The sequence below is a fragment of the Lagenorhynchus albirostris genome, chromosome 6 (genome assembly GCF_949774975.1).
Source record: "Lagenorhynchus albirostris chromosome 6, mLagAlb1.1, whole genome shotgun sequence".
Taxonomy (NCBI): Eukaryota; Metazoa; Chordata; class Mammalia; order Artiodactyla; family Delphinidae; genus Lagenorhynchus; species Lagenorhynchus albirostris.
In genome coordinates, this window is record NC_083100.1 from 11831888 (window position 1) to 11950692 (window position 118805).

At 41.9% G+C, this 118805-nt stretch overlaps 1 protein-coding gene across 4 annotated transcripts; it reads left to right on the forward strand.

Annotated features, from left to right (window-relative positions):
• Positions 1-721: 721 nt before the first annotated feature.
• Positions 722-65969, forward strand: IRS1 (insulin receptor substrate 1). Of its 4 annotated transcripts, XR_009541028.1 has the most exons (4): positions 722-5013; positions 22030-22073; positions 25249-25378; positions 61411-65969. XR_009541028.1 is itself a non-coding variant. In XM_060151957.1 (2 exons), the coding sequence occupies exon 1, from the start codon at positions 1249-1251 to the stop codon at positions 4990-4992; it is 3744 nt and encodes a 1247-aa protein (XP_060007940.1). In that variant the 5' UTR covers positions 722-1248; the 3' UTR covers positions 4993-5013; positions 61411-65969. The 4 variants fall into 4 exon arrangements, 2 of the variants coding, with proteins under 2 accessions (XP_060007940.1, XP_060007941.1); XR_009541027.1 differs by lacking the exon at positions 22030-22073; XM_060151957.1 differs by lacking the exons at positions 22030-22073; positions 25249-25378.
• The last annotated feature ends 52836 nt before the right edge of the window (positions 65970-118805 follow it).

The window sequence follows — 118805 nt, forward strand, 5'->3', positions numbered from 1 at the left end:
GAGGAGGAAGGCTCTGCGCCAGGGCGGGCGGCCGCGTAGGGGCGCTGCCCGAGCGCTGCGCAGAGGCCGGGCGCGGGCGCTGCTGCGGCACGGCCGCGGGGCGGAGAGGGGCGGGCGCGGGGCGGGCTCGGCCGGGAATGTAGAGACCCGGGCGGGAGCCTCTCGGCGGCGGCGGCGGCGGCGGCCAGGCTGCGGAGCGCAGAGGCTCCGTCACGTGTTTTTCTCCTCCGAGTGAGACGGCGGCGCGGTCGGAGGGGGCCGGCGCGCAGAGCCAGACGCCGCCGCTTGTTTTGGTTGGGGCTCTCGGCAACTCTCCGAGGAGGAGGGAGGAGGGGAGAAGTAACTGCAGCGGCAGCGCCTCCCGGGGAAGAGACGTCTTCCCCGACTCCTTCCCCAACCTCCCCCCGTTTCGTCTCCCGCCCTAGTCCTCCCCCCTCTCCTCCCCTGCCGACTGGAGCGAGGGGCAGGGATGAGCCTGTCCCTCTGGCGCGTCCCCAGCTCCCCAGGCTGCCTAGTAGCGTTTCGCGTGGAAAAGCCACTTTCTCCGCCTGCCGAGATGGGCCCGAACGGGGGCTGCAGAGGACGCGTCCGCGGGCGGCGGCAGCAGCAGCAGCAACGGCCGCAGCGCCGCGGTCTCTGCGATTGAGCTGGTATTTGGGCGGCTGGTGGCGGCGGGGACGGTTGAGGGGGGGGGGTGGGAGGAGGCGGAGGAAGAGGCGAAGGAGGAGGAGGAGGGAGAACCCCGTGCAACGTTGGGACTTGGCAGCTCGCCTCCCCCTGCCCAAGGATATTTAATTTGCCTCGGGAATCGTTACTTCCAGAGGGGAACTCAAGAGGGAAGGCGCGCGCGTCTGGAGGGGCAACGCCAGGACCCCCGGCCGCCGCCTGCCTGAGCCGGACTCTGGCCCCGGCGGCGAGAGATGCTTCTTCCCGGCCGCGGCGGCTGAGAGGAGACTTGGCTCTCGGGGTATCCGGGCTGCACTCGCGCCGGACGCGCAACCTCCCCGCAGGGCATGAAACGCCAGTAAACTCCGGTCGGGGCTATCGCCTTGGCGCAGCTGCTGCGTCCTCCTCTACTGCCCCTCCCCGGCGCGGAGGGCGGCGTGGATTTCGGAGTCACGGTTTCTGCCGCCTCCAGCCCTGTTTGCATGTGCGGGGCCGCGGCGAGGAGCCTCCGCCCCCCGCCCGGTTGTTTTTCGGCGCCTCCCTCCGCGCGGTGGCGGCGGCGGCGGCGGCGGCGGCGGCAGCATGGCGAGCCCTCCCGAGACCGACGGCTTCTCCGACGTGCGCAAGGTGGGCTATCTGCGCAAGCCCAAGAGCATGCACAAGCGATTCTTCGTGCTGCGGGCGGCCAGCGAGGCTGGGGGCCCGGCGCGCCTCGAGTACTACGAGAACGAGAAGAAGTGGCGGCACAAGTCGAGCGCCCCCAAACGCTCGATCCCCCTCGAGAGCTGCTTCAACATCAACAAGCGGGCCGACTCCAAGAACAAGCACCTGGTGGCCCTCTATACCCGGGACGAGCACTTTGCCATCGCGGCGGACAGCGAGGCCGAGCAGGACAGCTGGTACCAGGCCCTCCTGCAGCTGCACAACCGTGCCAAGGGCCACCACGACGGGGCCGCGGCTCCCGGGGCGGGAGGCGGCGGGGGCAGCTGCAGTGGCAGCTCCGGCCTTGGCGAGGCTGGGGAGGACTTGAGCTACGGGGACGTGCCCCCAGGACCCGCCTTCAAGGAAGTCTGGCAGGTGATCCTGAAACCCAAGGGCCTGGGTCAGACAAAGAACCTGATTGGCATCTACCGCCTCTGTCTGACCAGCAAGACCATCAGCTTCGTGAAGCTGAACTCGGAGGCTGCCGCGGTGGTGCTGCAGCTGATGAACATCAGGCGCTGTGGCCACTCAGAGAACTTCTTCTTCATCGAAGTGGGCCGTTCCGCAGTGACGGGACCCGGGGAGTTCTGGATGCAGGTGGATGACTCTGTGGTGGCCCAGAACATGCACGAGACGATCCTGGAAGCCATGCGGGCCATGAGCGATGAGTTCCGCCCTCGAAGCAAGAGCCAGTCCTCCTCCAACTGCTCCAACCCCATCAGTGTCCCCCTGCGCAGGCATCACCTCAACAACCCTCCACCCAGCCAGGTGGGGCTGACCCGCCGCTCGCGCACAGAGAGCATCACTGCCACCTCCCCGGCCAGCTTGGTGGGCGGGAAGCAGGGCTCCTTCCGGGTCCGCGCCTCTAGTGATGGCGAAGGCACCATGTCTCGCCCTGCCTCTGTGGACGGCAGTCCTGTGAGTCCCAGCACCAACAGGACCCATGCCCACCGGCATCGCGGCAGTTCCCGGCTGCATCCGCCTCTCAACCACAGCCGCTCCATCCCCATGCCTTCTTCTCGCTGCTCGCCTTCCGCCACCAGCCCGGTCAGCCTATCGTCCAGTAGCACCAGTGGCCACGGCTCCACCTCGGACTGTCTCTTCCCACGGCGGTCTAGTGCTTCCGTGTCCGGTTCCCCCAGTGATGGCGGTTTCATCTCCTCTGATGAGTATGGCTCCAGTCCCTGCGACTTCCGAAGTTCCTTCCGCAGTGTCACCCCGGATTCCCTGGGCCACACCCCGCCCGCCCGCGGTGAGGAGGAGCTGAGCAACTACATCTGCATGGGAGGCAAGGGGGCCTCCACCCTCACGGCCCCCAATGGTCACTACATTTTGCCTCGGAGTGGCAACGGTCCCCGCTACATCCCGGCAGCCGGCTTGGGCACGAGCCCAGCCCTGACAGGGGATGAAGCAGCCAGTGCTGCAGATCTGGACAATCGGTTCCGAAAGCGGACTCACTCTGCTGGCACGTCACCTACCATTTCCCACCAGAAGACCCCATCCCAGTCCTCTGTGGCCTCCATTGAGGAATATACCGAGATGATGCCTGCCTACCCACCAGGAGGTGGCAGTGGAGGCCGAGTGCCCAGCTACCGGCACTCCGCCTTCGTGCCCACCCACTCCTACCCAGAGGAGGGTCTGGAAATGCACCCCTTGGAGCGGCGTGTGGGCCACCACCGCCCAGACACCTCCAACCTCCACACCGATGATGGCTACATGCCCATGTCCCCAGGGGTGGCCCCAGTGCCCGGGAGCCGAAAGGGCAGTGGGGACTACATGCCCATGAGCCCCAAGAGCGTGTCTGCCCCTCAGCAGATCATCAACCCCATCAGACGCCATCCCCAGAGAGTGGACCCCAATGGCTACATGATGATGTCCCCAAGCGGCAGCTGCTCTCCTGACATTGGAGGCGGGCCCAGCAGCGTCGGCAGCAGCGGTGCCGCCCCTTCTGGGAGCAGCTATGGCAAGCTCTGGACGAATGGGGTAGGGGGCCACCACTCTCACGCCCTGCCACACCCCAAACTCCCTGTGGAGAGCAGTAGCGGCAAGCTGTTGTCTTGTACGGGTGACTACATGAACATGTCGCCAGTGGGGGACTCCAACACCAGCAGCCCTTCCGACTGCTACTATGGCCCTGAGGACCCCCAGCACAAGACAGTCCTCTCCTACTACTCATTGCCAAGGTCCTTTAAGCACACGCAGCGCCCCGGGGAGCTGGAGGAGGGCGCCCGGCACCAGCACCTCCGCCTTTCCTCCAGCTCGGGTCGACTTCTCTATGCTGCGGCGGCGGAAGATTCCTCCTCGTCCACCAGCAGCGACAGCCTGGGCGGGGGATACTGCGCGGCTAGGCCCGAGCCCGGCCTCCCGCATCTCCACCATCAGGTCCTGCAGCCCCATCTGCCTCGAAAGGTGGACACAGCTGCCCAGACCAACAGCCGCCTGGCCCGGCCCACGAGGCTGTCCCTGGGGGATCCCAAGGCCAGCACCTTACCCCGGGCCCGAGAGCAGCCGCAGCCCCAGCCACAGCCACCGCCGCCCCTGCTGCCCCCTCCGGAGCCCAAGAGCCCAGGGGAATATGTGAATATTGAATTTGGGAGCGATCAGCCGGGCTACTTAACAGGCCCGGGGGCTTCCCACAGCTCGCCTTCTGTCCGGTGTCCATCCCAGCTCCAGCCGGCTCCCAGAGAGGAGGAGACGGGCGCGGAAGAGTACATGAACATGGACCTGGGGCCGGGCCGGAGGGCCGCCTGGCGGGAGAGCGCTGGGGTCCAGCCGGGCAGCATGGGCCCGGCACCCCCTGGAGCTGCTAGCGTGTGCAGGCCCACCAGGGCAGTGCCCAGCAGCCGGGGTGACTACATGACCATGCAGATGGGCTGTCCCCGGCAGAGCTACGTGGACACCTCGCCAGTCGCCCCCATCAGCTATGCGGACATGCGGACCGGCGGCGGCGGCCTCGTGGAGGAGGCCAGCCTGCCTGGGGCCGCCGCGGCCACGCCCTCCTCATCCTCGAAGGCCTCTGCTTCCCCCGCCGCGCCTCAAGGAGCAGAGGAGCTGGCGGCCCGCTCTTCCCTGCTGGGAGGCCCGCAGGGACCCGGGGGCTCGAGTGCCTTCACGCGGGTGAACCTCAGTCCCAACCGCAACCAGAGTGCCAAAGTGATCCGTGCCGACCCGCAAGGGTGCAGGAGGCGGCACAGCTCCGAGACCTTCTCCTCGACGCCCAGTGCCACCCGGGCAGGCAACACGGTGCCCTTCGGAGGGGGGGCTGCAGCCGGGGGCGGCGGCGGTGGCAGCAGCAGCACGGAGGGCGTGAAACGCCACAGCTCTGCTTCCTCTGAGAACGTGTGGCTGCGGCCTGGGGAACTCGGGGGAGCCCCCAAGGAGCTGGCCCAAGTGTGCGGGGCCGCCGGGGGTTTGGAGAATGGGCTTAACTACATAGACCTGGATTTGGCCAAGGACTTCAACCAGAGCCCTCAAGAGCGCCCCGCTCAGCCGCAGCCTTCTCCTCCCCCGCCCCCTCATCAGCCTCTGGGACGGAGCGAGAGCGGCTCCACCAGCCGCTCCAGCGAGGATTTAAGCGCCTATGCCAGCATCAGTTTCCAGAAGCCGCCAGAGGACCTCCAGTAGCTCAACTGGACATCACAGCAGGTGCGTTTCATGGTGACAAAAGTCAGAAGACAAAATTGCTTTTAACCTTGCGCTCGAATTCTGTTCCCCTGCCCCCGCGCCTTCTTCTCTCTCCTCCCCACGGCTTCTCTAGGGAGTGCACTCCTAGGAGGGAGGGGTCAGGGCACAGGAGATGACACCTGGCTGATGGCCCGATAAATCTGTAGAAGCAGCCACAGGAGGGCTTTTTCCTTTGAGGTTCCCAAGTGAAGTACTTTGGTATTTCCGAGACATATATCCTACCATACCAGTTGTGAGGTTTGTGAAGTGCATGGATAAGAACCTTGATCTCTTTATCGAAGTTTTCTTTTGACTATATAATTAGGTCAGTCTCTGGAAGGGACAGTTCTATAAAAATATTTATTAATACAGGGGCTAAGCCCTTCATGTAAAGGTAATTTCTCAGAGCTCTTAAGGGTGATTTTATCAAGTTGCTCTGTGTACTTTGGTTGTGTGATTTCACAATAACAAGGCAACATAAATAGCAGTGGGAAGCATCAATTTGTATTCCTGTTGCCCTAAAAAGATTCAGAAGTAAGAGCTTGCTTAGGCTTACGTATTTAAAGAAATACCTGTCTGTGACTCTCTTTAGAACATAATTATTGGCGACATTTTTTTTTGTTCCTTCCTGCATGAAGATTTATGAAATATTACTCACACACCGACCCACAACCTCACAGGCACGGCTGCTTTTATACAGTGAAGTCTGCGTGCGTCTGGGACCCATTACTGAGTTAAGAGTTACGAAAATTCATCTCAGCTTGTGTGCCTTACAATTGTCTTTCCTTGCAAAGGCCCGCACAGAGACACCACACAGGTCATATTGGGGCTACTGTACATCTTCTGTAAAATTACTTAACATTTTGACATTGAAAAGAAGGAATATTAAGTCAGGGAAATGGAAGAGTCTGGTTTTCATCTGCACTGAATGTGAGGGCTAACCCTTGTACTCTTCGTTCGTAGGATATTTATTGTTTGCCTTTTAAATTCAAGAGTAGATGTCTCAGTAAATGTTGAAAGTTGGCTTCAGGTGGTCTGTGGCTAAGGCTGTATTGAAAACGAGAAACATTTGTAATAGGAAATTAGCCTGCCCTTGGTTCTGTTGAGACTGTTTTCTGGTGGTCATGATTGTGGGAGGAGGAGAGGAGTATAGTTTGCAAATAATGAGATGAGTTGGCAATGTAGAAATTTCCAGCATTTGCAAACACTTTATTCTGACTAACTGATTATCTTGTGATAGTCTTTTTATATACGCTTCACCGAATGAGCTTTTAAAAGCATTTTTTCTTCTTAATGTGTGTCCATTCATAAGAAATTCATGTGTGTATTGGGTTCCTATTGATAGGTATTTTTTTATTATGTGGTCACAGTCTCCTTGATTCTAACAGTTTCTAATATTTGACCCATATCATTTTCTGTTTTGTAGAACAAGGTACAGGTATACAGATATTCAAACTAAGATTTTAGGTGATATGATATATTACACAAAGTATTTATTTGATTAGTATTCAAGATTTATTTTCATGATTCGTTCTGTAGAAGCGAGATTTAATTGTTTACCTCAACAGTAAAAATTTTGGTTATTTCAAATGATGTTTTTGGAAATGTGAATCTCTACCACTTTAACTGTTTGTGTTGCAAAGTGTTTCATTTATAAAGGAATGAGAATTTGAAGGGAAAAAAACCCAGCAGAACTAAGATTTTGCTTTTAAAGGAGATGAAAGATGAGGCTAACAAACAATAAGTTTTCCTCACCTGTTTTCTTAATTTGAACAGGTTTTGTTTTTTTTTAAGAGATTAGAATAAATATTTTGTTCTGAAGGAAATTGATGACCAAATAAAGTTTTTGTTTTTCAAAAGGGCTTTAAAATAAAATCCTCCTCATATGGAGGATACACTAAAAACGAACCAACCAAAACAAAACAATCTTCTATTCTTAGCTTTCTGAGGGAAAATATAATATTCTGGAACAACCATATAAGCATATCCTTAATAATCCTGGAGTAGCAATAGACCATGCTTTGATAGCACCATGCAATAAAAATTCTAAAATATGTATTTGTAAGATGTAAATGGAGAGAGATGAGTGTGTGTGTGTGTGTGTGTGTGTTTTAAGTGAGGTACCAAATGCTACTTGGCACATTTACATCCTGAATTTTGCTTGTCTGCCTTTGCCCTGTTGAGTTTAAAGATGTGATGAGATAGGCAACTATCATCTGAAACAAAAAGAAATCAAACCTGTCTGTGGCAAACCACTTTGCCTGGGAATGAGTGTGTTAGTTTGTGAAAACCTTGTTTTCCTAACTTCCTCAGCAATTGCTATCTTTGCCTATCTTTCCGTTTCTCAAGTAAAACCTGAAATAGGAAAGGAATGAGGGGTTCAGAGATGTGTGCTCTTTCTCCTAACCCCTCATTTTAAACAGCTCTTCTTGTTGAATATTTTTCACTGGAACATTTCTGAGGTATTTAGTGCAGGTGCCCAGGACTGCTGGTTGCCCTTGATTCACCTTCTGTCTGACCACCTTTTCTGTTTCTTTTCTCTCTCTTGGCCATCCGTGTCTCCTCTGGGTTCTGACCTGCTGGATTGTTTTATCCCCCTCTCCTATGCTCGTTTCCCACCTCTTATTTCATGTTCCTGCCATTGTGTTTTTTTTTCTTTTTGGCTCCATTTCATAATTTCGCAGTACTTGTGGCCTACTCTCCGCAGAGAGTACATTGAGAGCCCAAAAGGGAGGGCAGAAAGGGCATAGCAGCCCATCTACCTTCAACCAGCATTTACCGCAATTTGTTAGTTTTGTAACTGCAGCAGGGCAGATAGAGCAGGCTTTGGCAAAGACACAGACTCCAGCCATTGCTTTAAGGTTCCTTTTTTTTTTGGTCATTTTGTTACGTGCCCTTGAAAAACAAAATGGGCCATTTTTCTTCCTTTCACTGCATTTCCTAGTTGTGATTTCCAGGATGCCTACCTCCACGGCTACCTCCCATCTCTCCTTCCCTCTCCCTCCCTCCTGTCCCCTCGCTGTGTGGCCTTTTTGTCTGGCGCACACCCTCTGGGCTCTGGCACTTTCCCGTTTCCTCGGTCACCTCTGCTTCCTGCATTCCTCCCTATTTATTTGGGGCTTGGCTCCCCCTGCCTCCTGCAAGCCCCCTTTGGCCTGGGGTCGGGAGATCTGCAGCGTGGCTGAGGCCACCCTAAGAAGACTCCAGCCCCGCCCTCCTCCGGTCGCCTGGGGGCGTGGGGGCGGCCGGGTCCCTTCCCCGGCGCGTGGTGTGAGGTGGGGGTGGCTGACGGCGGTGGCGGGCGAGCCGCGGCCCCTGCAGAGCAGTACAGAGTCTGGCCCTGAGCGGGCGGGGCAGCCGGGCTCTGATTGGCCCCGCCGGAGCCAATCAGCGCGAGCGTAGGCCGAGCCGCAGCAGGGGTGGGGAGGGGCCTCGGGCGAGGGTTGATTGGGGGCCTTGGTCCGGAGTCCGGGGGTGGTGGCGGGCCGGGCCTCCGTAGCCCACCCCTCTCCCTCCACCCCCTCCCTCTGGAGCCCACAGAACTGAGGCAAGTACACGCCCCCTCCACCCCCCTCCCAGAGGATGTTATGCACTCGGCCTTATTCTTGTCCATCTAGACCAGAATCCTAAGAATGAGAAAGTCCAACCAGCCCACTGACAGAGGCCGGAAACACACGCTTCCTCTTATATTTAATTGAGAAAAATCCAGGCCGTGACCATGTGACGTGCCCCATTTTGTTTCCCTCCTCTCTTTACTACGGTTTACTACTACGCCACGTTCCTGTTCCCTCACCTTCCTGTCTTGAAATCTGCAAGCAGGAGGGAGCTCTACAGCACGTGGTTGTAGGATTGATTGGGTTGGCTCAAGATTTTTACATTTACTTCTCTTACTATTGGGAGGGAGGAGAGAAAAAAACGGAGTAGGAAATACAAATGCTGTGGCTGGCACCGTGTGGGGATCATTCGGAAAACTCATTTGGCTTGAAATTACGTTAGGGTCAACCCTTTATTGAGTGCTTGCAGTTTGCAAAGCACCAAGCTAGATAAGATCAACAAAAACTGACCATCCTCGGCCCATGGGAGCTCACTGAGAAATGAAAACGTCTGATGTAGCTTGCTTGCAAATCGTGAGAATCTAGAAATTCGTTACAAGGGCTTGGGTAGGGTTCCTTACTGAGCTTGGAGGTAATGCTTCTCAAAAACAGATTTGTCTTTTGACCAGTGACAGCCCTAGTGACAGCTCATCAGGGCAGGCTGGGCGCACTGATTTTGAAAGCTTGCTAGATTTGTGTTGTGCTCCCTCACATAACCAAAATTGTGTGAAATGCAGTACCAGATGAGATCGAAAATTTGTTCAGATTTGTCGTTTGTACAATAAAGAGGGGAAATAACAAAGAGAAATACCATGGAAGTATTTTCTTCTCCCCATCCCTCTCAAATAAGCATTTCTCACCAGCCAGCAATCCCTGTTGCAATCACTGAATCATAAGCCCCAAAGGCAGCATTTTGAAACATCGCAGGTGAAAATGTAAGGAAGTAATTCTATGCCCCTGAGTAATTCTGTGCCCCAATACTGCTTCTGAGCAGGTGGGAGTGAGCTTCTCTGCTGTTCCAGAAAACTTTGAGCATCTAACAATCCTCTTAATTTCTGCCATTGTTTGGTTAGCTTTTTGTGTTAAACATAAATCCATAACAAATTTCATATATTGGAGTCATTTATCTGATTGCCCCCCAGATAAACACAGTATCTCCAAGATTGTCTTAAGAGTAAGAGACTTGGAATCCAAAAAGGCATACTTCCCTCCCTCCTCCTTTTTTTTTTTTCTTTGTTTATCAGAATTCCCGGAAAGTAGTTTAATGCTATCTTGAATGATACAATGGAAAAAACAGCTTCTGGGAGCCAGAGATCTTGGGTTGTAGCACAGCCTGTGCCCTTCACTAAGCTGAGCGACCTTGAGAAAGTCACTTAATTTCTCTGTACATATTTCCTCACCAGTAACTGGAGAATTTTGTTCTAAATTATTCTAACTTCCTTTGCAGCTCTAAACGTAGGGATATTTTGGAGAAAATGACTGATATTCTTTAATGGGTCAGTTGTAATGAGGATTCTTTCTGAAGAAGCTATTGATGGGGTTGTAATGAAGTGCATTAGAATATACTGTTCTGTCCTGTTCTAACTCCTGGATCACTCTTTATGGTTTGATTCAGGACTGATTTTTAACCTTTCTTGTTTGGAGGGGGCATTTTCAGGTTTTAACAGACCTTAAGACAAACCTTCCTGACTACACCAGTCTAAATTTTTGGAACCTTCTCTAGACTGGATTCGGTTCCTCTCCCTCCTCCCTAAGGTCAGCTGTTGGAAGCATCCCTCCCCACCTGACAGTATAGGTCAGGCTTTAACCAATCCATGTCTATGACATTATTCTGTTTATTATGTCGGAAATCACCCCTTCTTGCGCTGGTGGTCTGTTTATGGACAATGTTTCTCATTTGTTCCATCAGAATCCTTCAATGAGGTATCCACTTGAGTGAATGGAGAGGAAATCTGAGAGGGCAATTGGGAACTATAGGAATTTGTGCACAGTTTTTTGTTTAGTTTTATTTTTCTCTGTTAGATGTGTGAAAAAGTTCTTGCTGGCAGAAATCATTGTTGTCCGACTTTGTGCTTCAGGATTTTTGATTGGTCATTTGAGCTCTACAGTGCTTTGCTGACCCAGTGTAATCCTGACTGTCCAGTTGCCAATGTATTCAGAGGTTCCTACCCTTTGGGCACCTCCATGTGTATTTCATAAATCATTAGAATAGTTTATTGACTTTTTCAATCAAAACTTCATTGACCTAATGCTTTTCCAATCCTCCTGCTATAATCATATATATTTCTTAGCTGTATAGTATATGAATGGTTCCTTTTATTTTGGTGGGTTGGTAGTTTTAGTATAATGGAACATTTCACAATTTTAAGGTTTTGTTTTGCTTTGTTTTAAAGAAATCCATTTCCTCAATTATTTCCTCATGTTACGGAGTTACTGGAAATTGTATTCAAGGAAAATAGCTTCTTGTGGATTAGTTTGAAGTCAGTTTCACACTGAAGATTCTGTAACTTTTTTTCATACTAATACTTTTTTTTTTTTTTTGGCTGCATTGGGTCTTCCTTGCTGTGCATGGGCTTTCTCTAGTTGTGGCGAGTGGGGGCTACTCTTCGTTGCGGTGCATGGGCTTCTCATTGCAGTGGCTTCTCTTGTTGTGGAGCACGGGCTCTAGGCATGCGGACTTCAGTAGTTGTAGCTTGTGGGCTCTAGAGCTCAGGTTCAGTAGTTGTGGCGCACGGGCTTAGCCGCTCTGCGGCGTGTGGGATCTTCCCGGACTAGGGATCGAACCTGTTTCCCCTGCATTGGCAGGTGGATTCTTAACCACTGCGCCACCAGGGAAGTCCCCTAATACTTTTCTTGTGTTTAATAATAGATACTCTACCACATTTATAATTATGTAATTGACTTATTATTTCATTACCTTGTGAGTCCATAGCTATATGGCAAACTTTAAAAGTTCTTTTAAAAATGTTATTGAAACAGGCCCAGAAGTTGTAATCACATTGAATTTTAACTTAACAGAATTAAATTTTGATGTTAGTATGGTATAATTGTATACTCATTTCAAACTATTGTGAAATGTTTCAAAAAGAGTGGTTGTAAAGCTTTTTAAAATGATAGACTAGTAAATATAATCTTTTTGGTTCTATTCTTATCTTCCAGTATAGAAATGGTAGTATTTTCTCCCTTTTTTTTTTTTTTTTTTTTTTTTTGCGGTACGCGGGCCTCTCACTGTTGTGGCCTCTCCCGTTGCGGATCACAGGCTCCGGACACGCAGGCTCAGCGGCCGTGGCTCACGGGCCCAGCCGCTCCGCGGCATGTGGGATCTTCCCGGACCGGGGCACGAACCCGTGTCCCCTGCATCGGTAGGCGGACTCTCAACCACTGCGCCACCAGGGAAGCCCTCCCATTCTTAATTTATGGGAATAGGCGGAAGATAGATCAGATAAATATAAGGTACTGTCATCTATGGGAAGAGGAAAGTTTTCCATTTTAATAATCTTGCTGCAGGCTCTACTATAATCTATTTGTTAAAACAGATTTGGTTGGATAAATGTTATTTGTGCTTCTTCAATGAGTCAGTGATCTTTGAATAACAGAGCTTTTACAAATGATGTGTTTATGTTGAAAAGGCTGCTTTTCTTTTTCAGCCCCCTTTCTGCATTTTCATGAATGATAGCGGTGGAATTAAATACGTGGGTCAGACCATCATTTTAATTGTGTTTATCTTCAAGCAGGGAGGAGATTTTTGTGGTTTTGTTACCCTACCTTGAATATTTTATTAAGCTGTGTTGCCTGCATTGTCTTCCTTTGCCATTCCCTGTGTTTGTTGTTGCTGTTTTCCAGTCTGTGTCACACTGTCCACCATCACCCCTGGCCCTGTTGGAGCCAAACCCATATACACTGGTTGCTAATTGGTCGGGCTGAAGAAGATGCCAGTATAACCCAAGTTGTAGTAAAGAAAAAAGATGTTGATAAACTTCCCTCCCCTCCTTTTTTTCTGTTGACCAAAAAATACTTTGATGTGAGTTCTCTGATCCTCCCTGACATATTTAGGTCATGGTACTGAACAGTATCAGTTAATCTTGAGAAATTGATAGTTGTGTTATGTTTGTTGAAATGATCAAAGAGGCATTCTTTTGGTGTTGTTTTCCTTCATATATATCTAGTGTGGCAAACAAGTTATATTTTACACAGAAAGTCGTGATTCTTTTAGGAAGGTTATGATCTAAATGAGACAGGCAAAATTTAAAAAAAAAGACATTTGCTAAAAATAGAGCAGTTGAAGGTCTCTGAAATATTCAGTAATTACTATGTATTTAACTACTATTCAATATTCTCCAATGATGATCTCCCTGTTCTTTTAAAGATTATTAAAAGGGCTCTATGGGATATGAAACATAATCATACTTAGCCTTGAATTTTAGGGATTGTGGGAATAATCAGAAGAACTTTCCAGCTCCATTATTACAATAATGGAGGCCACCCACCTCCCAACCCCAAAATAACTGATCTGCCTTTGGCCAGACAGGCCCTAAACTATGATTCCCCTCCCCCGCTTTGCCTCAATAAACACCATTGAGCACCTGTGGTATTCCAAATAACACGTATTTTGTTAAGAGGATGGGGATGAAGACATGGAAACGGGGACAAAAATGGGAGCGAGGAGGATTCATCCAAGTAGTTACCAAGTTTCTTATGGCGCAGCTTACTTGGGGGGAAAAATTGAGATTCAGAAGGTGCAGTCCGTGAAAATCTGCGTTTTTCCTATACTTACAGGGCTAAAGTGCCCATCTGTCTTAAAGTTTTGCAGCTATCTAACCATGGCTTCCTGCCTCACCATAGCACAAGCATACTTAAATAGTTTATAAGGCTGTTGAAACTCTCCTTTGGGAGAATGGTGCATTTTCGGCCATTCTGCTAGCAAACATAATATTTACAAGAAGCAAGAAAAAGATATCTTTGGTCTAAGTGAAGCAGCCAGGAGAGGGGTCCAGGTGTTAAACGTGCAGGAGTTTTGTGAGTACTTGTCATGGGTTGGTCAGTGTTAGGAAACATGGGGTGAAGATGAGGGCTGCAAAAGAAATTGTAAAATCTTTTCTTTTGGTCTTAGAAGCTCTATTATTCAAGGACTTTTTCTCCCCCTTTGGGTAGGTGGTTTTTATTTTTAGTAGTGAAAACCTCTAAGCCTCTGACCTCTGGTTCCTGTGCTTGCTTCTGGCGGGAAGTATAATCTTCTTTGAGATATTGCCACTTCTCTTTTTTAAGCTTTCTCTCTCTCTCTCTCTCTATTTGTTTTGATGGTGTGCAGTCATACTTGTTTTTAAGCTTATAGTAGTTTCTTCCAGAAACATTAAAAAGCATTTTTTTAAAGACCACCAAGTTTTATGATAGTTTGCTGTATCTATTCACACTATTCTTTTCGTTAATATTTTGGTATAGGCAATGCATGCATGTGCTGTAAGTTTCAAGTGGTTTAAACATTTTTTTAAAGGTATAGAGTGAAAATTAAGCCTTCCTCCCACTCCAGTTCCCCAGCTTCTCTTCTCAGAAGCCACCACCAATGCTCGTTTTTTGTTTATCTTTCCAGAGATGAGCTGCTCATAAAATTTCAAGCTTAGTAATAGAAAGTTGGGTAAATGCCCAACAGCTCAGTCTTCCATGGAAGAACACACGCAGACCCCACATTTCTCCACGAAAGGATCACAGCAGACAATATACCTCTTACAATAGACTCACTGCTTTGTTTTTGTTAAAGGGAAAAAGAAAAGTACTCTTTATTTTCCATGCCTCTTTTGAATACTCAGGTTAAAAGAAGTACATAACCCACAAAGGAGGAAAAGCATTAGTTAAGAAATGGTCACCTTTTCTAACATTGAGGTGTTTGTGCTAATTGATGGAGAAGGAGAAGGTATCTAAATTTTCAAATTTTCATGGTATTACTCAAGTATTCGGCACCCAACCCCCTTAGCCCCCCACCCCAAGACTGAATGAATAACTAGTTCTTATTATAGTGTAGTAGGATTAAGTATAAAGGTTAAGGATCTTTGTGAAGACTTTCTGGACACTAGGGTCTCATAGTTTTGAGAGTTCAAATGAATGAATGCCTCTTGGTGGATGACTGAGAGCTAGAAGTTCACCTCTGAGAAAAACATAAGAAGTGACTGCTTGGAGCTTCTAGTAGCGGGGGCTGTTGTCTATATTTTTAATGCCATTGGTGGTTGGTGAAAATATTCATACTATTTTCCTAGAGTAGAGAATTATACTTTCTAACAGTCCTCAGGCGGCTCATACAGGACTGGAATTGAAATGTTGTCCTGGAAAGGCACCCAGAGCCCCGAGGACATGAGGCATCTTGAACGATCCCTCTGCCTCTTCACCAAGACTGCCCTTTTCCCATGGACACAGGAAGCTGGACCGGATGAGAACTTAAACTTGAGTGAGGAGAGATGGGGAGCAATGACTGAAATGGAGTCAAAGACTTTCAAATGGGTTTAAAGAGGTTTTCCCACCTGAGCACAAGCCCAGATCTGGGTAATGCAGGGTTGCTAATTATTGGAAAGCAAACCCAAAGGGTTGGCAACATCCCACTCAAAACCAAAGCAGGGCTTTTAACTCTTTGCCCCAGATCTTCTACCAGGCCGTATTTACCTTTTTCTTTTACCAGAATCCCCAATGTCTTAAATGTTCCTGAGGTTACAGAACAAAACAAAATGGGGCCACTGTATAAAGTATGTCATGGTAGAGGGAGGGGAGGGAGATCCCTAGAGTGTTTTGAGGGGCTGGCTGAGTGAGGGTATTTATAGCCCGGTCTTGGCAACTCCTACCTACCCCACTCAACTCCTCCCTTTACTGCTGTTTTTGCCCCCTTTCCCAATTCCAGTGCATGCTTTAAACCACAGCTAAACAATAATATTCTTTCAAAGTTGATCCCATCCCTCTGGTTAGATTAAGGAATATAAATATTACATTTTCTTTTCAAAGAATGGGTAATGACTTAATTTATGAAAATATTTTACCTCCACTAGTAGGGTGCCCTGGACATTGGGATTATAGTTAAAACTTTCCCTTTTGCCTAAACTTTACTGCGTGTGTGGGTGTCTGCGTGCGCGCGCGTGGTGGGGGGGAGTGGGGAGGTGCGGCAGAGGGTTAGGATATGGAAACTATAGTCCAGTAAAAATGGTTCTATTCCTAAAACTAGGTCTTTAAAGGTATCTTGCAGCCTGAGCCTTGGTCCCTCGCAAGTCCCTGCAAGGGACAACCTTTAGAAAGTGTGCGGGCTTGCTGTTTCTCGGGCCTTTGAACCGGGTGAGGAATGTGTCTCAAGACGGAAAAATGAATGGTTGGTGCTTTTAGCCTCCAGCTTGAAACTCGCAGGAGGAATGTTTTTGTCCCTTCAGAGCCTGCTTCCCAGCCACCAGGGCTCTTGGAAAGCATCTTTGCAGGATGAAGTCCTCAACAAAAACCCATGCCACATACTGGACCGAATGTTAATATCATGACCTGGTATGAGTGTGTTTTGTGTTTGGTAATTGCAATCATTGTTGCTTTTGTTGTGGTCACCCATTTACAATGCTTGGTGTCAGTTTATTTATCTCTTGTAAAAATAAAATACAGTGTGTGTGTGTGTGTGTGTGTGTGTGTGTGTGTGTGTGTGTGTGTGTGTGTGAAAACAAAAACAAAAACAAAAACAAAAACAAAAAAAACCCCATGCCACCCAATTCGATCTAATTCACAAGCTACTTTTCGGTGGATTTTAAATGAATGTCTCTTCTCTAAGAATAGAACCCCATTCTATGGCTTCCTCACCACCCCAACTGAGATGATTTATGGTTACTCATGAGATAAAGAAACTTCAGGCTTTTTTTTGGCTTGGGGAATATTATTTTAAAAAATAGTGGCAGGAGGTATTTAGGGACATAAATAAAGAGTTCTTAGCTCTGATGAGTTCAGAATGGATTTCACCATCTGTAAAATTGCATTTGCAATGTAAAATCAATACATTTAAATGATCAAAGAAAACATTTAGAGTATTCGATTTGCTGGGTTCCAGTGTACCTAGCACCCAGTCTCTTTCCTTTCTTTTAGAAAGCTTACCCCTTCCTGAGAGATGATGGAAACCCCTGTCCTGGCTCTAATTACTGGATTAATGCTACTCCTTCCTACTAAAAATTGTAAACTGTTTGAGAGTAGTGTCACTAATTGTTTCATGACTCCAGCATCTGTGGAGGTGCACACAAAATGCTTGCCGAGTTAAAAATTTGTATATCAACAAACAGTTCTGGAGAGAGTTGTTGAACCAAGGAGAAGACGGCTTTAGAAAAATCCCAAACAAAAACAATACTGTTGGATATATTTTGAGTACCTCAAGCCATTTCATTTGCCAAATATTTAAAAAATCATATTCAGATTTAACAATATATTTAAAAAAATAGTCAAACAAAATTACAGGAGTCTTTGCAATCTGATATGACCGGATATGAAAACTTGGGGAAAATTAATTACAGCTGCCTCATTGCTGTGTCTGAAATCCTTGGAAACTTCCTCTGTTCCCCCAAACTATTCTTTTAAAGATTGACAGAAACTTTGCTTTGTTTTGACAAGATTTATTTCTTTGCTTCCAACAGTAGTTCATCAACTTTTATTCTGCTAATAGAGTTCTTCTGATGTTAATTGTAGCCTACTGATCTAGGTCAGAGCATAGCATTTTCACCGAGGTTTAAGATATCAAAAGCAATGAGAAAAGTATTTGAAAAATAATTATTGTATCATAGTTACCTCTATTTTTAAAAAGAGGCCAGTTGTTAAGTATTTGATTCATAGAGTAGCCTTCTGATTTGTCCCTATGCTCATTTCTTTTTCTTCCACTCCAGTATATTGTTGCTAATTAGCCCTTCTACTAAAATATAGGTAAGGTCTGGGAAAAGGAATTAAATTTTAACGACTCCATTTTGCAAGTGAGGTACTTCTTACTACTCTGCTAAAAAGTTACCTTGGTCTCAGCAATTGACCCTAATTGCCAAGATATGAGACTTTTCCCCTGTTTCCGCTCTTGATTAAGCCTGGGCTAGTTTGATGACCAAAGGAGTAGAATGTATGTTCTAAACTAGCTATTCAGCTATTATAGCAATTCTTTTTAGACATTGCTTGAAATTTTAAGTATTACGCTAACAATTAACATCCAAGCAATTTTACATATAGCAAAACATTTGTCATCCTTTCATTATAAAACTCCACAAGTCCCCAGGATCTGTAACATAAATGTGTTCTATTTTATTTTAAATAGGACTTCAGTTTTCTTGGTCCTGCACAGTCACATTGGCATTCAGGCTACTTTCTAAAATTTGCAAGTGTTTCCAGTGGGTATGTGTCGGGTATTGAGCTAGGCTATTTTTCTCTCTGCCAAGGTGGTTGACTGGGTTTACATGCTTAGTGCAATGTGTCTGGCATTTGGTTGACACTATTTGTTGTAGATACTGAATGAATGAATGTGGGACCATATGTTTTTAAACCACAGTGTGGGAAAGGTGCCAACACCTCATTTATCTGGAGAGCAGAATCCTATTCTATTCAGGAGGACAGAGAGTTTTTCTTAGCTACGTTACCACTGTCTGACACTTGGTGGTACTTCTTGTCTTACATGTTTCCACTCATTCCATAATTAAACTGTTGTAATTACTGAACCTAGAAGTTTGAAGAAATCATAACTGGTCTTGAAGATAGTTTTGGGGAATCGCCAAGGACTCAAAATTGTTGTAGTTGTGGTTAATGAATGCAACAAGGAGTTAGTGAGATACGACTGAGTGTCAGGCATATCCCTAAGTTTTTGAGTTACAACTGTAAAGAAAACACATGAAAATTCAGACCCTCATAGAGCTTTTTTTCATGAGGACTGGTTGAGGGAGAGGCTAGAGAGGATCAGCCTTCTCGGGGGACAAATAACATCCACTGAGAGAAGGAATAGGGATACTGGCCCTTTTTCTGGACTTGAGGGGTTGACATTGATTTGTTCATGTACTTTTACTTTAAAACTCATCACGTCCTTTGGCCTGGATCTAAGTACGTCATTTGTACTCCTTGGGGTTTTTCAGTCATGATTAAGGTTGCCTTGTGACTCACAAATGAAGCAAAGTCAGATTTTCCTGATGTCAAAGGGCAGGATTTGAAAGAGGGAAGTAAGACTTGAAATTCGTGTGTGTCTGCTTGAGAGAAGATTGTCTTAGGTGAAAGGCAAGATCTAGAACAGATGACGCCATGGGAAGGGTTAGGGGTGTGTGATGTCTCCAGGAGGCCCTGGAGAAGACTGGCCACAGCTGTGGTCACCACTGTGTGTTGGGCCACATGTGTGTGCTGGTGTCACGAACCACAGCTTATGTCGTAGTTTTGGATGGTAGTATTGATAGTTTTCACTGCGTACTGAGAGGTTTCTTTTGAAGACTATTATGCAAACCTGGTAATTTGTCATACCAATTCTTTTCTGAAGTTTTGGTTGAAAATTCTGTTGGACAATTATTTAATATGTTTGCTTTTCTCTACATTTATTCCTTATACAAAATGTGAGGGAAGACCAATATCTTGAAACTACTCTTTAAAAAATACTTCTATTTTGCTGTTACTGTGTAATTTACTAATAAGGATCTTCAGGTATGTTCCTGTTACATCCATACATCACGAGAGTAAATTCCACCATTTTGAGGTGACTTTTCTAGTGGTTACCAGCTTTTATGGTGACGAAATCTGAGATTATTTCCCTCATTCTTTTTTTTTTTTTTTTTGCGTTACGCGGGCCTCTCACTGTTGTGGCCTCTCCCGTTGCAGAGTACGGGCTCCGGACGCGCAGGCTCAGCGGCCATGGCTCACGGGCCCAGCCACTCCGCGGCACGTGGGATCTTCCCGTACCGGGGCACGAACCCGTGTCCCCTGCCTCGGCAGGCGGACTCTCGACCACTGTACCACCAGGGAAGCCCTATTTCCCTCATTCTGACTTTAGTAGTGGTGACAAGTGATGGCCCTTGTCCTTTTATTTTTTTGTAAATTGAATATGAGTTATATTTTTATCAGGAGATTTAAATTTATGTAGTAAAAAAAAACTTTTGTAAGGTTCTAAAAACAAATTAAAGATAAAACAATGAATACATTTAAACGTGCAGAAGATAAAACAAGAAATCATAACAACATTGGTACTGTCATTAATCAGTTTGCTAAAAGAGGAAATAAGACTGGAAATGAATTTAAACAGAAATTCGTAGAAGAAAATAGGCCATAAACATAAAATATTTCATAAGTGATTGGATAATGCTCATGAAACTGAATATGACTTTCTGGGTTTCAAATATAATATATATCAATATTTAATTGCTGAAATTTAATTGTAGAGCCAGTTGCCTCTGAAAGAAATTTTGCATCATCCAACTTTTCTATAAAAAAATCAATAATTATATCAAATACAGTTTACAATTTGGGGTTCTTTAAAGTGGCCAGGAAACTTAAAGTTGTTTGAAAACCATTTAGAGAGCAGAATACATGAATATTTTTATAATTAACTAAACTTGTTTTATTGCTCATTATTAACTCAGTAGTATTTTTTTTAAGCATTTCCTTACTTTCTGTTATTATAAGATACTCCATGATCATCTTATTTGTTTCCTGCCCCAGTCCTAGAATCATCGGTTTCTCCAAGGAGCCCTTATTCCTTTTATTGGAGAATTGTATTAGAAACCAAGATCTTGGCACTAGATGTGTTTGTTCCTTCTGGGATGTTATTTCTTTTTTGCCCTCTCAGCTGTCAGAGTAAGGAAATGTGTGTGTGTATACTAACCCATATATATATACACATATCTATAAAAATTTCTGCATGTAACCATCTGTAACTATACTAAGCTAAGCATGAGTTCATACTAATGTATAAACTCTAATAAATTTCTGTATGGATTATTCTAGCCTCCTTCCCTTGCTTATCTGCACCTCCCACCCCAAAAGTGAGAAACCTGGCTGTCACCATCCTTCATCCATTTACTTATTTGTTCAGTTCCACTACATATATGTACATAGAAGTGTCAGAATTGTCAACCCATGCCCTATAGGAAATGACTTTATCAACTAGAATGCAGTTTCTTTTGCCTTTAGTTTTGTAGATGTGCCTGTTTCCAGTTACCTAGGTCAGCACCTGATAATCTCCACATGCTTCAGTGAGGTTGCTTCATGCATCTGTAATACATCTAGGTGCTTCGGTCACATTCTACATTCCACCCGTAATCACTGATCTCTCAAATTTAAAAAAAAAAAAAATTTGCATACACTTAAGGCTTACTCTTTTTGCTATCAAGTTCTAAGTTTTGACAAATGCTTAATGTCTTGTGTTTACCATTACAGTATCATGCAGAACAGTTTCACTATCCTAAAAATTACCTGCGCTTCCCTGTTTAAACCTCCTCCCCTCTCCTCAGCCTCTGGGGATAAACCACTGATCTGTTTATCATCTCTGTAGTTTTGCCTTCTCCAGAATGTTATATAATTGGAATCACACAGTGCGTACATTTACCAGACTGGCTTCTTATGCGTAGCAGTATGCTCTTAAGATTCACCCACGTCGGGCTTCCCTGGTGGCGCGGTGGTTGGGAGTCTGCCTGTCGATGCAGGGGGCGCGGGTTCGTGCCCCGGTCCGGGAAGATCCCACATGCCGCGGAGTGGCTGGGCCCGTGAGCCATGGCCGCTGAGCCTGCGCGTGCGGGGCCTGTGCTCTGCAGCGGGAGAAGCCACAACAGTGAGAGGCCCGCGCACCGCAATAAAAAAAAAAAAAAAAAAGATTCATCCATGTCCTTTTTTATGGCTTGACAGTTTCATTTCTTTTTATTGGGGAATAATATTCCATTGTATGGATGTACCACAGTTTGTTTATCCAGACCATTGACCTTTTATGAGATGTTTTCCTACATGTGTTTGAAGACCTTTGTGAAGTCATCTCTCAGTTTTCCCTTCATATTCACCATTATTAAGTTTTAGTTGGCATTCTGACTTCTCAAACCTTCAGTCAGTTTTGTGGTTCTTTCCAAAACCTGTAAAATATTCTGCATCTTTTTCCTGCCCAGAATTGGCCAGCATTCTGGAGTAGAGTGTTTCAGACCAACCCAGGGTACAGTTGGAGATTTGCTTTCTGATTTCTTCAGTTCTCCCCCATTTTAATCTGCTTGTGTCAGTGTTTATTTGTTCAGTGGCAGCAGAACGTTTTAGATTTTTGTATCACGTTGGAGCCACTGTGATCACCTTCTTACGCTCTCTTGCTTCAAGGACCTAGCTGGTTGGATTTTTTTAAACAGTCACATGAATCCTTCTATTAGTAGTCTTTTAAAAAATATTTTATAATATTGCCTCACTATAGATATTTACAAAATCCATTTTTCTCTTACAGTGATTGTTTCCCAGGTCTCAGGGGATCAAGTTAATCCACTTCATGTGAGCTTGGTCATCATCGATTCTGGACGTCCAGTAGGAATCTGGAACTGGCCAGGCATTCCCGTCTGATCTGGGTTCTGGGTGGTTCACACAAGGCAGCCACAAGGTTCATCGCTGTCTGGACTTGTAGTCTGGGGACAGGGCTTTCCTTCCTGGACTGCAGAATTGTTCCTGGCTCATAAAGGGGCCACTCTGTGAGAATCTGTGCTTATCACCCTGGTGTGAAAAAAGGCAGCTACTTAGCAATTGGCTAAAAGGGGCACGAAGAGCCTATTTATAGAATCTCTCGACACTTAACAAAAATTTTTGAGCATTTACTATAATTCAAGGTGAAGTCAACCTTAAGGCTACTCTCCTAGGGAGACTTCCATTGACCAGGGTAAAACCCCTTCTTACCCAGCTGGGGTGGATGTGCTCTGGGGCAGGTAACTAGAGGAGGGAGTGATAAGAGGGCCATAAAGGCACAGATGTTTGGTTCAAATACCATAAAATCCCAGGCCATTTATCGTTTATGTTCTGTGCCATAGTCCCATTCCACAGTCTTTTTTTTTTTCTTTAAAAACACAGACGTTGATTTTTTTTCTCTCTTTCTCTGAAATGGTCTCAGCTTGTTGTGTGATTCTGGCAATAGAATTCCTGACATACTAGATCGTAAAGATTATAGCTAGGTGTCTTTTATACCTGTGTGCATGTCTCCATGTATTTTATCCTTGGGTTACATGAGTAATTTTTCAAACACATTCCCGTATAATCAGTTTTGTTGTCTGTACCTGTTGACTATGAAAGCCCCTGGAAGAGTTGTTTAAAGACCTAGGGGTTTCTTGAAACACATCCTTTTCACCAAAATGACTCTCTGAACAAGAGCTATTTTTAAGACTTTAAAAATTAACTGACCTGAAATAAATCTTATGTTCTTTTGTGAACTATATATTAAAAATAGGCATCTATATCTGCTAATGGCTTTTGTTTCAAAATTTCCAGAAATATCCAAATAGAGTGCTGTAGGTCATTGACTAGGGACATTCATGGGATCCTCCATAGAATTCCTGGGGCTGCTGGATTTTGCACGTTCTCGATTGCCACCAAAGCCTAAGAGGAATTGGTGTGACTGGACTATATTTGCATTTAGAGTGTTAGCAAGCCTCCAGAGTACATATGCTGGGCTATTTATGAAACAACTTCAGCTGACAGCTGAAGATCAGAAGATTCTATTTTGGGACGTGTCCTAAATGTGAGGTTCTGTGGTGAAAAAAAATTTAGTGTCCTACAGATAAGAATACTTAAAACAGGAAGCAATGGTAATTTACTGCATCCTGTATAAGTATCCTTATCAGTCTGATAAGCTTTTGGTTTCAGTTCTGCTTTCCTGATTTCTTTTCCTGTAATCAGCTTCTATAAGAGGATTAAAGAGAGGGGGGGACGGGGGGGGGTTCAGGGGTCCAGAGAGAATTTACCAGCATCATTTTTCCTGTCTTGATAAGACTCTTTCATTTCCTACCACTCAATGGTATTTACTCTGTTAAGAACCGTGTACTATGGTTCACTCATCCCATTGGCTCATCTACTGTGTTTATGCCTATAGGATTGCTTCTGTATATATTGTAATGCAAGGCTAGGTTGCCTATCATACAGGAAAGGTTGAATGATATGACAGAACCAGCATGGGCAGGAAAAGAGGAGATGTAAATTGTATTCCTGATTCAGCCACTTCCTGGGATCCAGCATTCTTTGACCTAATTTTCTGGTCCATAAAATTGGATGCAGTGATAATTTCCCCAATCTGTCTTACAGTTTTGTTTGGATCAAGTAAAAGTGCACGTGTAAACTATGAATTGCCTTTCGAGCCTAAGGTTTGCAGTGGTTTGAGTTTCAATCCCACCACTCCCCTTTTGCCCTTAGAACACAAGGGTGCTTTTGGTATATGTTCTTTCCTTATTAAAAATATTTTTCAAATTCAGTGAGCTTCTTAGACATCTTGGCTGGACCGGGTATATTGTGATTGAGTGCCTGAAAAGATGCATTGACTCTGACTCTCTAGTTCAGATATTTGTTTCATGAAGCTTGAGTGTGTTGTACAGTGAAATTCTAGGAAACTGGGTTGCATTTATTAGCTGGGCATAGAAAAAATAAAGTTCTACACGTGGGCTAAATTATTTTATAAGCTGAAAGTATAAATCAGGATTAAAGACTGAAATGTATTTATTAAATTTTAAAAGGAAGTATGTACATGCATTTTATAGTTCCTGTGGATTTAATTATGTACTAAATATGGAAAATAAAAGTATTACTGGGTGGTGATGAATGTTTTCTTCCATAAAATTCTTGTTGATAAATATCTCTACTCTGGAGTCTCAGCACCCTTTGCTAGAGAGACCTGGTGTTCCTTGCTGTGCTGGGCAGAAGGGTGACCATCTTGAAGTGATAGGGAAAGGAAAGAATGACTCACCCACTTAGTGAAGGAACTAGATGAGCTCTTTAAGGTTGGTCCTAGAATCTCAATGGTACAATTTACCAGTGCTAAAGAAAGGAAGCTTGGAGAGTGAAAGCTCCAATAGCTGAAAGAGTGCTACTTTACTCTTGATGGGATAAAATGGCTTTGGTGGTGTTGGCTGTGTTGTGACTTTGAAAGTACCCCCTTCCCCCCAACCCCTGCCACAGGGGAGAGTGAGTATTCAGGTGTGAGCTCATTCTTGGTCCCGACTTGCGTTTGTCAAGGTCACGGGTTTTGTGGAAGGATAATGGCGATAGGGTACACATAGCTGTAGAGGAGTTTCCTGCAGGGTGCCCTTTCCAATGCTCAAGTGCAAAGCATTAGTTAGCTATCCAGAACGATAATTTCAGGGGCTCAGTAGGCGCATTTGTAGTCCAAAATTCAGAGCCTGTGGCTCCATTGGTCAAGGAGAAAGGAAATAGAGAAAAAATGAGAACAAAGGGGTAAGTTGGAGGAGATGTAAAATTGTATGACACTTTGGGAGCTAGTCATTGGCCATAGTTAGTTAATGATTGATAACTAACCAGAGGTCAGGAGTTAGAATTTTAGTTATTTTGCTATTTTGTTTTCTATGTAGAGTGGATTATGTAAACTGTTGTATGGGTCTCTAGAATTTATTAAGAAAAATATTAGGGCTGTTAAGTGTCTTTAAAGATGATAAAGCTGAAAATGTTCATTTTATAGATAAACTCGGGCCCAGAGAAGTTGAGTAACTTGCTCAGGATGACACAGCTGTTTTGTGGTAGCATCACCAAGAACTCCAATGTATCATCTCCAGCTTGATGCTTTTCCCCGTGCTATACTCCATACTGATGTGCGTGTGTATAATGCTTTGTCTATTTTAATTTACATACATATTAAAATATATTACGCATATGTTACATATTCACCTTTATATGTGGGCTCCATGTGTGGGTGTGTTACAGATTTAATTGCTCATTCATTTGTTCCTCACATATTTTTAATGCCAGGCACTGTTTTGGGTTCTGGGAATATGGCTGGGGAATAAGATTTAGTTTCTGTCCTCATGGAATTTATATTCTAGTGGGACAAACAGACAATAAACAGATAAAGTTATTTCAAATGGTGGTAAGTACTCTTAGGAAAAAACCAAGCAGAGTAGAGGAGTTGGTGGGCAAAGTATATGATCATGAATTTATCAAAGAAGCTAAGTGGACCACACTCAGATTTAGTTTTAATTTATTATTTTTGAGGGTTGTTTTGAAAAATTCTATGGGGCAGGAAGCATTCAAAGTTTCAAAGATATGTTGGGAAAAAATTGTAATTTATGAGAATAATTAAAGGATTTAAAAGATTGCTCGTTAAATGAAGTTTCCTCTTTTATATGTAGAGTGTTTGATTATTAGCCCTGCTTGAAAATAATTTATGAACACTGGTAATTAACTGCCTGTATCTATGATTTAGTCAACCGTTACCATAAAGTTTTAAAAATGCATTTATGACTACTGGGATTTTATTAGTGCCCTTTTTTCAACCTCCTGTTTCCTTTCTGGGAGAGGAGTATGTTTCCTAGTGCCTATGCTTCTCATATAGAAGAGCAGTGAAAACTGTGATGCTCTATTTTACACAACTTGAAAGGGTGTATCTTACGCAATAGGAAGGCAATCAGTGGACGATATGTCTTAACCAAGATAAATGTATGCTTGTTATCAGTGGAACCCGGAGTTCATTCAGAAAAGTTGGAAGACTATTGCATTGGCTTATGACTTGTTGTATGCACCTGTTTGCCCAGAGTCATAGATGCAAAGTTTTTTAGAGAGAACAACTAGGAATTCCTCCCTATTATCTCCCCCTTTTCCAATAAAAGGATCACTTTATTAAAGTACTTTGATGTTATGATGATGGGTTGATAAGTTGTTGCTTTTCAAATGGAAGGTCTCTAGCCTCCTGTGAAACTCTTAGGAAGCCTGAAATGACACATCCTGCGTGTCTGGGTCTTCCGTGCATTGACTGGTTAGCTGGATGGCCAGGCCCAGAAGTGGCTCTGTGGTTCCATGGGGTGCTGGAGGCCTGCAGTACTTTGGTCTAATGTTTGAACTTCCTGAAGACAGCCTGGACATTCTTCTTTTCTTTTTTTTTTTTTTTTTTTTTTTTGCGGTACTCGGGCCTCTCACTGCTGTGGCCTCTCCCATTGCGGAGCACAGGCTCTGGACGCGCAGGCTCAGCGGCCATGGCTCACAGGCCCAGCCGCTCCGCAGCATGTGGGATCTTCCCAGACCGGGGCACGAACCCGAGTCCCCTGCATCAGCAAGCGGACTCTCAACCACTGCGCCACCAGGGAAGCCCAGCCTGGGCAGTCTTGATTGAGCTTCCTTTTCCTTGTTAATCACTGATCATACGAACCTGGCCTGGCCTGATTTTTTTTTTTTTTTCTTCTTCGGTACGCGGGCCTCTCACTGCTGTGGCCTCTCCCGTCGCGGAGCACAGGCTCTGGACGCGCAGGCTCAGCGGCCATGGCTCACAGGCCCAGCCGCTCCGCGGCATGTGGGATCTTCCCGGACCGGGGCACGAACCCCTGTCCGCTGCATTGGCAGGAGGACTCTCAACCACTGCACCACCAGGGAAGCCCTGAACTGGCCTGATGTTAATGTCCATGTTCTGCATTGCCAGTGTCCATCCTTGGCTGGGCAAGGGCTGGTGTCCTTAGTTGTCTTCCGTTTCATTGTCTGTTCATAACTCTTTTCTGACTCTGTACAGTTTACTGCAATCTTCGGCACGTCTTCAATGCTTTAAGAGCATTCTTGCGGTCATAGAGCGATTTGGCAGCCTTGGACTAGGAGAACTCTAGTACCAGTTTCTAGGTTCTGATCGTCTCTTCAGTTGCATAAACAGTATTGAAATATATGGAATAGAGTTTCATAAAATACGTAGAATATGAGTGGTCCTGTTATGCAAACAACTATTACAGCGCTGTTGGAGAATGGGTCACAGAAGGTACCAGCTATCCTGCCTCCGTCAGCTCTGATGACTTTCAAGAAGAACCAAGATCTTAGTGAACTTCTGAGGCCATCCAAAATGGTAATAGCCAAATAACAAGGCCCTACTGTATAGCACAGGGAACTGTATTCAATATCCTGTGATAAACCATAATGGAAAAGAATGTAAAAAAAAGAATTGTCTATATGTGTGTAACTGAGTCACTTTGCTGCACAGCAGAGATTGGTACAAGATTGTAAATCAACAATACTTGAATTAAAAAAATTTAAAAATAAATAAAAAAACAAATTGGTCATAGCCACGGTCTAGTTTCCGATGGATTTTAAGGCCAGCAAATACAGAAGAGTGCTCAAGACAGTTTTGCCAGTCAACTCTTGGCATATTATGTAGTACACAAACACTTCTGCCTTTGATTAGCCCTTTGGCTGTGGTTCGCTTTGTTTTCATCTTATCAATGATTATTTGCTTTTTTTCCTTCAGTCTTTTTTAAAATTTAATTTAATTTATTTATTTATACAGCAGGTTCTTATTAGTTATCTATTTTATACATATTAGTGTATATATGTCAATCCCAATCTCCCAATTCATCCCACCACCACCACCACTTCCCCTGGCTTTGCCCCCTTGGTGTCCATACGTCTGTTCTCTGCATCTGTGTCTATTTCTGCCTTGCAAATGGGCTCATCTGTACCATTTTTCTAGATCCCACATATATGCGTTAGTATAGAATATTTGTTTTTCTCTTTCTGACTTACTTCACACTGTATGACAGTCTCTAGGTCCATCCACGTCTCTACAAATGACCCAATTTTGTTCCATTTTGTGGCTAATACTCCATTGTATATAAGTACCACATCTTCTTTATCCATTTGTCTGTTGATGGGCATCTAGGTTGCTTCCATGACCTGGCTATTGTAAATAGTGCTACAATGAACATTGGGGTCCATGTGTCTTTTTGAATTATGGTTTTCTCTGGGTATATGCCCAGTAGTGGGATTGCTGGGACATATGGTAATTCTATTTTTAGTTTTTTAAGGAACCTCCATACTGTTCTCCATAGTGACTGTATCAATTTACATTCCCACCAACAGTGCAAGAGGGTTCCCTTTTCTCCACACCCCCTTCAGCATTTGTTGTTTGTAGATTTTCTGATGATGCCCATTCTAACCGGTGTGAGGTGATGCCTCATTGTAGTTTTGATTTGCATTTCTCTAATAATTAGTGATGTAGAGAAGCTTTTCAAGTGCCTCTTGGCCATCTGTATGTCTTCTTTGGAGAGATGTCTATTTAGGTCTTCTGCCCAGTTTTTTGATTGGGTTGTTTGTTTTTTTAATATTGAACTGCATGAGCTGTTTATATATTTTGGAGATTAATCCTTTGTCCCTTGATTCGTTTGCAAATATTTTCTCCCATTCTGAGGGTTGTCTTTTCGTCCTGTTTGTAGTTTCCTTTGCTGTGCAAAAGCTTTGAAGTTTCATTAGGTCCCATTTGTTTACAAAAATAAACAATTTTTATTGGAATTTTTTATTTTTATTAATATAATGGAAATTTTTATTTCCATTACTCTAGGGGAAGGGTCAAAAAAGATCTTGCTGTGATTTATGTCAAAGAATGTTCTTCCTGTGTTTTCCTCTAAGAGCTTTATAGTGTCCAGTCTTATATTTATTTAATTTATTTATATTATGTTTATTAATATGATAAACATTATATTATTATTTCATTTATTTCTGCTCTGATCTTTTTCATTTCTTTCCTTCTACTAACTTCAGGTTTTGTTTGTTCTTCTTTCTCTGGTTCCTTTAGATGTAAGGTTAGAGTTTTTATGTGAGATTTTTCTTGTTCCTTGACGTAGGATTTTATTGCTATAAACTTCCCTCTTAGAACTGCTTTTGCTGCATCCCGTAGGTTTTGGATCATCAGGTTTTTTGTTGTCATTTGTCTCTAGGTATTTTTTGATTTCCTCTTTGATTTCTTCAGTGATCTCTTGGTTATTTAGTAACGTATTGTTTAACCTCCATGTGTTTGTGTTTTTTATGTTTTTTTCCCTGTAATTTATTTCTAATCTCATAGCTTTGTGGTCGGAAAAGATACTTGATATGATTTCAGTTTTCTTAAATGTACCAAGGCTTAATGTGTGACCCAAGATGTGATCTATCCTGGAGAATGTTCTGTGTGCACTTGAGAAGAAAGTGTAATCTGCTGTTTTCAGATGGAATGTCCTATAAATATCAATTAAAACTATCTGGTCTACTGTGTCATTTAAAGCTTGTGTTTCCTTATTAATTTTCTGTCTGGATGATCTGTCCATTGGTGTAAGCGAGTTGTTAAAGTCCCCCACCATTATTGTGTTACTGTCGATTTCCTCTTTTATAGCTGTTAGCATTTGCCTTATGTATTTGCCTTATGTATTATGCCCTATGCTGGATGCATATATGTTTATAATTGTTATATCTTCTCTTGGATTGATCCCTTGATCATTATGTAGTGTCCTTCCTTGTCTCTTATAACATTCTTTATTTTAAAGTTGATTTTATCTTTATGAGTATTGCTATTTCAGCTTTCTTTTGATTTCCGTTTGCATGGATTATCCTTTTCCATCCCCTCACTTTCAGTCTGTATGTGTCCCTAGGTCTGAAGTGGGTCTCTTGTAGACAGCATATAGATGGGTCTTGTTTTTGTATCCATTCAGCGAGCCTGTGTCTTTTGGTTGGAACATTTAATCCATTCACATTTAAGGTACTTATCAATATGTATGTTCCTATTACCATTTTCTTAATTGTTATGGGTTTGTTTCTGTAGGTCCTTTTCTTCTCTTGTGTTTCTCACCTAGAGAAGTTCCTTTAGTATTTCTTGTAGAGCTGGTTTGGTGGTGCTGAATTCTCTTAGCTTTTGCTTGTCTGTAAAGCTTTTGATTATTCCATTGAATGTGAATGAGATCCTTGCTAGGTAGAGTAATCTTGGTTGTAGGTTCTTTCCTTTCATCAATTTAAATATATTGTGCCACTCCCTGTGGCTTGTAGAGTTTCTGCTGAGAAATCAGCTGTTAACCTTATGGGAGTTCCCTTGTATGTTATTTGTCTTTTTTTCCTTGTTGGTTTCAATAATTCTTCTTTGTCTTTAATTTTTGTCAGTTTCATTACTATTTGTCTTGGTGTGTTTCTCTTTGGGTTTATCCTGCCTGGGACTCTCTGTGCTTCCTGGACTTGGGTGGCTATTTCCTTTCCCGTGTTAGGGAAGTTTTCATCTATGATCTCTTCACATATTTTCTTGGGTCCTTTCTCTCTCTCTCCTCCTTCTGGGACCCCTATAATGCGAATGTTGTTGCGTTTAATGTTGTCCCAGAGGTCTTTTAGGCTGTCTTCATTTCTTTTCATTCATTTTTCTTTATTCTGTTCTGCTGCAGTGAATTCCACCATTCTGTCTTCCAGGTGACTTATCTGTTCTTCTGCCTCAGTTACTCTGCTATTGATTCCTTCTAGTGCGTTTTTCATTTCAGTTATTGTATTGTTCATCTCTGTTTGTTTGTTCTTTAATTCTTCTAGGTGTTAGTTCTTTAATTTTTCTGGGTCTTTGTTAAACGTTTCTTGCATCTTCTCGATCTTTGCCTCCATCCTTTTTCCGAGGTCCTGGATCATCTTCACTATCATTATTCTGAATTCTTTTTCTGGAAGCTTGCCTATCTCCACTTCATTGAGTTGTTTTTCTGGGGTTTTATCTTGTTCCTTCATCTGGTCCATAGTCCTCTGCCTTTTCATTTTGTCTGTCTTTCTGTGAATGTGGTTTTCATTCCACAGGCTGCAAAATTTTAGTTCTTCTTGCTTCTGCTGTCTGCCCTCTGGTTGATTATTTGCTTATTTTCATTATTATTTCATAAAATGTATTTATATCAATGCAACAAGTATATGTCCAATTACTTGTTGAGTCCCTACTCTGTGCCCAGACATGTTTTTGAAAATGGAGATTCTCTAGTGACTCAGGCAGAGTAATAGGTTTTTGTCCTCATGGAGTGTATGTTATTGCAGTGGAAGAGACAAATGATAAGCAAGCAAACAAAAGTAATATAATTTCAGGGAGTAAGCATTACAGAGAATATCAAGTAGTGTAAAGTGATAGAGATGAAAGGTAGCGTGGGCTGATTTTGACAGGGGTAGTCAGAAAAGTAGGCAGTGTTTGAGCAAACACCTGAATGAGGTGAAGGAGAAAGTTATGGCACGTGTGTGCTGGTGAAGACTGTTCTCAGAAAAGGCAGCAGCAGATGGAGTCCTACACTGGGAACAATTCCAGCATGTTCCCACACATCCGTAGCAGCAGAGAGAGGGGCTGGGGAGGCGACTGGAATAGTAGGCTAGGGCCAGATCCTGGAGGGCTTGATAGACTGTGATGAGTCATTTGGATTCATTCTAAGTGTGATGGGAAGCCCATGAAGAAGGTTAGCATATATGCCAGGACCACCCAACATGCCTACCAAGTTTCCTATTGGAGAGACATGGAGCTCTGCTGTTTGGAGTTCTTCTTTTGATTGAGCCAATCAGCTGGGACCTCTTAGAAATGAACTAAAGCCACCTGTGACCTAGATTTTCCTAGAAGTGTTCCCAGCATCACCCAGGGGTGCATTCAGGAGATTTCCTCTTTAGTCTTGCCACAGCAGCCTACTGCTCAGGCCCCTGGGATGCCCATTGGCCAAACTGGGCCCTTTGAATGTTATGACTACAGTTTGGTCCTAGTTCCAGGCCTGTCTGGGTGCTTGGCCACCTACCTGGTGATCGTTGACACATTCCTTGCAAGACACACCTAATCTGGTTTCTTTAAAGCCAGATCCCAGTTCTTCGTAAAGAATGGCAAAGGCCCTTCCTGCTGGGGTAGGAGCATTGATTTAAGCTAACCCTGATTTTATATACCTTGATTCGGTCATTTTTGTTTTGGAATCCATGTCACCTGACATGACCTGTTCACATTATTGGCCCTATTACTACTTGTACTTATTTCAGCGCTCTTTGTATCTTAACTGGTTTTTAGGTTATGAGATCCAAATTTAAACGTGCTGATATCACTTGGCTGCCAGTTGACTGAGTGGAAGTCTGTATGTTTTGGGAAGTACAGTATTAGTTCATTTTAATCCTTTACTCTTCTGTATGCTAGATGCTAGTCTGCTCCAACACCTACATTTCAGAGCATTCTTTCTGTGACATTTAAAACCCATCATGGAAACATATGGCATCAGTCAGGTAGAGTGAGTTAGCTTGGGCTTTTATTGCTTTTTTTAAACTGGATTTTACCTACTTCCTGGAAGATGTTGGCCGAGTTAACTTTTATGATGTTTGGATATGCCATGTGCTTTAAGGTGTGAATTCTGTGACCATTGTTTCGGACAGCCAGCTCTAGTGGTTTCATGGGGCCATGCTAGTGGGTTAATGAAAGCCTCAATAGGGTGGTGGCCAGGTGGCTGGTGGGGGAGAGTGATCTTCATGATCTGAGTTCCTGCAATTAGAACGGTTTAGTTGGGAAGTAGAAGCTGTAAAAATACTCACTAATGAATGAGCCACTTTAAAACTCTCTCCTTGCTTATTATCGTACTATCCTTAATACCAAGGACCGTGCCTCCATCGGTTTAATTCGACATTGAAAATGTGCATTTTGCAAAAGATGCAGGATTTCATGAAGTCAATGAAAGTGATGTCAAAGAAGGTCTGGGATTCACAAATAGTCAATGACCAGTAAAGGTCTAGCAGAATTAGAGGAGTCACCTGTTGAAGAAACAAATCAAAGATAATGACTCTCTTAGTGCTTCTAATGCACATGGTAAAAATAGGATTAAGAGAGGCCCTTGGGGAAATTGGTAAAGCCTTTGAATATTTCTATAGAAATGGTCCTTCATGTGATTGTTCTGTAAAAACCAAACAAGAAGTCAAAGATGAAACATGATGGAAAAATAATCCAAAAAATGAACACTCAGTCACACTCTGTTCATTCTGAGACTTTGCCAGTAGATGCAACTGAGACTTTTTTGTTAAAATAAGGTGAAAGAGCTTTTCCCCGTATATTTTAGTTTCAATATGTCCAACATTTTAGTTTTCCAGTATAAAATTCCATTCAACCCCCCCCCTTTTTTTTTTCACTATGAAAATCAGGTGCCGGTGTTAAATAGACTTTACTTTTTTTTTTGTATTTTTCTTTTTTTTTTTTTGCCTGCTCTGCGTGGCATGCGGATCTTAGTTCCCCGACTGGGATTGAACCTGCACCCCCTGCAGTGGAAGCGTGCAGTCCTAACCACTGGACTGCCTAGACTTTACTTTTTAAAATGACCTTTTTCTGCTACCAGTTATGTTCAGCTGATAAAGGCATCCTGCGTATTTCTTTTAGGCATGTGGCAGAAGACAGTCATGGGAAGCCCTTTTCTTTTGCTCCCCAAATTTTGCTAAGTAGAAATTGGAGTTTCTCATTGTTCCAGAGCTGTGATGCCAGTTGTTAAGCAGGCAGGTGGCAAAGCTCCAGGGATATTTCACTCCTGTGAACCCAAGAAAGACCATTAGTGCTCATGGGTTGTTTTCAAGAACTCACTGGAACAGAGTGATGCTAACCAACTTTGTAGTAAACACAAGTAAGATATCGGTTCCTCACAGGACCCCCATAAAAACTCTTCCTGGCCCTTAGAACTGGATATGGACCAGTTCTGAAGACAGCTGCATCAAGAGGACCCACCAGAGAAGTTTGTCTGACAGCAAATAGCTATTCATAAAGGGCTTGCTACTTAAGGGGATTATCTAGTGTCTAATTCCCATGTCAGCTCCACTGTGTTTCCTGAAGGAGGTGAGTTTGAGCAGATTTTTTTTTCTAAGAAAGAAATACGAATTGATGAAGTGCTAGTGCGAGATTGGGATAGATAGGGATATAATCCAAGAGGAAGGAAATGGAAATAGAAGCAGATTTTCTTGGCTTTGAAGAGAATTACCAAGAAACAAAGTTTGGGCAATAGAGTTGCATACTATACTGATAGCATTTCTGTAACCACCATATCAGTGTGATTGTGCACCGTTAGGTCTTTATTTTTTTTTTAATTAATTATTTTTGTTGAAGTATAGTTGCTATATAATTTATATGTTACAGATGTACAATATAGTGACTCATAACTTTTATATTGAAAATATTTTTTTTAATATTTACTTATTTTTTATTTTTGGCTGTGTCAAGGTCTTAGTTGCAGCATATGGGATGTTTCGTTGCGGTGCTCGGGCTTCTCTGTAGTTGTGGTGCGTGGGCTTAGTTGCCCCGTGGCATGTGGGATCTTAGTTCCCAGACCAGGGATCGAACCCCCGTCCTATGCATTGGAAGGCAGATTCTTAACCAGTGGACCACCAGGGAAGTTCCGTGACTCATAACTTTTAAAGGTTATACTCCATTTATAGTTATTATAAAATATTGGCTATATTCTCCATGTGGTATAATATATCCTTGTAGCTTATTTTCTACCTAATAGTTTGTACCTCTTACTCCCCTACCCCTGTATTGTCCCTCCCCCCTCCCCACTGGTAACCACTAGTTTGTTCTCTAGATCTGTGAGTCTGCTTCGTTTTTGTTACATTCACTAGTTTGTTGTATTTTTTTAGATTTTTAGGGAGCACTTCATTAGTGGCGTGTGGGATGTAATCTTGTAAGAAAACCAGTTAGGCAGTTGACCCGGTTCTGATCTGCTCACATATAGATGAGCATAAGACCTTGACAACTCCAACACCAAAGTTAGACTGTAGATCATTCTTGTACAGAGATGATGCTGTGATGCCACCACTGTGATCTGCCTCAGCATCTTTCTGGATTCATAACATTATCCTCATTCATTCTCTCTCTTTTTTCCTGGTCTTCATGTGTCAGGTTTATGGAGTACTTTCCATAGCAATTTAAAAACTCCGTATTTTAAAATCTGATTATTTTGTCACATTCCTTTAGTGATCCCTTGTTATTGCCAAAGGAGCACACACTTTTATTAGTGCAGTAAAAGCAAAAGCAAAATGTTATTTAGGACATCTGGTATGGGGAGAAATCATAAAACTCATTTTCAAATGGAGTAGAAATGATACTGGATTGTGTGCTGTTAAAGGTTACCCATGCTCCCTCTACAGAGTTATGTCTAGGGATTTTCATTTTAGTATTAGTATTTGGAGTTCATTTACTGTACAACATTGATACAAATGAGTTCTGAAGCCCTGACTACTAAGTGACTGGCCCAAAGATTATCATATTAAGTAGGATATAAGTAGGATATGTTAATACCCTGAGGTTCATTGTTGGTATTGCTAATGAAGAAAAGAGTAGCTTGGGTATTGCTAAAGAGAAATTCAATTCAGAAGTCAAAGTTTTTTGTGAATGCGGGATTTCTGTAGGGTCTTTTTTTTTGATGGCATTTAAAGTTGATTTGGACTTATTGTAAGAAGAATGAATAATTCCAGATGAGATAAAACTTATAGAAACCAAGAAAGACCACAAAAATGTTGATACCGTGACCATTGGAAATCCAATGCACTATGATCTAATGTTTTGGATTGCTGGTGCTAGAGACGGAGAGAACTATTTCTACTGCTGTATTGCCTTTGGAAAGCAGATGGCATCTTTTGAAAGCCATGCTCTCTGAATGGCTCATTTCATTGTCCTGTTGGCATTCAAAGGGGGGAACCCACCAGGATCTGAGATGTGGCATCCATGGCACTTTTTGTGGATCTTGTTTGTAATATTTTTGTCATAAATATGCATAGTAGCCTTCCCAGAGAGTCTTAATACAGAACCTTGCATAATTTGAGGACTGAAGAAACCGCAATATGGTATAAAAAGAAAAACCCCAAAAATGTAGTAATTTGAATAAAAAGAAGCCGAAAATAGGATGGTGTGGGGAATGTTTAGGGAATGGTGAATTTAAAGCTAACAAGACCCTCCAGTGTAAGCCCCTCAGCCGTGCAGTCTCTGCAGGTCCTTTATTCCTTATGCTAATTTTCTTCTTCCCTTGCCTTTCAAAGTATTGTCTCTTTTCTCCTTTTATCTTTCCATTCAGAAAATTTCTGTGTCTTCTTTACTACAAAAGCATTTAAAGGAAGATTAAGACACAGAATGTTCTGAAAGTAGTCTTGTCCTCTTCTGGGTGATCAAAATAGTATTACAGTATTTTGTAAGAATAACAAATACCTATTTATACTTGGGCAGGCCTCTTTTTAGCTATTTTCCTTACCTGATTCCTTGCATTAGAAAGGTGTTTTCTGTTTGTAAGGTTGTTACTCTGAGCTGATTTGTTTTTCTTTTTTAATTTATTTTATTGAAGAATAGTTGATTGACAATGGTGTGTTAATTTCTACTGTATAGCAAAGTGATTCAGTATATATATACATATATGTATACATTCCTTTTATATTCTTTTCCATTATGATTTATCACAGGATATTGAATATAGTTCCCGTGCTATACAGCAGGACTTTGTTGTTTATCCATTCTGTATATAATAGTTTACATCTACTAATCCCAAACTCCCGCTCCATCCCTCCCCCATCACCCCACCCCTGATTTGGTTTCTATGTGCAGTCCCTTTGTATTCTTATTACAAATTCTTTAAAAAGAATTTTTTTTTAATTTTTTGGTTACACCCCATGACATGTAGGATCTTCCCTGACCAGGGACCAAATCCATAGCTGCTGCAGTGGAAGAATGGGGTCTTAACCACTGGACCACCAGGGTCCCTGTATTCTTATTCCTGATTTACAGTGGAATATGTGGTTTTGCTGACTTTACACTAGATCAGGAGTCAACAAATTAGCCTTATTGGCCAAAATCTGGCCATCACCTGTTTCTGTAGTTTTGGGGGGGGTAGCACAGCTATACCCCTTTCCTTATGTATTATCTGTGGCTGCTTTCCGACTATAACAGCAGAGTTGAGTTCTTGCAACAGAAATTGTAGGTAGATATGGTAGGTAAAACTTATATTGTGATTTTTTTTGCTCCTTATCTCTTTTTTACGTTTCTGTGGTCTCATGGCATTTTGGATGGTTATATCACAGCAGGCATGAGTTATGTGTCTTTAATTGTTAGTGCAATATGACATAGGTAATGGCTTCCCTAAGAATTCATTGATTCTGAGTCAGGATGCCACATTGAGATGGTGAGAGTGCATTTTTATATTCGCAAAGAGCAAGGGTTTTAAAACCTTCACTGTAAATTAATGAAATCAAAGTCAGATCTGTGTTGTTCTGGAAAATAATGATTGCCAGTTGCTGGAAGAAAGTGAGCCTTAGGGAGCCTTCTGATTTGTGTTGAGAGTGCTTCTATAGTAAGCAAGGATTCTATAGATGTAGGGCTACACATCAGCCCTTTGTATAGATTAGTCATTTTTGCCCTGCCTTACATGCTTTTTGGATAATCAGAATGAAGTGCGTGTACAAGCCAGTAACTAGGGGTCTTTGCTTAAAATAATGAGAAACTTTAATATTTCTTTAGTTTACAAAGGAAAGCAATGTCACTTGGCAACCTCTGTTATTCGTGACCATGCTTATGGCTGTGTCGTGATTTCCAAATGACATTAACGTAACAGTCATTTAAGTTTTGAGGCTGACAGTTTGGAGCTCCACTAGGTCAAACACCTCTTCCTTGGGCAGATTCCTTGGCTTTGGAGAATTTCAGATTTATTGAAGTACCTATAAAATCTTAGTTCTGTTCAAATTTTAGAACCTGTATCATCTGCAATTTAGGATTCTTTGTGGAAAGAAGGAAGCTCTTTGAAACCTCAACCATTCTTTATTCAGTGTAAATTTCGATAAGAAGCAAAACTTTGTCACTGTGAATGACAGTTGACCAGCATGGAGCAAGTCTATTACATAAGAAGTATCAGAGATAAAATGGATAATTTCCAACTCTTTCTGGTATAGCTCTTGGTAGACTTAATAAAACTCACAACCACCTGAGCACAACTCAGGACCGTTTCCTACAGATGATGGTGTAAATAGCACCCCCCGTGGTTACAGTGTCAAAACCTCAGTTTCAGCAAAAGCCAAATTTAATACCAGCAGCATTCCAAAGCAATTACGCTGTTGTTGTAGTTAAATTATCCGGAGAGTTGGGTTTGATTGCCCTTTGCTCATTAAAACCAATAGTTTAGGATTGGAATTGTCTGTATGTTCACATTCCTGCCCACAGCTAGTGAGGTGATGTAGCTTGATATAGAGCCCAGCTTTATTTCTAAGTTTAGCTTCACATCACGAGCCAGCAGTGAAACCTAGAAGTGTTGGTTTTCATGGAAGCGGCATGGAAAACCTCAGCAATCCCCGAATCTCCACTGCAATGCACATATGTGAGTCTGCCGCTGGGACGGGGGCAGAGGCGCAGGGTTAGATTTCACAACGCTACTTTCACAAGACTGGCCTCAGCCTTGTGCGCATTTGCTTCCAAGGCTTCTAGTGACGGTAAAAGACAGCACCTTGGACTTCAGACAGCTTTGATGGCGAGTTTTCAAGCTTTGTTCTTGCGATACCTTTTCAACAAGGAATTGTTTGGTGTCTGATAATAGTACAGAATTCAGTGATAAAAACACTCATTTCCTCGCTAGCTTCATCCGAAAGTGGGAAGAAGAGGGTGCAGGAGGGATTAACCATTGAGCCATGTGGATGTACGCACTTAAGTGGGTTCCTTCCTACGTGCCCAGATCTCTGCCAGCTGTGTACTTGTTCATCTTCCACAGGGGGGTGAGGGTTTTCCTCTGACGTAGGGACATTCCAGATGGACAAGAGTGTAAATGCCAGGTTACATTTTTAGGGGCTTACTAATGGAGCCGCAGCAGATTAAGAGGGCAAAGAAAAAGGAAGACTGCTTATCTTAGTAGCGAAGTGTGGACCGGACACCATTAGATTTACTGTTCATGAGATCCTCTTCTATTGACATTTTATAAACTAACAGGGTATTTCAACTTGCTCCAAGGGATAGAGAGGAGATTCTTAATGCTACCTTTTGTTGAATTAATATTTCAGATAACCTTTTAGTAAAGCCACTTATCAAATCTTGGTTTTAAAGTTAACTTTTAATCTTGTCTTAGGGCAAAACACAACAAAACAAACAATGCAAAAAAAAAAACCCACCCAAACAAAACCAACCCCGAATTTAATTTATGCACATAAATTAAAAGACTTTTTGTTTGGAGGGTGGGCTTATCCTGCAAGTGACTTTTCTCTCATCTAAGCCTTGTGTATATGTTCTAACAGTTCTAGGAGACAAAACATTTCAATGTGTTTTCGTGATTTGTGGCATATTTACATTTTATTGTGACATTTGATTCTCTCGAGTTTTCGCTAGCGTAAAGAAAGTGGCATGTTTTAAATTATATTAAGAAAATGATTTTTATTTGCCTTTGCATGAACTTTGAAAATAATGAGTTGCTGTGTTGTTTTTCATTCACTTTTTAAGGACATTTGAAATTTTCTATCTGCTTTGATCATAATGAGCTCCTCTCTGCTCACATGATCTTCATTCAGACTTAGTGAAGGAAATAAATTTCCCTGCACATCAACGTTTTGTTACATTATAGGAAATGCTGCTGAGTTTTGGAATGTGACTTTGCTTCAGCTGCTGTTTGGTGGTTAATGGTTCAGGATGTTTGCCAGCTGCCATGGTTTGCTGGCGATGTCAAAACCTTTGTAACTTCAGACTCAAGAACCCAGTACTTATTTTCCCCTTTATTAAATGCAGGTACCATGTTTAGAAGTTCATTTGTTCCAGACCTCCGTAAAAGTTTGCTCTGGACAAGGTGTTTTGCTTTGTGGAAAGAACTTTTCCATTTACCAACATTGCGTTGTAAAAATACAGCAATTATTCATCTCACGTTTATGAATAAGCATTTGGATTTGGCTTTCAAAACCGCATGGATGCCTAATGAATATTACTTGCTAGTTGTGACTTTTATTTGTGCCTTGAGCGTCGTGTAATATTTTTTTCCCCCTGATGAAACAGGCAGTTTTGGATATTAGGACTTATTTTTTTCATGATCCCCCATTGGGCCTCTATGAGTCATCTTCTGGGCACAAACAGAAGCAAATATATAATTGCACAGCCTCTCTTACTCCACAATTATTGGATACAATAATTTGTAATATGCACTGAGCATTTTTGCTAAAGGAATGTACAAAAACGTCTTCAAGATAATCCTCGTGTCTATCTGAAGAGTTTCAAAAATTCCACTTCCTTGGACATTCTAGGCATCTTAGATTGGACTATGTCCTATCTGGCTAATTGTGGGGTTGTTATCATTTGCATATGGTAATTTAACTTTCCCTCCCCTGCCACCATTTCCTCTTTGCTTTACTCCTGTAAAACAAACGCTATGCTCCACAGGGAGATCTGCTCCATGCTCTGTGAGGACCTAGAGGGGAGGGATGGGGAGGGTGGGAGGGAGACACAAGAGGGAGGGCATATGGGGATAAATGTATACATATAGCTGATTCACTTTGTCATACAGCAGAAACCGACACAACATTGTAAAGCAATTATACTCCAATAAAGATGAAAAATAAATAAATAAAATATAAAACAAAACCAAAAACACTATGCTCTTTCTGTTTCATTTCCGTATTTCTGGGAGTATATAATTTGTACACATAAAATATCTTAGAAAATATGCATATCATCACAGCCCTTTGGAAGCCAAGAAAGGGATCAATGTAATAGTCTGATTCATTGTAATTATTGCTATATTAACCAAAATTTAACCCCGTAAGATATAATTTCTGCCCAAGTCTAAATTGGGCAGACATTCAAACTTCACATTTTTCCAATATATACAACTGTATACTGAGAAAATATTTAGGCTAAAATAATACAATATTCTGTTTACTGTTTTGAAAAAAAGTATGGTGTTTTTCATTTATGATTTTTTTATGAAAGTACTCATCATGCGTGTTTGGTCATAGTGGTAGACTAATGGTAGAATTGGTTTTTCTAGCAATATAAAATATTTTTACTTTTGTCTGTATTTCTTCAAGTGTTATTTAAAATTATTTGTGCAGTAATAAACCATTTCATTTATATGACATTCATCCAGCAATGCCATGAAGGTAAATATAAAGCACCTTTCATACATGAGCCATGAAAACTGAAGGATGGTTTTCTGAAGTCAGATCAAGTCTATGAATAATTAGGGAAGGAAGTTTGCTCTCTACACTCTTCAATTCATTTTATCTCTCTATATATATTTATTTTCTTTCAAAATCAAAGCAGCCAATAATACTTTCGACATATGATATGCCAAATTATAAAGAATGGATGCATTATTGACCTCAAATCATATTAGAACTTTAGGAATAAAAAACAAATACAGTATTTGCAAAGTATATTTTTTGTGTTCAGTGAATTTTGATCAACTTTTCCATCCAAAAATAAGTTTCTTTTGTTTATGCTATATATTATTTTGTCTAATATTTTATCAGAATACTTTTTGAATAGCAGAGTTCAGGGGAAAATGCTTTTTTGGGGGAAAATTTTTAACACAGTCTTTTCCAAAGTGTGTTTCACAGGATGTTAAGAGTCGTTAGTATGAATTAAAATCTACATATTTTCTGATCAGAAGTTTAGGAAACACATGGTTAAACAAAATGTGAAGGCTCTAATGTCGAGAGGGAGATATTGTCTAAATGTCATTGGCCACAGAACCTTCTTTCTCCTGGAGCTCCTGTTCTGTAGAACACACCTTGGAACTGTGGGCTTAGTGCATGCCCAGGACTGGGTCTGCAGAAGTGGCTCCAGCCGTCCTGTACTACTGCTTCTTACTCTGTATATTACGGGTCCCCCAAATGTCATATGACTTGGAGTCATTGTCATGACCCATTAATTGCAGCACTTTATAAATAATCAAATTTGTACTTCTTACACCTGCCTTTCATGATTGAAAGCAAGCACACAAGCATCTAGACCTCTCTTTGGCTACTTGGGGCTGCCTTCTCTGAAGGCTATTAAGGAGAAGGAACCATTATATCTTTTTTTTTTTAATGATAAATCTTTTATTAGAAGAATTTCATTCCAGGGCATTGCATGGTTCTGCAGATGTTTTCGCTTCCCTTCTTAGCAAACTTACACACGTAAACCAACCCTTTTAATAATGAACCTGGGCAGCAAAGATGAATAAAAAGCCTTCTCGGAACCATCATATCTTAAAGGAGACAATTCAGTGCTTCCCTATAATTCTATCTGAGTTGTCTGAATTCACATTGCTATTGTAATGCCTCGATAAGGATATAATTGATCAGTGAGTCATCTGATTTCAAAACTACCTTTCCTGTTAATATTCTAAAGGTAGAATATATTGTTTCATCATTAAACCTTTGGGTGTGAAACACTCAGTGCCACCTTTTTGGATGTCAAGACATTGACCTCTTGTAGGGTTAATGTTTACAAACAGTCCTTGGAAACTTTTGGGCAACAGTGATTCACCACAGGGATGCCAGTGGTGAATGACAGGGATATCCAGGGCTGTTTCTCCACCTTCCATGGAGCATATGTTTTGATTTCAGCGAGGTCATCGATGCTAGACTTTAACATCAGCACTTTCTCAGAAGGATGAAGCTGGTGGTTCACCTTGGCTTGCACCTCAGACACGTGGGTGTAGGATAAATGATTTCTTAATGATAGTTCAGGGCGGCCAAATCTTTTATCTCCCTGAGTTTATTGGCTCTCTTACCATTGATGTTAATTGGCTGCTTCTGATGGAAGGGGGCTTATGTTAAGTTAAAACCAGAACGTGAAGTCTCTTTCTTGATACGGACAACTGAAAGTAAATGCCATGAGGTCTGTGAATGGACGTCGTGTTGTAAAGCCGTTTTGCCCACTGCTGATGTCTTGAAATGTAATGAACTAGAATTTTAGAGATTCGACTCCTCCTTTTTCTCTCCTGGGTACATACGTGATGATGGGGGGGGAGATCCATGCTCTTAAGGTTCCTTTATTGATGCATTAGTGTTGTAATGCTCAAAGGCAAGAATTTAAACAATGGTTATTGGTATGGGGCAATAGTATCAACAGCGATGAGTATCAATAGCAATGCTGACAAGTGTGTATGGGTGGCACTGAGTGATAGGGAGAAGGTGTTAGGGGAAAGGGGAAAAAAAAAATGTTGGGAGCAGGAGGGAGGGAAGTGTAGAGGATGAAGGGACCGAGTGCCCCCAATTACTGCATCCAATGTCATCCAGGCCTTGCGCCATCCAAGTTCAACGTGAAAAAGCTTTTTGGGTTATTTTGATTAGTGAAACCAGTAGTAGTACCCTATACCGTACAATGGGGAACATACACTCAAGCTAAATAGCATTTTAAAGGTCACATATATATTTTAGAGTTTTCTGTAGACAGATAATTAACATAATGATAGCTCTCCATTTGAACCCTTCAGATCTGTTCTCTCCAACCAGAATCATGTGCACAAACTCAGGTCTGTTTATATGTAAACTGTGTAATATCTTAAAGCTAACGTCATTGTTTGCCCCTTCTCAGAGTACAGGCTGTTTTGATCTCACAGGGAATATTTTTTAAAAGTGGATGTCTAAGAATGTAAGCAATGGGGAGGGGAGATGCAGCTGTTTATGATTTACTTTTTAATCTTCTTTCTGTTCTCTCGTGGCTCCTAATGTCAAAGGACCTCTCTTTACCTATTCTAGTGTATGGCTTATGGCTCTGGAAGTATACTTTTTCTGGTTTTTATTTTGGCTTTCTAAATAAAGGATGGAAGAACTGAAGGAAAAGTTGTCAGATAAAAATAGCCCTGCGTCTACTAGATCTTGAGCTACAAGCATTGGGCCAGTAGAGCTACAGTCCTAGAGTAAAAAGCGTTTCTATTTTATGGGGACCATAAATGTCAGGCCTTGCTCTTTACCTTGGGGCCCTGTTTGTGTTGTTTATCAGAATCTATTAGTCATACCCGGTTGCTTGTGTCTACCACTGTCTAGAGTCTTCAAGGAATGAGAGATTTCATATTTAGTGTTTTTACAGGAGGGCGCGAATTAAAGGATAAAAAGGTGCTTTTATGATGGCAATCTCTTTTGCAAACTATTTTCCCGAAGTGAATGCATTTCTGATATCCAGGTGCCTATTATGTGAAATGTTGTTTTAGCTGATTTCGTTTAGATTTATCAAAATGGCATTTACTGTGTAATTTCTCATTACCCTTTGTAAACACGAAGCTTACCCCCCATTTCCTTTCATAAAAACAACTTTGTGTATTCCAGTGGACTCTACTTAGATGAGAGGTTTGACAACACTTCCACCCATGCTTTTTATAGCATTGTCTATACGTTTGTGGTCAAGAGCATGGCTTTGAATCCCAACTGCCCCACTTAACTAGCTTTGAAATCTGGAGGAATTTGCTCGTCCTTTTTGAACCTCAATTTCTTCGTTTTTAAACAGGGGTAGTAATACAATCTCAGGATAGTCATGAGGACTAAAGGAAATAATGCATAATTAAAACCCCTAATACAGTGCCTGACATGGAACAAAGGTTGGCTATGTTGTTGATGGAGACGCTAAGTGACTGTGATGTGTTAGGGGGTTTGGTAAGTTTATATACCACACCGTCACCCCAGGAATGGTTTACTGAAATATTTAGGGAGGGAGGAGGATACAAGAGTTTGTATTGCTTGTATTGTTTGAAAACAGTTATAATCAATAGTAAAATTTCTGTATTTCCTTAGTCATACTTGTAGCATTAAAAAAATTGGTTGAGTTTTTTTTTTTGTTTTTTTTTTGTTTGTTTTTAGCAAAAGGGGATAACACTTTTAAAGGGTTAACAAACCCCTGCTTTACTCACTGCCAAATGTGAGGGAAACCTCACAAAAACTTAAAAGCCCAGTTTTTCTGTGGCTGAAATTACCCTTAATTAAGTCTTACGGACCTTAGAATATGTTTGTGCGTACGTATGATTTTCCTGTAGATACTTTTTTAGACAGTACAGTTATTGAGAGCCAGTTATGTACCAAACACTGATAAATCAAGTAGAGAATTGCAGAGAAGAAACCTCAAAGGCTATTGGGGAAAGGATATTAATGAAATGGAACTTTTCACAGTCTCAGAAAATTAAACTTCATGGCATACGTGGAGTATGGTATGATTCTACCATGCCTAGATATAGTTTTTCCTTTCAGCTAGTGAAGTATAAACATTCAGGTTATAAGAGTTCGGGGTGCTTTATACTTGCTAAGGACAATCCATTTTAATAATGGATCAACTTTTAAAATTGTAAGTTCAAAGCAAAATAGGAAGCGCCTTCATGCCCAGCGTTAAAACAGTTGTAACTCGGGCAATATTCCTTATTTGAGACCAGTGGTATCATACGATGAGTGTAATTGCTGGTGTTTCCTTGACAACATTTTTTTTTAACATCTTTATTGGAGTATAATTGCTTTACAATGGTGTGTTAGTTTCTGCTTTATAACAAAGTGAATCAGTTATACATATACATATGTCCCCATATCTCTTCCCTCTTGCGTCTCCCTCCCTCCCACCCTCCCTATCCCAGCCCTCTAGGTGGTCCTTGCCAACATTTTTTGAGGTACTCCCCTCTGCAAACGTGTCTGCGGCATGACTGAGAGCAGAGAGCTTCAGTGTCAAGTACGTTCCTTCCCCTTTCATTCCTCTTCTGTCCCCCTCCCATTATGGTTTCTGGTGGCTTCTAGCTGCTGGGTAGAATGAATGAATTGTTCTGCATTGGCTCAATTGTCAGGATCTGTGCCATGTGTTTTACTGTCACCATCTCTTTTAATCCCTGATACAGGCCAATGAGTTAGGCACTTTTAATGCCCTTTTACCAGGAACTGCAGCTCATTGAGGTTGATCAAGTGCCTGAGTCCCAGTAAGTGGCACTGGGGGAGCTAAGGTCTTACCACTGTGCGGAGCCCACGTGGGTCCAACAGCGAGTGTCCTGCAGGCAGTTTCACTTCCTGTTGTATCCCAGAGATCTTGGTGAAATGTGTTCCCACTCTGTCCCAACTGGGTAGGGTAACAAGTCATGTGAATGACACGGCGTGTGAATTGCACTGCCCAGCCAGTGATTTCGGAATTAGTTCTTGGGAGTATCTCTGGCCACCTCATCATGTTCCTGCTGTTTCCTAAAGCCATTAGAAATGTTTGCTTGTCTTGCCTGGGCTTGTGTTCCAGACCCAAAAACTTGTACCTCCTGGTCAGAGAGCACAGGGTCCTGCCCAGTGAATGAAATTACCATCTAATAATGAAGGCCTTTGTACTCCTGTGAAACTTTATTGATGGGGAAATGGAATCTTGTAAACTGACTTCCTGATAAATCAGACTGATGGGCACGCTCTGGACTTGGGGCTGTTTGCCTTCCTTTAGAGATTGGGACCAGTTTGCTACCACCTGTTGACCTGAGTGGAAATTATTAGCACCCACAGACTATCTTTTTTGTGCTTATTTTTCAGTCTTTTCCAAATTTTGATACCTTTACGTCATGATGGCTTTGCTGCTTCCCCTGTTACTACCCAATGTGCTGCTTCCAGATCTTCCTCTGCGCACATTGATGGTCCTGGGGTGAGATATCTGCATGTGGAATCATCCTTGTCCTTAAGAAAGACTTTAGAGGATGAATTAATACTCCTGGGAAGCATATTTTGATATCAGTACTTTTGATATTTCAGAGTTAAAGGTGCCGTAGATTGTTATAGTCATTGAATTGTTATGTTGAGTCTGCTCATTTATTTGAGATAAAATCTGAGTAGGCAATTTGGTGGCTTTTACCACCTGCGGGTCCCCTCAAATAATAAAGATGCAATGTTGGGAATTAACCTCTGATTTATGCCTTGTGGTTTATTTGGTAAAAGACGGCAGAGGGCAGGATGCATACATTTCATTGAGTTGGGGGAATGCCCGTTTATTTTGGTTCTGTCATCTGTGAGCTAACACACATGGCCCTCCTCAGTTCCTCTTGACCAAAACTGCCAGACATCAAAGTAATCAGCATTCATTTTTGAAAGAGATAGGAATGTATTGGGTCACAGTTTCCATCCCCCTTCTCCCAATCCAACAGTCTCAGTCTCCGATGGCCTGAACACTAGACAGGGTATGAACCCATCAGTGTGGAGTCTCTTAAGGACATCTACAGTAACTCTTGTTATCTTCCCCAGTGTCCTCTCTGCAATCATCCAGATCCTATGTGTTGTTCCAGGGCCCTGGAGGCGGAGCTTTCTTATTCTTCTCCAGTTAACTCTTCTAGAACCTTTTCCACCTGGAAATTTTCCTTCGTGTTTCAATTCAAAGCTGTTTTTGCAGTTTGAGCCCATTTACCCTATGGAGATGAAGAACAGATGGCTTACAGGGTAGTCCTCCTTATAACTCCCCAGCTAAGCCCTCTTATTATTCTTTTCTATCAATTAAATGGTGTGTTTTCTCTTTTAGGTTCTTTACTCCTTTGCTACTCGAAGTGTGGTCTCAGATCAGCAGCCCTGGCGTTACCTGGGAGCTGGTTAGAAATGCAGAATCTTGGGTCCCACCCCAAACCTAGAGAATCAAAATCGGCATTTTAACCAAATCTTCAGGAGACCCTAAGCACATTAAAGTGCGACAAGCACCACTTTATTTTATCTCTTCGTAATTTGGTTATTATTTTCTCTATGCTTTTCTCTAGTGCGCCTTAACAGTGGAGGCCAAAGTCAGACATGGTGTCAATAATACAAGAGTGGAAATATTTTTAGCAAGTGTTTGTCTATCTCAATTCCCGTGAATATTTTGAACTGATGATGTTAAAATATTTAAATATTTTGAACTAGATGTTAAAATATTTTGAACTAAATTGATGTGTAATCTTCATTTACAAGAAATGTGTAGTCTTCAGAGACTTTGGGGGAGGCCCTTTTCTGCTGTGTCTTGACATGCATCACCTAAAGAAACCCCTCACTGTAGTTGAGTGACTTGGCTGCCAGGAATCTTGCTTTGCACTTATACTGAATACCACCCTGTCTTCTTCTTCTACTGGGATCGTTTTGTTTTTCTAAAGAGTTGGGCTCTTGAGATTTTAATGACTCATGGTTAGAAAGAGTGCTACTTTGGGGGTGGGGAAACTCCAAGTCTCACCCCAATGCTGCCACTAACCAGTTTCATGAGCTTGGGCAACTCATTTAATTATGATTTTAACTCTTATCTAACCACACGATCAAGAAAGTCCTGATAATACTAGGCCTGGGACTGCTTTGATTGTTCTGTTCCTATTAATCCATGAACCCTTTATACAGTGACTTGGTCATGGAGTAGAAGTTGCCTATAGAAATAGGAATGGGGCATCTAAAACAAAAATTGGGATAATTATCATCCAGATATGTATTTTGATTAGTCACTGTCTGAACCTCCTTACCACTTTGATAGAACTCTCAGGTGGGAAAAACTTGCTAAGTTGATTTTTTTTTTTTATTGAAGTATAGTTGATTTACAATATTGTGTTAGTTTCTGGTGTACAGCAAGGTGATTCAAATACATACATATATATGTATATATATTCTTTTCCATTATGGTTTATTACAGGATATTGAATATAGTTCCCTGTGCTATACAGTAGGACCTTGTTTATTTTATATATAATAGTGTGTATCTGCTAATCCCAAACTCCTAATTTATCCCCCCTTTTCCCTTTGGTAACCATAAATTTGTTTTCTATGTCTGTGAGTCTGTTTCTGTTTTGTAAATAAGTTCATTTGTATCATATTTTAGATTCCACACATAAGTGATACCATATTAGTTGAATTTTTGTTGAGTTTTCCTTCTGTTTCTTGGCTCTATCCCTGGAAGAAGTGCTACTAAACCACTAAATGGTCAAAGGCAGGGGCAGAAGGCCACCATGGGGAAGGGTCCCAGCTTATTTACTCATGTCCAGTGGTTCTCAAGTCACCTTCCTATTGACTTTCTCTAGCTGTGCATTAGAATGGGAAATTAGCAAGGATCTGGTTGCTCTCAAGGCTTGCACCTCTGTTGAAAGACTCTGGGAGCGCCTTTATTTCTACTGGAAGTTCTCTAGGGAGGCTCCAAGGAGAAATGGTGTGTGGTAAGTCAGTGGCTGTGTTTAGAGGCCCTGTTAGGAACTGTGATGGTTGGGAGTGAGGAGAGCTGAGAATGGGAAGACAGGAAGAAAGGAGCATCTCTGAAGACTCTGTCTTGGCCTGGACCTTGACCTAGTCACGTTCTTCCTTAACTTGTTAAGGAAAAAAAGCATGGGGAAACCAAGCAAACAGGTAGGCCATTGTCCATTGGTGACATGGTTTTACAGAAAAAATGTAAGGCAGTTTCTGAGCAGAATTAAGCAAAGTTCATCACAGAGCTGTTAATTAAGTGTTAATTATAGCCTGTCTCTGGTGGATAGTAATATTGAAATTGTGTGATCCGGTTTTATTTTGAAGGCATTTTGTCAGCGGCTCAGGCTACAGTCTAGAAAGAAGAGAAGCTGTTGTTTTCTTTGTGTACCTTAGGACCACAGCAGCTTCTGTGGCCTATATTGAAAGAGGATCTGTTCTTATCACCACTACCTTAGGATTCATTCAGAAAAACTTCATATCTAACTACCTGGAAATCAACTTGTTCTCTCTGTTCATTGTCTAGATTTTAGGCTTTCGAACACTGTATCCTCTCATCGATGATGGTACAAGTGCAGTGCCCTGCACCACAACCCCCCACCCCGACCCTGCTATTTTTCTTCAAGTTTAAGTTTAGGGAAAACAGACCTAAAAGTGTCTTCCTGGGAACACATCTTATATTTAGAAATTCCAGTTGCTGTTTCTATCTCAGTCTTGTACTTTGACTATTTTTTTTGTAATAAATCATCTTCCAAGGTGGGTATTTATTTCATCAAGTGAAAAAACAAAACAAAACAAAACATGTGGGTGACTTACGAGTAGCCTCTTAGAGAACAAAGTCAGTGGATGTATTTTAAAAAGTCAACTAACTCTGGAACCGAGGGGACCTAATCCTTAATTTTTTTGTTTGTTTGTTTTAACTCCCAGACATTTGAAGGGCAATGAGGGGGACTAATAGTAACAAGTAACATAAGGAAAGTGTCTTCTGGTTCACAGTGTCCTTCTCTTGTTATCTCATTGAGTTTTGCAAATGATTGTGAGGACAAGGTATTTTCTTCACTTTATTACACTGTGGAGGCAAAATTAGGTCAAATGCCTGGTCCAGGACCATACAGAAGGTCCTGGCTAAGCTGGGCAGAGATACAGACCTGGGAGTGATCAGATGTATTTCCTTGTGGGGTTGATCTCTTTTCTGTGGTCAGAATAGGGGAGCAGCATCACACCCTGCTGGTCTTCCCCCAATTCTGTTGCTCTGGCCTCAGTAATCCTGGTATTCTCCCCGCTTCAGTCAGTGTTTTGCATTGCATCCGGAAGGTTCCTTTTTTCCTTTGGAGCAGGGACATATGAAAACATGGGGCAGGACTGGTTAATCAGATTAACCAGCTAGCTTCTAGTAAAAAGGTTGCGAGGGAGGGGGATGCAGTAGAGGTAACTTTCCATCAGTGGTAAATTGGGAGGCACCCACTGGGACTCTGAGGTCATGGTGTGACAGTCAGCAATAAAGCAAGCCTCGGAACAGGAACACTTCTTCCCTCCAACTCTTCCCTAGAAGAGTACTCGGGAAGTGATGGATGTGAACTCCAGAAACAGCTGACGAGTGTGTGCATGGCTTCCTCCATTTTCTCAGCTACAGGCAACGGCTCTGGAACATGGTTTCTCAGCCTCAGCACTACTGACCTTCTGGGCCAGGTAATTCTTTGTTGTAGGCGGCCACCCTGTGCACTGTAGGACGTTTGGTAGTATCCCTGGCCTCTACCTACTGAATGCCAATAGCATCTCTCTCACCTTACCCCAACCCCAGATGTGACAACCGAAAGTGTTACCAGGCACGGATAAGTGTCCATCGAAAGGAGAAATTATTCCTACCCCCTCAAATTGAGAACTATTGCTCTAGAGACTTTGTGGAATGCTTGGAGGCCAGAGGGTCTCTTTTATGAGAAGTGGGTTTAGCCCCACGAGCACACTTCAGTCCCGATGACTCCTGCCTGGCACTCCAGTGGGCCTGGGGGTCGCCTTCACAGACCCCATTTACCTCGCTTGGGACTGTGATCCCCTCAGTCACTGATCAGTATTCTTCATAAGGGTTCCTTAGTTAAGAGTTGTCACCACCTCTTCATTAGGATTTTGGCCCAACTGTCCTCAGACTGCTTCTGGTTCGTCCAGCCAGCTAGCTCAGTACTGCGCTAACACGATGTGCTTAATTCAGCAGGCTGGTAGGAAACTTTTTAGCAAATGCCATTTTCCAAGTCAAAAAGGACAAGGCCGAGATGTCAGATAATGGAGAAAAGAGGGAGGAACAGGGCACAGTGGAAGCGAGACTTGAAAGGTGAAAGCAAAGGACCAGGAGCTTGGGGTCAGTGGGCGAAACGTCTGCCCCTCTTCGTCAACTGGAAGAATTTGCCTCCTTATCTGAGACAAAAAAGAAGTGTTTGCAGTTAGTTAGAAATCTGCACCATTGTCTGCTTCAAAGACCTTCGAGATGCGAGCGATGTGTACATGATCAATTATTTCAGATTATCTTTCCGATTTCTTCCCCTCCTTTTCCAGCTGCCAACGATTAGATGTGTGCATCTGGTAGCAATTTCAGTTTTTCGTCAAGTTACTCAGGCAGCATCGGCTGGCTGTGCCCCTCTCCTGTTCGGTTCCTTCAGATGAGAGATTGGGGAAAAGAATTCGGAAACAAAAGCCGCCCAATTCCTTCCCCGACAATTAGAAACATGCTTTGGCACCTGGAAATCGTGCATAAGAACCTCATTGAACATCCATTTAAGCCTATTCATGAGAATTCTTTGTAAATTCTTTCCTGTAGCATTATAAGTCTTTCATTAGCCGACTTTAGAAAGGGTGGGGGTACTTCAAGCTTCTAATTTCTTCCGGGAAAGCAACAGAAGAAGTGGCCTTTCCGTGACATTTCTGTGGATGGCATTCACTGAAGACCTGCTCAAAGATCTGCTAACGCTCTCCGTCCAGGTATTTAACTGGAGCTGTGCCCTTTGTAAGTAAGCAGGTCTTTGTCTAAAATCGTGTCACAGGGTCATATTTTTAGCTTTACTGCTACTACTTTTACGTTTTGTTCTGGCCTTGCCCCCGTACCCACCTCCTTTCTGGAATAACTTTGTCTCTCTTCCCAAGATACGTCCTAACCTTGGCTCTACCTTTGGTCCTTGGCTGCCGTCTGGTCTGTGGATTCTTTATTGCTTCCTCTTCCCACCAGGGCGTTTTGGGCTGGTGTGTATTCAGGTATCCAGAGAGGACATGAGATCCAAGGCTTTCTAGTTGTTCATGACAGTGGTTCCAGTAAGATTTACTGACTGAGGGCTTATTATGTGTGAAACACAATGACGAGACCTTTTCATGTATTATCTCATTGAACCTCAGTGATAACCCTATGGAATGGGCACCGTTAGCCCCATGTTACAGGTGAAAAGATTGCGATTTAGGAGGGTTGGTAACTTTCCCAAAATGACAGAGAGAAGGGTAATGAGAGTAGAGATAATGTACATTGTCAGTCTTTTTTAAAATTTTAACTTGGAAATAAGCCCTGAGTTAAAATTGATCAGTCTTTAAAAAGCATTAGCAGCCATGTGATGGCTCTATCTTCATTCTCAAAATAACCTGCCTGGACGGGGTTTCCTAAATTACATTTTAGAATTCAAAATTGCTTACAGGTTACTCACGTATCACTCAGGTAGTGGCAACCCAAGGGAAACACATTTATTCTGTTACTTTATTGTAAGCAACACGATGCTCATCTTTAAAGTAAGCCAATTATTTTAGAACCTCTGGCCTTCTGTAGTCTAAGGTGGATGGTCCAGTTTTCCATCCTCCCTCACATTGACTTTTGTTTAATTATTGCTCTCATAGCCCAGAGATCTTTATGCCTTGCATGTCTTTAACAAGAATTCTTAAGGTAAAATGAATGAGAATTGTGGGTTGAATACATTTGAAATACGCTGCCATATACTTATATATTTATGATCTGTTTCAGTTGGTTTCAGAGAGCATTCTTTCATGATTTAGACTGCTTAAGAAAAAAGAAAAAAAAAGGAGGGGACAGCTCGCTTAACTTCAAAGAATCCCAGATGAAATTCTGCCCAACATTCCCCCTTGGTATACTCAAAGCAAGAAGACAGACAAAGGCTAAAACCTTTTTGTTTGTGATTTATGCTGATGCGTTTAAGGAGATGTTAATTAGAGGTGTGTAGTAGGGAAAGTTTCCTTCTGAGCTTGACCTTCTTACGAACAGCTGGGAATGGCCCTGTCCTGTGTTAGGCCAGTTTAATGACCAAAACACCTACAGGAAGGAGATCAGGGCCACACGGCTGAGGTACCTCTTGGTTCCTTTGAAAGATGCTTGTTCAGTTCAGTACATTTTTCTTGCATTACCAGGCTCTTCCATAAAGTCAACCGCAACCTGTATTATCAGGGACTCCGACTAAAACTTGCAGTAACTAGGAAATAAATTAAACACGGGTTTTCCCTTTTCTCCAGCTGCCAAAAGTGATGTCAGTGGCGTTAATGATCCTTGCCTCTGCCCTCTGCAGACGGTAGGGCTGTCTGTGAGAACACTTGTTCTGTGCTCTGGTTCCTGGGCTGTTACAGAAAAGCTGATGATGGTAGATGAGAAACAATTGAGCAGCCGGACAATTACTAGAAGGTAAAGTCAGGCACTTGCTTCCTTCGATTTATGAGATGACTCCGGGGAGTGGGCAAAGAATGCGACCTCTATGAAGTATTTAACAGAAAAAGTAAAGGCAAGGGGACTAGGTCCGCTTGCTTTTCCTTTTGCCTAATTGCGGAAACGGTATTGCAAACACCATGTTGTAAATGAAGCCGTGATTTTCATTTAAGTCTAGTAGTTTGATATCAGAGCCAGACAAACAAAACCTATGTCCTGTATTTCTGAACATCACAAAAAAAAGAAAAAAACCAATGTGAAATTACAATATAAACATCAGAGCTGGGATGGTACTTCCTGGGAGGCAGGAATAACTGCAGAATTAGCTCCCACGAAGGCAGGAGAAGGAGTGACTTTTATGACTTGTCTCCTCAGGTAGGGAAGATGGTGTCCTGTTATTTTCATGTCTTCAAGCAACAGGTTTATTTTGGTTGAGCTCTGTTAAAATGAAAGCTTCCTGTCTCCCAGCACATGTGGTCTGACGTGAAATGTTAGGGGGATTGCTTTTCTGAGTTCCTCTACCTTGACGATCATGTATGTGGGGACTTGTTAGAATTTGGGCAGAAGAGAGATCTGAGACATTCGGATTTACATTTTGGGGGGAGACCGTTATGGTATTGACCCCCACTTGCTTTATCTTTTAATTACCTTTTGCCTTATCAGCATGCTCTGTCTTTACCGAAAAGAATGGGCAATAACTGAAGTGTATATTCTTTGGCTTAAAAGATTTCTAAATGTTTATTCAGATTTCCTTAATAGATCGTTGACGGAATACTTTTCATTGTTGAGAACCATATGTTGTTGCTGTTTAAATCTATCTTCTCCATAAATCCCTAACTCTTTGGAAAAGTTTCCAGACCCTCCTCCCTCTGCCCTTTGTTGTTGGGGAAGGAGAAATCCACGGCGCTGACAGCCTCCCCACCCCCACCCCCACCCCCCACCCCCACCCCCGCCTCCGCTGGACCACATCGGGCGCCCACAGGCGTGACGGTCGCCCTCCCTTTCTTCTTTCCTTTGCGTAATATGTGTGCCTGTCTTCACTGGTGGTCTCCTGAAGTCACCAGCCCTGCCAGAAGGTCTTTCCCTGGGACAAAAGGGGAACTGGAGCGAGATGGCCTCTCACATGTTGGCAACTCTCCCCGAATAGCCTTCCTTGGCAACTCTGCGCTCTGCAAGGGCTGGCCAGCAACCTTGTTATTTTCACCAGCCCTCCCCCATGTGACTCGCACCAGGCAAAACTGCTATTTAAGCAGCTCCATTAAAAAGCTCTGGCTTGGCCGATCGGTTACCCTTTGCCATTTAAGACCATGAAACCAAGTCTTTTCCAGCTCAATTCTGGCCTAAGATGTTGGTTTCCTTCCTTTAGCTAAAAACGGCTTTCTCCTTTCAACATAAAGTAGCAAACAAACATCTTGGGTCTTATCTCTAACTTGACTTCTTTAGTTCAATCCTAACTTGATTTTTTTCTTTTTGGTGATTATGGTCTGAAGGCTTTAAAACAGAAGGCTTTTTCACTACTTAGATCTGTCCTTTCCCAAAGTCTCAGCGTGCCCCCATACCTCCCAGCCGTACCTTGTGAAGAGCAGAGAAATGTTCCCCTTGGCCCAAACTTCAAGCTCTCTGGATTTAACTTTCTTTTCTTTGGGTGATTACCGTAGCTAACAGAGCTGGGCTGGTAATGCTGCTTCCTCCCTAGATGCTGCCATCAAACCCACATGGTAGAACCCAAGCTCTAAGTCAGGAAATTCCTTTCATAAGGGGTTTCACATTCCGTCAGATGCATCCGTGCTTTCGTTTATCTATCGGAGATTGCATGGTGAATGGTAAAATAAGGAACACCTACACACTACCAGGACTATAAATGTATTTGATACTGATGATTTAAAAAGAAAATACTGGGCCTGTTTTTCAGATTTCAGGCACGCTTAAAAACAGAGTACTTTTGCAGTATGTTATATGGTGTTATAGGTAAGCATTCTGGAAGACTTGATCAGCTCTAAGTTAGCGGTACCGTGAATTAACTACAGTAGCCTCAATGAGGTAGCTGAGGAAATGAACTGTGTTCATGGTTAGGGGTACACAGTTGAATATAATTGTGCGAACTGAGAAATCAACAGACCTGGGAAGACAGGATATAGGAAGATGTCACAGGTGCTGTGTTCAGCATCCTGCAAGGTGCAGAGCTCCCTACCCACCTCTCTGCTCTCACATCCCTTCCACCTTTTTTCTCCCTCTGATCCCAGCCAAAGGTAACCTTTTTCTCCTCCGAGAGTAGTCTCCCCCCACCCTCCTGGCTCTTCTGAATACTTTGCCTGTGCCGCTCCCTTAAGGACTTAGGCTTTTGGAAACCAAACCCAGGAAGCCAGAGGGGTTTCTTTCTGCTTTCAAATTGTCATACTTCTCCCCATACACAGTGAATTGGGAGGATGGGAAAGGGTAGAATACCAAGAAGGTTTAAAACGTTGGTTAACATTCTATCTTCTCATCACAGATTTTTCAGAATGGGAAAGATCTAAATGTGATTAAAACATTATTTCCTCGCAACTTAAAATATTTTTGACATTAAATATGGAATATTAAAAGTTCAAATCCTTTAAGTAAATAATGAAATCAGAACCATAGCTGAATAGTGGTGTTCCTTGGGTGACAGGAATTATAATGTTTATAATGAATTATATGTTTATTCCTTCTTTACATTTACTGTCTCATAAATTTTCTATATTACGCTCAAGATTTTTTTTTTTAAGTCACAGCTGTTTATGTTAAGGGAAAGAGAAATGTGCAGTTTTGACACATTTCTTCAAGTGGAGGAATTTATTTATATGAATTTTTCTAGTTGAATCTACAATATAAGATCTCAAACAATGATCTCCATTAAAGAAAAGTCATTACTATAGTTACTTTTTTTTTCAAGCATAGTTGGATAAGGAAGAGTTTCTTTCTGGCTACATTTTCCTACATGACAACAGCCAAGCAACTTACAATATTATACTCCCATCTCCTTAGTAAAAGCAGAAACCACTAGTAACGTTCTAACCAGGTATTTTAACTATGTTGGGCTTAGCTCAACAAATTGACAGGAAGTTTCAAGGCATTTAAATACAAGATAAAAACTTTTAGCCAATGGGTTTGACTAAAAATGCACTGCTGAAAGGGTGTGGGTCCTTCTCTTGTACTTGTATCATAACCTTATGCTGTTTTCAGCTGCTTACTCAGTGGAGACTCATCAGTAGGCTGAGATAGTGTGAAGGGAAGCGGAAGCTTTGTTTTTCAGCTCTAGCCGGCATAGTTTAAGTGGGTCGAGTCCAGAAGATGTAAATTCCTGCTGGATACAATAGTGCAATAATCCATAGGTCTCAAGCAGCATTGCCCAAGTGTTGACTTATTTGATAATGCTTTAAAAATTACATTTTTCATTACTGGCAACAGGATTAGGTGGGTTTTATCCTGTGAGAAGACACATGCGGACCGTAGATGCTGATGTGGTGATGAAATTTTGTCAAAATGTAATTTCCTGCTACTAAATCTTGTGACAGGTGCATCGTATTTCTGGGTTCAGAAGTTATTCCCCAGTGATGTAACTAGAGAGAATGTATAACAGGAACATCACCATTTGATATTTGCACAGCTCTTCTCCAAGGATATGTTTTGCTTTTTCCGTTTCCAGTTTATGAGAGCTACAGATGAGTTTTTGTAAAACATCGTAGCAATATTTGCCTCATATGGTTGGTTGTGAGTCGATTGGAGTTGTAGATATAAAGTGCATTAAACACACATTACCCATGTCTTCTTTTTCAGCACGTGCGTTACAGCCTTTATCGTTGTATATTTTTTAAATTTGTCACTCAACAGATGTTTATTGCATTTAATGACTGTAGGAGGCTAGTATTGCTTTTTTTTTTACATATTCCCAAGTTACAAAGATGTATGAATAGCGATTATATTGCATGCAAACAAATATACACGGTTGCCCTTCTTCAAGTAAGTTGTTTTATTCAAGCGCAGCCCTTCTTGATTTCAAGTGTGTAGAGGCGGGCATATAGACAGATGCACTGAAGTCCCAGGAAGCGTCTGCTAAGGTCTGTGTGTAGTGTTAGGAGAGTTCCTTTCCGACAAAACTCATTACAGCAATGGTAAACAGCTATGGTTTTGGAACTTTAGTGTTTGGAGTTCTCTGGCTTTCGATAATACCTCGCTGCGAACCATTATCCAGCTTAATCAGCTCTTTTACTCACCGTATTTGGCTCTCAGAGCTTTTTGGCTGTCTCCAAAGATCAAATGTGCCCTCAGACGGCCAAACTGGCTGCTATAGAGACCATTCAAAAGAATATGCCCAAGGCTGAGAAGGCAGTTGCAAGAAAGAAATGGGACTTGAAGAAGGCATTCCAAAAATGCTTCAAACAATGGCTACATGATTGGAATAAGCATGCAGACACCAAGGTGGCTGCAGGAAGGAAGAATCCTCACTGAGGATGTCTGTTAAAAATCTTTGTCGTTTACTCAGTAGCTAAACTTTATGTACAGACACACACATACACATACACACACCCTTGCACAAAGATAAACAGTTGTGAACTTCAGACTCTCTCTTTAAATTTTTCCAGGCCTCTATCGTCTGTTTGTAGCTTCTGTTCCCATTTCCTCTATGTCAGCCTTGCCTACCACTTTCCCACTTTAACTTTTTGCTAGACTCCTAAGTTGATGGTGCCGGTAGGTAGCGTTAGTGGCTGAGACATACGTTGATCAGGATTTACGATAAAGGCTTTGAAAAGTAGTATGCCGAGATTTTGGAGTGGAAGATATATGAAGGAATTGTTATATCCTTTTATTTCCTGCTCTTTGAACATACTACTTGTGGAAAATTACAAGGATGGCTTCTGAGTGGCCCAAAGCAATAGATTTCAGCATCTGGCGAAGCCATTTTTTTTTTCTCTCCTCGAAGGGCCCCCCATTTCTGCCTTTCTGCATCCATGCAGGTTGGCACATGTGATGACACAACTGGATATAGTTTGTTCCTGTGCTAAGCTGTTCATTCAGCTGTTCTGGATGAGAGCCAGATGTAAGATGAAAAGCACATTGTGCACCCTTAAGTCTTCCCCCATTTTACATAAATTGGTGGTTGGTTTGTTTGTCTCAAGCCTTTGTAATAAACTATGGCCTTCCTACTTAATTTCAGGCCGGGATGTATGAAGCTGTGTTAAGCTGTATGTAGATATCCCGGTAGGAACATTTTGGTAGATTGCAGTATGAATTCAGGAGAAACTTGAAAGTACAGTTTTGAAAGGCCAGGTTTTCTTTCCCTTGTAGCTTTCACAGTAAATCCTGTTTCTCTGGCAATTAAAGAGATAAGCCTGGAGTGCTTTTTTTTGTTTGTTTTTTTTACCTTGGTGTCTCCATGTCAAGGCTTTATTTGTAAGTAGAAAAATAGACTTTCTCTGTCATTTAGGGGCGGAGTTAAGACTGTGAAATGAACAGAAATCTCCTGGTAAAACTGAGTCCTCATCTGGCAAATTTCAACCTCCCTGAAAGCCATTCTGTACATGGTGAATGCTGGCTGGTCCCAGCCATACTCTCCTCCAAAGAGGAGAGGCAGAGAAAAGAAAAAGTGACGTTGGTCAACATTTACCTCGTGTGGATTTCCTAGACTATCGCTGTCCTTGTGGCTGACCTGGATCGTTACTGCTTGCGTGTTGATCATATCACAAAGCATGTCCTTGTGGTCCCTTCACTTATTTAAAGACGTCTCGGCCTGTCCTTCAAGGTTCCTCACCGCCCACCCCAACCTGCGTCTGTAGACGTCACTCCTCCTACCCCTCTGCAGATATCTTGTGCTCCGACAAAATCACATTCCTCCCTTGGCCTGTCCAGGGCTGGGCTCTCATCCCACGGGGCCTCGTTTTGTCCTGCGCCCCCAGTGGGAAGTGTGCCTTGTCCCTTTCATTCGTTCTGCTCATATTTAGTGAGTTCCTGCTAGGTACCAGCCCTTGTGCTGGGCTCTGGAGATGCAACACTGAAACACCATCCCTGTTTCCACATCCCCAAACTATTCCATTTCTGCCAAACCAAGCCGAGTGTGTCAACGAGGTGCTTCCATTCCTCTCCTAGCTAGAAGTGTCCTTCCCACCTCCATACCTCCAGAGCTTTTTGCTTATGTGCCTCTATCATGGTATTCACCCTGTTTCCACTTTGCATTCCGTCTGTCTGTAAGTGAAGCTTACCTTCCTTGCTAGAATTTCTAGAAAGCAGAGCCTATAGCAGAATTCACCTTTGTATCCTCCACAGTACTTAATGCAACCATTTACTCATTCAACAGGTATGTTGATTAGCTACTCTGTGCCATCTACTGCTCAGGACATTCTATGAATATTGATGTTTATAGATACCTTTTGGATGCATGAAAAATGGGGACCTCAGAAGGATTATCTAATGTTAAGACTTGAGAGCAAAAGAGGCTTTATGAGGTTGAAAAGGTGTCTCCTTTCTGGAGGGGAATGGGAAGCACCCCTTGAGGTTTGACTTTGTAAATTGCATAGAAGAAATGTTGTATTTCTGCCAGAATAACTTATTTCTGTTAGACCTAAATCGGAACCCCTTTCTTTAGTTAATGGTTAACTAGGTCTCTTTTGCTTGGATCTCCTTTTGCATCTAAAATTCTCCTGTCAACCGATGTCAGGTTAAAAACCGATTTCAGATTTTGTAATGTTAAGCCCTGCAACTTCAAATTCTAAAGTCTGTAGTTGACTTTTAACCAAAAGAAGATTAAGCCTGGCCTGACTGTAACCTGCTTAGCATATTTTGTAGTTGTTTTACACAAATGCTGCAGTGGGCATTTTTGTTTTGATCATAAGAACATCAAAGTGTTTCGTATTGCTAAACTTCTGAAACCTCCAAATCACATCGATTGGTTTACTGACTTAATATTGACTATTTTGAGTTTGTGATTGCTTTAGACTCTTGCATTTTGAAAGAAAGTTAAGTACAGTTTGTTGATTGTACTGAAGTCCTCAGTACTGCTTGTGCCTGGAGCTTCAGTTTATCTGAAGCTGCCCCTTTTAAAAGGTGCTGCCCCTTTTAAAAGAAGAACCCTAAAAAGCTATCAAACGTGCGTTTTGAGATGCCCATGGTGACGAATTCTTTCGTTTTCCTTTTCAGAATGAAGACCTAAATGACCTCAGCAAATCCTCCTTTAACTCATGGGTACCCAGACTCTAAATATTTCATGATTCACAACCAGGACCTCACATCTTCCTCCTCAGTAGATGGTACGATGCACCCATTTCAGTTTGTTTACTTTACACAATCCTCAGGAGTTTGTTGACTGAACTGCACGTTCTATATCGTGCCAAGAAAAAAGCACTGTGACACCAGAACAATGAGTCTGCATAAACTTCATCTTCGACCTTAAGGACTGAGCTGGCCACACGTGCCCCCCACCGTGCCACAAGAGAATGGGTTTACGCTCATTGCATTTACAAGACACATTTCATCTGCTGCTGAAACCGTGTACGACAGAGCATCATTGTAAATTATTTCATACGGAACTGTTTGCTTTGGGTGGAGAGAGTATTAAATATTTAACATAGGTTTTTGATTTATAAGTGTAATTTTTTTAATTAAAATGTAACTTTTCTTACAGCACATCTTTTTTTGGGATGTGGAACTGAGGTATACAATGTTCTGTTGTAAAGAGTGGAGCAAATGCTTAAAACAAGGCTAACAAGAGTAGAATAGGGTACGATCCTTGTTTTAAGATTGTAATTCAGAAAAGTAATATAATAAGAATCATAGTGCCATAGATGGTTCTCAATTGTATAGTTCTATTTGCTGATACTATCTCTTGTAATATAGCCCTGATGTTAAGCTGAGATCCTTTCAAGAGCTGATCTTAATTTCGTATTTTTTTTTTCTGTAAGGCAATAGGCCATGTTAATTAAACTGAAGAAGGATATATTCTACTGGGTATTTTCAAGTGTCAGCTTAAAATTGGCAATTGAATGGAAGCAAAATTACAAGAAAAGGCATTCAGTGTCTTCCATTGTATATACTGTAAAGAGGAGGCGACATGGGTGATCCCTTCGAATCAAAAGCTCTCTTTGGAATGAACAATGTGGGTGTTTGTAAATTCTGGAAATTTCTTTCTATTCATAATAAACTAGAGACTGTTGATCTTTTCTTCTCCCCTCCCCCACTTCTGTAAGCTTCCTGTTCCATTGCCACCATTTTTTTTTTCTGTTGCACACGTTAGGATCTTTCATTTCCTGCACTGTCTCTAGAAAGATGTAAGACAAGTGAATACTTTTCTTTCATTTCTAACCAGAAATTAAAATTCCAGAACGTGTTTTTTTATCATGACCAGGGCTACATGTCACTTTCCTTAAGACTCTTATCTCATGTTTTCTGAGAATGTCCAGTGTTACATTATTTAACTGAATGTAATTTGGTCCATTTGCCCTGGTGGCTACTGGCCTATGCGTGATTAGTTAATAAAACCCAGGGCACAGAGAGCACATCAAAGCATAATGACCTGCTATGGAAACATCTAGCCAGCAGTGAAAATGTTAATCCTTTTCTTGTTTGGAAAGTACACACATCTTGGAATTTTTCCTTGTGAAAAAGAAATGGCAATGGACGTACTTCAAGAAATTGCCTACAGAGTTTTGAATCTTTGACCAGGAAACTTCCTAAAGGTTCAGTGAATTAAGGCTAGTATCAGACTCCCCCGGAGTCCATGGAAACTCTCCATCAGGAGGTCCCGGCCCTGCTATTGAGAGGAGCAACATTTTCTTTCACTGAAGGGTTGATCTCCCTGGGTGGGAGAGGGGCTGCCAGGAAGGGGCCAGGGTTGGGGGCCATTGCAGTGGCTACTCATCAATGGGTCAGGTACCCCCTGCTCTACTCAAAAGGGAGTGGAGATCAATGGAACCCCTCACCCTGCTGAGGCCTGTGTTACTGTTAACTCAGACGGATGGCATGTACCTCACAGACTCTTGTACAATGTTCATTGTTGCAGATTCTAATCGTTTGCATGCGCATCAATTTCTAAGATAAATAGGTCTGTAGTCATAAGAATCCATTGTTCTCAAGGAACTTACCGAATGACATCACTTCCTATTAGGAGAGAACACTACCGATTTTAAAAATTTGATATGAAAGTTTTTTGTTGTTTTTTTTACTCTTTATAAAAAAGACTTTCTTAGTCTAACTTTCATTTTTCAAGTATTTTGACTCATACTCTTGCTTGTGTAGGAAGGAGACAAGCTGTCCACTCTCTTCCGTTGAAGACATAAGTAATTAAGGAGAAATCAATGAACAAAGTCAGCCCCATCCATTTTCCTGTAAAGGTAGTTATTATTTCTCAAGGAACCTAAACTTTGCATATGTATTACCAAGATGCCTCTGCATGTGGGGTTATCACATATTCTGGGTGAGAACAAGAAATGAACCAGACTGGAAAAAGCCATCTCTTGGTTTCTGTTTCACTGACGTTTTGTTGAGTCAAACAGTATCAAGGTAGGCGTTCTTATTTAAGCTGCTTCTAGTGGTCCCTGAGCTGGGTTTTCCGGTGGTATCAAACTTCGCCCATTTAAAAAACTCAAAGTTGCTGGTATTTGAGGCAAAAACTCTTGCTCTGTCTACATGCGGGCTTGACCTTTAGCTGCTAAGTCCTTGTGTTCAGCTCCTATTCAGGAGACTTGGCTTTTATCCATTTCAAAGTATTTGTAGGCCAGCCAAAGGCTTACATGAATGGGACTTCTAGTGGCCTCTGGTTAACCTGTAAGTTAGTGGCTTTTCTTCATGAGACCAACCTTTTACAGTGTTCTTTCTTAGAGACTTAGGCAGAGTTTTAAAATTCTCCTTTGTGGAAAGAACAAATATGTTCCATGACTTTGATGATATCTTGATTCTGAGCAAAAGAAAATAAAAGTCCTAGAACCAGCTAAGAGTGAAGAGAATCCATTAATGATCAACCACCTGAGTCAATAATGACAATTCAGTGCTGATGTTACATCTGTGGCTGTTTCTCGCTAACTTTCAAAGGTCAGGGACTCTCTTGACTAATCTACGTTGACTGCAAAAATGGATTTTCTAAAAAATCATCTAGCCAGAAGTAGAGATTTTTAACTTTTCTTGCGCTGACGCTTGCCTCCTAGCTGTCTTTTAAATCTGAGACATTTAAAGTATTAAACACTTTACTAAACTATAAGAAACAGTAGTTGACAATACTGAGGCCCTGTTTTGTTCAATCTTGCATCCTGAATGCAATACGCCGTGTAGTTGAAAACTTTCATTTTTACTCACTGCAGATGGTTTCAAAATGGGGGAGGAGAGCTCATCATCCACTGATAACAGAACCACGAAAAATGAGATTCATGTGCAACGTTCCAACTGCTTTGTCAGGGCTCTGTAGGTCAGTCCGTCACACAAGGAGGCATGGAAACCAGAAACACTGCAGTAATTAAGACCTTGACTGGGGAGAGACAGGACCCTCTGGAAGGCATGGGAAGGAGAATGGATAGAGACCAGATAGAAATCTGCTCCTTTGCAAGGACTTGACAGGGGAGTAAGTGTTCCTAGGACCTCATGTATGTTAGTTGCAGTATGAATGCTGCATTTATATAGGCTGCTGAGAAATTGGAAAGGAAGAAGCATACACTTCTAGGGATGTGAGGAAATAGGACCTTGCCAGATGTAAGAGAACGACCTCCACTCTGTGAGCTTAGTCATGGAGGGCAAATAGAGCCTTGTGGTCAGTAGACCATCAAGGGGTAAACACTTGGTGCCGTTGGTCATTTCCAAAGCCAAGTCAGAGAAGATCATAGGGGTCCTTCTATAGCTCTGTAAATCAGTCTCCTAAAGATGGATAGAGAAGTTGTGGGTCAGATGGCATACTGGATTCCTTCCCTACTTGTAACCGGAGCATCAAATTAGGTGCTGGGAAGTGGTGGAATGATGTTGGAGGTGTTTAACCTACTTTTAATGAAATTTATCAGTAATCAAGAGCTTAGAATTAGCTAATACGATTAGAAAAACATAGGGCATAGCTGGAGAGTGGTCTTCCTTTCCTAGTTCATTGATGCTGGCATCTGTGATGTATACACCAAGAGATCTGGTATTATAGACTTTGGCTATTCACCTGGCGTTTAAATCTCTCCCGTTGTTTTTGTTGTTAATTTCCCCAGTGTTAGCCAATATGCCACACGATAGGACAAATTCAGTACACAGGAAAAACTTGTCTGTATTTGTATAGACATCTTTAGTGCTTTTTTTTTTTCTTTTTAGAACTTTGCTATTGGCTTAAGAATGTAGTTCCCGGAACCATTTTTCTTACAAGGTTCTTTCCTTACACGTCTTGGCTACAGGGTGGGCCAAATTAAATACATATATATTTTTTCGTTTAATGTATGTGCAGTTTGGTTTATCATCTTAAGATGGTGGTGCTGCTTACGGTGCTACTTCATCTGTGTTCAGAAGGACCAATGCATGGTCTGTATCGCTACCAAAACATTTATTGTATATATGTGTATAACATATGTATTATGTATATATGTAATGGATACCAGGCCAGGTATATATTTTTATTTAGATTCACTTTTTCCAAGTTTTCTTTATAGTGTTATGCTTATTTTCAGTTCCCCCCCCCTCCCCGATTCTGTCTGGTACTTAGAACTGTAGTGTCTTCATCGTTAATTAAAGAAAACTGTCTAAATGAATTCACGGACGCGAACGCTAGTGATCCTTCATGTTTTTGATTATGGGACATGAAACAGAAACTGCCAATTCAAGTTTTCCGGGGCATTTGATTAGGTAGGAGCAGTATTTAACATACTTGGATGAATGATTTTGGAATGAATAGGTTTACCTCACCCTGTCCCTCTTCACTTGGCTTCCAATGGCCAAGAACATAAAGAAAAAGACCTCTGACAAGGTTGTGAGTTGCTTTTGTTGGTGGTGGTGTGACGGGAAGAGAGAGAGGGGAGCAAACATCTATCCTCCCTGGGGTGGAAAGGCATGTGTTCTGTTGAGAGGCACTAGAAGAGCCTTGTCAACCTTCGACGAAGCTCTTGTTGTGATGCAGGTTGCCTTGGAGGGGACCTCTGGACGGGGTCTGAGATGCTTAGCATCGTCTGGGTAGCTTTTGAAAAATTTTCATCCGTGGCCAGGCCAACTCCAGAGAGGCTGATTTACTTCGTCTGGGAAGGGGGCTGGGCGTCTGTTGCTGCTGCGGCTGCTCTTTATCTTCTCCAGGAGACTCCAGTACAGGTCAGGGCTGAGAACCGCTGCAGGGAAGTGTTGCCCAAACTTGTCTGATGACTAGAGCCACTTACTCGACATGCTGATTTCCTCGAGCTGTCTGGGAAAGTATGTCTAAACAGGTGACTCTTGTGGTTGGCACGTTTGGAAAATTCGGATTTCTGTACAAGGGGAGCCTTTTGGATCGTTTCACCGCTAGAATGGATAGAACACCAATGATTTTTGAAAATAATAAACCACGTTGCCAATAAACAAACAGCCAACTCCCCATTCCTCCCAAATTGAGCTTTCTTGCTTAAACAGTTTAAATAGATGATTGACGTGGCCTATGTTTGTTAGGGTAGACTCAAATTATTGAACATTTTGGAAACAGATTCGAGATTAATTTTTTTAATTTATTTACTTCTAACGAGCGTGGCGCTCCACGAGAGTGACAAGACTGAGTTTTCTGTCTTTCCTTATCCTTATTTGGTGCACCAGGCCCGTCTTCCTTCTACCTGGCACGCATAGTAAATGAAATTTTTATTGTTAAGAAGTAGCATGCAACATGATTGAATAAATGCTTGAAGTCATTATTTCATCTTCACTTTATATTAGCTTTCTCCATTTATTCTTTAAAAAAACAAAACTGATTTTTTCCCTGCCAGTGGTATTGCAAAGCAAACATCACTCTAACTTCTATTGAAATTACGAGTAAACATCACTAATTAGTATAAATTTGAGGGACGTCTAGTTGGAGTGAATTAATGGTGCAATTTATAGCATAATCGTCTTATTATCTTTACACATATACAGAAACAAACTATGGCAAGTACAATGTCAATAAAATGCCTGCAAGAACGAACAGGCAAGGAGAATTTGTAATTACCTCACTGATTCTATTATAAACAAGAGCAGCATTTATTCTGCATTTATTCTAGATGAGTCACCAGGATGTACAGCGGTTATCTCATTTTATCCTTTCAGCAACCCAGAGGTAGATACTATCATCTATCATTTCTGTATTCCCCAGACAGGCAAGCAGAAGAGAGAAGGGGCATGACTATGGTCAAGGGATACTATGGGATGCAGCAGCCTCTCACGCGTGGACTGCTTGATGGCTAAGCTTGTATTCCCATCAATGCCACTGCAAGTCTCTGGTTTCCAAATTCTTTAAAAAATTAAATTCTCTGCATTAAAAACACTATCACTACAGCTTCCCTGTATTACTAACTTGCTGAGCAAATATGATCTCACATGAGCCAGAGAGGAAACCTCTCTCCAACTTATCATTTTTACCCTACACAGTAACAGACCCTTATTACACTTATTTCCGTTCTTTATCTTTGTGTCTAGCTTAGTTCATTCCTGTCCAAAGTCTTTTTGTGATTCCCCATTTGTTCCCTCAAGAAGTTCACCCCTCTTCAGCAACACAATAGAGAGAACTTTATTTTAGGAACATAGCAGGACAGTAGGTGAGATGTGAAAGCCACAAAAATATCCAAGCACCTGTATTTTTAGGCATCAGCTTCTATATATTGCCTCCTGTAAACTCATTAAATCAGAACTCCTTACCTTCCCTGGTGTGGAAACTGATGATTAGATAAATGACCAAGATGGGCAATAGGAAGAAAGTGGGGTCATCTGAGCTAGAGAGAGTCCTGACCTGAAGTGATAGAATGGTCAAAGCTTCCTCAATATAGGAATCCCCTCTCTCATATACCCTGCAGGGGAGGGAAAGGTTTTCCTTGACTCTCTTAAGGTCCCTGGCTGGGTCTGAACATTAAACTGACAAAGACAAATTAACAAGAGAAAAGCATATAAATTTATACATATGTGTTTTTACATGACATGGGGCCTTCCTAAGGACATGAAGGAACAGCTAGCCGAGTATTTTTGTGCTGGGTTTGATGGAGCACGGACCCTCGTGGAGGAATATGATAGGTTAAGGAGTGTGAGGTTAGCATACTGAACTGGGGGAAAATTAGCAAGTCCTGTCTGTTTGCATTCTTCTCGGCGTCGCTTTGTCTTTGGAGATAAGGATGCTCCTTTCCTGAGTGTAGGGAGGGCACTTCCAACATGAGGGTTTTATGACCTGTCTCAGGGGCGGACAGCAAGAGAAGGTCAGAGTGACCTTCCTGTTGCTGCTGTCTTCTCAAACTCCTTCAGCTTAAAATATTCAGTATGCCAAAGGGCTGTATTTGGGGGTGGCATGTCCTGAACCCCATGAACCCACAGTGCTTCTCAAACCTTGGACTGTACACTACCTCTACAGAATTTCCTGACAGGCTTATTATGACATAGAGATTTTAACAGGGGCCTCAGGAAACTATATTAGTAACAAGTTGTTTCCCCAAAACACACATGCGCCCGCGTGTGCACACACACACACACACACGCACACACACACACACACACACACTCCTTCTCTCCGGGGCTGTTCTACACACTGACCTTACTGGAATGCGTTATTGGCAGTCACTAGGCAGTATCCTTTCCACTCCCTTCTCTGTGTAAGTTGCTCCAAATCTCAAGCACCACAACCTCTAACTGTAAATGTGAGAGAAGTGATATCACTAGAGTTTCTCATGGCTCCTGAGAAAATAATCTATAAAGTAGAAATTAGTAAAATTAGTCTAAACTTACATAGGAATTAGCATAAAAATGTGAGAATTAGGTAAATTTGCACTTACTGTAAATACAGCATTATCTTGATTCTACCAAACAAAATCCAAAACAAAACAAAATATCTCAAAATATTAAAAAGTGGTATGTTTGATGGATGATTTTTTTAACATCTTTATTGGAGTATAACTGCTTTACAGTGGTGTGTTAGTTTCTGCTGTATAACAAAGTGAATCAGCTATACATATACATACATCCCCATATCTCCTCCCTCTTGCATCATTTTTATTTTATCTTTTCTATTTTTCTGTAAGTTTTTACAATGATCATGTCTCATTTTCATAATGAGAAAGAAAACAAAATATTGTTTTAAAAAAGGGGGGTCTGGGACTTCCCTGGCAGTCCAGTGGTTAGGAACAAGCACTCCCAATGCAGGGGGCACAGTTTCGATCCCTGGTGGGGGAAGATCCCACAGGAAGATCCCACATGCCCCACGGTGCAGCCAAAGAAAAAAAGGGTGGGGAGAGGTTGGGTGAGAATCTTAGTGAATCCCCACATGCTGGTATTACCATACAGCTCAACACTCCGTGATCAGTCAGTCGGGGGTCAGCCAGCTATGGCCTGTGAGCCAAATCCAGTCCGGCTGCCTGTTTTTGTAAATAAAGTTTTATTGGAACATAGCTCTGCTCATTCACTTATGTACTGCCTATGGCACTACAACAGCAGTGCTGAGTAATTGTGACAAAAACCAAATGGCCCCCAAAGTAATACACTTCCTATCTGATCCTTTATAAAAATGTTTGCCCAGCCCTATAATAGATGTTTGTTTTTTTCTGGGTTTTTTTTGTTTTGTTTTGTTTTTTGTGATATGCGGGCCTCTCACCGTTGTGGCCTCTCCCGTTGCGGAGCACAGGCTCAGCGGCCATGGCTCATGGGCCCAGCTGCTCTGCGGCATGTGGGATCTTCCCGGACCGGGGCACGAACCTGTGTCCCCTGCATCGGCAGGCGGACTCTCAACCACTGCGCCACCAGGGAAGCCCAATAGATGTTTTTTAAGAGAGAGAATTAGGATGAGGCAAAGACCCTTGCCCTGGGCTTCTGAAATTCTCCTGCATCTGCTCAAGGGGCTTTCTGGAGTGCTCTTGCCACAATTACAGCGCTGTTGGACAGAGTTTATTACTGTCTCTGAATCCCTATGGAGCTGATCCTTGAAGTGCTAAAAGGACTTCTTTAACACTAAACTACTTTTACCGTTAGGCACGCAGAGCTGAAGCAGGGTAAATCTCGGATGATACTTTTTCCTTTTGTTGCCTCAGTTTTTCTAGATTAACAGCCAAAAAAAAAGAAGAAATCATTAGTTTAAAGTTATTGTTTTCAAAGAAGTTGGGTTTCCCTAAGAGACTCCAAAAGAAGTTCAAAGTAGACTGTGGTCAGTCTTCAGAACAGCAGGCAGGACCTCGACCAATAGGAGAGACAGTAAACGGGCATCCTCTTCCAGTCTCTTTCTCCAACTCGTCATCAGCTGCAGTGCTAAGAACGAAAACAGTGCCAAGAGCATGAATTCAGGTCAGGAAGATAATACCTGATAACCTATGAGACGAAGGTAACATATTTGAGGATTATTGGATTTAAAAAAAAAGCATTGTTATAAATTGTCATTGGATAGGAACACAATTCCTTGGTATTTTTAAATTATAAAATCCCACTACTTATTCATTCACCACACCCATGATATCACTTGAGAACTATTATATGCTATGATGTGGCACAAGGACCCAGTTCTTGGCACTCCTGTATAGGTTCTGGAAGTGATCTCAGATCTCAGTGTGTCTGGACCCCTTGTTTTATGGGTAAGAAAACTGGATTTCTGTTCCACCCGCATTTAATGTGACTTTATTTTAAAACTGTATCTATACCAGATTGATTAAAACAGATTCTAAAAGGGCTTTAATGCCCCCTCTCCTGGCGAGGTTTGAGGTGCTCTCATGGCCCAGCATGCAGTATGAGAAGTGTGTGCGCAGATTGGGAAGTCCTGTCCTGGAGGGTTGCTGAGGTTGACCTGGAGAGTCAGCACGGTGGCGAGTAGGAGACAGGGACAGTGTTGAAATGGGACAGCTGTAAGGACCAGAAAGCTGGAATGAGGGAATCAGAGCGGCCAGGTGGAAAGGCTCCCATACCCAGCTTTCAAAGAGACCAGAAAGCATCAGAGAGTCTCAAAGGGTTACTGCTGGCTGGAATCTTTACCTATCAATGGTACAACTCGTTCTCACGTAAAGTCAAGAATCTTGGGTCCCCAGTCTCCTGCCCATGAATTGAGAACGCCTCCTGGATCAGGTAGAGCGAAAACCCGAGTAACACGCATGGCTCACGTTTATCAAGCATTTCGCCACACGCCTGTCGCTGGTCACGGATCAGCTCATGTGCCCTCGTCCCAAAGGTTTGTAGCTATTACATCTAACCCCATTTTAGAGAGTAAAATAATCTAAGGTCTAGAAGGGAACCTGTCTAAGTCACTCAGTGGGTAAGTGTAGTGTTGAGGTTCCAACTCAGTTCCCTCGAACTTCAAACCTTTACTTCCAGAGTTTAACAGTTCAAAGACATGGAAACTGGAAAAATAAAAAATCCATGTTCATTGAAATCCTGATATACTTTTGTGACACTGGGTTGTCAGAAATGCCACGTGGAAAATTCTCTCTCTTCTTTGTTTTGTATTTATTTTGTTTGTTTTGTTTATTTTAAATTGCTGACTTCCTTTTATTCAGCCTTCAGGTGCTAATAGATGAATGATAAATCTATTTAAAAATAAGTTTTTGGCTTCCACATATTCCCTTTGCTATTATTAGATGTTTAATTATGCAGCTACGGGGAAAGTTCTCAAGGCGCAGTTCCATTGCTGGACACAACCCGTACCCTCTCCCACTCCCACCTCCCCAGTCTAACTTTCTTCTCTACACTTTTGCTTTTGGGGGCTTCTGGTTAAGTTGGGATGCAGGTGCTCCTTAGCTGTCTCTCATTAACCTCTTGAAGCTCGACTAAATAGAGCTTCCCATTTGCTTTTCACAGAAGATGGCAGCCAAATACACACACACACACACACACACCGTATCATACCACTCATATACACACACACACACCACAGCCCCCCTCCTTCCCCATCCCATCATAAAATTCAAGGAGGAAAAGTTAATGATGCATCTAAAATACCTAACTGTTTTTTTTACATCAGCAGCATGTTTCTGGTTTAAATTCAAATTGTTCCTTTAATTTTACATCCCCCTTTCATCACTACCACACACCAACTATTCCAGTTATCAGGGTCCCATGCCCCATATGTAAAAAAAAAAAAGTAGAGCTCTGAATCTGGTTTACTTCATCTGTTGAAAAAGAAAATAAGTTTGGCTGAGCTAAACAAACTTCTTCCTGAATAGAGTAACCTTACTATTTGTGTTTGCTGAAATGTTTGACAGATGGGAATCTGATGGGGATGTTTCTTCTAGTGACTGTGGAATACTTCAGCTCTCATCTTTGCTTTGCCACTAACTGAGTGACTTTGAGCAAAGCACTTCTCTCTGGCTCGCTCCTTCTTTGTTTATAAAATAGGAGAATTATCTGATCTTACCCTGGGGTTCAGAAATTTGTCAACAGTCTAAAATTGAATGTACTGTTTTTCCCGTATATAGCTGTGTGTATTTTTTATTCCTGGGGAGGGGGGACTGTGACTTCCAGTGAATTCTTTAAAGATTCAAAACAGAGAGATGGTTTCTTAGAATCACAGAATTTCATAATGTTGATGACGCCCTAGCAAATTTTATAGAATTAGGGACTGGCCTAGGGGAAAATAGTAGGTCAGTAAAGTTTGTCCCTACTTCTTTCTCCCCTCAGCTCTAAACGTGGGTTGAGGTTGGGTATACCCCCTTTGCCAAATGTTTTCTTGGGACCCAGGGTCTCTCTGGAGTGGAGACAACACTAATTGCTAATAGTGGGGTTTTAGGTATCCATATGGAGAGAAGTTTCGTAGGAGATGTTTAGTTTACTTAGAGCAGATTTAGTGCTTTATAGGCACTGAGTCTTGCAAAGGAAAATGGTGAACTTGTCCCTTGTCCCTTTATGTATTTAAAATAAAACTTTACTTTGACAATGACAGGAAACTTGCATGTTTGCAATGAAGAAAGCTTATTTCTAGATTTTCTGAAAAATTTTAATTCTGGATACATTCATCAAAGCTAAACTTTTTCTCCTTTGTTTTTGGGAGATGGGGTTCCTGGTTGGCTGTCGCTCTCAAGACTTGCCTGGGATTAAGACCCCCGTTCTCACCTCTCTGAAGGCATCTCTTGTAGGTAACCACCTACTCTACCCGTACATGAAGTTGGCTCTGACCCACCCTCTGATGAGCGTTGCTTAGTTGTTGGCAGAAAAAGAACGAAAGCAGGAAAAGAATGAAAGAATTTCCTTCGGGCTGACAAAAAACTCCTACTTTTTGTTTCTAATGGGAAATCTATTTTTACTCTTCTCTGCCCCAGCAGTGGAGTTGATCTTCATGACACAAAGAAACCCTCAACCAAAAATTTAAAAAGAGTGTTTCTCTTTGGAAATTATAAACTCAAAATACCTTCTCTAGGAAACTACACTATAGTATTTCAGGTAAGAAGACTATGCCCACTGAGTGTGTTCCATTAAGATGTTGAGCCTCCAATGAAAACATAATCGATTAGCAAAGATTTTCACCAAAGATGACCATGCAGTTGAAATCTGCCATTTAATTTTTTCTATGTGGTTGTGGAGTGATGAGTTTTTGTTCTAGAAAAGGGCTGTAGTGTTGGAACCAGACAGTTCGAGGCCAACCTGGAAATCCCATTGACTAACTGGGAGACCGTGGGAAAATTGTCAACTTCTAGGAGGCATAGTTTCACCACCTGTAACGTAGGGATGATGACATTTACTTTGCAGAGGTTTGGAGAGCATTCAAGGCATTCTCACCATATGCAGAGCACTTGAAATAGTGCTTCACCCATAACTGGTACCCCATACATTGTAAACCTTGTAGAATAATTTTAATTCTAAACATTTTTACAACTTTTGGACAAAATCTCTTCCTTCATGCCAAAACAGTGGGGTCTACCTTTTTATAACTGTGAAGTTTAAAAGGCCTTAGACACAAGGAGTCTTCCTTGCTTGAAGTCTGCAGCCTACCTTTCTGGTGAAAAAGTCCTGTGGTGCAAGGAGGTTTATGATGAAACCATAGATGGAATATTGCAATCACGGCGTCCCTTGTCGGAAATGAACCCACGCAGCGTTCTGAGCACAAAACTGGCACCAATGAGGAAGCTGGACATTATGAATGATGAACGTATTAGCTAGCTCTGCCTTTCATTCCAACTATTACATTACTTTCTTTAAGATCTGAGCTGAGGTTAGAAACGGTCATCCCATCCAGGTGTGCTCACCTTTAAGTTGGATTCAAATACGGTCCCTGAGTCTCCCACTCTCACACTTCTTGTTCATTCAAACACTGCTATTTTGTTCTGATCCATAAGCCTTTTGGAGATGCTTGTCTCATAGCAAATACCCCTGTACCACTTGGCCCCTGGGGTTGAGCTCACTTCTTTTTATATTTAAGACCAAAATTAATGAAGAAAAATACTTAAGATAAGACTGTTGTTTCTGCTTCATTTATAGTCTAGATTCTCCTCACCACAGTGTTCTTACAGAGGAGGGTGTCCAGGGGGACCTGTCACTGAGGCTGTGAAAGGAGCACCCTCTGGAAGACGAAAGGGCCGGGCTCTGGCTCCCTCCCCCTGTCTCGTTTCTAGCCTTCACCTACTGCCTATCATTTCTCTTTCCCTTCACTGCTGGGCTGGGCCAACCTCTCATGGCATTATTTTTAGTTCTCCTACCAAAACACTGACTTGTTTCTCCCATGGTTTCTTTTTCCCTTGACCAGGGATGTGAGATGAGTTTTCTCCTTGTACGTTCAAGGGCGTCAGGAACATTGTGTGCTGACGTTTAACCCCTTGCATTTCCCCGAGGTCCTTTGTTCAGTTCCTCATGAACTTCTAATTTTTTCCTGGCTTGTGTGTTTTGTCCAGACTGCGGTTTTCTGGAGATTGGCCAGCCACTTTGTTTCGGGGAAGCTTATTGCTTCACAGGGAGACCATCTGACAGTTGTTATCTGTCACCTGAGAGACAGAACTGCCAGCATTGGGAGCCAGAGGCAGCGATGAGCTGTGCTTCTCACCGACCTCCCACCTCCCCAGCCCCCGCCATCATCTGGGACGACCCGAGGAAGGGGACCAGTGTGACACCAAATGTTCACAGGAGGATGAAGATTTCTCCACCCACCAAGGCCAGCCTCGGTCTCTCCTTGAGCCCCCGACAAAGGGGAGAACCATCAGAGTCGTCTCTATGGAAGTCTGTACTCTGATCTCCTTCCCTCCTTCCGGCTCTCTCCTCTTTCTCCCCTTCCATCAACCTTCCCTCCCTTTATCTCTGCCACAACAGTCTGCGGGATGACGGTGGGGTAATGTCTCTCCAGGAGGCAGACACAATGGCAGATATAACACTGAGTACAAGCCAGTGGTCTATGCCTTCAAGGAGGCGCCCAACCACAATGAGAATAAAATCCATGCTTTTTCCCATCAACAACATAGGAGGGTTTCCTTTTCTCCACACCCTCTCCAGCACTTTTTTTTTTTCGGTACGCGGGCCTCTCACGCTTGCGGCCTCTCCCATTGCGGAGCAGAGGCTCCGGACGCGCAGGCTCAGCGGCCATGGCTCACAGGCCCAGCCGCTCCGCGGCATGTGGGATCTTCCCGGACCGGGGCACGAACATGTGTCCCCTGCATCGGCAGGCAGACTCTCAACCACTGCGCCACCAGGGAAGCCCTCCAGCATTTATTGTTTGTAGATTTTTTGATGATGGCTGTTCTGATGGGTGTGAGGTGATACCTCATTGTAGTTTTGATTTGCGTTGCTCTGACAGTTAGTGATGTTGAGCATCTTTTCATGTACTTTGTAATATGGGAAAAGAGGCTAAAAAAGAGTGAATAAATATAGATGTATAACAGATTCACTTTGCTGTACACCTGAAACGGACACAACATTATAATATATCAACTATACCCCCCAAAAATTTTTTTAAAACTTCACAAAGTGTATCAATAGTGCAAAAATAAAAATGGATATAATGAAGAAAAATAAAAAGTCCTTGCCCTTCATCAGAGCCAGCAATGACCCTAGGGGACCGGCCCCTGCCATCTCTTCACATTTACCCCCTACCATGTCTTCCTTGTGTCACCCTGCTGTCAGCTCATTCTCACCCAGAGCCTCCACACCGATCCGTCCCCTCCTCCTGAGATGCTCTGGCTTTAGCACTTCTCATAGGTGCTTCCCTCTTATCCTGGTTTTAGCCCAAACGTTCCCTTCCCAGAGAACCCTTTGTCTCCCAAAACCTCTATCGCTCTCTTGCATATTTTTTTTTTAGTTTTTTCACAGAACTAATCTTCATCTGAAACTATCTCTGTGTTTATTTGTTTGTTTGTTTACTTTCTGCCTTTACTCACTCCCAAACTCTCTTTTTCTCCATGTGGCCCCCAGTGCCTGACATGCTAGTCTGTTTTCAATAAATATCTGTTGAATGAATGGATAGATACTCTAGTAGGGGACATAAGAAATACAAAAGTAACATCATAAATAATGAAATAATCATTGACCTTTTTGGTATTTTACCAAGCACTGTGTTTTATGTATACTATCTATCTCCAATCTTCAAAACAATTATGAGACAGAGAGTATTACTTTTATATTTTGCCAAAAAAAAAGGAGGCTCCCGAGCGTTGGTATTTTCCCAAGGCCACCCACCTTGTGAGCAAAGGACCTGGTATCCATCCTCAGACAGGTCTGACTCTCAAGCCAGCAGTGGTCCTTTCCTCTTGACCATGATGTCTCATACACGTAAACAACTATAATACAAGCCAGAAAGAGATAAGCTCCATGAGAGGTACAGATAAACTATCACGGGAATTCAGAGAAGGAAGACGTGGCTCCTGGGTGAGGGCAACAAGAAAGGATTGTAACAAGGTGGTTTTGCTTTTCGGGACCTCGGCCCCTGAAGACTCAAGGGAGGGAGGGAGGAGGATTTGGACAGTTGGAGGTGGAATGTGAAATCCTGGAGTGTGCTGAAGGAAAATACCAGAAGGCTACTGTGTGTGTGTGTGTGTGTGTGTGTGTGTGTGTGTGTCTGTGTGTGTATTACAGCAGAGAGTAAAAAGGTGAGAATGACAATATGAGCTATTCTATTCTGAGAAAGCTTGTAAGTAGCTGTAGGAGGGCATATTCCTTCTTTTATCCAGTTCTACCTTCGATTCGTCTTTCAAGGCAAATGTACACATCTGTATCTATTAGAGTAAGAGCTTCATATAAACATCTATGATCCCCCATTTCTGTTTAAGCAGACCTTGCTATTTATCTACCAAAAAAAATGTATTTTCCTACTGAGTCACATTTCAACGTCAGATGTGGGCTAAATGTTCCCAGGCCTATCTAGCCTCGGGGGGTTACATGTAACCACTTTACCACTTAAATCCAAATCTTCGTCTATTCTAGTAGGATTTATGTCGCCTGCAAAGTCTCTGCCCAGATTTTCCTTGAGTCCTCAGGAAGGCACATCAGCTGTGTTCACACCAGTCCTCCTTGCTTGGTACCGCTTTGCCTTCTCTCTGCTGCTGGATGCTGAAGTCTCCACAGGCTCTTCGACTCTGTGTTTTGGACCAAGTTTCCTGCTTAGGACTCCAAACCCAGAGTTCCTAGTTTCCAAATTGGCTGCATTCCTTTCAGTCCTCCTGGCAGTGGAGCCTCCCAGGACAGGGACAAAGGCCTCCTCTCTTCTGAGGGCTAAGACCTGTGGGGGCGGGCTGGGAGTCAGAATCGAAAGCACAGTGAAAGGACCGGCATCATAATAGATTCCATTTAGATTGATACCAATATGTTGTTATGGAACTGAATGTGAAAGTTATCAACCCTGATGATGTCAAGGTGATAGTGATAGTATAATGAAATGGAGGTCATGTACATCACTGATTTCCTGATCTTTCAGGTGAAGATACAAAATTTATAATTTATAGCTGATAAATCAAATGGTAGAAGTAATAGTATATTTAAAGTAAAAGTATAAACATAAAATTGAATAATGGGGAGGAAGCAACTATAATAATTGTGATCTACTGGTTGCCTTTATAACTACAACCATATCACAGTTTAACATGACAAAGAGGGCAATTAGGAATAAGGATCTAACAGTTTGGAGTCTACATAAGCCTAAGAAGAGAGTATCAACATGCACAAAGAAAAATAGGCAGATATACTTTATAGGAAGAGACTTTTCTGCATTCTTTTAGTCCATGGTACATCAAGTGAATATAAAGTAATAAAGGCAGTAGAAGATATAAATAACAAAATTAACAAGAGAAAGTCAATTGATATATATTATACACTGTCCCATGAATACAAAGCATACATTTTCCCCCAAGTGGCCATGGAATGTTCACCGAAAAATAACTATATATTAGGACACAGAGAAAACTAAGTGAAGTTTGAAAAGTAACATCTGTACAAAAATCATGTCCTGATTGTAATGGAAAAAAAAAATTCAAAGAAAAAACCCAAACAATAAAAGGACTACTCACCTGGAAAATTTTTTTTTTAAAGTTTCTTAGGTAACACTTGAGTCAAAGAGGAATACAAAACCAAAATTACAGAATATTTTACCCTGCCTTGACCTCTCTATGTGGCCCTGTGAGGTCTGCTGTGTACTTCCTGCAGGACCTATGAGTAATAAACATCTCTATTTCAATTTCTCCTGGTCTTTTGTTGAATTGTGGCTCACCATCCAGCACCCTGGGGCTCTAGTTAACAAACGTTAATTTAACAGTCATAACACATGATTACAGAGGCTGGCATATCCAAACTCTGCAGGGCGAGCTGGTAAACTGGAGATCACAGAAGAGCTTCCTGTGCTGTAGTTTAAGCCTGAGGACTATTTACTGCAGAATTCCCTCTCGCTCAGCAGAGGTCCATCTTTAGTTCTCCTTGAGCCTTCACCTGATTGGATGAGGCCCACCCACAAGGTGGAGGGTAGTCTGCTTTCCTCAAATCCACCAATTTAAATGTTAATCTCGTGCCAAAACACCCTCACAAAAATATCCAGAATAATGTCTGACCACATATCTGAGCATCATGGTCAGCCAAATTGAAACATAAAGTTAACCCTCACCACTACACATCCAGTGAAGGTGTTTTTAGAAAAATCTTGGAGAAAAATACATGTAGATCCATCCCAAGCATCTCAAATAAAGGTGAATATTAAATGGATTTCATTAGATAATTAAATTTCAAAGAAAAATTTAATAGAAAAAAATACAGAAGAATATTTTTGTTACCTAGAACAGAGAAAGATTTTTAAAATTATATAACGAAAGTGAGAGCATAAACGAAAAATCTGAGATATTTAATTCCATCAGAATTAAGGATTTCTGTTTAACAAACATCATCAGGACCAAAGTGATGATGTTTGACGAAACATGATGTTTGTCGTGACTAAGTCAATGACAGAATGAGAGAAGGTATTTGCAATGGCTAAGCCAAAGACTCATATCTAGATTAATCAAGAAACTTTTGAAAACCAAAAAGAAAGATACAGCAAGTCCAATTAGAAAGTGAGCAAAGGATATGAACAGGCAGGATGCTGATAAGGACACCTCAAAAGCTAACCAGTATTTGAAGAGAAAGAAAAATCAAAGTTAAAATAACAATGGTATATGGTATACACCTATTGGACTGACAACAGTTAGAAAACTAATCAGTGGGGTTCATGGCATAGAAATCCTTATACACGTAGAGTGTATGTTGTTCAGCCATTTTAGTTAGATTACGTAGACATTTACCCTATGATTAGGAAGTCCACCAGATGAATTCTCACATAGGTTCCTAAGGGGCTAGGGACAAGGATATTAATTGCTGAGCCTCTTGTGGCGGCAGGGGTCCTGGGTGTCCATCACTGGAAGAGTAGTGATGTACGATTAAGTGGGTGCACACCTTGGAGTTTATTGCACCAGTTAGAAGCAGTGGGTTCCATGTTTGCACAGTGACATGATGGGTCTGAAACACAGTGCTTGAGAAAAAAGGTAACAAATGGAATGAAACATAGAAGTCAGTCCTCTGTATCCATGGGTTCTGAATCCATGGATGTGCAAGGCTGACTGCACTGTGCCGTTTTATGCAAAGGACTTGAGTGTCATTGGATCTTGGTATCCATGGGGGTCCTGAAACCAATACCCTGTGGATCCCGTGGGATGACTGTAGCACAATAGCTTTTATGTAAATCAAAGAATCCATGCACACAGAAAAACAATGCACGGTTTGCAAGGATATATTTTTTTATAAAGAAATACATAAGAGATTGTCATACTAAGTGAAGTAAGTCAGACAGAGAAAGACAAATATCATATGATATCGCTTATATGTGGAATCTAAAAAAAAAAGAATTTATTTACAAAACAGAAACAGACTCACAGACTTAGACAATGAACTTATGGTTGTGGGGGGGAAGGGTTAGGGGCGAGGAATAGATTGGGAGTTTGGGATTGACATGTACACACTGCTGTATTTAAAATAGATAACCAACAAGGACCTAATGTAAAAAAAAAAAGTTAAATAAATAGATAAAAATAAGAGTACTAAAAAAAAATGGTAAAAGAAAAATGTGTGTCTTAAGATAAAAGATCGACAATTCTGAGTGTATAATATAATAATATATATGAAGTGATAAAAAGGTGTAAATGTATAAAATCTAATACTTCGATAAACAGTATTATAGTAAAAAAAAAAAAGAAATACATAAAACATGTTAGAATGGTCTCCTATGAGGGGGAATGGAAGGGGAGGGAATGTGGGGATGAAAAGGAAGAGATACTTTGAAAGAATAAATAAGAGGGGCCTTGTGAAACCAGTGATAATAAGGTGCCATGAATTGAAGAGTCTGATAAATCTAACTTTATGTTCCTAAGGCTTAAAAAGCAAAACAAAACTGAAATATAAACTAGACGTATAATGCAAACAAAATAGAGAAGCTTGTGAAAGCGAAACCTTGGAAAGCCCCGGGCCCAGATGGTTTCTCAGAGAGGTTCTACCAAATCGTTCAAGAACAGATAAGTCCAATGGCTGTTTCAGAGCAGAAAAGGGGAACGCTTCAAAATGAGTTTTATGAAGCCAGGATAGTATTGTCCTCACAGCGCAACAAAGATAGCACGAAAAGAAAGCCATGAATAGTATGACACAGCTATCAAGACAAAAAGCCTGAATAAAATATTGGCAGACAGACTCCAACAGCACATTAAAAAATAACTCATCCCAATGAAGGGTTTACTTTAGGGACAAAAGGATGATTTTCAGATAGGAAGTTGAAAATAATTTAGCAAATCAGTAGCTGAATCTATGAAGGTCATTTGTCCCAATAGATGTGGAAAAGGCATTTGATAACATTTAATACTCTTTTTTTTTTTTTGATTGAAAAAAGGTTCCTTAACAAAATAGAAAGGACTGGAAAACTGTATAGTCATCAGTGGGACTAGTTACATAAATTATGATGCATATACACGATGAAATGTTCGGTGCCTGTCAAAAAGAGTATTATGTATTATTGGTATGTAGAAGAGGAGAAAAAAACGTATGTTTGTGTTGCCTTACATATATAAATTTATAAACAATATCCAGAAGGATAATAAGAAAGTGAAATCATTGTTACTGGTGTGTGTGCACATGCGTGTGTGTTGGAGGGGAAGGATTGGAACCAAATGGGTAAGGAAGGCTTTTTATAGTATACCTTTTTGCACTTTTTGTTGTCTGAGTTAAATGAATCTATTACCTATTCAAAATATTAGACAGATAACTTGAAAAAGAAATGAAAAATTTGTGTTACTATGATTATATGTGCTCTCACTATAAGAGTGAATCCCTCCAATGATGCTTTCTGACATAGTCTTGGATTAAACTGAAAATAAATGAATGGTCACAACTATTTTGGAAGTGTAACCACTGGATTGTTTAATCTGGAGTGAACTTTAACAATCATCAGATAAAATCCAAAACCTCATTTGCCGAGTGAGAAAAGTGAAGCCCAGAGAAGTTTAGTGGTCTGTTTTACCCACTGTCAGAGTTAAGGTAGAACTAAGGCACCTTGCGTTTTCCTATTGATTCTCTGGCAACTTCAGTTATCATTTATAGGATTCACTTTAGGCTATTTTGTCTCCCCTTTTCTTACTTAGGTGGCCTTTCCTCATGTTTATTGTGTAATAACTACTTCATGTTCCTTCCAAGCTTGTTTTCACCCAGTGGGGAATTAGTTCCCTCAACTTCATGGCCAAAGACTAAAGGACAACTAAACTCACCTGTATACAGAAATGTTTTGCTTGGGGTCCTATTCTGAAGTTATGTATCATATGGCAACTCCAAGGAAAAGGAATTTAATTCTGGAAGCCAAGAATTTTCAGAAATTTGGGGAGCTGTACAAAATTTTTAAAAACAATAATAAATAATAAAACTAACATTTATTGGGTTCTCTCTATAAACAAGGAACTGAGTTAAGTGCCTTACCTGCATTCACTAATTCAATCTTCATAGCAATCCTATGAGACAGATACTGTCATGAAACCCATTTTACAGAGGAAGAAACTGAGGCTTTACAAAGGTTAACTCACTAAAGTTCACACAACTGGTCAGTAGTGGAACTGCGTTGCAGACATAGGAAGTCTAACACCAAAATTACATCCTTTATTGTTTTTCGGGTGCCTCTGTCATAAGGTTTTTCTTAAAAAAATATGTCTCTGTCTCTAGTTTCCTTCCCCATTTCTCCTCTCACATCCACTGAATTAGATATGTATTCTACTTATGTTTTCATAAATTTCTGAATGCTGTGAGTTCCAATGGCAGTCTACCAACAGTTCTATTTGTTAACATTTCATCTTATCCAAGACTTCATTTAAGAAGAAATCAGAATGTTACAAGGTTATTTCTCTTTGTCAGGCACCTACACTTTGGCAAGAACAATTTTGAGTGATAATATTTTGTTAACGTGTGCCTAAGGTATTGATAGGTTATAGCCATAAGAGTAATATGTTAATTTGTAATGATTTTTTCCTTAAAGAAGTTAGTTATTGAGTGTTAGAATAACTCAAATGCATTAAAAGGTATGCATTATGACTTTTAAAGAAATGCTGCTTGCATTGCTTTTAAGTAAAAATAGCAAGTCAAATAAAGTCAATAATCTGTTGCCTAATAAGGACCTTAGGGGATCTCTTTTAATACATAAGGATGATTTATAATGTACACACCAATAACTACTTTAATTTTTATAACACATAAATATTTTAAAGTGCTTAAAATACTTTAATGGCTTAGATGTTTTTAGCCACCTCTATTTATAAAAATATAATTGATTTACTTATGTAACAGGATGCTGAGTTGGAGGTTTTAATTTAATGTCAAGATACAACAAATGCTCGCACCATATAAAAAAATTAATACAAAATGGACCAAATTAATGTAACAGATAAAATAACAAAACTCTTAAGAGAAAGCAAAGGTGTAAATCTTCCTTGGATTAGGCAATGATTTCTTAGCTATGACACCTAAAGCACAAGTCAACAACAGAAAAAAATAGATAAATTGGACCACGTCAAAATTAAAAACCTTTATGCCTCAAAGAACACTAATAAGAAAGTGAAGGGCTTCCCTGGTGGTGCAATCGTTGAGAGTCCGCTTGCCAATGCAGGGGACATGGGTTCGTACCCCAGTCCGGGAAGATCCCACATGCTGGCTGGGCCCGTGAGCCATGGCCGCTGAACCTGCACATATGGAGCCTGCGCGTCTGAAGCCTGTGCTCCGCAACGGGAGAGGCCACAACAGTGAGAGGCCCACACACCGCAAAAAAAAAAAAAAAAAAAAAGGAAGTGAAAAGACAGCCCACCGAATGGGAGAAAATATTTGCAAATATATATCTGATAAGAGTCTGATATTGAGAGTAAAGAACCCTTACAAGTCAACAATAAAAAGACAAATTACCCAATTAAAAAATAGGTAAAGGATTTGAATAGACATTTCACCGAAGAAGATATACAAATGGTCAATAAGCATATGAAAAGATGGTCAACATCATTAGTCATTGGAGATATGCAAATCAAAATCACAATGAGATAACCATTTCACAGCCTCTAGTGTGGCTATAATAAAACAGATGGACAACCACAAATATTGACAAGAATGAAGAGAAATCAGGCCCTCATACATTTAGGATTGCAAAATGGTGTAGCAATTTGAAAAACAGGCTGGCAGTTTCTCAAAAGGGTCAACATGGGGTTACCATGTCACCCAGCAATTCCACTCTTAAGTATAAACCCAAGAGAACTGAAGACATGTCCACACAAAAACTTGTACATATCAGTCATAATTGCCAACAAATGAAAACAACCTAAATGTCCATCAGTTGATGAATGGATAGACAAAATGTGGTATATCTAAGCAATGCTATTTTTTAGCCATAAGAAGCCATGAAATAGTGATGTGTGCTACAATATGGATGAAGCTTAAAAACATTATGCTAAGTGAAAGAAGCCACATATTGTTTAATTCTGTGTTTAATTTTATTAAATTATTATAAAATAAATAAATTTTATAAATAAATTTTATTATAAAATAAATTTTATAAAATTATAAATTTTATAATTTATATATAAATAAAATTATTAAATTTTATTAAATTAAGTTTAATTTAATTAAATTATATATGAAATATCCAGAATAGGCAAATTTATGGAGATAGAAAGTAGATTAGTAGTTGCCAGGGCTGTGGGAAGTGGAGAATGGGGCGTAACTGCTACTGGGTATGGGGTTTCTCTTGGTGGGTGATGGTAATGTTCTGGAATTAGATAGTGGTGATGTTTGCACAACCTCATGAATATGCTAAAATCCACTGAATTATAGTCTTTAAATGAGTGAATTTTATGGTTTATGAATTAATCTTAATTTTTTAAAAAGATGCAATAAATGTCAGATACCAAATTTACCTATCATCCATCCGTATGCATGTTTCAAAAGATATCTTCTAGAACCAGTTATCTCTCTTATCCAAGTGACTCTCACCTAGATGAAGGAATATAAAAGGGTCAAGAACATGGGAATTAGGAGATGATTTGTTGGAGACGTTTTATGGTGAGAGCTATGCTGGAATCCCTAACCCTCCAGGGGATGGGGAGTGGGGTACCTTCCCCTTTGAGCCAAATCTAACCTCACCCAGAGACCCACGTCACAGCCTGACTGGGCATAGGGGTTTCCTACAAACCAGAAATGGGATTTCCCTGGTGGCACAACGGTTAATAATCCGCCTGCCAATGCAGGGGACACAGTTTCAAGCTGTGATCCAGGAAGGTCCCACATGCCCTGGAGCAACTAAGCCTATGCACCACATCTACTGATGCTGCACTCTAGAGCCTGAGAGCCACAACTACTGAAGCCCGTGTGCCTAGAGCCCGTGCTCCACAACAAGAGAAGCCACTGCAAGGAGAAGCACGCGAACCACAATGAAAAGTAGCTCCCTCTCGCTGCACCTAGAGAAAACCCTCGCAACGAGGAACGACAACGGCAACGAAGACCCAATGCAGCCAATAAATAAATAAATAAATTTATTTAAAAAAAAGAAAGAAAGAAACAGGGGACATGAAAAGGATTTATACCCAGGAGATCCCCATAGGGTCCTACTTGGTTTCAGTCCCAGCCAAGACTCATGGAGGTTGAGGACACACCACTGGTTGCTGGTAGAGCGGGGATCCTTTTTCAAAGCCCATAGCCATGCTGCTGTGCTAGGAGAGAAGATGAATATCTCTCTACAATGGTCATCGATACTTTGATTCCTAGCAGTTAATTTAGAGCAGTCAAGGCAGGGCGGTGATGTAATACAGAAGAAAGAGCAATTGTGTGAATGGAGCAGGCAGGAACTGCCACCTTGGGCAGACCTACAGAATCCCTTTAATCTCCACGTCTTCCAGGAAATGCTCATCTGTGCGGAGGGTCTTTCTAACCTTCCAGCTCTGCCTACCAGCAAGATAAACACTTTCCTGTACAAAAGTGAAAGAAAAAGAGGAAGCTCTTGCACAGTAAATAACACAGAGCTAACAGCCTGATGAACTGCAAATGCATTTTCTTAAGTTTGTGACTGTGGAAAATATTCACCGATAAGTACTTTCTCACCTATGGCATCTATAGTACCGCATATGTTAATTTCTTTCACAAGTAATGATCAGCACTTTCTACCGAGTGTCTTGATGTTAGAGACTGCATAGTTTTATTTCAGAAGGCGCTTAAAGTGTGTGCTGTGATAGCTTCTACAAGTTTATATCATGCATTAAAGTTTGGCAAAGCATCTAGCAATTCAGACACATGTTTATATCTAGGGTTGAATTAGGGGCTTTGAAATGTGATATTCAGTTAAATACTTGGTTAGTTAGCATAGGACTTCACTATCACCAATAAGATAGTTATAGTTCTAGCTGGCATTATTTTGATTGCTCTCTCGAAGTACTCCCTTCAAAAAATAGTCATCTCTACTGAGAATTTAAAAAGAATGCTGCTCATTCTACATAGTTTTATCTGTAAAAGGAAAAATAATTTTTATTGCATATAGATTCTAAAAAAGACTATCTCTCAGTTACATACTGAGCAATGATATTTAAACTATTTTGACAACGCAGACCAATGAAATCAGTAGATAAGAGATTCTGGGGCTTCCCTGATGGCGCAGTGGTTGAGAGTCTGCCTGCCGATGCAGGGACATGGGTTTGTGCCCCGGTCCGGGAAGATCCCACATGCTGCGGAGCAGCTGGGCCCATGAGCCATGGCCGCTGAGCCTGCGAGTCCGGAGCCTGTGCTCCGCAATGGGAGAGGCCACAACACTGAGAGGCCCATGTACTGCAAAAAATAAATAAATAAATAAATAAAATAAAAAATAAAGGGATTCTGGCGTGCAAACCCCGATCTAATCCAAGCCTCGCATTTTACAAATGAGGACACTGAGGCCCAGATGCGAAGCGTCCAAGGTGAGTTTGTCTAATTCTAAGAGCAGTCTACTGTCTACCACCCAATGCTGCAGAAGCCTGGAAGTGCCTGGAATGTGGCCAAAACTGTCTCTCAGATGTCTTGAACAATTTCCTCAAAGCTCTTATTCAAAATGTCAACTTGGCCCAGACAATAGGAATTGAGTTACAGTGGCTAAGTCCATTTTGTCCCCTAGCTTTGTTCCTTCCTATTGAGGAACAGAGAGAAGAACTTTATACCTGGCCCTTGATCTGCAGGCACCACGATCACACTGTGATCTCAGCCTCTCTACACCTATGTGGGATGGCGTTTCAGGGAAGCAGCTGTCTGGGGCTGCGGCATCATGCTGATAGCTGGGAATTTGCAGTGTTTTACCTTGGTACTTGTTGAGAAACAGCAGATGATCTTAATGGACTTTGGGACACATGGATCCTATTGAAGCCTGCCCCGTACTTACCCTTCCTCCAAATCAGAAGAAATGAGAAGCCAGTCTGCTAGCAGTTAGCAGCGGCATTTGCTAGACCAGCTGTTGCCGTTCTTTGTTCACAAAGCATCTGATGATTATGTTTGCTACTTCTTTAGTAACAAGGAAAATGGAGAGACTAAATGAATGCAAAATAAACTGATTATTCACTCGTAGGCGTGAGTCTGTGTACTAGTTTCCTGTGGCTGCTTTAACAAATGACCACAAATTTGGTGGCCTAACACAACACACATTTACTCTGTTACGGTTCTGGAGGAAAGAAGCCTGGACTGAGTTTCACTGGACCAAACTCAAGATGTCGGCAGGGCTGTGTTCCATTGGATTTTTTACTGAGCGATCTCATTCAGAGCTCACCTGGATAATTCAGGGTAATCTCCTCATTTCGAGAGCCTTAATTTAATCACGCCTGCAAAGTCTCTTTTGCCATATAAGGTAACAGCCACACGTTCCAAGGATTACTTCCTCGGTATCTTTGGTGGGGCCGTTATTCAGCTGACCACAGACTGCAAGGTCACTGAGCTTCCTCATGGGTGTACGTGAACTCCCATTTTTTTAAGCATAATTTTAAGCATAAGTAATTCTAGAGGGCTGCTGGGTACAACCACTGTTTCAATATGCTGTGGGGTCCTAGAGGCCAAAAGAAGTTTATCTACTTCCCAAAAGGCTTAATCTCTACCCAAGTTGGGGTGTGGGAACCAGAGTAGATTTTTACCCGTAGCGGCTATTGCCAAGATTTATATTCAATCTGCACTACTCTCTGGAGGAGGCCATGTTTGCCTGAGTTTGTGCAGAGAAGAAGGATTATTCCTTTCTCCTCCTGTGCTCTTCAGCCTTCCAAAAGCAAGTCTCATCACTGCACAGGAGCACCGACTGGAAACCCTCTTGGCTGGGATCCCTCAGGACCTCAGTGGGGCCTGGAAGGATCTTGTGGGCTTGACTGCTTCCCACTCCACAGTTGGGAGCCCCATCTATGACGCTGGCCAGTGAATTCCCTCTCTGTCTTCTTGGCATAGCCTTTAGATTTAACTTGTGAGTGCCTGTGACGTCTGGTGCTAGGGAGGCTATCAATGGAGAAGGGGCGAATGAGTCTTATGGCCAGATCGAATGACCCATATAATGTCAGAGGAAGAACCTGGCTTAAGACTGAAGGGCCCAGGGACTTCCCTGGCAGTCCAGTGGTTAAGAACCTGCCTTCCAATGCAGGGGGTGCGGGTTCGATCCCTGGTTGGGGAGCTAAGATCCCACATGCCTTGTGACCAAAAAAAACAAAACATAAAACGGAAGCAATATTGTAACAAATTCAATAAACCTGTTAAAAATGGTCCACATCAAAAGAATCTAAAAAAAAAAAAAAAAAAAAAAAAAAGATTGAAGGGCCCAGGATATGAAGTTAAATTGCCTAAGCCCAAATCTAGTCTGTGTGATCCTGGATGAATTGAGAAACCTTTGGGAGCCTTGGTTTCTTTGCCTGTAACATGGGGGACAATGGCAGTTCTTAGCTTCCAGGGTTCTGCAAAGATTGAATGATATAACCTTGAGTCAAACTCTTAGCAGAGTGCCTGGCATCTGGAAGCACTCAATCCATGGGTGCACTTGTGAATGATGTGTCCAGCCATTGAGACTCTTAGAACATGGGTTTGCTGGTTGACGCAGCAAGGTTAGGCTGAATATGCGTGTGTGTGTGTGTGGGGGGGGGGGGAAATGCATGGCAACGTGAGTCCCATCTTTAGTCATATTTATGGAGACCCTTGACTGGAGTCAGTGCTGTGGGGAAGACAGGGATGTATAAAATATGGAACTCAGCGTCTGAAAGAGGAAAATAGATATAAAAGCCCTCGTAAATGCCACAGGACTAGGTGGTCATACTGTAGGAATCCAGGGCAAGATAGAGGGATCTGGGGCTGTGGGAAGGAGGGCCAGTTTCCTAGAGAATGTGGCGCTCCAATAACTTGCAAATCTCTGCATGCCAGGCTCTTAATTCTCTGAATTTTCTTCCATTTATGATGATTTGGTTTCCATTTATAGTTAAGAGGGTGGCACGGAAGTATGACTGGAAGCTGTTTCTGCACGGGCAGAGCTGGTTGACTTGCGGGCCTCACAGAAGAGGGTTCTAGTGGGGCACTAGCCAGGGCAGTTGGCTTCTTCAGAGAAATCTCTTCCCGTCTCCTGCCTGTGCTGGGAACAGCTGGGTGCATAAACCTGGAAACTGAGCTCTGGAGCTGAGTGGGGGAAGGGGGGTGGGATGATGGCAGGTTGGGATTGACGTATCTACGCTACCATATGTAAAACAGAGAGGTAGTGGGAACCTGCTGTAGAGCACAGGGAGCTCAGCTTGGTGCTCTGTGGTGACCTCGAAGGGTGGGATGGGGGGGCCGGAGGGAGGTTCAAGAGGGAGGGGATATATGTACACACATAGCTGATTCACTTCTTTGTACAGCAGAAACTAACAAAACATTGTAAAGGGATTATACTCCAATTTAAAAAAAAAAAAAAAATGGAGGCTCATGGAAGTGCCCGACCTTTCAACATGCACTTTTCACTTTACCTTCCCATAGACAGGAGGTTGCATTTCTATCTCAACACCCCCGATGGCCTCTCCAAATCAGGGTGACAATATTACTTGCCTAGGGCTGTTTGTCGCAAAGTACCACAAACCAGGTGGCTTAAAACAACAGAAATTTACTTTCTCACAGTTCTGGAGGCCAGAAGTCCTAAATCAAGATGTTGGCAGGGTGGGGTCCTTTTGGAGGCGCTGAGGGAGAAGCCATCCACTCCTCTCTCCTCACTTCTGGTGGCTCTTGGCCGTCCTTGACGTTCCTAGGCTTGTGGCAGCGTGATCTCCATTTCCTGCCTCAGTTGTCACATGACTTTCTCCCCTGTGTCTCTGTCTTCCCCTTTCTGTCTCATACAGGGCTCTCCTCATTGTATTAAAGGCCACCCTCACTCGGGATGGTCTCACTTTGAGATCCTTACCTTCACTACATCTGCAAAGATCATTCCAAATAAGGTCACATTCTGAGATCGCAAGTGGATATCTTTTGGGTGACACAATTCAGTCCAATACAGTGACCACATATTTTTTGTTCAGACCGAGACACTTTGGGATTGACAATGCTAAGCTGGACAGAACCCAGTTAAGCATCTTTGCCTGGGCACTTGCTCAGACACAAGGACTGGTTCTATGTCCACCTCTAGATAACCACCCACCTTCTTCCCTAGGAGAAGCAGCTCTCAGGCCTGGGCTTAGAAGAGGGAATGTGAAGACTGAACTCTTCTTAATACCAACTTCTGAGGGTTTCCGATATTCTCTGGCAAATATTTACTGGCTCCTTGATGACAGGGACACTGAAGTCGAAACATAAGCCACTTCCCTCTTCCAAACTTTTTGACACCCTCTTTTGCTATTCTCCCCTCTCTTCTTTTTATTAACCATTTTACTGACACTTAGGTGGGAAAAACGACAGTGAGGAAAATAGTACCGCAGGCGCTGGGAATGAGTGGAGGTAAGTGTCTCCATCTGCTTTTGTGTAAAAGAATGTGTGCAAGAGACAATTGCATTTTCATTTTACTTTTATGTTAAAACACAAGAAGTGAATAAGTACAAGGAAACCTCACCAATAATTTTAAAAATTGTAGTTGAAACTACAATATAGCACTTACATTTAAATATAAACTCAACAGATCCTCTTCACTATAATATTGTGATATTTAACGTGACTGAGGATGCAGGGAGAACGGGCACACTCATATGCTGCTGATGAAATACAGAGCAGCAGGCTTTTTCTAGAGGACAATTCGACATCAAATACCTGAAAAAATGCATAGCCATTCACCCCATTTCACCTCAAGAAGGATATCTAGAAGAAAAACAAAAACGAGATTTGTTACAGCCCTGTGTATGATGAGGTGCATCACATGCTGTGTGTGGGTCAGAATCAGTTGAAAGTGTGGTCAAGTTGGCTAAATGAGAGGGTATCCACATGACAGTATTGTGTGCAGCCATTAAAAACCACGTTTTAGAAGAATATTTAATGATATTGCCAAATGATCGAGATATTATTTAAAATTTAAGAGGCAGGTTACAAAGCAGTATATTCACAATGATTCCCAATTTTAAAAAAACAGACAACTTTATATACATTGAAAACAAAATGACAGCTGGATGGATTTATGTCAGAATGTTCAAGACGAGTTTCTCTGAGGGATGAGATTACAGGTGGTATTTACTTCTATTTTTGTATTAGTCTGCCTCTATGTATTTTCCACAATAAACATATATTAATCTGTATTGCCATTATATTAAGAAATAAGCCCAATAAAACAAATAGGAAAGATGAACATAACAGGAAAAAATAATCTGAGTCCCTGTCCCCTGTCCTTCCTCTTCTCACTGTGCTCCTTGCGTGGTACAAGGTCAAGCTATTTAGGGACCGGAATCTATATATACTCCCCAGGGACTGCTGCTTCCCCTCGTGCCACCTGTGTCCTCGGAATCAAGCCCTCGGCGGCGCTGCTTTACAGACTCTCTGACCCTTACAATGTTTCTCTAAGCCTGCCTTGTTCACATGTCATAGTTGGGAAACTCTTTGGACTTCCAGGGTGAAAGGGATTGCTTTTCTTTTAGCTACCAATTTGAAACAAAATTGGAACCGTGTTTTGTGTTACTTTCCTATCCTCCCATAGTGACCCCTTTCTGCCATCCACCTTGTTTGGAGGGCAGCGTACATTATTCCTACCCATTGAACAACAACTATCATACTTGGACCGACTGCAATAAGTCGAACCTGCCATTCTTTCATGTCATCACGAGCTTTACCCTGGAAGCGGATCTTTTGGTTAGACAGATAATCTTGAACTTATTCTGCTTGGGGCATTAACCAAGTATTTGAGGCTTTTTTTTTTCTTTCAAAGGTGTTAACTGACCAGTTCCATATACTTCAGAAAGATCCAACACCCACTCTCCCTGTGTCCCGTACCTACTTCCTTACCCACTCACCAGGGCTGAGATGGTACAATTTCTGATCCTGTATATTGTTGTCCCTATTACTCACTTTCATCTAACTTCTTTTTTTTTTTTTTTTTTTTTGTGGTACGCGGGCCTCTCACTGTTGTGGCCTCTCCCGTTGCAGAGCACAGGCTCCGGACCCGCAGGCTCAGCGGCCATGGCTCACGGGCCCAGCCGCTCCGCGGCATGGGGGATCCTCCCGGACCGGGGCACGAACCCGCGTCCCCTGCATCGGCAGGCGGACTCCCAACCACTGCGCCACCAGGGAAGCCCCTCACCTAACTTCTTATGCCTTCAAGTCACCTTTCTCCTGCTTAACTTAGTTTCTCAACTTCATTTGTGTGTGTGTGTGTGTGTGTGTGTGTGTGTGTGTGTGTGTTTAAGCTGAGCAGATATACAGGAAAATGACAGTAGAGCAATTGGCTGTGTGTGCACACATTTGACAATCTATTTGGGATGATAAATGTAAGACTCCTAATTTATGTTACTCCATGAAAATTTATATGTTGCTCCTTTGTTTAGGTAACCTTAGATTCTAAAACAAAAATTACAACACGTGGTTTGATAAAGTATTTTTTATTTATTTATTTTTGCTGTGTTGGGTCTTCATTTCTTTGCATAGGACTTTCTCCAGTTGCGGTGAGTGGGGGGCCACTCTTCATCGCGGTGCGCGGGCCTCTCACTATCGCAGCCTCTCCCGTTCCAGAGCACAGGCTCCAGATGCACAAGCTCAGTTGTGGCTCACGGGCTTAGTTGCTCCGCGGCATGTGGGATCTTCCCAGACCAGGGCTCGAACCCGTGTTGCCTGCATTGACAGGCAAATTCCTAACCACTGCGCCACCAGGGAAGCCCAACTATTTTTTTTTTCCTAGTGTTTAAATATCTATTTGGTCAAAGTCTCACAAAAGGGTGAAAATGAAACAATGTTTAGTTTAAATGTTAACTGTATCGATAATAAGAACATTCAATGACATTAGGAGTGTTTTAGAAAATCTTCAGCACCTGTCTATCATAGTTTTGTAACCCTTTAGGGTGTGTGTGTGTGTGTGTGTGTGTGTGTGTGTGTGTGTTTCATGCTCACAGATGCTCGATCTACTTTGTATACAAGTAGCATTATATAAATAATTCCATGGGTATTAGAATATGTAATATCTCAAAATGCAGCTTACATTGACCCATCAACTAGTTAACTTATCAGCCCCAAACACATTTAACACTGAACATGGCTGGTTATTGCTTGCTCTTCTCAGCTGCCAGATAAAGGAATGATGAAAAGGGCTTTGTAGACTGGGAAACTTATACTTTAAAAAAGTGATATTACTTATAAGGAACACAGAGTAGGAGTTTTTAGAACAAGAGTTCCAGATTCCTGCGGCTCAGATGGCTGTGTTACTCACTGTTCTAGCTGATCCATTGTTTATCTGACTATAAAAGCAGCTTATTGAAAATAATTTTTAAAATATCGAAATATAGAAAAGCATAAAGAAAAATAATAGTAACTTACAATTTCAACACTCAGAGACAACTTCTACTAAGATTTTGACTTTTAAAATAGTTACCTGTGGATATAGGGAATGTATAAAGATCTCGTTGAATATATAATTTTGTATCTTATTTTTTTTACTTAGTATCATGTTAAGCATGTCTCTATGCAATTAAAAGCTCTTAAGAACATAATTTTTTAATGATTCAAACTCCATTATGGCAGAGATCTTTGTCTGTTTTGCTAATCAATGTCAATCAGGCATCAAGGATAGTGCCTGGACATGGTAGGCACTTAATAGATAGTCATTGAATGGTTCTATTTATTATGAATGTACTCTAATTTACTTCACTCTTTAGTCAGGGACAACTTTTTTCTTTTATAAATTATACTGCTTTGAACACTTTGGGGTACATTTATACATCACTTACCTTGGGAGTTATTTCCTAAAATTTGATTTCTTAAAGTATAACTATCAAGTCTAACAGCACAATTTTACAGCCCTTGATGTAAATTGTTTTTCGGTTATGGTGCCCAACTTCAAGAAGACTAGTAGAGATTATAGGTGATAATAATCTCTATGGAAAGAACATAGATAATCAGCTAATAGGATAACCAAACCATGACCTTCTTGAAATAATTTAACCCAGGTAGCTTACTAATTAGAGGTGACAGGGCACAGTTAAGTCAATATGTCTAAGTGTTGACCACCTTACAGGTAACGCTAGGAGGATGTGTTATCTATTCAATAACTGCATACTGAGTGCTAATAATGAATCATGTTCTAAATCCTAGGAAAACCATTACTTATCAGGACCATCTCTGCCTCTATGGGGCTTACAGTTGATTGGGGGAGACCGAGGCCAATGTACGTACAGCACCATCTGGGAATGTTGAGTCAGAGGGAGACTTCAGAGTTCATTTCTTTGAGTAAATTGGGGAAAACTATATGTAATGTACTTATTTCTTAACTCACGGTGTTTCTTCTCTTATGGAAGGGATATTCAACATCATTAGGTAGAGTTTAGAGAGAGATGAGACTTAAACCATGTAGAAACTCAAAGCATTAGGGACAGAGTTCTGAACAGACTCAGTGAAAAGCTCCAGCAGAGGGTATTAGGTTCACTATTTAACTTCCCAAGGCCTTGGTTTTTCACCTGTAAGATAAAGAACGATAATTTCAACCCAGTTCCAGCCTTCTTTGAAATCTAAGCTTCAGGGATCTCTTCTTACTAGTTTAGAGGGGACCTCTAGGCTACTCCATAATACTCACTGCGCCCTAAAGGCAGATCTTTTTTGTTCACAGACACACAGAAGACTTAGGAAGCTTCCTGAGGTAGTTCATGATTAGCTTTTTCAAAAAAAAAAAAAAAAATCTGGGCTTCCCTGGTGGCGCAGTGATTGAGAGTCTGCCTGCCGATGCAGGACCGGGTTCGTGCCCCGGTCCAGGAAGATCCCACATGCTTGCGTACCGCAAAAAAAAAAAAAAAAAAAAAAAAAAACTTTATAATAAAAATTGGCAAAATCAAGTCTCCATTCACCTTTTGCCCACTCATCTAGACACCACATCTTTTTCTTGCTGATGTGCAGAGCCCAGAGCATCTAGGAGCACCATGTTGATTCCCTTTACACTATTTCTAGGGTAAATGTATGCCTTAAGATCATAGACTGTCAGATTTATGTTGTTGCACAGGTATTGAATACATTCCTTTTATTGCATTTGTTTTATATTAACTTTTCGATGTGTGGTCATGTATGATAGCCCATCTACATCCTCTCCTAGGTGAGCAGTAGCTTGGGATAATTGTGGTGTGGTACTGAAAAGGGTTAGCAATGGCCTTGGAGGCTAATGCTCAGTCACTGAAAGAACAGCCCCAGAGGCAGCAACTGGGGCAGAAACTAAAAAAAAAAAAAAAAAAAATCAGATAAAACCATCCAGGTAGTATGTCAATCTGAAGGATGCATGCAGAGAAAGAGAGTCTGATTAATGGGAGAGAAATCAGATGAGTCAAGAGGGTTAGAAGTGGAAGGGAGACAGAGCCTGAGCTCTGAGAGTGGCTATAGCAGCTTTTTATAGGCACACTGTTACCTCTGGGGATGGCAGAGAGTTACCATTAAGAGCAACAGCTGGAGCTGGCCAAAAATTCAGACTAGAACAGTAGCAGTAAATAGGCTCTTGGCTGGCCAGAAGCCAGCAGCAGATTTCAATGCAACTGCCACACCAGCTCAGGGCCAAGGAGCATATGGCAGGACCCCTGAGTCATCTGTGTTCTCTCTAAGTGCTTTGAGAGATGCAGTGGAATGCTCACATTTGTGTATTGAGTGATACCAAATGACTTTGTTTGGCCTGTTGTATCAACTAGAATTATAATAGATTTTATTTGATTGGAGTGAACTTCCTCATGATGCTTTGTTGCTAGGGAGCTCATCCACAGGAGAGTGATATCAGCCTTCAGGGCTACTCAATAGACAGCCTTTCTCAGGTAAAGAGCCGTTTCCGACAGATGGCTAGATGACAGAGTGCTGGATTTCTCTGCCTTGAGGGCTCTAACACTCAATAAGAGGGGGAACAGAAAATGAGTTAAAAGGGAAAGAAAACTTCTCTTCCATGAGGTGTAGATCATGGTGAAGAAGAAACTGGCATGCCTCATGTTCCCTCCCCCAACTTAAAAGCAGGCAAGAATGTGACATCTCTATACAACCATGATGACGCCAAGGAAACTGTATAGTCATCTCATTTACCCTTGAGTGTTTGGAAGACTTGAACTTCACTCTTTCCTCATGTTAATAACTCTAGGGCCAAATTAGTACTGTGTGTGCTAGTTTAAAATTTTACTTTGGGAACCTGCACCGTCTCTTCTTGTACTGGCTGTTCCTCCTTTATTGAACAGTAGCAAATGTGCTAACCTCTTTTAAATCCATATTTGGCAAGTTCTCCACAGTCCAGACAGAAGTGCCAAAAGAGGTGATGGGGTCAGCTTTATTTGACTTTTTGTAAGAGACTTAATTCTTCATTTCAAAAGAAGTTTGTCAAGTGTTTACAGTAAAAACAAATATATCCACAAAAGCACCATTTAACTCAAATTAGGATAGGCTATGCTTTGCATTTAGATGAGATGAATTGCTTAGCTGAATGAAGATTTATTCAGTATTCAACAAACATTTATTGATTTCTCACAGTTGGCGAGGAATTGTGTTAAATGCTATGAGGTTTGTATTGATAAATGAGATAATCCTTGTCTTCAAATCACTCATAGTCTCTTGAGGGAGACATTTAGTGAAAGATTAATGGCACATTGCGATTAATATTTAGGTGTAAGTAAGCACAGAAGGCTATGAAATTATCTGGGGGGCTCCAGACAGGGAATATCAGGCTCAGATCATCCACTGAAATGCCAAGACTTCTACAGCTACCTATACGGATCCTTGTTTCTTTGAATATCCCAAGTGCTCTCTACATGTTACAAAGTTTGGTGTCCCATAATCTTCGGGTCTTTCCTCAAATATCACCTTCCTGCTGAAGTCCTCCCTGATCATCGTATTTTATTTTATTTTATTTATTTATTTTTTGCGGTACGCGGGCCTCTCACTGTTGTGGCCTCTCCCGTTGTGGAGCACAGGCTCCGGACACACAGGCTCAGTGGCCATGGCTCACGGGCCCAGCCGCTCCGCGGCATGTGGGATCTTCCCGGACCGGGGCACGAAACCCGTGTCCCCTGCATCGGCAGGCGGACTCTCATCCACTGCGCCACCAGGGAAGCCCTGATCATCGTATTTTAGATTGTACCTTCTGCCGGCATACCCCCAGTATTCCCTACTCTTTTTCCATGCTTTATTTCTTTTTCTCCAGCAACTGTTGCCATCTGATATAATATATATTAGCTTTTATTTGTTACTATTATTATTAATCAACTATCTCCCTCTTCCCTCACTGGAAATGTGAGCTCTATTCTTACACAGTTGTAGTCTCAACACTTAGGATTGTGGCTTTCATATAGGAGGTGCTTAGTACCTACGTGTTGATGAAAAGCAAGGGTGAGGAGTTTTATCATTTGCACAAAGTTAAGGATATATCTAATGGCCTATGCATTTTACTTTTATGCTTTACATAGTCAAAAAAATTTAAGGATAAAATATTAGATAAAGGTGGGATGGAAAAAGAGTCATCTTGCAATTACCTAATTAATATTTATTGAGTGCCTATGACATACTAGGCATAGTATTGGGGGATATGGCAAATACAGTGAAGCTCAGGAGAGATCTTTGCCTTCACATAGCTTATAATTTAATTGGTGAGGTAGATACGAAACCATGTACGAAAAGATAACCACACATAGGAAATGAGGTATCTCAAGCAGAAAAAGAGAAAAATAACTAAAGGGATGTCTAAGCAATTTTGGCTGAGTTGACTGACGGTAAGCTGGCTGGTCAGGAAAAGTTTCCTGGAAAACATAGGATTTGACCTTGGGTATGGGTTTTAAGAAGAAAGAAATGAAACTTATGGGGCAGGGGTGATGGTGGTAGAGAAATGTACTCTGCAGGGCACATCACTTATGGGGAAGACTCTTCAAAGCCATGACGCTGGCAGGTAACTATAACATGAAACAGCCTTTAGATGTTTACACGATAACTTATAAGTTATCCTGGGAAACAGTAAACTTATTCCAATAACAATACTTTTCCTCCAACCATTGTGGAATGCCCCTTTGGAAATGAGCTTCAGAGACTGTGACTTGTGCTTTTGAACTTTCTCACCGGGGGCATCCTTTCCATTATTGGAAAACATATATAATATTTCGAGACAAGCCAACAGTAGTTCATGGTCAAGCTGGGTGCTATAGACTGAATGTTTGTCCTCTCCCTCCCCCTGCATTTATATGTGAAATCCTAATGCCCAAGGTGACAGTATTAGGAGGTGGGGCCTTCGGGAGGTGATTAGGTCATGAGGGCTTTCATGGGGTTAATAATGGGATTAGTGTCCTTATAAAAGAGATTTCAGAGCTCCGTCACTCCTTCCACCACGTGAAGACCGTGAGAAAATGGCGGACTAAGAATTAGGAAGTAGATTCCTACTACATACGCAGTCTGCTGGTGCCTTGGACTTCCCAGACTCCAGAACTGTAAGAAATAAATGTTTGTTGTTTATAAACCACCCAGTCTCTGGTATTTTGTTTTAATAAACAGCCTGAATGAATTGAGACACTGGGTTCACAAAGTGAATGATCAAATCAGGTAATATCGTTTGAGCCTCAACTGAAGTGTGATTTTAAAGTAATGGGCTGGATTTTCAGAGGTGACTCATACATTGGAGCTGAAGGTAGCTCCAAAGTCAAGGTTCAGAAGTATGTAGAAGAGAATCGTGTCTTTGGCATAAATCACCTTCTAAGCTGATTGTTTCGAAAGCCATTGTCCATTTAGACAAACAACTTCCTGAAAAAGCAGTGATACACCTTAACAAGTCACTCTTCACAGTTGTGAATATGGATTTCTTTCTAATTTCTGAATTCTTTCCTCTGGCCCTTTGCATATGGAAACTTGTTCTCTGCTTCTATATTTTTTGGAATTGAACCAATTAGCTGTGATGGTGACAGTTTGACTCAAGAACAGCACAGAGAAAAGAGCAAAAAGTTAGCTCTTATTTTATTGTTAGATGAACATTATTGTTGTGGTCAAAGAGGTAATTAACTTTGACATTGTGTTTAATAAAGGAGAGAAGTCAGGCAGTAGCTACATCACGTGCACAAGAGATCTGGGGACGCAAAGTAACCCATTCTACTTCTATTCCTTTATGCTCGGCCATACGCAGCTATCCTCCTCAGTCTTTGGCCTCAGGCCTGAGTTCTGAAATACTCAGACGACGGGCTAGCTATAGTCATGATAATCTTGGCTTCTCTGGGTAGATGTCATTTCCATGTTCTGCAAGGTTGGATTTTTTCTGGTGGGAGTAGTAATCCCCAAACCATTTCTATTTTACATATAAATGGGAAGACCAATAATCAGATTTCCTGTCTGGAATCCATGTAATTGATTCATTTATAAGAGCTTACAGAAGACTGTGACAGGACCAAGTGCTAATAGATAACATTAAAAAGGCAGATTTGGTTACCATGGCTTTGAAAGTCATTCACCTCCATTCATCTACCCCAGTGGGGACCATCAGAGAGGAGAGAGGTGAGTGTATATATCAGCTGGCTAGAGTTTCACTAGCTGCTGACAAACAGATCCTAAGTGTGAGGGATCACTTGGTAAGAACCAGCCTTTTTAAAAGTGACAAGGTCAAGTTTCAGGAATGGCAGTTCAATTGTCACCTCAGGTCTTAACATCCACAAGACTTACAGCCTGTAAGGCATAATGGAGCATTCTGGTTATACTGGCCTAGAATTCCTATGCCATTAAAGTAGAAAGGGACCAGAAAAGATAATTTATTTTCCCAAATTCACATTTAATTAACGTGTACAGTAATTTGTCATTGTTGCTTAATAGGGGTTAGACTTATCTCCAAGACTCGATTGTGTATTCTTTGGATACAGTACAGAATATTTGCACTTACATTGTTCCATTTTGATTACCAAGCATTGGACTAATTGGAAACACACAGCTAAGTATCTGTTGAGTTACTGTAGGGACTAATTGTTTGTAATTATTATTGGGTCTCACAATATCTGTAGAAATATACAGAGCTCAAAAATGAAGGGAGTGGGGGAGAACAAAGTGCCCACAGCTACAAAGTGACTAGAGACAAATTATTTTACAGCAGAATTTTTCTACCCCTCTGTAGCTCTCATAGCTGTATGAGTCATTTAGCTATGTGGTTTTAGAACTTTGTTTGTCACTGCTGTCAGATCTGTAATTTTAAAGGAAATGTACTAACTGGTGTTTAAGCAGGAAGAGAGAGACTGTGGTATTTGCAATGAGATGCAGAGAGAAAGAAAACGTGAGCAAGTTGGCACTTTGTAGATCATTATTGCCCTTGCTTAATAAAGTAATAGATGCTCCACCATTGCTTTGAAGTGGTTGCCAACTTCCTCACAGGGCTGTGAAACCTGATACTTCTGCCTCTAAACTGTGTGTGAAAGTGCAAACAGTAGTACTTGTGAATTCATTCAGCCACTTCCAAACTGTAGTCTAAGCAGGGGAACGGGAATCCAAGACTGAGAGAGGAGGTGCAGAGATGGCCTCTGCAGGTTTCAATATCTGGATGTCAGATTTGGCTTACTTTTAGTTATGCAGACTTGAACTTTACAGAGATAAACATTGGTTTCCTCAAAGGATATAAAGGAATTAAAAGAAGGCACTTTGATCTTCTTAGCAGGTTTTTTTCATTAAATAAGCTCATGGCAGTTAAGTCAAAGCCAACTCAACTCACATTATTAAAACGCTTGGGCTACCAAATTTAATAGGTGCATTTTAGAAGGTGGAAATTAGTGTCCAAGTAATAAAGGGGTCGGGGCGGGGGGTCGCGTAGGTCAGGAGAATATTTTCCATGCCTGAAGTGAGATGCAGAAGGCTTGCTCCATCCTAAGGCTGAAATAGTTTTCGGTTATCCGCCTTCCCTTCCTGAGCAGGTGGTGCATGCGATGGGGTTCTTGAAAATGTCAAGAGTCATTTTTATATGTGTAGTCAGTGCCACCCAGGAAACTAAGGAAGCTTTATTTCCAGAACTGTATTATGACCTTGGCTATGTACTCACAATCTCTGTTGCATTTGGGGAGAACATGATAACTAGGTTGTTGTCCTTGCTCAGTTTGCTTGCTAACAAAGTGGTTTAGAACAAAGGTTGACTCCTTGGCAGCCCATGGCCTGCTGACTTGTGTAAGAGGATCAGAGGTCTGAATCTGCAACGTTAGCTATTTCTGAGGCAACAGGCCACTACATCAGAAGAGCAGAGTGGTGACTCTCTCGTGCTGCCCACTGGGAAGCAGCAAATGGTCATGTGGTAAAACAGAGAAGTCTTTATTTGGACACTGGTCCAGAGAAGCAAAAGTCCTCTCCAAAAATTCATCATCTGGGTGTAGTGTAGATCTCCATGTTCTTCCATGAAAAATCTGTATTCTGCTGCAGCATTGTGCAAAATAACTTTCTCCAATGAAGGAAATGCTCTATATCTGCACTGTCCAATATGGTAGCCACAAACCACATGTGATTACCAAGACCAAGGAACTGAAGTTTCATTTTACTTATTGTCAATTCACTTTACTTTAAGCAGTCACATGTCTAACGGATTTTATATTGCACAGCACAGTTCTAGAGGGACCACAGTAGGGATGTGTGTGAGCCCCTGCTTCATGTGCTATCTAAAACTGATGGGGACAGTGTCTGCTGTGTGTGTTTAACGTTTGGGAGATTCCATTTAGTTTTCCCATGAAGCCGTGATGCTGATCATAAAAACAAAACACATTCCTGCAATATGATAAGTCCCTCATTAAAAACCAGAATGAGAAGAAATGTAAAGGAAAAAAAAATAAACCTGAGGTTACAGGTGTTCCTAGAAGAGGACTGATGATTATTTCTTGGTCAAACATTTGCTGAAATGAAACGTGGTAATGTCTCAGCAGGTAGACCTCTCTCCTGCTGTCATTCATTTTCGGATGCTGGGTTCCTGCACTTTTATCTGTGTTGGAGAGCTGTCTGACTCCTTTCCAAGCCACATCTTAGAAAAGCAAAACAAAACAAAACAAAACAAAACAAAGCAATAAAACAGAGAAAGGATGATGTGCTAGGTGTGGGAAAATGCTTAACGACACAGGTTTCAACTTGCTACCAAGTCATTCCATACGTAGCTGTAACTCACTTATTTGGAATTTGGAACACGTTGTCTATGGAAGCACTTTTATAATTTACTTGTTTCCAAGACTAAACTCTAGTAGTCTATTTTACCCATCATGGAACTGATGATGGTATATTTGCAGTAAAAAATACTAGAAAATACTTCCGTGGAATATTTGTTGTTGATGGAAGCCTGGATCAAAACTCAGCAATGTTAATTATTTGACACTACTCTCCAAAAATATGTTTGAAGTTTGAAAAATCAAATAAGAACCAACTTTTTGTTTTGTTTTGTTCTGAACTGTTGACTGCTCAAAGAAAAGCAGATTAAACTGAGAAGTAGTGGAGACTTTTGGGGACATTCTGAAGAAGTAATTTGGTATTTTGGACTTTTTTTTTTTTCGGTACGCGGGCCTCTCACTGCTGTGGCCCCTCCCGCTGTGGAGCACAGGCTCCGGACGCGCAGGCTCAGCGGCCATGGCTCACGGGCCCAGCCGCTCCGCAGCATGTGGGATCTTCCCGGACCGGGGCACGAACCCGTGTCCCCTGCATTGGCAGGCGGACTCTCAACCACTGCGCCACCAGGGAAGCCCTAAAAGGTTAAATTTTAATTTACTTAATCTCTTATTTTCATACAGGCTCCTCTCTACCCTTTATACCACAATACTGCGGGGCACTAAAATGCTACTTAAAGGAAACGAGAGCCCTTTCCTTGTAGTGTATTTATGACTTCCTCTCAGTTTAGGGTTTGACATGGCTGAGGAGAAAACTAAATATAACCGGTGTTTATATTTTCCCTCATAAGCCTATTGGGCATTGAAACGGAAGGTCAGAACACAAGCTTTGTGAAAAAGTCTCCCAGTGTTAATGAGCAGCTGTATGTATCTCAGGGAAACAGTTTGTAACTAAAAATAGAGCCTCTCTAACTATAGCAACTCAGAGCATTTAATACCCAGATTCTACACGGGCAGAAATAAATCCCCAAAGGGTGTACGATATAGGAGGGGTAGAGTGTCAGGGCTGAAGGGGTAGGAAGAACTGTGCCCCCCAAATCCGAGGTTGTGTTAATCTGCTGGTGAGTTTCAATCAGATATGCTTACTGCATTCACAAGAGATTTTTCCCAGTCTCAAAGACAATTAGAAATCAGTTTGTAACAATGAAGCTAAGAGGAAAAGCAGTGCACAAGGCTATTTTTAGCACACTAAGCCAAATTGTTAAAAAACAAAAAAGACCAAGGGTAAGTATAAAGTAGGAAATATAAATACTGAAAGGAAAAGGTAATGTAAACTTCTTGGTGTGTAGCCATAGTTTACTAAAGATGTGAGATTTGTCTGGAATATTGAAGACATTCATTTTAGAATGGCCATCTTGGTATTTTATTAGTTAAATTCAGATATCTAGAAAGCTGCTTTCTAAGATGAATTTTAAGATTTTTAAGATTGCTTTTAAGATTTTTTGGTTGCTGTTAACTAGTGCTATGGACTGAATTGTCCTCCGCACCCCAAACCCACCAAGTTCATACATTGAAGCCTTAACCTTCCAAGTGGGGCATTTGGAGGTGGGGTCTTTTGGAGGTAATTAGATTCAGATGAGGTCATGAGGGTAGGGGCCTCATGATGGCATTAGTGCCCTTATAAGAAGAGGAAGACACACCAAGAGCCCTCTCTCTCTCCCTCTTTTTCTCTCTCTCTTTCTCTTTCTCCATCATGTGAGGACATAAGAGGGAAGCTATCTGCAAGCCAGGAAGAGATCCCGCATCAAGAACTGAATCAGGTGGCACCTTGATCTTGGACTTCCCAGCCTCCAGAACTGTGTCTCCAGAAATAAATGTCTGCTGTTTAAGCCACCCAGTCTGAAGTATTTTGTTATAGCAGTCAAGCAAACTCATACAAACAACACTGTTGTGTTGAAAAGATAAACTGCATGGTTACTGTTCAGTAATCAAGGAATTAAGCATCTTTTTTCCACTCCATATTTTTTTTCCTTCCTCCTAGAGGACTGAAATCCTTTGGAAACATCAACAGGTAAAGATATTTCCTAGTACATGTTCTGATCCTCATTGGTCTTCACTTGATAAAATGTTTAAGGTATTTCCACAATGTGTAGATTTTAATTTTTAACTAAAAGGCAAGACCTGAGGAGCTGAGCAATTCTGTGTCTGTGGAAGTTTAGTATTAAAAAGAGGAAGAGAGAGGCTGCCAGTGTTTAAACTACTTAGTCACACCTTTGTTTGGAAATAGCAATTGTTAGGAATTTGGCAATGGAGGATGACCTCATTCCATATACACAGGTAAATATAGTAAGGAAATAAAACTTCCCACATTGAAGGATTTTGAGCATGGTAATGCTTATTTATAATGTATTTGATGAATACCCTCCTTGTAACAACAACCATCAGATGAACTTGAGAAATGAAAACATGACAAAAATAGGAAAAGAATAGAATCATTCTTCCAAACCCTTCATGCACACTATCTCATTTTTCTTTGTATTTTGGGGTCAAAATTATAGTGGCAGCTATAATAGTACCCTGTACTGATGGAGAAACTCAGAAGAGTTCAAGTGAAGGGATCATTTATTCCTCTCTGTTAGTTGCTTCCTCAGAAACTTTAAAATAATAGCTTTCCATTTTGAGAGGACTTAGTCCAACCATTCTTTTTTTTTAAATTTTTTTAAATACAACACTTAAGCAGCAAGTTAATTTTTAAATTTATTTTGTGTCGGTTCATTGGTTTGTTTATTTATTTATTTTTGGCTGTGTTGGGTCTTCATTTCTGTGCAAGGGCTTTCTCTAGTTGTGGCAAGTGGGGCCACTCTTCATCACAGTGCGCGGGCCTCTCACTATTGTGGCCTCTCTTGTTGCGGAGCACAGGCTCCAGACGCGCAGGCTCAGTAGTTGTAGATCACGGGCCTAGTTGCTCCGCGGCATGTGGGATCTTCCCAGACCAGGGTTCAAACCTGTGTCCCCTGCATCGGCAGGCTGATTCTCAACCACTGCGCCACCAGGGAAGCCCAGTCCAACCATTCTTAAATTCTGTTGGTGCATTTTTTTTTTTTTACAGTGATGAAGTGTCCAGAGCTGAGGAAGAAATTCCATTGCTATTCTCAGATGTATATACCCAAACATGGGTAAAGACAAGGAAACATTTATAGCACTTTGTATTGTTGAAGTCCTCTAGGTTAAAAATGGAATAAAACAAAACAAAACAAAAACATTATGGGCAGCTTCCTTCCCCTGATGCAGACCTTCTGGGTAGGATTGGATGATTTTTGTTGGTCTCTTCCCCAGGTTGTTTTAATGCAGTGTGAGTAATATTAAATTGAACCATATGAAATTGCTGCTTTTGTGGGTCAGAAATGGTCAAAGATTGGCAATTTCTTATGGTCATAATTTTTTTTTTTACATCTTTATTGGAGTATAATTGCTTTACGATGGTGTGTTTGTTTCTGCTTTATAACAAAGTGAATCAGTTATACATATACATATGTTCCCATTTCTCTTCCCTCTTGCATCTCCCTCCCTCCCACCCTCCCTATCCCACCCCTCCAGGCGGTCACAAAGCACCGAGCTGATCTCCCTGTGCTATGCAGCTGCTTCCCACTAGCTGTCTACCTTACGTTTCGTAGTGTATATATATGTTCATGCCTCTCTCTCGCTTTGTCACAGCTTACCCTTCCCCCTCCCCATATCCTCAAGTCCATTCTCTAGTAGGTCTCTTTATTCCTGTCTTACCCCTAGATTCTTCATGACATTTTTTTTTCGTAAATTCCATATATATGTGTTAGCATACGGTATTTGTCTTTCTCTTTCTGATTTACTTCACTCCGTATGACAGACTCTAGGTCTATCCACCTCATTACAAATAGCTCAATTTCGTTTCTTTTTATGGCTGAGTAATATTCCATTGTATATATGTGCCACATCTTCTTTATGCATTCATCTGATGATGGATACTTAGGTTGTTTCCATCTCCAGGCTATTGTAAATAGAGCTGCAATGAACATTTTGGTACATGACTCTTTTTGAATTATGGTTTTCTCAGGGTATATGCCCAGTAGTGGGATTGCTGGGTCATATGGTAGTTCTACTTGTAGTTTTATAAGGAACCTCCATACTGTTCTCCACAGTGGCTGTATCAATTTACATTCTCACCAACAGAGCAAGAGTGTTCCCTTTGCTCCACACCATCTCTAGCATTTATTGTTTCTAGATTTTTTGAGATGGCCATTCTGACTGGTGTGAGATGATATCTCATTGTAGTTTTGATTTGCATTTCTCTAATGATTAATGATGTTGAGCATTCTTTCATGTGTTTGTTGGCAGTCTGTATATCTTCTTTGGAGAAATGTCTATTTAGGTCTTCTGCCCATTTTTGATTGGGTTGTTTGTTTTTTTGTTATTGAGCTGCATGAGCTGCTTATAAATTTTGGAGATTAATCCTTTGTCGGTTGCTTCATTTGCAAATATTTTCTCCCATTCTGAGGGTTGTCTGTTGGTCTTGTTTATGGTTTCCTTTGCTGTGCAAAAGCTTTGAAATTTCATTAGGTCCCATTTGTTTATTTTTGCTTTTATTTCCATTTCTCTAGGAGGTGGGTCAAAAAGGAGCTTGCTGTGATTTTGTCATAGAGTGTTCTGCCTATGTTCTTCTCTAAGAGTTTGATAGTTTCTGGCCTTACATGTAGGTCTTTAATCCATTTTGAGCTTATTTTTGTGTATGCTGTTAGGGAGTGATCTAATCTCATACTTTTACATGTACCTGTCCAGTTTTCCCAGCACCACTTATTGAAGAGGCTGTCCTTTCTCCACTGTACATTCCTGCCTCCTTTATCAAAGATAAGGTGACCATATGTGCATGGGTTTATCTCTGGGCTTTCTATCCTGTTCCGTTGATCTATATTTCTGGTTTTGTGCCAGTACCATACTGTCTTGATTACTGTAGCTTTGTAGTATAGTCTGAAGTCAGGGAGACTGATTCCTCCAGCTCCGTTTTTCATTCTCAAGATTGCTTTGGCTATTCGGGGCCTTTTGTGTTTCCATACAAATTGTGAAATTTTTTGTTCTAGTTCTGTGAAAAATGCCAGTGGTAGTTTGATAGGGATTGCATTGAATCTGTAGATTGCTTTGGGTAGTAGAGTCATTTTCACGATGTTGATTCTTCCAATCCAAGAACATGGTATATCTCTCCATCTATTTGTATCATCTTTAATTTCTTTCATCAGTGTCTTATAATTTTCTGCATACAGGTCTTTTGTCTCCTTAGGTAGGTTTATTCCTAGATATTTTATTCTTTTTGTTGCAATGGTAAATGGGAGTGTTTTCTTGATTTCACTTTCAGATTTTTCATCATTAGTGTATAGGAATGCCAGAGATTTCTGTGCATTAATTTTGTATCCTGCTACTTTACCAAATTCATTGATTAGCTCTAGTAGTTTTCTGGTAGCACCTTACGATTCTCTATGTATAGTATCATGTCATCTGCAAACAGTGACAGCTTTACTTCTTTTCTGATTTGGATTCCTTTTATTTCCTTTTTTTCTCTGATTGCTGTGGCTAAAACTTCCAAAACTATGTTGAATAAGAGTGGTGAGAGTGGGCAACCTTGTCTTGTTCCTGATCTTAGTGGAAATGCTTTCAATTTTTCACCATTGAGGACGATGTTGACTGTGGGTTTGTCATATATGGCCTTTATTATGTTGAGGAAAGTTCCCTCTATGCCTACTTTCTGCAGGGTTTTTATCATAAATTGGTGTTGAATTTTGTCGAAAGCTTTCTCTGCATCTATTGAGATGATCATATGGTTTTTCTCCTTCAATTTGTTAATATGGTGTATCACGTTGATTGATTTGTGTATATTGAAGAATACTTGCATTCCCAGAATAAACCCCACTTGATCATGGTGTATGATCTGTTTAATGTGCTGTTGGATTCTGTTTGCTAGTATTTTGTTGAGGATTTTTGCATCTACATTCATCAGTGATATTGGCCTGTAGTTTTCTTTCTTTGTGACATCCTTGTCTGGTTTTGGTATCAGGGTGATGGTGGCCTCATAGAATGAGTTTGGAAATGTTCCTCTCTCTGCTATATTTTGGAAGAGTTTGAGAAGGATAGGTGTTAGCTCTTCTCTAAATGTTTGATAGAATTTGCCTGTGAAGCCATCTGGTCCTGGGCTTTTGTTTGTTGGAAGATTTTTAATCACAGTTTCAATTTCAGTGCTTGTGATTGGTCTGTTCATATTTTCTATTTCTTCCCAATTCAGTCTTGGCAGGTTGTGCATTTCTAAGAATTTTTCCATTTCTTCCAGGTTGTACATTTTATTGGCATAGAGTTGCTTGTAATAATCTCTCATGATCTTTTGTATTTCTGCACTGTCCGTTGTTACTTCTCCTTTTTCATTTCTAATTCTATTGATTTGAGTCTTCTCCCTTTTTTTCTTGATGAGTCTGGCTAATGGTTTATCAATTTTGTTTATCTTCTCAAAGAACCAGCTTTTAGTTTTATTGATCTTTGCTATCGTTTCCTTCATTTCTTTTTCATTTATTTCTGATCTGATTTTTATGATTTCTTTCCTTCTGCTAACTTTGGGGTTTTTTTGTTCTTCTTTCTCTAATTGCTTTAGGTGCAAGGTTAGGTTGTTTATTCGAGATGTTTCCTGTTTTTAAGGTAGGATTGTATTGCTATAAACTCCCCTCTTAGAACTGCTTTTGCTGCATCCCATAGATTTTGGGTCATCGTGTCTCCATTGTCATTTGTTTCTAGGTATTTTTTTATTTCCTCTTTGATATCTTCAGTGATCACTTCGTTATTAAGTAGTGTATTGTTTAGCCTCCATGTGTTTGTATTTTTTACAGATCTTTTCCTGATATTGATATCTAGTCTCATAGCTTTGTGGTCGGAAAAGATACTTGATACAATTTTAATTTTCTTAAATTTACCAAGGCTTGATTTGTGACCCAAGATATGATCTATCCTGGAGAATGTTCCATGAGCACTTGAGAAAAATGTATATTCTGTTGCTTTTGGATGAAATGTCCTATAAATATCAATTAAGTCCATCTTGTCTAATGTATCATTTAAAGCTTGTGTTTCCTTATTTATTTTCATTTTGGATGATCTGTCCATTGGTGAAAGTGGGGTGTTAATGTCCCCTACTATGAATGTGTTACTGTCGATTTCCCCTTTTATGGCTGTTAGTATTTGCCTTATGTATTGAGGTGCCCCTATGTTGGGTGCATAAATATTTACAATTGTTATATCTTCTTCTTGGATCGATCCCTTGATCATTATGTAGTGTCTTTCTTTGTCTCTTCTAATAGTCTTTATTTTAAAGTCTATTTTTTCTGATATGAGAACTGCTACTCCAGCTTTCTTTTGGTTTCCATTTGCATGGAATATCTTTTTCCACCCCCTTACTTTCAGTCTGTATGTGTCTCTAGGTCTGAAGTGTGTCTCTTGTAGACAGCATATATATGGGTCTTGTTTTTGTATCCATTCAGCCAATCTGTGTCTTTTGGTGGGAGCATTTAGTCCATTTACATTTAAGGTAATTATCGATATGTATGTTCCTATTCCCAGTTTCTTAATTGTTTTGGGTTTGTTATTGTAGGTCTTTTCCTTCTCTTGTGTTTCTTGCCTAGAGAAGTTCCTTTAGCAGTTGTTGTAAAAGCTGGTTTGGTGGTGCTGAACTCTCTCAGCTTTTGCTTGTCTGTAAAGGTTTTAATTTCTCCATCAAATCTGAATGAGATCCTTGCTGGGTAGAGTAATCTTGGTTGCAGGTTTTTCTCCTTCATCACTTTAAATATGTCCTGCCAGTCCCTTCTGGCTTGCAGAGTTTCTGCTGAAAGATCAGCTGTTAACCTTATGGGGATTCCCTTGTGTGTTATTTTCCCTTGCTGCTTTTAATATGTTTTCTTTGTATTTAATTTTTGACAGTTTGATTAATATGTGTCTTGGCATAGTTCTCCTTGGATTTATCCTGTATGGGACTCTCTGTGCTTCCTGGACTAGATTAACTATTTCCTTTCCCATATTAGGGAAGTTTTCAACTATAATCTCTTCAAATCTTTTCTCAGTCCCTTTCTTTTTCTCTTCTTCTGGAACCCCTATAATTTGAATGTTGGTGTGTTTAATGTTGTCCCAGAGGTCTCTGAGACTGTCCTAAGTTCTTTTCATTCTTTTTTCTTTATTCTGCTCTGCAGTAGTTATTTCCACTATTTTATCTTCCAGGTCACTTATCCATTCTTCTGCCTCAGTTATTCTGCTATTGATCCCATCTAGAGTATTTTTAATTTCATTTATTGTGTTGTTCGTCATTGTTTGTTTCATCTTTAGTTCTTCTAGGTCCTTGTTAAATGTTTCTTGCATTTTGTCTATTCTATTTCCAAGATTTTGGATCATCTTTACTGTTATTATTCTGAATTATTTTAATTATTTCCTTTTCGTTTGTTAGGTCCGGTGGGTTTTTATCTTGCTCCTTTATGTGCTATGTGTTTTTCTGTCTTCTCATTTTGCTTATCTTACTATGTTTGGGGTTTCCTTTTTGCAGGCTGCAGGTTCGTAGTTCTGCTTGTTTTTGCTGTCTGTCCCTAGTGGCTAAGGTTGGTTCAGTGGGTTGTGTAGGCTTCCTGGTGGAGGGGACTAGTGCCTGTGTTCTGGTGGATGAGGCTGGATCTTATCTTTCTGGTGGGCAGGTCCACGTGTGGTGGTGTGTTTTGGGGGTGTCTGTGGACTTATTATGATTTTAGGCAGCCTGTCTGCTAAAGGGTGGGGTTGTGTTCCTGTCTTGCTAGCTGTTTGGCATAGGATGTCCAGCACTGTAGCTTGCTGGTCATTGAGTGAAGCTGGGTGCTGGTGTTGAGATGGAGATCTCTGGGAGATTTTCGCCGTTTGATATTATGTGGAGCTGGGAGGTCTCTTGTTGACCAGTGTCCTGAAGTTGGTTCTCCCACCTCAGAGGCACAGCACTGACTCCTAGCTGCAGCACCAAGAGCCTTTCGTCCACACGGCCCAGAATAAAAGGGAGAAAAAGTAGAAAGAAAGAATTAGTAGAAGTAGAAAGAAAGAAAGGAAGAAAGAAAGGAAGAAAGGAGGGAGGGAGGGAGGAAGGAAGGAAGGAAGGAGGGAAGGAAGGAAAAAAGAAAGAAAGAAGGTAAAGTAAAATAAAGTAAGATAAAATATAATAAAGTTATTAAAATAAAAAATAATTATTAAGAGAAAAACATTAAAAAAATTAACAGCAACAAAATGGACGGATAGAACCCTAGGACAAATGGTGGAAGCAAAGCTACACAGACAAAATCTCACACAGAAGCACACACATACACACTCCCAAAAAGAAGAAAAGGGGAAAAAATCATAAATCTTGCTGTCAAAGTCCACCTCCTCAATTTGGGATGATTCGTTGTCTATTCATGTATTCCACAGATGCAGGTACATCAAGTTGATTGTGGAGCTTTAATCCGCTGCCCCTGAGGCTGCTGGGAGAGATTTCCCTTTCTTTTCTTAGTTCGCACAGCTCCCGCGGGCTCAGCTTTGGATTTGGCCCCCCTCTGCGTGTAGGTCGCCGGAGGGCGTCTGTTCTTCGCTCAGACAGGACGGGGTTAAAGGAGCCGCTGATTCGGGGGCTCTGGCTCACTCAGGCCAGGGAAGGGGGGGCGGAGGGCGGGGCATGGAGTGCGGGGCGGGCCTGCGGCAGCAGAGGGCGGCGTAACGTTGCACCAGCCTGAGGCGCGCCGTGCGTTCTCCCCCGGAAGTTGTCCCTGGATCTCGGGACCCTGCCAGTGGCGGGCTGCACAGGCTCCCCGGAAGTGGGGTGTGGCTAGTGACCTGTGCTCGCACACAGGCTTCTTGGTGGCGGCAGCAGCAGCCGTAGCGTCTTATGCCCGTCTCTGGGGTCCACGCTTTTAGCCGCGGCTCGCACCCGTCTCTGGAGCTCCTTTAAGCAGCGCTCTTAATCCCCTCTCCTCGCGCACCAGGAAACAATGGTCTATTGCCTCTTCGGCAGGTCCAGCCCTTTTCCCGGAGTCCCTCCCGGCTAGCCGTGGCGCACTAACCCCCTGCAGGCTGTGTTCACGCCGCCAACCCCAGTCCTCTCCCGGCGCTCCGACCGAAGCCCGAGCCTCAGCTCCCAGCCCCGCCCGCCCCCGCGGGTGAGCAGACAAGCCTCTCAGGCTGGTGAGTGCCGGTCGGCCCTGATCCTCTGTGCGGGAATCTCTCCGCTTTGCCCTCCGCACCCCTGTGGCTGTGCTCTCCTCCGCGGCTGCGACGCTTTCCCCCTCCGCCATCCGCAGTCTCCGCCTGCGAAGGGGCTCCTAGTGTGTGGACATCTTTCCTCCTTCACAGCTCCCTCCCACTGGTGCAGGTCCCGTCCCTATCCTTTTGTCTCTGTTTATTCTTTTTCCTTTTGCCCTACCCAGGTACGTGGGGAGTTTCTTGCCTTTTGGGAGGTCTGAGGTCTTCTGTCAGCGTTCAGTAGGTGTTCTGTAGGAGTTGTTCCACGTGTAGATGTATTTCTGGTGTATCTGTGGGGAGGAAGGTGATCTCCGCGTCTTACTCTTCCGCCATCTTCCCGGAAGCCTCCTTATGGTCATACTTGGAATGGATATTTCTAGGTTTATATTTTGCAGGTTGTTTGTAAAATTGATCAACAGTAGCTCAGGCATTTTAAACTTTTTCCTCCCCCTCTTTCTTACTCTAGTTCTATGATAAGATGACATTTCCATGTGCTACAGACTCCTTGGATGTACTCAGATTTTACCGGAACACCAGAACGGGAGGAGGGTGGAGTGAGGAATTATCGACAATAAGTTTTTATCATCACAAGAATTAAGAGCCTGGGGCATAGATAAATAGGCCTTAGTCTATATTTTATTCCCAGTGCTGACATGTACAGCTCTCTCTCCCACAAAAGAAAGGGTGAGTAGAATTGTCATTGTTAGGGAATAACTTGGAATTGGCTCTTATTAAGCAATTATTTTCCAATGTCAAGAATAAATTATTTCCAGTACACCTAATACCTAAAGTATATGGTGTCCTGACCCTGTGGATGAGAACCCCTGGTGTTGCCGGAGAATCTGTGGGAACAAAGGTGGTAAACTCTAAAGCCTTGAGCCTGGGCTCCTGGGAGCCTGTATAATGGGTCTACTGGGGATGATCAAGAATTCTGTATGTCTGGAACTCTCTTTCAGTTTGGATCCAATCTATAAGTTAAAATCAGTTGCTTTAAAAACCCTCCCAAATGTTGCAGTCCCTTGGAGGAGGCTGGACAGAGCCTCAGGGGTGAGATCATTCAAGGTGCAGAAGAAGACAGAGCTACAGTGTGTCTGCAAACAAGCCCAACCATCATGCACTGTGAGACAGGTGCTGCATTTCAAGAGGACAGAGAATGAGAGCAATTGCAGTAGGGCTCTGCTTGATAAAGACTGAACACTTAAAATTGCCACTTAAAGCAGTGGCAGACTGAGAATCATTTGCAGCCATATGAAATGCCTTGCTACAGAGAAACACCCCTAGAACCCCTGGAAATCGGTCTTCAGGTGACAGAATTGGGACTACGACAGCAGGAAAGGATGCAGACAGCATAGGCCAGGGACGGGCCCCTTAGCCCTACCTGGGTAAGAGTTTTCACTAGTTCCTTAGTGAGAAAGGCTTAGAAGTGAACACCAGAACTTTACAGAACAGTATCTGTCGTTTTCTGTTTGTTTTCTGGGTGTGGTGGCAGTCGCTGTGGTCCTGCTGGTGTGTGCGCACACATGCTTATATTAATTAGTCATCTCTAGCTTCTTATTTCATAGTGTGGGTTTCATCACTTTCAATGGACTCTTTATAAAGTCTTGAGCTGAAGAGTCTGTTCAGACTTTTTACAGACATATCTGTACCAGGTGGAATCAACTAAGTTCTTAGGAGATTCAAATCCTCCCAGGTGGCTGACCAGACAAAGAGCGATCCTTCCAGAGTGTGCCTGGGCTAGGCTTGGTGCAGTCTGGGCGTTTCCCACGATAGGCTAGGACAACAGCTAGCTTGCTTCTGGTCACGTACTCACTGTTTATATTTGGCAGAGATAGGGAAGGAAACCCATTTACATATTCTTTTTTTCTCAAAGCGTTGGGAGAGAGATAATCAAATTCTAAAGTCTTTCAAAATGCTATGTAAATGATTTAGATGTCATTGGATATCATGATATGATTTGGATGATTTAGAATTGGATGTCATGATATGATTGAAAAAGGGACAAAGACTTGAATCTTGGGAGCAAATATTTGGTCCATTAATTACATCAAAAAAAGGAAAATGAAATTTCCAAAAAGAGGCTAGTAGAAGCCCAATCAAATACAGGTAAAGACTTTAAGACAAGGTCAGCATTAAATCATCAATTATTTTCTCTCTCTCTTAATTTCAGTGTGCTAGTTGGACATGAGAAATTATGGTGATAGGAACAAAGTGGGAACTCTGCTTGGTCATGGACACTCAGGGTAAAGCTGAGTCTGATCCCACCAAGACTTCTACAACGAGGTAGGCCATCTGTGGGGTGAGACACAAATTCTGAGCTTGGGGGGAATGAGCTTTACTTATGTAAATATGCAGTTCAAATAAAAGTGGTATCTGGAACAAGAATTTCTAAATCTATTTTTTGTCCAGTGGAGGTGAAGCATCCCCTCATTGTTGGTGCCTGCCATTTCTTAACTGTTGCTCTGGGAAGAACTTGCACTTGTACCTGTACTGAAAGCAGCACTTGAACGGAAGGTCTAGGGCAAGGCTGCTGGGAGTTACAGAATTGTCAATCACTATAATTAGTAAGATTGCCTTGGTGATCCTAAAAGACGTGCATTCTAATAATCCCTAAAAATATTTTTGGAGCAAAGCAGGGCATAAATACATAAACTGAAAATAAAAAGATGCATGTAACACTTTTGCACAGTTTAAGCAGTTTGTGATTAGAGAAAGACAGGCTAGAAAGAAAAAAAGTCTCCAACCTATCCGTCTAGTCTCAGAGACTTCTGTTATACAGGCTTGATTTTTGAAGGTTCTGGTGGAGAGATGTGACCGGATTCATGGAAAGGAAGAAGGAGACATCAGACCTAGAGAAACAAGATTATCTACTTATTTATGGCTTATTAACATCTCTTAGGGTGGCAGCTCCATTTCTATTGCCTCAAATTTCTACATGGAGGGACTTCAATCAGAACAGAGATTCTTATATTGGGGGGGGTCTCTTTGGAAGTCTGACAAAGCCTATGAGACCCCTTTAAAAATAATGTTTTTAAACATATACAATACGGTATTTAGGAGTATAGAAGAAATTAATTATAGCTAAAGGCCATTTTCAAAATACCAAAAAAAAAAAAAAAAAAGAAAGTTGTGGTAAAAATGTACATGAGTTTCTTAATGCACTAAGTAACAAGATCAAGCAGCAGGTCTGAACTTGCGTGAGTCTCAAGTACCGGTGACCACGAGTGAGATTACAGATCTCTCCACAGTAGTAACGAGCTATGAAAGCATTTGCCAGGGTCACATGTGCTGCTCATATGAGTCTGGCTTATTGCTTCCTTTCATAACAGAAGGAAATGCTAAATTTCAGCTAGAGGTTAGTAGGTCAGAGAGAGGTCGATGACAATAAAGAAGTCATTTTTCCCCTTTCCAATTTCATAGTCCCCCGGAATTCTCTCCAGGGTCCCCGGGTTCACAGCCCCTGGCCACAGCTCTGCCCAGGAGGAGGTGGGTTTCTCTGCCTGGTGACTTTGGAAGAGGAGCTCAGCCTGCTCTGCTTAGCCTTTCCTGGGCCTCTTGCTTTTCCTTCCAGCCTGTCTGCACAATTCGTATCTTCCTCTCTGTCCTGTAGAGCTGTAAGGGAGACCTGCAGTTTTGATCTGTGCCAGGCACCGAGGGGGCAGATTTATTTCTTTCAGGGGTTGGTGTTCACAGGCCTTCGCAGTGGTACCAAATAAACCACATGCTCCAGTCTAGCGTTGATCAGCCATAAGGCTGGCATTTTGGTCTCCAAATGCTCTGTGGTCCTCTGTCACCTCAAGGCAGCTTGAGTATGAGACTGAGATGCGTAGACTCTGGAGGCAGATGGGCTGGGGGCATGGGCGGCCTCGTCTGCTCTCCACCTGGGACTTTGGAAAAGTGATTGATTTCTCCATCTCAGTTTATGCATTTGTAAAATGAGGATGACAATAGAACCCAGCCTCTAGGGTTACGTGAGAATTAAAGGAGTTTATTCACATTAAGGTCTTAGGATGACATCGGGAACGGGGTGTAAGCTCAATGAATGCTAGTTTTCATGGTTCTGAATGGGGTGTGGGGAAAGATATGCTGTTGATGGAACCCCCAGCCTTAGCAACTTCTACTTGGGATTTAAAATATCTAGTTGCCCAGAGCATATCTACTTGTGCTGGGTAAACACAATCGAAGTGTCACACTTTGCCTGTTTGGGGGGAGACAGAATCCCTGCATATGCACTGATACGGCTGTGCCAGTCATTAAAATACTGAGGCATTAGGCTGCACTCTACGAAATCGCCAGTTTTGCAGTTTCCAAATGGTTAAATACCAGTAATTTCTCATGATTTAACCTGATATTTCCATACTGGTTGTTAAATACTGCCTCCCAGTCCCCAGAGGACCCCCTAAGATTCCCTGGAGCTCTCCAGCCACAGGGGTTTCCAGGATCTGGCTGTGGTGCCCGGCTGGCATCCATTTTCCCTGTCTGGTGCCCATGTAGTTATTAAGGGAAAGGCTTTTAAGAGTCTTTTTTTTTTTTTAGCCTTTTTTTTTTTTTTTGCGGTACGCGGGCCTCTCACTGCTGTGGCCTCTCCCGCTGCGGAGCACAGGCTCGGGACGCGCAGGCTCAGCGGTCATGGCTCACAGGACCAGCCGCTCCGCGGCATGTGGGATCCTCCCGGACCGGGGCACGAACCCGTGTCCCCTGCATCGGCAGGCGGACTCTCAACCACTCCGCCACCAGGGAAGCCCAAGAGTCTTTTATTTACTGAGTATCTGATGACTTAAGGCTGTGTAAGGCCCTCGACTTACGGTTTGAACTTCAATTTTCCTAAGCAATCACTTAAAAAACAAAAAGGCTTCAAGACCTCTGATTGTTCACTTTGAAACATCAAGGCCTCTGTGACAGGTTTTGAACCTCTATGCTATGTCCCTCTAAGTCTAATTATCTCAGATCTCAGACACCTAAGATTTAGTGTCTAGTTTTCTCAGGAGAAGCATAGTGTGAGGACTGACTGAGCTGAGGTTCCTCAAAGGATTATCAGCAGGTTCGGCTGACGACAGGCTCCTGGGGGGCACGTGGTGGGGGTGAAGTCCCTGTGCCCAGCAGGGAGAAACAGACTGAACCTGGGAATTGGGTTATAGTGTTATTTCCCGGCACGTGTAAATCATCTCACACAAGCAATCCGACATCTGAGCTAACCGGGGGGAGCAGACCACAAAAGAATGATTTTTTTGGCTTTTCAGAACCTCTGGAGTCGTCCCCTGTGATTTTTTTTCACGTCTGCGTGTTTCCCCTCCTGAAATACCATTCGCTGCTGAGGCGTGCAAGCCCAGCCCACGTGGCGCTTCCTTCTCAAAGCCTCACAAGGCAGGTTCTACACTCTGATGATTCCTGGGTCGCATCAAGGCTGCACACAGGCTGTGTTCACCAGGGATTATGCAGATCAGAACTTCCTTCTTCCAAAGATTGCAAAGGTAGGAGGAAGAGGCTTGATGGAGACATACACTAATTGAGCTCCTGTTATGAATCAAATGGTTCTGAGAAAAATTGTTTGATCACCCCTAGGCAAATACTTAGGTGCCAGGCATGTTCTAG

What these genes read in the sequence shown, in the direction of transcription:
- IRS1 (XM_060151957.1), top strand. Translation starts at nt 1,249, where the DNA reads ATGGCGAGCCCTCCCGAGACCGACGGCTTCTCCGACGTGCGCAAGGTG.